The sequence below is a fragment of the Puccinia triticina genome, chromosome 5A, assembly GCF_026914185.1.
Source record: "Puccinia triticina chromosome 5A, complete sequence".
In the NCBI taxonomy this organism is placed as follows: domain Eukaryota; kingdom Fungi; phylum Basidiomycota; class Pucciniomycetes; order Pucciniales; family Pucciniaceae; genus Puccinia; species Puccinia triticina.
In genome coordinates this window covers 2,637,580-2,754,506 of record NC_070562.1, presented here as the reverse complement: position 1 = coordinate 2,754,506, position 116,927 = coordinate 2,637,580, and the positions used below count along the sequence as shown (strand labels likewise).

Sequence of the window (116,927 nt, the reverse complement as noted above, 5' to 3'; positions counted from 1 at the left end):
GTCCTTCTCTCCAAGCACCCATCTTTGTCATGATGGTCCTTGACGCTATACATGTACATGTATGTAAAATATATTCATTCATTCACACTTCCAGTCAACTTTCACATCTGCTTCCCAGCTTGATCTGATGTCCCTCAACTTTTTCCTTTTTTTTTGGAACAATTAAAAGGAAAGAGACAAAAAACTTCTTGAAAAATATTATCAACATCAAATGAGAGAGAAAATCTTGATGTTTCATTGTGTAGGTATTTATGGCACATCATGAGCTTGCAGTCCTGTTTTTGCAGGCATGTATGACTACTATATGTTGAAAATAATACAAAAAAAAAATGTTGAAACCTAGAAATGAAAGTTTGGCTCAGTGGCCTAGCCAAACAAGGAAGGGGAAGAATTAATTACGCTTAACGCAGCTCTTCTCGAACCCGTTGGAAAAGCGGTAATATTTTATTGTAAAGCTTAGCACAATCATCGCGTCTGGCCGACTTGACACTTCGATCTATCATCTCTTTGTACATGATTTTGGCCAATTCATCGACACATTGGGTGAGAGACTGGAAACGAGGCGTGAAATGTTTCGTGAGCCGGAAAGGTTCCTCGAGTAACCCCTTCTTGAGGAGCCCTAAAGATTCCAGGGGCAGTTGATTCCAGGTTGGCAAAGTGGTTGCTTTTCTTTGCTCGACGGGATATTGGATACAAATCCATGTCATCACCCAAAAGAATGATTCCAGGTCGTCAACGTGAGTGTGGCCGGGTCGTCCTAGAAGCAAATGGCATGACATAAAAACTTTCGTGCCTGTTCTTGCCAGGCTGCATTGCGCACCCGAACTGGAGGGAATTGCCATATCCAGGTCGATCAGGAATGATTTTCGATACGGATCCTTTGAGTTGTCGTTCACCATGAGATTGTTGATGGATATATCTCTGTGGAGATAGCCAGCCTTCAATAGCTCCTGGTGCCCTTTGATGCAGTCCTCGAGGGCCTGCAACAGACGAGCGGGTGAATCGACTTCGTAAATCGGTACCCCCACGTCTTTGAGAATCAATCGTCGGTGAAACCGATTAGTACATTCGTTTTTCACTTGTGGATCTTCGGGCTTGACATCGAATCCGATCTTCTTGCCACCTTTGTATTCAGCTCCCTTCCGAACGTGTGATTCGATGTCGACAACCGTGCCGTGCACGAGGACATCTTCGTGAGCGTAATATCGAGCCACATAGTGTACATCCTTTTCCGTCACCTCACGAAGCATTTCACCTTCATTTATCCGGTTTTCGACCTGCCACGAGTCTTTTATAATAAAGCTGTCAGACTCATCTCCCGAAAGATACGCTTTCCAGCATGTTGTGCCACGTCCCCAAATTCCCGGCGCTCGGAAGATGGGGCTGGGTTGTATGAGGAAACGTTGATTACAGGTGTTTATCGCAACAGGATGCCCTTCCTCCTCGACAAAGGTCGGATCGAAGCCGAGGAGTGTTTTATTGCATGTTAAGAACCAAAACATGAGATCACCAAACTTTTTAAGGTTCTCTTTGTTTGCCTTGACGTCAATTAATTCAGACCCGATGGCTCCGGACCTGTCAAACTGCCAGAGCTGCAGCGAGGTTCCGCACATAGTAATCACAATGATGAAGTTTCGGGTGGGCTGGTTTGTGAAGATCTCGCAGACGTATTTGGCTAAGTGTTCAAGAGCAGCTGTGGTGCTGGAATCATTACTCTTCAGCTTGAAAGGGACCATAACATCTCGAATGTGATTGCTGTGTTGCTTTTTGAAGTCCCGGGACATAATCGCACCATCTAGCTCGCGTATCGAATCACTGCCCCCCAGAGCAATCTGAGGTTTACTCTGCCAAGTACGAAGATTCTTGCCTGGGAATTGTTTTTTGAACTGTTTGTCGAACGAACCGATCCAGTGCAACATAGAGGTCTCCGTCTTGTCTACTATAATTTCAGCATGCATTTTATTGATAAAATTCTCATCGGGTTCTAGGCACAAAGCGGGATCGAGGTGGGCACTGTTGAGGAGAGAGTCCACCAAACCTTTGACATCCTTGTACAATAAGCCTGTCAATTCCCGTTTTAGCGAAGGGAGGAAGTCTGCGAGCCGGTCCGAAGAATCAAGGCCACGTGTGGTGCCGGTCCTCACCAGGGGCGACACGAATTCTGTTGATATTGAGGGCCCGTTGTGTTCTTCGCTGAAGAGTCGGTGCATTTCTTCATTGGATTTAGTTGTATCAGCAAGGAGGAGAGCAATGAGATGCTTGTAAGGTTCAAATTTGCCGGCCCGAGCGAACTTCACCATTCTGTCTGCATACAGGTCCCAATCATCGTCTAAAATCATTACTTCCGTTGCAAGGCGCATGAGACACTTTTTGATTGCTGTCAAAGACAAAAAGTGATATGGTCATTGATTATGGGTGATGAGTGAGGAGTGCTAGGCTTACTTGTGTTATCAAGCTGAAAGAACTCTTCGGCCGTTTCGATCCCAGCTGTTGAAGCAAGATAGCGTCGTAAAGCTTGTTGATGAGTTTCTGATTCTTGTGCCATGATCTTGTCGGCGAGGGTGTGACGAGCTTTGAGTGGGGTGATTGAAGGTGGATGCAAGCGTTTCCAACGGTCCCTAGAGGTGTAACCTGAAACCCGTGCCCCGGGTGTTTTCACGGGTGGTACCACCCGGGTGTTGGTCCACGGGATGAGGCTCTGGAACCACCCAAAGACCCGGGTGGTTGTGCAACGTGCAGCTGATGTGTAAAAGCTTGCTGTTTTCCGCGCGTTTTCATTTTTTTTTTCACCCCCGAATATTTTTCCCCCGGCACGGAAGCCCTGGTCACCCCCGGCCTCCTCAGCTCACCAACAACCCTGGCCGCAAACCATTGATACCGCCAACAATCAATCCCGCTAAACTTTGGCCGCATACTGTTGGAACCATCCAGTGAAAAAATAGATCAACTGGCGAGTGTACCTTTCAATTTGATTCAACATTCAGAAGATCTTGCTACATCTCATCTCCGAGTAATGATTTTTTTTGTGATTTGTAGAAATGGGTTATCGGAAGTACTCTGCTGAGTTTAAATACTCAGTTATCAGAGACGCACTCAATGGGAAGACTCTAGACAAGATCAACACCTCATTGGCCTCTTTGATCAGCGTAGACTCTCTTTGTCAATGGACAAGTCTGTACAAAAGGACACAAGCCGTTGTATGCGATCCCTCCACGTATCAAACCCAGGGCCGGCCATTTGAATTACTGGATGAAGACCTTCATCAAAGAGATGATTGCCAAAAAACCCACTGTGTATCTCAACAAAATCCAGCGGGCTTTAGTCGAGGAGCATGGGATCTTGGTCTGCCAAAAAACTATTTCTAAGTCCCTTCACATGCAACTAAACATGTCCAAAAAGACAATTAGAACTGTAAACTCACGCCAGGACCCCAAAGCCAGGGCTTTTTACATCTTGAGGATCAGTTGTGTGCCAACCTCGTATCTGGTATTTACAGGTGAGTAATTTCAATCTGCAGTACTAATTGGCACGTTTTCTAATTTGAGGTCATTCTTTCTTTCTTAGACAAATCAGGGGTCTTGCTTGAGGTAGCAATGTGAACCGGGCTCCTGTTGGCCAGAGAACCCCAAGGGTGCCGCGCGAGAGGAGCACCCATCAGTACAATGTCATCCCAGCAATTGCCTCTGATGGCTTGGTTGCGCACATGGTCCAGGAAGAAACAATGAATCGGGCATTGTTTGAATTTTTCCTGGAACACATTCTGGTCAGCAAAGCACATATGTTTCTCCTTGCCTTGTTTGCTGATGCAAGTTTCTTGGTCAGGTCCCATTGATGAATCCATTCCCAGGACCTCGTAGTGTGCTTGTCATGGACAATGCACAAATTCACCACCACGGGCGCATCAAAGAAATAGTTGAGGCGCGCGGGTGTCTTTTACAGTACCTTCCTGCATATTCACCCAACTTAAACCCGATTGAGAAGGGCTTTGCCGTTTATAAGTCGGCTTTGCAATGCAACAAGGATCTACTTACTGGTGGCGAGGAGGATTATGAAGTCATTGAGGCATTTGTTAGTTTTGTTTTTACAGCCAACTTGACTCACAAACGTTTTCTTGACGCGGTTTATTTTGTCCATTAATCTGTAATACATTAAAAGCTAACATCTCCTACTACAACCATTTACCCAAAAAGTCTTATTTCAATTTGATGCTCTCAAATACAAGTTGTGATTTTTCAATAAACAAAATCATGTGGCAATTCATTGATCCATCTTCCAATTGATCAACACCATTTTATATGGACTCAACTGCTTGGCTCGCAAGCAGATGCACATGGAGCTATGATCTGAAGTAATCTGCAAAACAGACCTCACTCGCAACAGTTTCCAAAAATTGTGTAAAAATTTCATTTCTGGTGGAATAAATTGATGCTGCACATTTTGGGGGGAGGGAGAGCAAGAGATAGAGAGAAAAAAGCAAATGAAGCAGGAACGCCTGGAAGGAACAACTGGATACAAAAATTATGAATTCACTTTAACGGGGTTGCTCTTGGCGCCTTCTGAGATGGCAGGCAAACTTTTTGGTGCTACCCACAAGGGACCGGGCGTGGCTTTTCTTAACACCCTTGGATTCCAACTCTTCAGCCTTGAAGTTCTCAAACGCTTTGTAGTGATTTATTCCATATTCTGCAAGGGCCTTTTGAAGTGCGTTGTCACTTGGATCCACTTGGCAAAAGTGCAATTACTCGCTGATGTCAACAAATTTGTCTGAGGGGGCTGGGGAAAAAGTAGGAGCTGGTGCCTGACTGGCTGTGCTGTTGAGAGTGCTTGGTGGGAAGTGGTTATTACCAAAGATGGCAGGCATACCGGTGGCGGCGGCGGGAATACCAGCGGCAGCGGGCATCACATGGTAGGATGTATAAGCGTTTGGTGGGAGGCCCCACCCCCAAGATGAGGCTGGCCAACCCATCATTGGGGGAAAGCCACCGATCCCAAATCCATGAAAGGAGGCTGCCAGCAAGGGGGAAAAATTTTCAGGCAAGTTTGGGTTGACATTACTTGCAGGTGCTATGTTTGTGGTGTTACTAGCGGGTGATATGTTTGTGGGGCTGCTGGTTTGTTGGGGTGTCCTGGTAGTTGTATCAATTGGACTAGAATCGGTCTCATGCTCTTGGGGACGGCTTGAGAGCCTTTTGTACTCCTCCTTTGTTTGGAATTCAAAACCTGGTCCTTTTGGTGGGTTGTGCACGGTGATCTCTGGGTTATTAGCCTAAATCAAAAAGGTCAGAAGTCTTATCAACAAAAAAATATATGTAAAAGGCTACTTGCCATAGCTTGGGCCCAAAGGGCCACTCAATCATGAAAGAGTGCAATGAAACGGGTGGGATTGTTTGGGCTGATCATCACAGGAAGCTCGTGGGATCCAATCAATGATTCACATGGGCTGTGGGTTGCTTTGATCCGGAACATATTGTTCAATATGTCCTGAGCGTGAGTTGCGCCTGCCAAAGGCTCAGGCTCTGGTGATTGATCTTTACCCCAATCTTGCTGCGATAGTTGTTGCAAAGCTTTGTTTCTCTGATAATGAAACAAACAATCATAAATTCTCCCATTAGAATCCAAATAGATTTGAATCTGTTCAATTTTCAAATGACACACCTCGGCAGCCACCTTGGGATTGTTTTGAACCAAGAAGATGGTAATCTTCTTAAACTTCTCCGTATTAGAGGCCACCTCAAGAAATTTGGCTAGGACTTCGGCGTCATCCACAGTTGTCTTGTTCTTCTCTTGGAATTGCCCACCGTGAGGAATAATTGCGTACCAAGTAATTTCTCCTTTGTGTCACAAAGTTGAGCATGAGTCCCAGACTGTTTTGCATTGTGAGTAGTAATCATAAGGATTGCAAAACGCTTGAAAGCGGCAAGATCATTGTTGGATACCTTCCAAGAAAAGTAAATTTTCTTTTGAGGAACGAATTTTGTGTATTTCTCCTTGGGATCATTGGGCGGGACCTTTTGTTTTTTTGTTGCTCAACCAGACGTCACAGCTTTTGGTTTGGGAACATAAAGTCAATCATCAAGCAATATCTTGACCTTTTCATCACTTTCAGCTTGATCCTTCAAGGTTGGTTCCCGTGATTGTTCTGAAACCATGCCAACAACTGTTACTGAAGGGCTTTTGGATGTGCTTGAGGGATCAGTGGCTGGGGACGGAGCCTTTGGAATTTTGGGGCCTAACAACCACTCATCAATATTGTCTAGCGACATGCTTTGATCAATGAGGTTGGAATAATCTGAAGAAAAAACAACAATGATTAGTACATAAATGGAACAGATCAAAGATAAGAAGAAAAAATAATAAAAATACATACTGTCCTCCATTGTGGTAGCCAAACCAAAATTGTTGTTTGGTGGTATCAATGGTTTGCGGCGGGGGTTGTTGGTGAGCTGAGGAGGCCAGGGGTGACCAGGGCTTCCGCACCGGGGGGAAAAATATTTGGGGGTGAAAAAAAAAATTGGGTCGGAAAAAAAAAATGAAAATGGAAAACAGCAAGCTTTTACACATCAGCTGTAATAGGACAGTTCACGTCCTCAATGGCTGGTGCTAACTGGTCATTTAGGGGACATACACACCTCCCTTGATGGCCCGTCTGTACCGGCCATCAAGAGGAACACCCTACATTCTCTTGTTGCCCGGTCAGTACCAGCCAGCAAGAGTAAAGTACTATTTGCACTCTCAATGGCCGCCACTGACCGTCCATTGAGAGGCAATACACATACCCCTCAATGGCCCGTCAGTACACCGGACAAAAAACATGAAACTCTTGATGGCCCGTACTGGCCAGCCATCAAGAGCAAAGCTCTTTTGTTGATGTGTATACACATCACCCTTGATGGCCCGTCAGTACCGGCCATCAAGAGGAGCATAATACACTCTTGATGGCCGGAAATGATTGGCCATCAAGAGGACATGCACACCTCATACATAATACATTGACCCAACTGTTCATCGAGAGCAAAGTGCTGGACTCTTGATGGCCAGTCAGCGCAGGCCATCAAGAGTGTAGTATATTCTTCTTGATGGCCAGTCAGCGCAGGCCATCAAGAGTGTAGTATATTCCTCTTGATGGCCAGTCAGCGCAGGCCATCAAGAGTGTAGTATATTCCTCTTGATGGCCGGTCCTGACGGACCATCAAGTGGGGTATGTATGTCCTCTCAATGGCCAATCATTTCAGGCCATCAAGAGTGTATTTTGTTCCTCTCAATGGCCGGTACTGAGGGCCTGCTCTTGATGGCCGGCCAGTACAGGCCATCAAGAGTTTGATGTTTTCCTCTCAATGGCCGGTGTACTGACGGGCCATTGAGGGGTATGTATATCACCTCTCAATGGCCTGTCAGTGGCGGCCATCAACAGTATAACTAGTGCTTCACTCTTGTTGGCTGGTACTGACCGGCCATTGAGAGAGTGTAGTGTGTTCCTCTTGATGGCCGGTACAGACGGGCCATCAAGGGAGGTGTGTATGTCCCCTTGATGACCAGTTAGCACCAGCCATCAGTGGGGTTGTGCTTTACTGTTTGACCTGCCATTGAGAATGGCAGGTGACAAAATCCATAGCAGGTGACAACTGACCTGGGGCTTGAGTTTGAATTGGTGTTTGGATTACGTCAGCGCAACAAAATACGGTTTACATCAGCACAACGAAATCCGGTTTATGTCACCCGTTTGCTGGCGGTGTCAGTGGTTATTTGCAAATTCAAGGGCTGTTATGAGGTGTTATAAGGGTATTGATAAGGGTAATGGTAAAGCTATGGGTGGTATGTAAATAACTGGGGAATACTGAGCTGAGGGAAAAACAACTGGGTGGGAGAGCTCCTTATATAGACAAATGTGAGGGATTTTAGCTACAAGGGGGACTGGGGATGAGGGATTTTAGCTTGTGGGCTGTGTACAAGTGGTGTGAGAAGATACTAAATACAGGCAAAAAGTGGTGAGAAATGAAAGATGATGTCATACTATGCAAGGAGCGCATAAACAAAGTGGGGAAATGTCAAATACAGGGGTACCTCATCATCATGCAAGGGGTGCATAAAGGGTGTCAGGTGTCAGACTAATGCAAGGAGTGCAGGAATGGGGTCAGAAGACTGCATGCAGCTGCAAGGGGTGCATAAATGAAGCGGGGACATGTCAAATACAGGGGAAATAGGGTTGGTCCCCTGCATATTCAGTGGAGATAAGTAGGATAAAAGAGAGTATGTGTTTTGCTGGGGCAGTATGTGTATACCTGGGAAAGGTGACTTGAGGGCTGTGACAGGTCAATAACTGGGGCTGGCTGTGTGATAGGTGTCCATGAGGGTGTAACTTCCAATCCAGAGGGGTTCCAGTGATGCTTCCAGTGGGGAATAGGGGTAGAATTGGCCTTAGAATCCATTCTTGATGTCCTTTTGGTGTTATCTTGAGGCCTAGTATGAGTAAATCTGTAGACAAGAAAAAACATTTGATTTTTCACTTTTCCGTCTACCACACCATTGGACCACCTAGTTGGACCGGATAAAACCTTATTATCTGACATCTCACTCTACTCCAAAGTCCATTTGGAGGAAGGACGCTCCCCTCCCAATATTCTTTGGATGGCCTTAGGAGGACCTTTGAATTCCCCTGACTTTGATGGATCTTTGGAGGCGGAGCCCTCCCCTCCAGTTATTTTTTGGAGGGCCTTTAGAGGCCCTTTGAATCTTGCCCTCATCCCCTTCCTCATCCACTGGCGTCTCCGCACCGCCAGCCCGCTCCCACACACCTCCTAACTTAACACAAGTCCCTTGATTTGGAGGGCCCAGGTGTAGCCTGGGCTGGCACAAAGCGCAAGCCTCCAAAGGAGGGACTTGTTACTAATGTCAAAAATTTGGCCTGAGAGCTTGATGTGCTTTTGCAGGGAAAAACTTGCCCTCCAAATTTCCCCACCTTCCAGGAGGAAATTCTTTCAGCCAAAAGGCCTGATTTTTCTCCATCTTTCTGTGCTAGACAGATGACTAGAGGTTGTCAACTTCTCCGTCAATAAATTATTGAAATTTTCATTTCCTGTGTGTTTGTACTACCTGAGTAACTGTATGGATCTATGGCTGATATGCTCCCTGTGCCAATTGAACAAGGTGCCTCCAAGAGAGACCCTCACTCACATGCCAGGGAATGGATACTATCAGCCCAAAATATGACAAAAAAAGTTATGGCCATAAAGCCAAGATGCTATACTACATGCCAAAGTGCACGGCATGTTAATTGGCTTGATGTTTTGGGAGTCACAAGTGCCTGAGTTGCAAAAAGGCAAAAAAAGCCGGAAAAAAAGCCACAGCTCTCAGGCCATGGCTGGGACTTTACTAACCCATCCTACCTACATAGATCAAAACCCATACATCCACACACATATTATTCCGGTCCAGCAACTTGATATCTTTAGATTTCCCTGCTTTCATCCTTTATGTCCTTCTTAATCTTGTTTGCTTCCTTCTCCTTCTCCTTCTTATTCTTTTTCCTTGTTTGTTTTGAGTTTGTCATGATGGTCCTTGACGGTATACATGTACATTTATGTAAAATATATTCATTCATTCACACTTCCAGTCAACTTTCACATCTGCTTCCCGGCTTGATTTGATCTCCCTCAAATTTTTCCTTTTTTTGAAACAATTAAAAGGAAAGAGACAAAAAACTTCTTGAAAAATATTATCAACGTAAAATGAGAGAGAAAATCTTGATGTTTCATTGTGTAGTATTTATGGCACATGAGCTTGCAGTCCAGGAGGTCCTGTTTTCGCAGCTAGCATTACCAAGCTAATCTTTGTTTGGGCACAGACTTACCACTGACTCTTAAAGACAAGATTGGATTGGATTTGGTGATGAAAGTATGTTAAGAATCTGTTCATTCCCAGAGAGCATGAGGCAAGCTAAAGCAATCAATCACAAAAGGCATGGCATATACATATGTCCATCTACATCACAACTTCCCAAAATGGATCCCCAAGTCAAGTGAACTTGCTGCCATCTCAATCTCATCCATCACATGTTGGCAAAGATGTTTAACTATCTGTTGTAGCGCGGAGGGGCTACGCACTCTGAGCCTCGCCGCAGTCGCGGTATCTCTCTCATCCCGTCCGGGCTGTGAACTTGTGAATCCGTACCATCTTGTGTCTCCAAGTCCCTGTGCCCCAACACTATTTAAGTGCGACTTCCTCGAGTTGTATGACTACTATATGTAGGTCCAGTAAAGAAGGCAATTTTTATCCATGCTTCATCAATAATCCAGCATCACAAGTATTGTTTTGGGTGACATCGTGTAAAAGCTTTCATTGCCAGCATTTCACCCACTTTACAACACTTGATTACAGCGCAAACATATGGCACTTATACAAAAATGATCGGGCATGGTCTTTGGCAGAGCCATAATGTGATCTTTGTCCAAACAGGCGGACAACAAGAAGCATAACATGGTTTTATGGAGAATTGATCTTCATAAGAAATACAATAATGTGCATATACAATTGTTGCGTATCTTGATAGAAAAGACTCAGCCGCTGCCAGCTGAAATTGCATCCAGGGGGACGATCATTTCTGTCAAGGGGTTATACAGATAGGGAGAGTTTGAAGGCGTGTCTAAGGATGCACACCTTAAGTGTAGATGGTCAATTTGATCGCAACAGATCGTCTTGGCCCAAGACCAAGTTCCTAAACGGGGACTTGAATTCATCGAAATCGGAATGATGATCGTCGAGAGAGCCAGGCTGAGGGGAGTGTGCATGGAGATTGAGAGGCGAGCGATCGGAGGAGGCAGCTAGGGGCTGAGTGCGGCCAGAGCGGAGATCGTAGGGGGAGTCAAGGATCGAGTTCTTGGTCGGGAAGGTTGACGATCGGAGGTATTTCAGGTTCAAACTCAGCGCCGCTTCATCTTCACGGCCACCAGTATCGTTCTCGGGACCATACCAGTGTTGCGTGCTTTGACATTTACGACCCGCGAGGTGCGATTTGCCCAGAGCCTGGTTCTGTTCTACGCCATCGGGGCACTCAAGATAGGCATTTTTGAATCGTGCTTGTTCTGCTTTCGGGGCTTGACACGTCTCCAGGTGTTCGACATACGGCTTGACAGAGTGGACAGAGTGGCGATCATGGCCGGAATCGAATCGTTCTGGTTTATTGAACACAACTGTTGCAGGCTTCCGTCGATGATCGGACTTGTTGTTCAAATGGAAGTGTAAGAGTTTCTTTGAAAGGTTGTTTGGGTTCAACGGATGTGGATAATGTAAGCTTCTTTTACTCGTCACTGGAGCTGCCTGATCGGTAGTTTCCGGCTGATGCTTCTTGGCGAAGATGTTGAGATTGTTTCCCGGATGGATGTGCGCATTCGGATGGTCCTCTTCATCACCCTCGTCGCCGAGCTCGGAGCAAGCGGAGGACGATCCACTATCGTCCAAGTATCCACCATTGTTTTTTAAGAAGCCATCCAAGATTAAATTATCCTTCGTTCGATCGTCCAATTGCGAGGGTTGCGGATGAGGATCGATTGGCGGATTAGCCAAAAATAAACAAGCAAACAGCTTCCTGACTGGATTATTCTTGCTAAGAAGATTGTAAGAGTCATCATTCGCGGATCTGTTCGATTTAATCGGATGATGATGGGTATCTGAGAGAGAAAATGTTTTCAGGGTTGTGGGCAGTCGGGTAAAATTCCTAATCAGAGTATGAAAAGCCGAGCTATTATCGGCTGACGAGTCTAAGGGATTGGCCATGGTCTCTTCTCCGGACAATGTTGACGAAGGTGGTCCTGACATTGTTAGGCTAAGTTTTGAATCAGGGTACATACTGAGCAGGGACATGTGTGCTGCCATCGATCGTTTGTGGTACAGACGGTGAAACGAAAGCTAAGATCTTTCCTCTGGGCCTTCTGATAAAGGACTGTCGGAGTTAGAGTTAAGGCTTTCGGCTCCCATGAAGATGTATCGTGCGGTGAGCAAAGGTAGGTCTTGGGCGGCTGTAGCGAGAGGTTCAGTGAATCGAGCACGAATACCAGATCGTAGGAGACAAGGGTCTTTCGCGCGTGCTGTGGCGGTTGCCAGTGTGCTGTTGACTGTACATATCTTCGTCCGGAGGCGGCGGTGGACCCGCCGCGCGACTGTATGCACAGATCCGGCCGGGGCCAACTCTCTGAACCACAACCTCATTCTTTGGAAAGAAGGAGCATTGTGCCATCAAACTCAAGAGCCAGTAGAGACAAATCTACTTGAACTCAAACACAGATAAGAAATTTGGTACACTACAAGTTACAAATATCCCTTTTTTGTACTTGCAACAGATATACACTATAGTGCAACATGCCAAATCATAAAACCCTCAGCTGACAACAATCAAGTGAAACACCTCCATAAATTAACAGCCCTGGTGAAACAGGCATACAGTACATCAAACACAAATCAACCTGGCCTCACTCGGCTGTTTTCTATTAATAAGAAGACATATCCATGGCTTATTGATATTCATTTGTGGCAGAGTTGTTGCACCCTTTGTGGCTCCGGTTTTCTTGCATCAAATTTTGCCCTACAAAAAGCCACCATGGGCCAATAGTTTGATGCATCTATAGCCATGACCTTGATCTCAATTCTGCATTGCCACTGCCAGTAATTTTTTCTTTGCAACACTAATTAGTTTGTTGTGGGATTTGATATTTATGAAAGTCTTATATACACAACTCAAAACCTCCAACATCATACTTGATCAATACCCATGAAACTCACAATTCAGTTATCCAATTTCTCAAGTCTCTGGTTTCTATCACACTTAAAATGACAGTTGCACTTGAGATTGTGACTATCTGAAAAATGCATTTTGCTCCCCGGCTTCTCTTTGTAGTGAACCAGTTTCCACTTCCACTCAAAAGGTTTCCGGGGAATAGGAGCTGGCAGGTGCTAACTCTTAACTCATTGATTTGCACCAACAAACCAACCAGAGGGAGGGACTTCCAGGCTATGTGGACTCCACTACCTGAGAGAATTAAGGATTTTGGTGAGCACTTTTTCCTAATCCTCTCACTCACTTGTCCTTGCACCTTTTTTCATCTAGTTTTCATTTCAATCACGGCCCAACATATCCCTATGTCTGGGTCCCTGGTGGACGGCGTCCCCCCCCTCCTGCTACAGAGGGGCTTAGCTAAGTAAGGGCAGGCATGCCCTTGCGCTTTGCGCATGCCTCCTTTGTCTCTGTGAGACAGCCAAGCCCTCCTCCAGAGAGGCTTTGTCAAGTATGCTTGAACCACAGTACCCAAACCGTGACGGCAGCAACTCTCTGTCCTTGAAAGTTGGCAGAGGACGCCCCTGTGCAGCTCGGAACACAGGTGGTTCGCGCTTTGCGCGGGGCGCCCCTGCCCGCCACCACAATCAGAATGGATACAGTTCGCAATTTTCACTCTGGAGCAACTTAGTTGACAACATTGCATGTGGGATAGAGTCCAGATCTTATTCGGACACGTAGCTCCCCCCTCATCAAGTTTTAACACTCACAACTGTGGCAGGATTCAACTTGTTTGTAAACTTTAACTGTAAAATCTCCTCCTTGTATGATTTCAAATGAAGCAAATTGCTCTTTCATGAAGGGAAGGGACCTGTATCAAAGGTTTTACAGTAAGTTTTGTGGAGACTAGATAGACCTCGAGATACAACAATGCTGTACGGTTATGCTTGACTCCGGCGGAGGAGGCTACAAATAATGATCTACTCCGCAGCAGGGTCCGATGATGCGCAAGATTAAGACTGTGACTCATTCTCCAGCTTTAAATTCAAATTTTGAATCAATGGAATTTTCTGAATTGATGCAATTCCCCCTGGGCTTGGTATCAAAAGATTATAATTAGCTATTTGGTTTTCAGTTTTCCGAAATTCTCAATCAGCAGATGATCAACTTTGACACTGCTATTTGATAGGAATTTGTTTCATTCAATAATCAAAAGGCATCTTTTTGTATCAAAAAGAGGTTAGACCAGTTATAATATTACTATGAAATTGACTATCTGCCTTGTCCAGGGCTTAGGGGGAATCATCTCTACCCGCGCCAACGTCGGTTTTGTAAATACTTCGGAGACGCTGTTGGAATCCTGCAAGCAATCTGCTGTTCAGATTGAAGATGTAAACTTTGATCAGCTTCTTGAATACCTTTCTTGCCGTGAAGATGGCGCCTTCTCTTCATCTAGAATGGGAGGTCAAGTGGGAAATCCAATTCAAACCGCTGATCATAAGTCTCCAGATATCCTGATTGAACCACCCAAAGTAAATAGAGAATACCCAACAGAATCTCCCGGGGCCCATCCACCATCTCTATTGAAAATTGGGGAAGGATTTGATGCCAAAATGGGTTTGAATGCCAATTTAGAAAGCAGCCATTCCATCCTCAAAAAATCTCCAGAAGTCATTTGTCCCTGTAGAGTAATGGATGAGTTAATTGATTGTGATCTTAGTGATTATCTTTATCTCTTAGAATCTGGTGTGGTAGCTTTCATCTATACATGATTTGTCCCATAAAAAAATCTAATCATTATTCATTCCTCTACAGACCTCCTACCTAATCCTCCCGGACCCAGATCACACATGTCACCTGGCCTAGATTCTCATGTGGAACCCTTGCTAGAACCATTTCAAAGTAATGTTATTGATGCTGAACTCCACATGAACAAACAATATGTCTATCCCACTGATATAAACAGTGAATATTTGGAACCAATTTCAACTCCTGGGGAGATTTCTAAAAGAAAGAGGGTTGTCCCAGAAAAATATTCAACTTTGCAAATATCCCCCACTCATCCTAGGACAGAAATTTGTCAAAAAATCAAAGAGAAGTTAATCTTTGAGAGTTATGAAGCCACTCAATTAAGCAAGAATAATGGCCAGGAACCGGAAAGACAAGATGAATCAAATTTTCCCAAAAAACAAAGATCCCTCTCTGCTGATTCAAGCCCAATGCTTTCAAAGATTTTTTATCCTAAAACTACTGAACGAATAGACAGACCTATCACTCAAATAGTGTGTAATAAAGAATTTCTCCTGGTAAGAGTACATTTTAATTGTGAGAATCTCAAATGTGAAAAAATTGATGAAAACCATCAAGAAAATCAAAAAGAACTGTTAAACTTAGTCAAAAAATTTGGAGAACCAATTTCCCTAAATTTTGATCAATTTGAGTATATCAGTAGTGCTTTCATCATGTCAATCATGAACAGATCTTTCAAAATCAAGAGTTATGGGACTCTGAAGAATGAGGCAGATAAACTGTGGAGAGAAAAAAGAAAGCAATTTCAAGAAAACCGACGTGTATGGTTCTACTATTGGAAGTGCCAAACCACAATTTATTTCCAAAAGACATATCAGCAAAGAATCAAAATGATAAGTCTCAAAGAATTATTCCCAACTTTTTTATTCTATGTAGAAATGATCTTTGCAATCTTACCTCGAACTCAAAAAGAGCAAGTTGGAGCATCGAATTCTGATGATTATGTTGAAGAACTGAAAAGCTCCATCAGACTCTTTTTACAACTAGACAACCCCAGAAAATATTCCAAGGTTCAATTTGAAGAAGATGCACTGTTTATGGAAAAAAGATCTCGTTTAATACAAGCAATAAACACTAAGAAAGCTGGGGAATGTCGAACACTTTGGTACATTGTGGAAATTTGGATTGCAAGAAGCTATCAAGAATTCTGGGAGAATGGGCAAGACTCAACAGGAAAGTTTCTCAAAGCTCATTACAAAACATTTCTTGACTATATCTTCTGCTTTTCAATTGAAAACCTAAGTAGATATTATAAAAATCTGATTCCTGCCAGTCAGAAAAATTGATGCTTGTAAAGTCAACATTTATCAGTTCCAGAAGTCCCATCCCTTGCCTTCTTCTTACTCCGGACCAATCAATTCAATTGGAAGGTATTTAGTGGTCTGTTCTATAGGAATAGTTTTACCCTTCTTGTTTGAATTCCTAATGTTTTCTTAGTCCGAGTATCATTTAGTCTTTGGCTGTGCCCACACAGTTGAGGGATTTTCATACAAAAAATCCATCCATCTTTTCCCAAGCTCAATTAAACCTGAGACGTTCACGCATGAGGCAAGAAAGGGCGCCTGCACCCATCCTAATCACGAGCTGTAGGTTAGATGGCCTGAGGCTGAGTTGTCTGGATAAGTGACAAACCGAGATCTCACGTCTCACGCTTTTTTTGACGACTGGGCACGCGAGCACGCGACGCGGTGTCAGACAAATAACAGGTTTTTGGGCGCGAATGGTACCTAACAGGAAGCAGCAGCAAGCACATAGAATTTGAAATGCAACTCTCATCTGTCCTAATCAATCTTTCCTAGCCGGAAATTTACAAAGAAGATCGCGGTATGTGTTCGGTATACCAGGATCCGGGTGTACCCTAAAAATGGTTTTGATATTTACCCAACAAGCGTGATATTAAAGCAGATGAACGCTGACTAAAGTGCAAGAAAGATGTATCTTTATGGGGGGGCTCCTGTAGCAGAGAAACGGCAATTGAAACCAATCTACTGGAACAATCTTCACCTACAGAAAGGTACCAAATTCCACTTAGTAGTCAAGATACTGGGCGGTAGACACCTTTTAGAGGCGGGACTACGGCACTAGAAGATTTGTCACAATCCGTCTAGTCTTTCCAACTTGTCTATCCTACTGTTTGAAACAAATGGTTGCAGATTTTGTATTAAGAGGCGGCTGAATCATTGGCAACAACAGGGGCAGAGAGTATAGTGACAGTACGATCCATACCCCCGACGATGATTTCGCTTCCAGCTCTGATGAAGTTGAGACCGGTCAGTTCGGCAGCGTTGTTGTCATACACTACCAATTCTTCCCACGTCTTGTTTTGCCAAATTCGCAAATCGTTTCCAACAACTCCGATGAATTGAGCGCTGTAATCCCAAGCTACCTGGGCAGGTTCGTAGCCTTCGGGGAGGGTAATGGTGTGATAGTTGGTTAATTTTCGCAGGTCCCAAAGTTTGATCGCGGCCGAGTGTTGAGCCGTCGTCGCCAAAGAATAGCCATTTTCGCTAAAGCACATTGATTTGATCGGTCCACCACCAACAGCCGTGTGTCCCTCGAAGTCGGCCACGCAAGTCGCCGTCTTCACGTCAAACACCTTCAAAGCGCTATTCGACAGCCCGACAGCTAGAATTACACCATCAGGATGCCATTTAACTGAGCTGATACTTGTGCCGGGGGGTAAATCATTCAGGGAGACTGAGAGAATTGTCTTAGGCGTTCCGGATGGATGTTCGAGATCGTGAAGGGACCACGAACCGTCTCCGCAACCGGTGAGCAGTAGAGATTCTGATGGATGGAGGTCGATGCCTGTAACTTCGTCGGATTGGACGATGGTGCCACCGGCGACGTATCCCACTTTCTTTGCGCTGGGGACCCAGAACCGAATGGTTTTCTCGTAAGAAGCAATAATCATCTTAGGTAGTACTTCCGACGTCGCATTCTGACCTCCAACGACTGCGATCGAGCTGATCTTTTTGGTGGAGCCTTTCATCGTAGCAAGAACTTTCTCTGTCGTGCGGTCGTAGATTTGAACTACTTTATCCATCCCACCGGTTACAATCAAATTATCATCCAAACCGGTGACTTTCAGGCAGGTAATGCCAGGAGGTTTGGTCGAATGGAGGGATGGTATAGATGTCTTTTGAACGTAAGTCTTCAATGCCGCCGGAGACGCGTAGCCAGCGGGAACTTGTCGTTTTTTGCGAGTGGCCATCAGACTAAGCTTCCAAAACAATCACCGGAATCAACAAAGCGTCGCAATGTTACGCGGTAGATGTCAACACATACGCTTTGGAAGTTGTATCGATACGATCTACGACTGCCTCGGGCAGGCCCTGAGGTTCAGCAGCATCCTTCATTTCCGTGTCGTTCCCATTGGTCTTCGTCTCTGACGAATTAGTGAGACCGAGGGATGACTGTACACTCCCGAGCGCCTCGCGAGCTTCATCGCGTTCTTTGAGTACTCGAGCGAGAACACGCATTGATGCATCCTCCTTGTAAAGGGCGTGGGACAGCTCTTGACGTAGAGATGCGTTTTGCTTGCGCAACTCGTAACACTCGAGCATGTTGGCGTCCCATTCGTTCTGAAGAGTGACCAGAAGAGCCGGCACCGATGAAAGGTTAGGAGCTCGGGGTGGTGGGGCAGGAGCGGATGGAACTTGAATGATCGAGATTTTTGGACGTGAGCATGGGTCGATTGGATCGTTTTGTAATGAGCAAAAAAGTGTGTCTCATTACCTGTTTTCACGTCGACAAGCTCAGAAAGCTCAACAGTATCCCCAGTGATCGGATCCTTGCCTTCGTTCTCCTTAAGATATTTCTCAATCAAACTTCGCTCATACACGTAGCCTGACTTGATAGAAATGACTGGGTGCAGAGGAGACACTCCCGAAACTGGCAGAAGTGGAAATCAATATTAGTTTCGAGTAAAGGTCATTGGCAGGGATCCCGCAGGTTTGATATTTATGTACTCACTTGCACAAAACATTGCAGAAGATTTCTGAAGGGAAGATGAGTAGGCTTAGTTGGGGAAGTTTGACTGAGGTGGTTGTCGGCTGGCGCGATCACATTGCTGGTGGTTTTCGGGGGACTACATGGGGTGTCACCGTGTCACCGTGGGGGGCTAGCGGATATATTCATCAGGGGGGCAAGCCCCAGCACCGGTAAATATGCATAAATACATGCCATTGCCGCCTTGGGAGTCCGAAGAGTCCCTCAAGACTTCAGGTCAGTAATGTTTGTAACTTGACGCAGGATCATGCCGCAGAAAGATTGAGCGGAATTTTAGCTTTTGCAAGGTTCCAGAACGTGCCTCATGTGTGGGCGTTTGTGAAAGCTGGGCCTCATGTCATGTCTACACGGCGGAGCTACTTTTTACCAAGCGGGGTTGTGGATACAAGATGAAACACAACAGATCCGTGGAGGCGACGTGGGCGGGCTCGGTAAGCACTCGGTAAGACCATCGGTCCGACGAACCAGCGCTTTTCCTTTGTTGCTTTGATAAAACTCACGCCTTGAACTCGGGAGACCGCGAACTCAATCCTAGAACGCGGGGAGACCAAGTGACGAGGGAAAACTACCAAAACCATATGCATAGTGCCGCAAAATTGTGTTCCAACATTGTGAAGCTGTCTGGCACAGTACTTTTTGCAGTGCGGAAGTGTGTTTTGCAGTGCAGAAGTGTTATTTGAAGTGCAGAATTCTGTTGTGCAGTGTGGAAGTGTGTTTTTCAGTGCTGCAAAAAGCACTGTGGGGGAAAGCTTTGCAATTTTGGAGCAATCTAACTAATAGCACTGTTCACGTAAGAAATCTATGAACATGTGAGAGATATACATCAGCATACTTTCCCAGCCAAATTGGCTGGCACAATGGGATAAACTTTATTTCAATCTTGCTGATGTTTTGCTTACGTGAACAGTGCTAATGTGTTGGCAGTTTTCCTTAGTATGACACCTGCCAAAATGGACCCACAGTAGTACACCACTTTCCCTGTGGTGTGCTAATGCCATGAAGATAAACATGTGCTCTTCAGAGGGCTTTCTGCCTTCTGCCAAATTTTATTATACTTTGGGGCCCCCAGTAAAGAGTTATGATTTTTTTTATCAAACACATCAAAAAGTACAAAACTGAACTACAGCCAACAAAAAACCAGTGTTTGATGTGTTTTTGCTGCCCACAAAATTTCAGAATGGATTTTGGAGGGCATTTATTATCATTAATTTCACATGTCAATCTATTGATTCTGATTATTCATTATTTTTTTGGAATGGTATTGATATTTTCCAAAATTATCATTTAATGAAAGCAACTTTGTGAGTTTTGTGATGTTCCAAATACTTTTTATTTTGTTATATTCATCCTTCTGAAGCCATTTTACACACTCATTCTCAAATACTCATGACTTCAAGTTTGTGGGTTGGTCTTTTAGAATGAGATTTTGGGGGTACCAATTTTTCTTTCCAGTGACTGTACAAGTCCTACTCTCATCTCATGAGTCATTATTGTAACAAATTTTTGCTATTCTTATGCCTTATAAATTTGATCATGCTGACAAACTTGTGATTAATAAGCCTGTGCTTAGCCTTGATCAATTGTTGGGACTTTTGTTAATTAATTGAAGCTTAATTCAATTTGAGTGGCAATGACATATTTTCATTTTATGATTTATGGTGTTCAAAGTTGGTTTGCATAATTTTATGCATGCATAAATCATAAAAATATTTTGGTGAGGAAATTTTGTATTACATAATCAGACAGTTGTATCCCATGCAAAAAAGATTTTATGATTTTATGATTTATGCATGCATAAAATTATGCAAACCAACTTTGAACATCATAATTGTCATCAGATTGTTGTTACCTTGTTGCTATATTTTTTCCTCCTAGTCTTTGTTTTTCTTTCTTCCTTCCTCTTTCTTCATTAGGGGGGTTCACAATAGGATAAGAATAAAACTTTAGAGCTAATTTTAAGGCTTTTGTGAACAACTTTTTAAAAAATAAAGATGTTGCTCTGATTCTCAGGGGATACCCAGTCCTGTACACCTTGCCAGATTTTTAAAAATTTGTTGATAAGGACCTTAAAATTGACTCTAAAATTTCACTTTTACCCTATTGTGAACCCCCCCCTATTGCAATATTCTTTGTCTATATTTCCTTAGGACCCTTATCCTTATATAATCTGAGAAATCAATCTCATCAGGGGGGTTCACAATTGAAATTTACGAAACTTTGGGACACATTTTGAGTTGTTTATGAACATTTTTTTAAAAACTTGGTGAACTGCACTGATTGATCAGTATCACCTGCTGCTGCGCATTTTCCCAAAAATTTAAAATTTTGTTCATAAAGGCCTTAGATTTGGCTCCAAAGTTTAGTAAAATTCAATCGTGAACCCCCCTATTATAACAACATTCCATATTAAAAGTCTTTTGCAACTTTTGATAAAAAATTAACATAAAGTTAGTATTCAAGCAACTGGTGAGATATCCTCTTGAATAATCTTCAAAGCCTATATATAGCAAACTGGATAGTAGCCTAGTCATCACAATTATTGTCTTTTGAAGAACTGTTGGAATTTTTGCATTTTTCCGGTTTTGTTATGCACTTAACTTAAAATTAAACTTCTCACCAAACTTTAGGCAAACCTTGCATCAACGGTGTATCCGCTGCGCTGCGCTAAAAAAAGCGGCCTCTTAGCATAGCGCAGCGGTTGACCGCTACGTGACCAGACCAAAAAGCAATAGCGCAGCAAGAACACCGCTGCGCTACTCGCTACGCGCAGCGATTGTCTGCTACCCTCCCAGGGCCATTAGCAAAAGCGTAGCGAAAGCGAAAATTCGCTAGGCTACCCGCTAAATCAGCGGATAGCGGAACAGTTTGATGTTCTAAACATGTTTTTATGTGTTTTAAAACCTTTTTCCTTTTTTTTTTTTTGTTGGCTCCCACATGGCATAGAGAAAAGCGGCGCGGACCGCTATGTGATTGCTTCTTTAGCGCGCTATTTTTGATTTTTTTTTCCCGGAAAAATCAAAAAGCGCGTAGCGCAGCGAACCAAAAAATTGCTGCGCTAAACGCAGCGCAGCGGATACACCGTTGCTTGAATTCAAGGTTTTTTAAGCACATGCACACAAAAATCCACACCTAACCTTAAAACAAAACTTCAGATTGACTGCCGCCTGGGATTTCTGTTGGTAACAACCACAGCCCCTCCCTGCCCTCTCCATACAGGCAGAGGGCAGTGGTCAATGGCCATGGACAGTGGCTAGTAGGGTAAAGAAGGCGCTCTGGTTCTAAATATGAACTTGGTTTGTCTTTAACCCAGCTCCAAGACAATCTACTGGAGGATGTTGGCTCCAGCACCAATCCAAGTTTATTAAAGCCTCTGAATCACAAAACAAAACTTCAAGGGTTTCCCCTACAAATCTTCAAAAATCACAAAAAAAAATCAAGGGTTTCCCCTTTACAACCTCCAGGAAAAAAGATGAAGGGTTTTCCCTCTAAAAATGCCAAAATCCACAAAAAAAAGCACAATATTACAACAACCAAAAACAGAGCAATAATCTGCACCCAGCCACCTAACATCAGAAAGCTGATGCACCGTGGCCCACCATTCATCCCTGTCTAGCAGGGTTAAAAAATGGTGAGAGGATGACCCCCAGCGCGCCACATTGAAGGCATTATGCAAAGGGGGGCCACCGAGTAGAGCCCCCCAAACTGCACAAGTGCAACAGCGGAGGGGTTGAGGGCGAACCACACGCTGGAAGTACAGCGGCAGAGGACGCCCTGGGGGTTAATCAAACCCACTGCAAGGACCAGCTTTTATATCCAACTTGATACCTGGGTAGCCTATCCCTTCCCCTCAACTCCCCCTATCGTTGACAACCATCTGCGACTGGTAACCACCCCACCTCTACGGTATGTTCAACCCGTGCGGCACTCACTACATGTACATTGAACCCTGACAGCAGATTGTGGCACATGCATGTGCGGCTTACTCGCTCGTCATCATCTTGCTCTACGAGATCCTCGGTAAAACGGTAATGAAGTACTGCATCAGCCATTCCAAGACTCAGTGTTGGAATTTCGTCCTCTTGTCCTCTTTTCTTATGCCTTCTGCCTCCTATCCTTTTTTCCTTTCCTCACTCAAGTATCTCCTGATTGCCTTCTCTTCACTTCTTATGCTATCTCACTTCCTATGACCTGTATATTGTAGGTCATGATCGTTGTTCCGTACTTGCCTTGTGACATCGTTTCCCTGCCAAGATTAGACTATTGATCTTTCCCCAATATCCTTGTTCTCTGATGTGCGCGCGCTCTGCTTGTGACAGATTTGTGATATCTTTGAGAGTTCTTGGTCTTTCTATTCATTTCTATTTTCATATTCATTTTCATTGTCACCCACAAGTTGCTATCATGTACATAGTCTATTTAAACATAGCCTAGTCCATTGAAATCAACTCATCGGTTCTTTCTCATTTTTTCTCCGCGCCTCCATCCTGAGCCGATCCGGTGAGCCCTCAACCCTCACTGCCCTTTCTCTCGAGCCCTCTGGCTCATCTTTTGCTTCCTCGTGCTGCGGCACTCAGTTCAAATCTCAACACTCAGCCAGTCGTCTCCTCAGCCTCCCGCTTCCCTGATCTGGTGTGCAACTCACATGCTACCCCGTCCATGAAGGTCATCATCTGCGCAGCTAGATGGCAGGACCTCCGGCCCAGCGAGCCCAAGATCGTCTCCGCCGCCGACCAGCCCCGTGTCCTCAAGAGCTGGTGTAAACAGCTTGGTATCAGCATCCATGGAATCAATAAAAGTATGAAACACATGGCTTGGTGAGTCCACATCCGTCTCCTTCCTGCAGTGTTTCACTGTTTAGCCTTTGGTCAGTTGGAAGTGCAAAAACACCGAGGACGGATGGACATGTAATGGCTACTGATATCAATGTCGGTCCGTGAGGCCAAGGAGCCCAAGAAGAACGCCGCGTTACTGCGCACTTCGACGTCGTCGTCCTTGGTGGCTTTCAAGCAAAGCGGGAGCAACTGCTTGGTGAATGGACCAACAGCTACTCCGAGCCTGTTGATCACCTCTGCCAACAAACCAATTGTGTTGTTTCGGTCCGTAGACGAGAAACAGGGGTCGTAGTACTTCAAAACAGCCGGCAAGAATTGGTGGAAGGCTTGGGCAAAATCAGGCCCAAGCACAGTTGCAAAGGTGGCTGTCGAGAAGTCGGTTGCAACCGATGCAGTCTTGGAGCTGTTTGGGTACACCAAAGCCATTGCCAAAAAGGTCACCGCGAATCCTGTGACCCTTGATGATGCTTTCAAGTTACCCCAGGTGCGGGCCATCTTGTGGAAGGACATGAAGAAAGCCACCCCCATTGGTAAGTTGCTGGGCTTCAAGCGGATCAATAATATCATTCTGACCATGGAGCCGTTCTCAAATTAGAACAAGCCTCTGACACTCACCTCCAAGCTGAAAAATTCCGTTTCCTCTTTGAGAAGGACATCATTACATTAGTTTTCATTGTGTTAGTCTGTGGATACTTCTAAACTCAAGATCAACCGTTTTGATTGGTCATGAAAACTACCATGTAATGAACATTTATATCAGTGAACTTTAGTTCCATCTGCCTGTGCCATTGAATCTGTCTTTTGAGAAATGAGTGCATGTTGCACATTACAGTTTCTAATCAGGCACTGAAAATTGGATATAAATAGGCTTGTTTTGTTTAAATAAACCATGGAGATAGTCTTATGCAACACATCAAGAAGAGACAAAGGAAACTCAGTTTGCAGCAGGAAATGTTCAAATTGATAACTCAATGATTCTGATTCATATACAAATCATCACATCATCAAAACCTTTCATGGAACTTATTACCCTAGGGCTCTCATTTTTTCCAGAACTCACTGTTGCACCCTCTGAGAAATTGTATTGAATTTGACATCTTGACTTTTCTCCATGAGACTGAGTAAACAAGATTGACATAGATGGTGACTATACCAGTTTTCCATCACCTTCCTTGGTTTGAAAAATCATGCTGTCAAAAACACTGCATAAAATTTTGCCCTATTGTACAAAACAATCTTCTTGGCCCCATTTGCATTAAGTGCTGAAGCGGCGCAGCCGCCTTGAACTCTAGTGGGCCTTTAATTTACAGTTATTGGTAAAGTAAAGATATAGTAGATGTTTTTGGCTCAATACTATAACAGATAGCACTCCAATCAGTAAAGAATTTTTCTTTACTATAACACATATTTGATTTTTTCATTTTTTTATACAGGTACAGTATCAGTTAAAGTATTTTTTTTTGTTGATGGGAGCTTGCAAAAGGCTCCTTATAACCACAAAAAGGCATTTGCACCTAGTTTTGCCCCTTTTTATTTCAATAAGCAGGGGTAAAAGTACATTTAAACCCGCTTTTACCCCTGCCAGGGGTAGGTCGCTACTTTACTCTACAGGCTCAGTTATCGTAGAGTAAAGTAGCAACCCACCATTGCCCCTGGTTATTGAAATAAATAGGGTTGAAACATGTTTAATAGGGCTCTCTACTATATCAGCCCATTGGAAAAAATTCCTTTAATATAACCAGTAAAGTACCGGAGATGATAAAAATATCTGTACTCTACTGGAAGGGCCTGGTTATAGTAAAGCATAGTAAAGGCCCAACATTGGCTCCAGGGGTAGATTTGGCCTTGGGCCTCATCTGACATCTGTCAGGTGCACCATGCGGAAAACATAAAAAAAATATGTGATTGTCCCCGGTCAACAAAACCAGAAATTTTGGAAAATCATCCAACAATTCTGCAAAACACAATATGATCTTCCTTGCGGCAGCCCTCTGTTCCATGAATCCCCTCCCGCCAAGTAACACCAGCAGCCTCAGAGCCATCCCAATCAAACATTGCTAACTCACAACCATCATAACAGGCCAGTGCTTGTGTACCATCACACCAAGTTTTACACACCACCTATGGGTAATTAACATCACACCAGGTTTATTTTCTGACATTGGGGCCATGAGTTGATCCTTATTTTCCTTTGTTTGTGGCATGTTCTTGCAATAAATTTTTACAAATGAAGAGAATAACAAAAAGAGGATGTTAAAATACAAATTACTGAGTGTGCCAAGTCAAGAGCTGCCTGCATACAGACATTGCAAAAATGCTTGGCTTCTTTGGAAGGAATTTCTGCTGGAAATTCCTTCTGGATTTGCCAATGTATGTGCATCCAAAATCAAGGTTGGATACATGATATTCAGACCTGCAAGTGCAGTCACTTGCAGGATCCCACCAATCAAGCCATTTTTTAGTGAAAAAAAAACACCGGCCGCTGGGACCAGCACCACCCAATCTTGCAAACAGGAGCAGGATGGCATCCAGGGTAGAATCAGCCAAATCACTCAATTCTGAACTCAGAAATAGGAAAAAAATGTAAGGAAGTAGATGATTGAGGGCATCTGGCTGCTGTATACACACCCTGCATATAAGAATGAGGTGTGCATGAATGTACAAATGTCCAACCTTGCCAGTGATTATTGGCAAATCCAATACAAAGTTTGGGTGGAAATTCCCTCCAACAAAGCCAAGCTTTTTTGGAATGGCTTTATAATAAGAAGGGTAATCCAATAGACCAAAAAAATTAATCTGCTACTCCCTTTCCAGCAGAGAAACCCCAGATTACGTTGTGGTAGATGGAAAAGTGAAAAATCAAAAGTTGTTTCTATAACATATATTTACTCACCCTAGGCCTCAAGATACCATTAAACGGACCTCAGAAATGGATTCTACGGCCAATCTTACCCCTAGTCCACACTGGAAGCATCACTGGAAACCCACTGGATTGGAAGTTACACCCTCCTGGATTCCTCATGGACACTGCCAGCCCCAGTCATCAACCTGTCACACCCCTCAAGTCACCTTTCCCAGGTATACACATACTTGGCCCCAGACAAACACATACTCTTTTCTATCCCCCTTTTCACCACTGAATATGCAGGGGACCAACCCCATTTCTTCTATGTTTGACATTTCCCCACTTTGTTTATGCACTCCTTGCTTTCGTCTGACACCCTTCATGCATCCCTTGCATGAGGTAACCCTGTATTTGACATTTCCCTGCTTTTTTTATGCACTCCTTGCATTAGTATGACATCATCTTTCATTTCTCACCCCACTTTTTGCCTGTATTTAGTATCACTTTTACGCAGCCCGCCACCTAAGATCCCTCATCCAGGGTCCCCCTTGTAGCTAAAATCCCTCAAATTTGTCTATATAAGGAGCTCTCTCCCTAAGTTGTTTTTCCCTCAGTTCAGTACCTACCAGTCATACAGATACCACCCATCCACCATGATCATCATCCTTACACTTTATAACATACCATATCATCCCTCATATCTGCAATAACCACTGAGCTCACTCTCATATTCTCATACTCTCATATCTCTTGGTTGACATATCACGTGCCTGTCACAAGTGACCCGGTTCCAGGTTCAACTCCCAACTGAGACAACCCTTCTCAGCCTAGGCACTCTTCTCAAATTTATATATCACCCTCTTGAGGACCTGTGTTCAATCCCCACTGGAATTAGGGATGGCCTCTGGTACCCGGCACCCATTTGCCAGTACCCATGGTTGTGTCCTAGTACCTGTTGTTGGGTGCCGGGTGCGGGTGTGGGTGTCTGCTTTTGAAGAAAAAAAAGGGAAGGTACATTCGCGCCTAGCATGGGATGATTCGTCCCCTCCCTCAATTCCTTCAATGACCGGTGTAAGACTCAAAAGTGGTTGTGAAACCCTTTTGCTGAATGGAGAAGGGGATGATGGAGGTGCAAAACTCTGCCCTTCTGCTATCAGATAACAAGACCCACCAAGCTAAGCTTGGCAATTTTTAATCAAGTGATAGGTCTGGTCTAGTTCCAGATGAATTTGTTCAAAAACAGGTATGTGAGATTTGAGAGTGAGTTCAGCGGTTATTTTCAAATATGAGGGTTGTGGTGAGGTATAGATGTGATGGTAAGTGTGAGTAAATAACTGGGGAGTACTGAGCTGAGGGAAAAACAACTGGGGGGGGGGGGGGGGGGAGAGAGCTCCTTATATAGACAAATGTGAGGGATTTTAGCTACAAGGGGGACCCTGGATGAGGGATTTTAGCTGGTGGGCTGCGTACAAGTGGTGTCAGAAGATACTAAATACAGGCAAAAAGTGGGGTGAGAAATGAAAGATGATGACATACTAATGCAAGGAGTGCATAAACAAAGCGGGGAAATGTCAAATACAGGGGTACCTCATGCAAGGGGTGCATGAGTGGTGTCAGACTAATGCAAGGAGTGCAGAAATGGGGTAAGAAGACTGCATGCAGCTGCAAGGGGTGCATAAATGAAGTGGGGACATGTCAAACACAGAAGAAATGGGGTTGGTCCCCTGCATATGCAGTGGAGATAAGAGGGATAGAAAAGAGTATGTGTTTGGCTGGGGCTGAGTATGTGTATACCTGGGAAAGGTGACTTGGGGGTTGTGACAGGTTGATGACTGGGGCTGGCCGTGTCCATGAGGGTCCAAGAGGGTGTAACTTCCAAATCCTGCGGGGTTCCAGTGATGCTTCCAGTGGTGACTAGGGGTGAAATTGGCTGTAGAATCCATTTCTGAGGTCCATTTGTTGGTATCTTGAGGCCTAGGGTGATTAAATATATGTATGAGATTTTTTTTTTTTTTTTTGATTTTTCACTTCTCCGTCTACCACACCGGTGCCGGTCATTGAGAGGGAATTGCCTCTTGATGACCCACCGGTCATTGAGGAGAGCACCACTCCCCCTGGATGACCGGCATACACCGGTCATTGAGAGGAGAGGAGACCGTTTGATGGCCGGCGCAGGCTGGTCACCGGGGGGAATACCACCTCCCCTCAATGGCTGCAGACTGGTCATTGGGGGGGATACCGACTCCCCTCAATGACCGGCCACCTCTTGATGGCCGGAGCAGATAGGTCATTGGGGGAAATACCACTTCCCCTCAATGACTGGTGTGTACCGGACATTGAGGGGAGTAAAGACTCTCCTCAACGACCGGCCTGCCAGTGTTTGAGGGGATTAACAGCTCCCCTCTTTCAATCCACTCTGTTCGATGCCAGTCATTGAGGGGAGGTGGTATTCCCCTGAATTTTTGGTCTCTGCTGGTCATTCAGAGGAGATGTCCTCTCGATGACCGCATCTCCTCTTGATGGCCGGTTGGTTGTGCCGGTCACCGAGATGAGATTTCCTCTTGATGATCGGTGTGTTGTGCCAGTCATCAAGAGGAGATTGTGCCGGTCATTGAGAGGAGATGTCCTCTCCATGACCGGTGTATTGTGCCGGTCATCAAGAGACCCTCTCAATGACCGGCGTGTTGTGCCAGTCATCAAGAGACCCTCAACCCTCTCAATGACCGGTGTGTTGTGCCAGTCATCAAGAGACCCTTGACCCTCTCAATTACCGGTGTGTTGTGCCAGTCATTGAGAGACCCTTGACCCTCTCAATGACCGGTGTGCGCCGGCTATCAAGGGGAGGGTGTATTCCCCTCAATGTGTCGCACAGACCGGACAGCGGGTATCATGATCTAGCGGAGCCAGGTCCGGGGATCAAACTTTGTGTGGACACACACAGGTACCCGCTACATGCACCCGGGTACCTGCTTTGACCTGCTTTAGCGGGTGCGGGTATCTGATTTGAGTGGAATTTTACGGTAGTACCCGCACTGGAATAATCAAGTCAACTTTCACCCTTTTAACTCATCATAAACTATCACATCTTTCACATACCTGCCATCAAACAACTTTGTCTGGAACCAGAACAGACCTATCATGTTAGGTGGCCGCAATGGTAATCCCATAAGCAAAAGATAAGGTCACGTAAAACTCTTGTACGTCCGTAAGTTGTAAGTACAATGATGCGTAGTAAGTAAGATGATAGAAAAGAAGAGATAAGAGAAACCGTGAACCTCCACATGCATCTCTGCTCCCACCTGTTCCCGCAGATCCTACACTTTCCCGCACTATTCCTTCAGCTATGCCCAATTTCCTGCATGTAATTTTCCAAGACTCCGCTCATCTCCAATGCTTGACCTCCCACACCCTCTGTCTAGCCCCTGTCAGTCAGTCTCTCACCAACGCCTGCGCCCCAGTTCCACCCTCTTTGGCTGCCTTGGCTCACCTGCTGACGCGCCGCTGCTACCAGTCCACGAGTGTTGTCCACTGCAGTCCAGCCCTGTCTTTCCACTCCAGTCCGAATATCCAATCCAAGATCTGCAATCCGCCTGGTCCGTGCATTCTGTCCGTGCGCAACTTTTTGTTAGCTTTCTTAGTGTGCTTCCTGACATCATCCTCAGTACTTATGCCACCGGAATGCACTCTGCGCTCAGCCGCTCTGTGCATTCCCAAGTGGACATTCTACCACGCCTGCCCATATACATAAATCACCACACCGGGTCTGTTCAGGTCATTGAGAGGAGGGAAACACTCCTCAATAAAACAAACTGGTCATTGAGGGGAGTATGCACTCTCTATTGATGATGAGCAGAATAGCCCCTCAATGAACAGGTCTGCGCTGATAAACAAGAGGAGTAAACACTCCCTATAGAACTACTAGGCACAGAGGATCAGACCAAAAAAGTGTGAGTACAGCACACAAGTTAGACTGACAAGAACACACCTGATTGTGCAAAGTTTCTGAGTTGAGACAGAGATGAAAAACTGAATTTAATATATTCTCAGTAACCGTAACAGACCCGGTTATCAAGGGGAGTTTGTACTCTACTCAAAGACTGGGTCTGTTCCGGTCAAGACATTACTCTCAATGACCAGAACGGAACCGTTAACTAAGCCTCTTGAAAGGAGGGTCTGGGGGACCCCGCCTGGAGGGCTCTTTGTAGGAGAGCCTCATGCATAATGTCTGAAAGCTGGCGGACAAAGGGAGAATTTTCAACCCCAAAAACACAAAAACAGATTTTAAAATCAACAACACATGTACAGAGCAATCTGAGTAGGCATTTCTCTTGGCAGTACTGATGCACACCCTCACCTAGATGTACAGGATAATCTGAGTAGAAATTTCTCTTGGCAGTACTGAAGTGCACCCTCACCTATTTTTTTAAGGCCTGAACTCAAAATCTGATTGAAGGAATCTGTTTTGAAGGTCAAAGGAATCCTGAAGGATATTCCATTGCTCTGAAGATCTGTTTTGGATTTTCTAATAATATGCAGGATTGAATATCCTATCTGCAACAATTGAGTGGCTACAGGTGTAGGATCTGCAGATATCTGTAGGTTTGTGAATCCAAGATCCACAAGGCAATGCATGATGGTTGTAATTCCTTCAGTTTACCTCATTTCTTTGTTTTTTTATTTTTATTTTTGAAAGATTAGTGCAGGGAGAACAGTTGGGATTGAGGAGATAAGACTGGCACCATTTGAAAGCTGAGGTCCAGAAGTATATTTTGGCTCTGGGAATTCATGAGTTCTTTCTCAGCCAAATTTTGACTTTGTGCACAAGTCCCTCCCTGCGGGAGGAGCCACTTCACGGCCAGCCACAGCAAGCCTCCCACCAGGGCAAACTTAACACAAATGTACCCTCCTCAGGGGAGTGTAGCAACCTCCAAAGGAGGGACTTGCCTCTAAAGTCGCATGTCTTGCCCTACAGGATCAAGACAAATGGCAGGGAGGACCCTATGCTCCCCCATTTTCCACAATACCTCCCTGTTTCCTCTTGATTCATCCCGCGCCCTTTGCACCATTGGAATGGCAAGCTTCTTAGCTTATTTTTGCCCACTTCAAACTCCCCCATATTCATCCCCCCTGGCAAGAAACGTCCTGTGAATTTTTTTAACTGGCAGATTTATGTGACCAATCCCCCCCTTCGAGACCGCGCGGGCTCAGGGAATTTCAAATTTTGAGCCCAAAAACGGCTGGATCACCACTCCAGAACCACTACAGGGCAGGAGGAGTGGGCTAGTAATCATGGGGGCCAGTTGGGTAAAAAATGGTGAAATGGAATCTGAGATTGCAGGCTACAAGTCTGTCTACTCAGATATTTTTTAAACTCAAAACTACATTTTTAAAAACATTTTGAAAAGAAAATAGGTGTTTTTTTGCCAGAAAATCTCGAGTCTGTAGGGCCAATGGTGTGACTTTAGAGGTAAGCCTCTCCTTCGGAGGCGCTTTGCGCCTCCTCGGAGAGATTTAGTTAAGCTCGCCACCAGGGGGGACTTGTGTTAAGTTAGGATTCCGCCATACCGGAGTGAGGATAAGAAAGAAGGTTTGGGATTTGCTGCTGTGGATGGATGTGTTATTTCATATTATTCACTTATTTCTATATTTATATTTTCACGTCATTTTATGTCTATTTGTTTACATATTTTCTATATACATAGTCTCTTATGGTTTTATTACTCATCAACCCAACTATGTATTTACAAATCCTATATATACTCTCTCTCTCTCCGAAATACATCTTTCCCTTGGGGGAGTTTTCTTTCATCTACTCAACTTTTAGGATTTGCAGCTTAACAGGTTATGAGCCCGCGCTGTGACCAGCGGGATATCATCTTTTAAACTTCACCCTTCCGTGAATATACCTGTAAATCCTATCTCTCCACCCTTCTGTGGTTTAGAGTTTTTTAACGCTCCCTACCCTCTCCTCTATCCGGATCACCACCATTCTGTGGGGTTTCAATACGGATATATATGGTTAACACCAGATCGGACAGACCTGAGCTTGTTCGACCAGACTTCACCGCTAGGGTAACCCCTCCCCGCAGACCCCTCACTTCCATTCCCGAGGAATCTTTTGATTCTAATCCCTTCATATCTGCCGAGTCATCCATCTCTTCCGATACGATGTCCGCCGATCAATCCAACATCCCTTTTCCTTCCTCCTCAACCGACGCAACCCCCTCCAATCAGCAACCGACAACGTCTCAACCAGGCGAGGAGGAGAAGCCCCCAGAATCCCTTGATGCTATTCTTGCTCGCGAGCTTGAAAAATCTGGTCTCGGCAGCATCGACGAGAACCTTCTCAAGGTTCTTCTCATCCGGAATCTTACAGCCTCCAACCAACAAACGATCACGGCGGCTTCGAATTCGCAAGTCGCGAGTCAACTCCGGTGGCATCAGCTTGGCAAGGCAGTTGAGCCTCAACTCTCTTTGGACGGTACCAACTTTCCTCTGTGGTTGGCCGCGGTCATCAACACTGTCAAGAGCGTCACCCAGAATGCAAGGTTTTTTGAGACGGACACTTCGGCAATCGACCCGGCAACTTCGGACGGTATTCTGGCGCTTCTCCAACATTCGATCGATCCCGTGCTACGCCCTTCCCTCAACGGGTTGACGGCGTATGGGGCCTATAATTCTTTGAAGGGGCGATTTGCTGGGACCTCCTGGTCTCTCCTCCTGAAGCGTTGGTCTGACATCGCACAGGCCCCAGATGCATCAGATTCGCTATCGTCCAGCTATGAGGCTTTGAAGCGGAGCTGGTACGATTTGGATGAGAGGCTGGGGGGATTGACTAAAGATAAGTTACTATCTTTGTCATTCCACTCCATCGCCCACCGCTATCAGCAGACCATCGCTGATTCCTTGGACGCTCGGATCGCCATCAAACCGGATTTCGAAATCAGGCCGGAAGAGATCTTACAAATGGCAACCCGACTTCACCAATCGGCCTCGGTTTCAGGAACAGCCTCGGCAATGGCGATGTCGTCTCAAGGGTCTCGTGGTGGACAATCCGGCTCCTTTCGAGGTACTCGTGGTCGTGGTGGTTTTCGAGGATCGCGTGGCATGCCCAGACAGACGAGTCAGGGAGGACAATCGGCATCAACCTCATCGGTTCCTCCCCCGGACGAATGGGCCAGGCAACACTTAACGGCCAGTTTTCCGTGCAATGTTTGTTGGGAATGGGGTCATTGGGCCCCTGATTGCCCTTGAGTGAAGAAAAATCTACCCCCGCTCGAAGATCCTCGTCAAAACAATCCAGCATGGAAGCCCCAGAAGTCGTCTGTCTTATCCGGAAGGCTTGTCACCAAACCTGGCGAACTTGCGTCGATCTCGGCACCCCCAGACAACCAGGACGATGTGCTCTGCGACACAGGCGCGACACATCATGTAACGTCGCACTCCCATTTCTTTGTTAATCTTCGGCCCGCTAATATGAGACTGCGTGTCGCCTCTCAAGACCGCATTCCCGTAGACGGTATTGGAGATGTTGTCATACCCACTCGTTTTGGCGATTTACACCTGAGCAATGTTCTCCTCGTTCCGAAAGTTTCTGGCACTGTTGTCTCGGTCGGCTACTTCAATCGGTGGGATGGATCTGTCAGCCTGAAGAACGGGCTTTTCTTTTTTCTTCAACGTGGTATGGAGTTTCCAACATATATTTCGCAATACCGGTGGTTTATCCAGTCCTCCGATACTTCTTCCATGGAAAAATCAAGTTCTCCTTCCCCTCAATTGTCATCTCTTTCTATTTCAAATTTGTGGCATGCTCGACTGGGACATATCGCTGTCCGATTTTTCAATCGCACCATCAACCGACAATGCGTATCTGGAATCCCGATGAAAAAATTGTCTTTGCCGAAATCCAAATGTCATTCATGCTCACTTGCGAAAAGTACTCATACCCCTGTCCAGTCACCTTCTCGTGAAATTGCTGAGGCTCCTGGAGATATGATTGCCATTGATCTTGTTGGCCCTTTCCCTGAGGCCCTCGACGGCAGTACCTATGGTTTAGTGGTGCATGACATATTTTCCCGGATGACTTCCGTCATTGGACTTAAGACAAAGGCAGCTGCTAGCAAGGCGGTATCCGACTGGGTGTTGGATTTCAATCGTTTGACTCCTCATAAAGTGAAGGCTATCCGATCAGACAACGCGGGCGAGTTGACTTCAAACAAGTTCAACAAATTTCTCAAAGAGAACGACATTCGGCACGAGCTGAGCATTCCCTACGAACACCATCAGAACGGCAACGTTGAGCGGACAAACCGGACACTTTTGGACATGGCGCGAACTTTCCTCATTCACGCTAAGTTACCAAATTCCCTCTGGTTTCTCGCAATGAAACAGGCCGCTTACATTTTCAACCGAGTGGTTCACACCGGAGCGGAAAAATCGCCATACAAATTGTCTCTGGGAAAATCGCCTTCGCTCGACATGGTCCGGGTTTTTGGCTGTCGGGCCTATCTACACGACATCAACTATCCGAAACAATTTGTCCCCCGATCGACGCCTCTGATTCATGTTGGCATATTGGACGAGTCGCATGGATGGCTCCTTTGGAATCCAAACTCCAAGAAACTTGAGCGCGGCGCCTCTGTCATATTTCATGAGGATGATTTGCCATCCCAGCTGACGAATTCTGGTTCCCTAAATGCAGTTCTTAACTCCATCCGCGTGGATCGCCTGGGCGATTTTAGTCAACTACGCGAACTGGAGCTTCAAGATGCCTGTCTGGAGTCCGCAGTCTCCGAGTCGCCTTTCCTCTCTGACGCCCCGTACACGTATCAACAGGCAATCAACTCGACCCTTCAAGCCGAGTGGAAGGCTGCAATCTATGCAGAGGTTGGGATGATGATCGATCTTCGTGTCTGGGAGGAGGTTCCCAAAGCCGAGGCCAAGGACATACTCACGTGCCGTTGGGTTTTCGCTTTGAAACGGACGCAAGAAGGCGAGATATCCAAATTCAAGGCGCGGATCGTTGCCCAAGGTTTCAAACAAATTCATGGTCGAAATTTTGGCGAGACTTTTGCTCCAACTCCGACCTTCCCGGCACTCCGGATTCTACTGGCGATGGCCTCGCGTCTTGGATGGCCTGTGGCATCTTTTGATGTAAAGAGTGCTTTTCTTCATAGTGACATTGACCATGATGTATACATTCGTCCCCCGCCAGGTGTTTCGGCCAAGCCAGGATGCGTTCTCAAACTGCGCAAGGCTCTTTACGGAACCCGCCAGGCGGCGAGGTGCTGGTGGCTCCATCTGAAGACTCAACTGGAAAAAATCGGTTTCTTTCCTACTCTTGAGGACCAGTCGACTTATGTATACCGATCTGGCAAGGATATGGCTTTCCTGTGGGTTCACGTGGACGATGGTCTTTTCACGGCGAGCTCTTCCACTCTACTTGAATCTCTCAAATCCCGATTATCTTCGGTTCTTGACCTGAAGTGGGACCAGTCTTTATCAAGCATCGTTGGATTGCGTGTGCGGGAGGTGGATGGCGGTTTTCGGATTGATCAGCCAATGCTAATCGAGAAAATCCTTAAGTTTCAACCGTCTACAATCTGCGCCCGTACTCCCATCCAGTCAACGGATCTACAGTCAAACCCGTCAAACGGGCTAATGGATATCGACTATCTATCCCGGATTGGCTGTCTTCTATATCTTGCAATGGGATCCCGTCCAGACATCGCTTTCGCCGTAAATTTTTTGGCACGTTTCTCCATGGTTCCAGATGCATCTCACTGGACCGCACTCGACCACTTAATATCTTACATCCGGTACACCGCTCATCTGTCGTTGCCAATCGTCGCCTCGAAACCTCTTTCCGATGGTGTGACCACCTTTGTCGATGCGAACTGGGGAGGCGAGGCCTCTAGATCTGTGCACGGTTTTATCTCCACGGTATGGGGAGCACCAATCTCATGGGCTTCCAAACGTCAGACTTGTGTCGCCCGCTCTACCTGCCAGGCAGAGTACATGGCACTCTCTTTTGCCTCAAAGGATGCATGTACCGTAGCTGCAATTCTGTCTCGGTTTTTCGATCTCCCGCCACCTCTTCTTCTCTGCGACAACAAAGCCGCAGTCCAAATCAGTTCTGACTGTTGTACACAGAAAGAACATCGCCATGTCGACCGAGAGTTTCACGTCATCAATGAACTCCTGTACCTGAAGAAAGTCCGCCTCGAATGGATATCCACCAACAATCAACTGGCGGACATTTTCACCAAAGCTCTTGGTTGGCAAAATGTGTCGGATTTCTTAGTGGGGGTAGGATTGCATGTGCAATCCCATACTTTGGCAAGTAAAGGGGGGGAAGTATGCGCTGGCTGCGATGAACATGCACCCCCCGCATCTGTTCGTCTCCCTCCGGAAAACACCGTCAAATGAAAAGGCGTGATTGGTTCTTCAGTAGCTAACCATTTTCACCTTATGTTGTGCAGTTCCTTATTACGGCGGACAACTTGATTGGAATTCTCTTCTTTGTTTTTGTTACGCTTTATTTTTGTCTTTTCCTTCTGATCTCTTTATTATTCTCAGTCTTACCACAGTCTATTTCTATCTTATGTTCTTTATTTTGTCTCTTGTTGTTTTTAATTGTTTTCTTTGTTCTATCTTTCCTTTTGTTTTTTGTGGTTGATGAGGGGGGGAGTGTTATTTCATATTATTCACTTATTTCTATATTTATATTTTCACGTCATTTTATGTCTATTTGTTTACATATTTTCTATATACATAGTCTCTTATGGTTTTATTACTCATCAACCCAACTATGTATTTACAAATCCTATATATACTCTCTCTCTCTCCGAAATACATCTTTCCCTTGGGGGAGTTTTCTTTCATCTACTCAACTTTTAGGATTTGCAGCTTAACAGGATGTCCCAGGGCGTGACAGTCCAGTCACTTTCTACATAAAACCGCCAGTGGCGCCACTGTGACTGTTATGCTGAGTACGTAACCACCGAGTGACGTCACTGCAATCTTTGCTTCCATCTCAGATGTTCAGCCTAAAGAGAGCAGCACTCGCCTCCCTCTCCCAACCCCACCATCGAGCCTCTCCCGTCGGGCTTCTTCGTACATCCAACAGTTTTCAATCCAATCGATCCACGATGTCTTCCACTCGATCCAAATCGAATATCACCTACCAGTATCAGGACAGTCTGCCCCAACTTCCTGTGCCCGAGCTCGACGCGACTGCTCAGAAGTACTTCCGATCAATTCTACCTCTGGTGTCCCCTCAGGAACCTCACTCACCCACTGCCTCTGATGGAGCGCCCACTCCAGCTTATAAATATACGAAAGCTTGTGTAGAAGAGTTTCTCAAGTCCCCGCTGGTCAAAGAACTTCAAAGCAGATTGAAGAAACGCGCACAAGAGGAAGGTCGGGAGAGCTGGTTAAGCGAGTGGTGGAACGAATTGGCATACATGGCTTATCGGGACCCACTGATCCCATCCTCGTCCTATTACATTGCCCACAAGATTGATCATCATCGCAGGACTGGACCCAGGAGAGCCGCTGGTTTGGTTCGGGCCATGATGGAATTTAGGCATCTTACAGAGACGTATGTGTACCTTTTTATCCTCGCCATGTCTAGGAAAATGTTCTAACATTCCAAATGGTTTGATTCTTCTTCAGTGAGCAGCTTGAACCCGAGCATAGTCGCACCGGCCCGCTCTGCATGAACAGCTATAGATGGCTCTTCAACTCCTGCCGATATCCCGTCAAACCGTCCGACAAGGCCAAGAAGTTCGATCCCCAAGTCAATACTCACTTGACAGTCATCAGGAAGGGTCAATTTTTCGAGTTCCCGGCCATCAAACCTGACGGCAGTTGGTTGTCAGAAGCTGAGCTTGAAATGTTAGCACTTGGCTTTTTTTTTGGCTTAAAACTGGCCTCCTTCAAAGTCTCATCTTTCTTCCCTTTTGATAGGCAATTCAATCGGATTATCGAATTAGCTGGGCCTACTGAAACTAAATTCCCAGTGGGAGCTCTTACAACTGAACATCGTGACATATGGGCCGATGTCAGTTTTGAATTTTGCGTGGCTTGGTTATACTTCATTGCCTCATGACTCGCTGAATGTTCTTTGACCACGCTTTGTGTAGATGCGAGAAGAGTTATGCAAAACTGATGCACACAATTCCAAATCCCTTGAAAGAATTGAGTCTAGCATAATTTGTGTAGCTCTAGATGATACTTCTCCGATCACAAGAGATGAAGTAAGTTTTGGTCTGGACTATTCTTGATGCAATTTCGTAATCTTTTCCAGTATCACAAGGTGCTCACAAGATTGAATTTCACACGCACAGCTTGGCTTCACAATCTGGTCCGGTGATGGCAAAAACAGGTTTTTTGATAAGCAACAATGTAAGTCGATTGTAGACAATCCTGCCCGAACTTAATACTGACACAGTTCATGATAAATAGTGATTGTCTGCGAAAACGGTCAGAGCGGTTTCAATGCCGAACATTCCTGCATGGATGGAACCCCTGTGTCTAGGATGAACGATTGGATGCTTGACGTGCTTGCTAAGAAAAAGATCGATTTGGGTTCCAGTTCCGACCCCAATTTGCCGGCTCCAACCCCCGTGGAATTCGTACTGTCAGACATAACGAAGCAGAACATTTTGAGATCGGTCACTAAGTTCCATAACTTGATGTCCCTCCAGACATTGGATGTGTTGGAGTACCCTGGCTATGGAAAGCGTGTCATCAAGAATCAGTTCAAGACATCCCCAGATGCGATCGCACAACTCACGTTCCAATTGGGACATTACAAGCTATTCGGCCGAGTGCCGGTGACCTACGAATCCTGTCAAACTAGGAAATTTAAGCTTGGTCGAACAGAAGTAATCCGATCGTGTTCTATTGAAGCTCTCGAGTGGTGCAAAGCCATGGAAGACGTGCGCGCTGATTGGCCGGCTCGACTAGAGAAATTTAAGCTAGCTGCCAAGGCCCATTTGGCGTATGCTAAAGAAGCTAGCGATGGCCAGGGTGTTGATAGACATTTGCTTGGTGAATGCCAATTTTTCTCAAGATTACACAATCCGAACTACTTCCATTTGGCTCATTCTGTGGACAATTATTGCCTTTTCAGGATTGAGACTTTCTTTGAAACCAGGGGAAGAGATGCCGGCGCTATTCCAAGATCCGATATACAAAGAATCAACTAATTGGATCTTATCTACCAGCACGTTACCTTCGGAATATTTCAACGGGCTTGGATATGGCGCAGGTGCGTAAGATGGGACATGCGGGCCTCGTGTTGGTTACATAAAAGCTGATTGTGGGTGTTGATTATAGTTGTGCCCGAAGGATTCGGCTTAGCTTACGCCGTCAATGAGGAATCAATGAGGTTCACCGTCACAACTACCACCGGTAATGGTGCCCGATTGAAACATTGCTTACAAGAGGCTGCTGATGACATCCACAAGATGATGCGATCTCAAGAAGGTAAAGGTTTACCCGGTGCCAAGCTCTAAGTCATCATTTTTCGGGGGCTCGCCCCACTCAACGGTGGCTTTGATCGGGCGCCACTCAACCGAGGTAGACCCTCTCGGCAGGGTATATTATCAATCATCAAGTTTTTGCATCCTTGAAATTCTAAACTCTCAAAACCTTTCCTGTTGTTTTCTTTTTGATCAAACTCGGCAGCACCTGAACAAAAATCGTTCCCTTTTGTAGTCTACTTCCTCACAACCGTATATTTCTAGCATCATCATTTATCGTATTGATCAGTCGCACTCACAGCTGACTGACGTACTACTTCTCGTTGCATACAATGTAAAGCAATCGTTTTCTCTCCCTCACATAACTGGTCTTGTCACTTGTTTTTAGCTATGAGTCAGTTGACTTGGATGACTGATAAGTACTATAGTGTTGTAGTTCTACTTAAAATAATTTATTTTCTAAAAGTTATGTGTAGGATCTCAAAGTCGGTGGGTAACGCTTCCTGCAGCTTTTCCTGCTGACAGACTGAGAAGGGCTGTCCCTCTTTCTAAGACTGAGTATCTCAATACTCTGCAATCCTACCTGACATCAGGTGCAAATCCAATCTTGGGTTCATTCATTGTGACTATCCTACATCTCGGCAGCAGTTCGTTGCGGCAAAAAGGACACTGTCTAACTTTGAAGACGTGCAGGAAATCAAACCAAATTCCAACAGTACACTATCATCGTTTGCCACGCTTCGACGTCACAAATGCGAGGGTACCTCAACTGGGGCACATTTTACATATTTATGGATATCATTTGTGCAACATGTGCATACGAGTGGATTTCTTCATCCGAACGTTTGAGGAACAGGGCCTCTTGGTCACCAATACAAATACAGTCGGTTGGCTTCGGGAATCTGAATATATATAAAAAGAAGCGTTTCTTTCTTGATCCCACATACTTTACCGCAATCAGAGCATTAAAAAGACAGCCCGCATACTAGACCAGGATCAGAGCATTACCAGACGAGGTCGGGCTTGCGAAGGGCGATGAGAAACTGTTGTTACAATTTGGCACTGATTGAACTTCGGCCCTTTTCGAATTTCATCATCTTTGAGACATCGTCTGCCGCTTCTTGTAAGTAGTGTTTGTATCGAGCGCCAGTGCCTGTGGGTGTTGTAATAGTGAACCTGATCGAGTCGTCGTTGACCGCATAACCTAGGCCGTATCCTTCATGAGGTACAACTGGGGCCATCCGGAATCAGAATTGGTTATGCAGCATACGTACAGCAATGGGTGCGTCACAGTCACTTACCTGACCCGTAACCAAAACCGCTGAAATTTTCGGAAGGCAGGTGACTGGTCGAGACCGTCCAGGTGGTAGATTCTTTGTACACCGGATCTCGAAATAAAGCCGGTATCTCTTCCCCCGGTTTCAAAGAAAGTCTTAATCCTGTGTGGTGCGTGCCCACAGTCAGCCGAAAGGGAGTGAATAAGGGGTAGATACAAGAACTTTGGATTACCTAGCAAATGTCTATCCACACCCTGTCCTTCGCTGGCTTCCTGAGAGTATACCAAATGCGCCTTGACGGCTAGCTTGAATCTTTCAAGCCGGCCATGCCAATCAGCGCCGCCATTTTCCATCGCTTTGCACCATTCGAGAGCTTCGATTGAACAAGAACGAATGACTTCTGTTCGACCTAACTTGAATTGTCTCGTCTGAGAAGGCTCCCAGGTCACTGGTACTCGGCCAAACAGCTTATAATAACCCAATTGGATTATGAGTTGTGCAACCGCGTCCGGCGACGATTTGAATTGGCTCTTGATTATACGCCTTCCATATCCGGTGTACTCCAGGACATCCAATGTATGGGGAGCCATCATCCTTTCAAAAGTGGTGATCGCTTTCAAGATGTTTTGCTTTGTTATGTCGGATAGCACGAAGTCTATGGGACTTGGAGCTGGCAAATTCTTGTCGAAACTCGAACCCAAGTCGATCTTTTTCTTGGCGAGCATGTCAACAATCCAATCGTTCATCCTGGCCACGGGGGTTCCATCCATGCAGGAATGTTCGGCATTGAAACCGCTCTGTCCGTTCTCACAAACAATCACTGTTTCTCTCAAACTGCTTCAGTATATAATTTTAGGCCAATCAAAATCTCAAAATCTCAAACGCCAAACTCACATTGCTGCTTATCAAAAAACCTGTTCTTAACTCCACCGGACCAGAGTGTGAATCCAAGCTGTTGTGGAGAAACTCGGTCATGTTAGCCATTATATATATACAGTTATAAAACTGGGAAAATGAATTCGAGTGACATACTTCATCCCTAGTTATCGGGGAAGCATCATCCAGAGCCACGCAGATTATGCTAGATTCAATCCTTTCAAGTGATTTGGTATTCCGAGGATGGTCATTGCATAATTGGGCTCGTGTCTTAACGAAATCGAAATAACAGTTCAGCAGGGTGTTAAGGCTTAAAAGTAAAGCATTTAGATGGATACTTACGTCGGCCCATGAATCCCGGTCTTGAGTCGTGAGGGCTCCCAGTGGAAATGGGTTTTCATTTGGGCCAACACGTTTGATGATTTTTTCAAATTGGCTGAAGAAACATAATAGCTCAATGCACCTGCCGACGTGCGGAGTATAGCTAGTTGGGCGAGTAAATGAATCCACTCACGATTCGAGTTCAGCTTCCGATAACCAACTGCCATCAATTTTATTAACTGGGAGCTCAAAAAACTGCCCTTTCCTGATTACTGTCAGGTGATTATTGGATTGTGGGTCGAACTTCTTTGCAGTGTCAGAGGGCTTGGAAGGATATCTGCAAGTGTTAAAAAGCCATTTATAGCCGTTCATACAGAGCGGCACAGACCTCGCAAAATCCGGCTCAAGTTGTTCCCTAGAGCATAATCAAACCGATATGAAAATGTCAATTTTGGCACATCAAGCTAGGCTCAGGCATTTTGGATAATCGATGCCCAGTGATACGGAAGCAAAGACATACGTTACTATTAGACGTCTAAATTCCAGGATGGCACGAACCAAACCAGCAGCCCTTTTGGCTGCACCTCTGCGAGAAGGATCAGGCTTGTGGGCAAGGTAATACGACGAGAACGGGACCAAGGGTTCACGCGCCGCCATATAAGCCGACTCGGTGTAAAGGTCGCTTAACCAGTTCTCGTGACCTTCTTCCTCACGCTTCTTCAATCTAGCTTGAAGCTCTTTGACCAACGGAGACCTGAGAAAATCTTCGACGCAAGCTTTCGTATGTTCATACGCGGGAGTAGGGGTATCATCAGAGGCACTGTGAGAGCCAGGTTCTTGGGGAGATACAAGCGGTAAGATAGACCAGAGGTACTTGTAAGCAGTAGACTCCAGATCTGGGACTGGTAAATGAGGTAAACTGTTTTGATATTGATAAGTGATTGCTTTCGATTCAGAGGACGAGTGCGACATGGCAAGTTGTGTAAATGAAGAGCTCAAAGAGTTGATTTCGTATGGACGAATTCTTTGACCACGTAGATAATAGAAGGAATTTAGGGATAAGTACACCAGGGTGAACAACATTCTTCTTGACGACGAAATAAAAATAAAAATTTAGTACAAAGGGATTCATGCAGAGCTACCAAGAGTGCCTAGCCGCAAGAGAACCAAAAAGGAAACAATGCGTGAAAGCAAAGATGAGCTATGTAGCTGACTTGACTCTGCTCGATTGCTTGCAGTTGTTTTGATCATCTGCATCATCCAGGTACATATGTACAAGATGCGCCTTCTTCTGCCTTCTTAAGGCCTCACATTTCCAGCCGATATCATTCTCAACTGTGGCCAACCTGTTTTATTACTCTACGTAACCCCCGCTATAAACCCTGGGTACCTCAAACCAGGTGATAAATGTACAAATCCTCACCAAATCAGCTCTGCCTTGCTGCAGCCCTCCTTCCGGTGAATCCCATCCTGCCAAGTACATAACACTGGCGGGCTCACGATCGTCTTGACCCTACCGGCCCCTGGGCCGAGGCCATAATGGTTAGGGGATGTATACACAATTCCATTGAGCCTCAGTAGTATTAAAGACTTCAGTGACTGGGAATAAATGGTACAGATGCAACATGAGCAAAAATCCTGGAACTCAGCAAGAAAGTGTTGAAACCAGCTGCAATTATGACATGTCTTTGATACAGGAAGAGCTGGACAGATATGTAGGACAGTTTTTCTTGACTAAAAGAAAAAGTGTACTGCTGCCAAGGGGAGGGATGGAGTCATCACTTCATCATCTCCAGATTCCCATACATTTGGGTTACTACCTCCCATAGGAGAAGGCTTGTGCAGTAGTCCTGAACCTGCTGGATGGTTTGGGAGAGATTTAACAGCTTCAGTAAGACTTCCAAGACCTTGTAGAAATTCAACATCAAGGAGCTTCCGTGCTTTTGTGCTTTATAATGGGAAATGCGCTGGGGTAATGCTGCTGAATGCACTTCCTCTTGTTGCTCAAAAAAAATCAGATCTTTGGTTTTCTGTTCAATTTCAAGATCTCTTGGTAATGTGAATTCACTGTCTTTTTTAAGTTTTTTGAAGGTCTGGACAAGGGTTGTGTTCTTGGGATTCCAGTTATGATTGACTCAAGAGTCTCTAATGATGCCTTGATTTTGATGATTGTGTTCTTGGTTGGATTCTGAAACTTGGCCTGTCTGTAAACCTTCAACAAGCCCTCAATCTCTCACACTTTTGTTTTGGCCACCTTTTTCCAACCAATTTTGTTGATCAGTCTTTTGTTGACCTCATTGATCTTGAACAAAATGGCAGAACCATCAGCTGTTGTTCCTTGGGCCAATTTTGCCTGTGTGGATAACCTCTCAATCAGTCAATCCTCCTTGGCCAAGAAGTAAAAACCCTTGTACATATTCCAGAATTGAGAGTTGGTTGATTGCCTGCTCAACATCTACAGGGAATTCAATAGTTTCTGCATCCATGTCTGTCCTGAGCTTCTTCAGGCTGAGGTGGAGCTTATCCTTTTTCAATTGTCCTCTTTTGAAGACCAATCAAAAGAAGTTATACAGGCCCAACCATCATCTTTCTATTTGGTACTCCCGTTTGGCTTTTTTCAAGATTGATAATGTTTCTGGCTTCAGTACCTTTCCAGAAGCTGACTTATACTTGAAACGGATGACAAAGGCAACTCCATGTTGAGAAAACGACTTCAAGAGTGCTGACTTCCTCATCCTTATCCCAAATCCGTTGGAGTAGGCTACTTCTATTCACACCTTGGAAACCCTTGTCTTCTGTGTTTCTATTTCTAGCCCCTGATTCCATATTACTATTGGAGTTTTCATCTAGTCTTGTTCCTTCAGAGAAGGGTTGCTTGTGAGCTAAATCTGATGGATTGCTGATGCCTGGAAGTAGATGGTTGCATTCTCCATCTTTGTACAAAAGACTGGGGTTAGCAGTGCGTGAAGCTGATTCAAAGTCTTTGAAACCACTCAAAATAGATGTGACCACCCCGCTAATAAATCTAACCTGTTTGCTATGCTATGTTGTAAGAATCAAAAGTAATTGTGAAATCTGTTGGAGTGTGGGGTGGGCAAACTCCACATTTGGAGCATGTGGGAGATAAGAGGATGTCGAGGAGGAGCAATACAATCAAGGTTTTTTCCACCTACAACAGATTAAGAGTCATCTGTCTACCTCTTTGCTAGCCCTTTCGGTTTTTTTTTCGACTTGACATCTCCGGTTTATGGTCAACACCCGACGAGACAACCCCCAATTAACTGGACCGCTTCCTCCACCAACAAGAGCGAAACGTCCAAAACAAACGAAGGCTTATAAAGCACTCTTACAGCTACCACCCCTACCCCCTTCCCCGATCGAGGAGAAGATAGATCCGCTAGATCACGACCGCCCTCCTTCGCCTTTCGTATCCGCAATATCATACATCTTTTCTAAAGTAGTAACCCGACACATTGACGACGGCACATTGGTATCGGCTACAGTCTTACCTGACAATCGAGTGGTCAGGAACCCTTTTGGACTACCTATCTCACAATTCATCCCACCACCAGGATACCGACCAAAGATTAACATACCGCGGGACACGAGCCCTCCTCAGTCTTCGTCCGAATCATCGTCGACAGTCTCGGATCTTATTCTTACCCCCATATCACCCGCTCCCTCCATGTCATAAGGCAACACGGTCGACATATCGCCGAGAACAAAATTTCTTCAACAGCCGAGTATATACAAGCAGGACGTGGAATCGCTTTTGGCCGATGGTTCCAATTTCAACAAATGGAAACGCGGGCTCACGCGCGTTATACTTCTCACCCTGGGTCACACCAATTTTTTCGACAAGGCCGAAAATTTCTCCAAGTTGTCGACTCAGGAAAACACATGTCTCTTATTTCTCATCCAGATCACAGTTCATGATGAACTCTCTTCTCTTGTTGATCAATACACGACAGGAACCGAGGCGTACTCAGCAGTTGAAACAAACTTTCAAGGCACCATACGCTTTCGACAAATGGAACTGGTCAATAGACTCATGGAATTACGAATCTTGGGACCTCCAACTGACCCATCGAACATCCCTGGTCTATTCAACAAGGCATTTGATATATTCTCCGACTTGCAGAAGGTTGGAGCATCCCTTTCTCCCCTCGTGGAGAGTCTCATTCTCCAATCCATTGTTCCGCCGCCACCATCAATGTCTCGATCTCAATTATTTCAAAATATTTCACTTCAACTTGGCACAAAAGCTGATGTATCCGCGAGGGATATTCAAGCAATTCTCACATCAGCTTATGGCGAAACCGTTCGTTTTGATCCGTCCACCACGGCGGTTCCAGCAGTGTTCCGAACTTGGCATAATCAACCACCCAGCGCCCAATGGGGACCGCCTCGACAATTGAACCAGCAATCCAAACAAGACCGAACTCAACGACAGACTTCGCAGCAACGTCCAATGGGTTCGACAAACAACGCAACCCGCAGCCAGAACGTCGGCACACCAGGCAACCCGACTATTGATGACATCGCAGCGGCCATCAACAACATTCGGAAAGGAAACACCGGCCCGAGCAATCCAAACCTTCTCTCTGGCAAACCCTGCCTGTACTGTGGGGTTTTGGGACACTGGAGATCGACATGTCCGACACTCCGTAGAGACGCCGGCCTGCAACCTCCCAATAACCCTACATTTGGTCGCCCCGCTTCCGGTTTTGCCCGCCAAGCCGCACCTCCGAACGACCCTCCCACTAGACTTGAAGAGAATCCGGCGGTTCGATCTGCAGTGGGAGCGGATGCGACAGGTGCCGCTGGTGTTGGCACAGTTTTGGATTCTGGGGCGACCCACCATGTGAGCGGCTCTTTCCACCAGTTTTCTTATCTTTCTCCTTTATGTCCACCAGTCAGGCTGAATTTGGCGTCCGCTTCGGGGTACATGTTGGCGACTCATAGTGGACACCTCAAGATAACCAGTGGGGCTGGTATTCTGGCGGTGCCACAGGTGCTATACAGCCCGGAAATGAAGGGCACGCTCCTTAGTCTCGGCCAATTCATCGACTTGGGATTTAAACCGGAATTCTTATCGAACAACGACATAAGGCTTCAATCTTCTTTTCTTTCATTCACCGCTCAATATCAAAACCGGTCCTGGATTATTTCCCATCAGTCTATTCATCCTATATTTCCTTCTATTCAATCCATAACTCTTAACGTCTCAATCAATTCACCCTCTTACGACTGGAACTGCCGACTGGTACATGTATCCGACGGCATGGTGAAAGACTTTCTACAGCGATTTGTTCCGACTTTTGATTTGAAATCATGGACCCCGTTTATTTGCGAAACGTGCAAAACATGCAAAAGTGAACGGCGACAACACCATCTTCCCGACGTGGTCAAATTTGATGAGCGACTTGATTTACTTGTAACAGACGTTCTAGGACCCCTCGACCCGGACATCAACGGACACCGTTTCCTGTTAACAGTCAGGGATCATGCGACAACGTATTCATTCGCATTCCCATTGAAGACTTGCTCCGAGGTTCCGTCCATTATCATTGCCTTGATCAAGCGAATCTTTTTGGTTTTTAAACTAGCTCCTAAATTTATCCGCTGCGACAACGGCGGTGAATACACATCTAAAACTTTTGAATCTTATCTTTCTTCAGTCGGTACCTCTATATTGTTCACATCTCCTTACACTCCGGAACAGAACGGCGAGGCAGAATGGTTGAATTGGACTCTTGGCGATATCGCCCGGACGACACTCCGGCATTCTTCCCTACCAGATTCCCTTTGGTCTTACGCATATCGATGTGCATGCTACTTAATTAATCGGATTTCTAATTCTCGATGCAAATCAAGCCCACTTGAATTATGGTTGAACCGGGAACCTTTGGAAACATCATTCTATCCTTTCGGCACCAAGGCTTGTATTCACATACCCAAGGAACGGCGGCGCAAGCTTGATACTTGTGGATGGATAGGATATCTGGTCGGCTATCAAGACGACAAACGAGGATGGTTCTTCTGGAACCCGATGACTCGAAAAGTCGTTAACTCAGAGTGTGCTGAGTTCTTAGACTTTCAAGGGAAACAACTAATCCCTGCTCCGAACCTATCTTCTAACACTTTGTCTGTCCGTAGAACACTTCACCTCGGCCACGAGACAACCAAGGAGGTTTGTGAGTCTCAAGACGCTCAGATTGACGAAATTCAAGCAATTTCCGACGCCGATATTCCCTGCAGCCTGAAGAGCGCGCTGGCGAGTCCCGAGAAGGAAAGCTGGCGCGCAGCATGCATGACTGAATGGGATCAACTCGTCCAGATTGACACTTTCGACATTGAAGAGAAGGAAAAGAAGCATTCGATAGGCACGCGGTTTGTGTTCGACATCAAACGGCAATTGGACGGCTCTGTGGAGAAACTCAAAGCTAGATTCATAGTCTGAGGTTTCAGGCAAAAACTCGGACGGGATGTAAAGTCAACGTTTGCGCCAACGGCGTCCCTGACCACTTTACGACTCTTACTCACTTTGGCAATCATCAACAAGTGGAAGATTAACTCCTTCGACATAACTGGCGCCTTCGTTCATAGCCCCATCGATGAAACCATCTTTGTAGATCCGCCCGTTGAGCTTTTCCCGCATCTTAAAGGAAAAGTATTGAAACTGAAGAAAGCGCTTTATGGAACTCGACAAGCCAGTCGATGCTGGTGGAAGCACTTCAAAGGCCTTCTGCAAACTTGGGGGTTCGATTGCGATGAAGTAGAGGAATGTCTATACAGGTATAAGAAAGGGAAATCAATCATTATTATATGGATTCACGTGGACGACGGAATCGTGTTCAGCAACGACAATGCCGCCTTGCAACATCTCCGACGGAAACTCGAAGACAATCTCAGAGTCAAATGGGACAATCGACCAGACAAGCTCGTTGGCATCAAGATGGAGTATGAAAACGACGCAATATACCTCAGTCAACCTCTGTTGATCGAACAGACAATCAAAAAATTCCAATCTGAAGTGCAACGTAACATTATACCGACCTACACACCATTAGCCGGGGATAAAATGGTGACCTCATACGATGCCCCGATTAACGCAACACTCTATCAATCTCTGATCGGATCTCTAAATTACATTGTGCTTGGATCCAGACCAGATTTAAGCTTCGCGGTGAATTTCCTTGCTCGATTCAGCTCAAACCCGGATAACACGCATTGGAACGGACTTAAACATCTTGTCCAATATCTGGCGACGACTCGAGACAAACGACTCAAATTGGAATACTCAAACGGCGAATTGGTAACTTGGGCCAATGCAAATTGGGGGGGGGGGAGTTTCAGCGATCTACCTCGGGATTTATCATCAAGTTCATGGGGAGTCCAATCGCCTGGGGGTCTCGACGACAGAAGGTCGTAGCAACATCCACTTGTGCGGCAGAATTTATCTCGATTGGGATGGCTGTCAACTTCTTACTCTTTCTACTTCCTATAGTTCATTCTCTCGACATCAACCCAGGTGTCACACTCAAATGCAACAACCGTGCGGCAGTTTTGGTTTCTGACGATAACGCTTCAAAAGGAAGAATGAAAAGTCTGGAACAAAATTTCTTTTTTGTCAATGATGCCGTAAGGGAACACAAAATTAAACTCGACTGGGTATCAACATCCGACAATCTTGCTGACTTCTTCACCAAGCCGTTACGAGCAAATCTCCACTCTACTTCGATGGCCAGAATTTTTCTTTAAAACTTTTGTTTTTGGTTATTTCAACTGGTTTCTTTATTTTTATCTCTACTCACAATCCCCACTCATTTTCCAGTATGATTCTCAGATGTGATGTAAGATTTCTCTTCTCAAGTGTATTGGTTGTATGTAGTGGTGTGGAGTTTGAGGGGGGGTGTTGGAGTGTGGGGTGGGCAAATTCCACATTTGGAGCATGTGGGAGATAAGAGGAGGTCGAGGAGGAGCAATACAATCAAGGTTTTTTCCACCTACAAAAAAATCCTTTTGCTGAATGTAGAAGGGGATGATGGAGGTGCAAACTCTGCCCTTCTATACTATCAGATAACAAGACCCAGCTAAGCTTGGCAAGTTTTAATCTAGTCCACTCCTGCCTCCGTGGCGCTCAGTGAGTGGGTAACGGAAAGAGCGGTGGCGCAGCCTGGTGGCTGCTGTCTTTACGCAGCCTGCCTACCTGCTGCTCTCTCTGTGCAGGTTTCTGCACCTGACACAGCCGGGACGCAAGGACGGGGCTCAACCTGTATAGCGGGAGCCCCAGTTTGTCGGCCTGCAGGCCGACTGTGTGTGGGACAAAGGGGAGGAGGAGTTCCTTTGACAACTCAGAGGGTTGAGACTCTCTGTAGACTCAGGTATCTCCTCCAAGCAGGACAGAAACCTAGGCTGCTTGGGGAGTGGGGTTCAAGGCGCTAAGCCCACTCCTTGCAGCTCTTGTTGGGCGGGTGGGTGGAGCAAAAAATAAGGAAAGCAGGAACAAAGGTCCTGCGCACAAGTAGCAAACGGAAGTGGGAGCTAGGAGACAATCCCTTGCTCATGCTCCGTTTGCTACAGTGGCCTTCTTTAGAAGGCTGCGGCCCATGGCAGCTGTCTGGTGGTTCTGGGGACCACCCTCGGCCGGAGCCATTCAGGTCGCACGCTGTCTTGTGCTACCTGAACGCCCATATAGCTCTGCCTACAGAGCGTGACAGAACATGACCACTCTGGCTCAATAGAGTCTTGCTTGAAATGTGAGACTCTTGAGCTAGGTAACTGGCTCACCTCTGGCTCCCGTGGACACCCGGGGCCTCTGAGCTGCGCTCTGCCGGATTTGTGCTTGTGGAGTGCAGTTCTTTATTCACTTGCAGATTATTACACTATAGATCAGGCTCAACAAGGAGCGCTGAAGGCTAGCAGAAAGTAGCAGTGCAGAGCTAAGACACCAATAATCACTCAGCCTGGACACATATATTCTTGAAGAAGGCGGATAGTGGTCATTTCTACCTATCCTTTTATTCTCACACTGTTCATTGAGCAAAGTATGTGCTCCTCTCAATGGCAGCAACATGGTAATTGAGAGGAGTCAGAGGCTGAGTTACAAGCACCCCTTGAGGTGCTGCTTGGACTGGCATTTGCAGCCAATGAATCTCCTGATTCATACGTGCGGCAGGGTTGGTTGCAAATTGATTGGTATTGCAGAGTGCTGGAAGATTCTTCAAGATTATCACAATATTGCATGCTGTGACTTTATTAAAGATGGTTTGCAGCTTGAATACACTTATGGTGTCCCAATACTGTGGGTTGCAGCAATTAAGAGACAAACCTCAAGGCACATGCAGGACACCTTTTTTTCTGCTCACTACTCAATGAGCCTCCCCAAAATTAGAGTAAAACCAAGCCTTGTATGTGAGCCTGTGTCTCTTATGTGACAACAGGACACAAGGAAAATGGGGGGACTCTGGTTGGATTTCTTGGGATAAAGAAATACAAACAGAGAGAGAAGAAAGAAAGAGAGAAAGAGAAGATCAGGCCTAGACTTTAAGTCTTAATTAATTGATCTGGGCTATTCTCAACCTGGAAAAGTTGGATGCCAGCTGTGTAAGGCCAAGAAAGAGTGCAACAGCCTCCACTCACAACAAGGAAACGTTGGTGGGATTCAGAAGTAGGGTTACTACTCTGCTCTGGTTTTGTAGGTCTTAACCAGAGATAACCTTTTGATCTTTTAAGATTGAAAGAGTTGAAGAAAAGAAGAAACAGTCAAGAGCAACAGAGTTTCACTCTGGATAAGCAAGGTTCAGTGAAAAGAGTCTACTTACTGTCAATATCCTAGGCGCCTGTGACGGTAGGTATACTGGGAGCGTGGTAGTCTCTTTGGTGGTGATCCTGGGTTATCTGGGGTGTGGTTCTGGTGTGCTGAAGTCTGTAGATCCTCCTCAGGCAAGGGGGATCCTGACTTCGAAAATTTTCACAGTTTGCTTATGTAATTACATATGTACATGTGGTTTGGCGCGCCTGGTAGCGCTGACACGTCACAACTGCGCATGCGCGCCACAACTCAAGAACTCAGGGAAGGAGTATAGTTACAAAGAATTGTTAAGTTGTAACTAGGGTTAAAATTGCATGAGGAAACAGAAAATGAAGTCAAAACAATGATATCTCTTAAGATGAAAAAGATATGAAGTAATTTCATATGTAATAAGTAGAAAAGAGGCAGACTTTAGGTCAGCTGTGTTGACTCTAAGGCTGACAATGTAGGTAAAAAGAATCAAAAACCCCTCACAATACCTGATTCAGGCACATCAGTAATCACATTCTCTATATCTAAAAACAGCATCCAGAATGGATTGGACACCTTGTTCCAAGGAAGCTGACAGGCTGTTCAGTGTTTATGTACCCTTGTGGAATGATTTCTGTAGGAAGGCATGGTAATATGAGTGTGCAGTGTTAGAATTATGCCCCATGCCCAGAAGAGGGCTTATTTCCTTTTGTTCCTTTTTTCCATCAGGGCCCCTCAGACATCTAGACCCCTTTTTAGGCCCCTTTTCCCACATGTATTTCTTCTGTTCCCACATGAAATACATACTGCACTCAGTTCCGAGCCCATAGTAGTCAGACTTGCTCCTCTGGAGACTTCTGATCTGCTGTTCTGAGTCCCTGAGCATTCTGTGCTCCTGATCATCTCCAGCTCATCCTTCTTTGGTCTCAGGCCTCTGGCCTTATTTCTTTCATGCAGGCATTCAAGCAAGCTTCCAATGCTCATCTGTTTCAGTAAAAAATGTGAAAAGTTGGTCCAATGAATCTTTGGTAATTCTGGTCAAACAGTCAGAGCAGTCATACATGTTGTATGAATTTGTGTAACATGGTTTACAGATAAACACTAGTTCAAAATAAACAATGACTGAGCTGTTGATCAGTTCAACATGGGTTAGGTTAAAGTCAAACTCCTCATGGGTTTGACAGTAAAATAGAGTTTATGGGTGATATGAACTACATGCCAGCACATACATTGGATGAAATCACAGCCAGGAACTCTCTGGACAGTGCCATAGATTCCTCCCTGATGAAGTTGGGCCACGGTGCAGCTGCATTTTTTTGTGTGAGTAGAAATACAAGTTTATTTATACTCCACATTATTTAAATGAAATGACAGGGGAAGAAAGTGCAAGAAAAAAATGGATGAATATAGTATATGTCACTCTTGACATGTATTATACTGTGGGGAGAGGTAATCTGTATGTAAGCTTATGTACTCAAGCTACAACAAAAACTATACAAGGAAATATAAGCAGGCATATTTTGTGCCTTTCAAAGTTAAACAGAGAGGCACGAGAAATAAGGTAGAGTGAAAAAAACATAATTGGTTGATTGTGTGAAGAGAAAAAGCATAATACAAGTAGAAATGCAAGGTTATTTTTACTCTACATTATGTACATGAAATGACAGGAAAAGAAAGTGTGAGGAATAGCTGGATTACTATTCATGACTATAGTATATGCCACTCTTGAAAAATAAGATTACATACTCAAGCTACAAAAAACAATTCTTTCAAACAGGTTTGCACCAAACTACAATTTGCCAACTTATGTGCTTACAAAAAATCTATTGCCAATCATTTAAAATTTTCAACAAGGTTTCATTCAACAAACGGTCTTGTTGAGGGGGGGGGGGGGGGGGGGTTCTAGTCTGATACTCCCACAACCATCCATGAATTTTTGCAATGCAAGGTCATAATCCTATGTCACCTATCTGTCTTGACAACCCTTGGTTTCCCTTATCATTCCTATTGCCTGCCTCATGTCTCTCCTTGAATAATCATGCAGCTTACATACACTTTGTCTTTCACTACATTCTGATGTCTCTAGTCCTTATGCAATCCACCAATTAGTCTTCCTATTATATTAGGGGGGTTCACAATAGGATTTTAATAAAACTTTAGAGCCCATTTTAAGGACTTTGTGAACCAATTTTCAGAAAACGTAGAAGTTGCTCTGATTGCCAAGGAACACCCAAATGTGAACAGCTTAAAAAAATTCCAAAACATTGTTCATAAAGGCCTTAAAATGAGCTTTAAAATTTTATTAAAATCCTATTGTGAACCCCCCTAATATGTACTTGCGCCTCTTTAACAGTGAGATGAAATTTCAACAGTGTGCTTTTCAGATCAGTCAGCTCAGGCAGAAGTCAAGTTTAGCTTTGAGTATATAGAAAAAGATAAGAAAGGCTAGATAACACAGTTCAACTTCCAGTTAGGTAGACTGATTTGTCTCTCTCGCCTTTGCATGTTTTTCAGTCTTCGCAGTCAAATGTATTATGATCATGACATGAGTGTTTATATCTCTGTTTCCGCATCTATGTCAGTCTTCTGCTCGCACAAAACTCGAGCTTTATTCCCCCCCTTTCGACATCGAGCTCATTTTACTCTTAAATCTCAAATTCAAATCCCAAGTCCCCATTTGAATTACCTTCCTGGGCCCGTTTAAAACAACAAATATGTTATTTCTACCATTGCTGGCTAGTGTTGAGTTTTTTTTCTACATTTCTTTCTCTTAACCACTGGGCCCCGCTTGTTGTTGTGAAATGTGTGAATCGTTCTCGCAAAAGCTGTGGTTTCACACAGGTTTCACTCGACTTCGCAACACTTATCACGCTCGATAACGCTCACAAGCGGGGGTAATTGGCTACCAGATCATTCTGAAAATCTAATCAAGCTTGCTCTTGTCACAAATTTCTTCTTGGATTCTACCCGCGCTTGCGTCCCGGGCGTCTGGTGGTCGGGCACTTGAACGGGGCGCAGATCAAGAAGCTAGCCCAACTCGATTCGGATTCACTCAAAGATACGATAGTACCGAAGGTGGACCGGCGAGATGTGACCCGACCGGAGATTTTCATTTTGATCATGCTGAGCCTACTGAAATCGAATCGACTAAAACAAAAATTCATGGAGATGCCACCAACTCGGGGCCTTTAGAAGAAAATCATTCGTTGATAGAGGATTATCACCTGCTAAATCGCGCCAAACCCGAGGAAATGCCAAACTTGTCAACTAGAGATAATTCGCAACACCTGCTTCCAAAGTTTATATGTTTTTATATATCAATTGCCATATTAATAAAATGTTTCATTATGTACAAAGAATTCTGAGTAACAGTATGCACAAAAAATATACAGAGTGTAGTCTAGATCCTCTTCCACAATGTTGCCCAGACTCCAGACCCCTTCAGACCTTTTTGTTAATACATGTGCTTCCGGTGATCATATTCCCCCTGCTGAATAGATTCAACTTCCATTTGCTATGATTCAAAGTATTGCTAGTTTAACGCAGCCCACAATCAGGGCTGTCTCGCTGTGCTGGCGCGGGCGGCGAAGCAGCCCCTTCCCCGCCAAGGTACCTTGGAGCAACAATGTAACCTTTACAATAGGGGGTTTCAAACATGGTGCAGGTCCCAGTTCAGGAAGCCCAATCCAGGAAAACAAAGTTCCTGCACAAAGAATTTTTAAATTATTTCTGCATTTTTTTTGGGTAAAATTGGGTTCAGGTCTGCAGGGTGTGTTGCAGTTGCACCAATTTCCTGAATTTGGGGTTCCTGAAACAGGACATGGATGGTGTCAGAATATACCACAGAACATTCTCAATATGCCAGGGGTGCATACATGATGTCAGAATATACAACAGAACATTCTAACTCATGCATAAAGTGACAGTAGACTGTATGAGCTGTCATACAGGGGTAATTAGTGTATACACAAAGTCTGAGGGTAACAAACACCTTGTAGATTATGGGTTTGTTTATTGAATGCTTACCTGATTATGGGTTTATCTTTGGTCTGACTAACAGGCTGATTGGCAAGAGTATCTCTTTATTCTTTTTGATTGATTTCGATTGCGCATGATTGATGACGTGTTCTTAAATTAATCTTTGACGTCATCGAAGTGTTTGTGAATCCTGTCTTTATGTTACTCTGTCCGAAGAGCTTTGTTTTCCCCTTTCCTCTTTTCTTCATCGGAATATTTCTTTATTTATCATTCACTCAGAAATCCAGATATTGTTATCAACCTTATCAACATAAAAACCTTATTATAAATCAAGTATCTCCATTAAGCTTCTATCACGTATCATGTAGAACTTAAATCTTGTTACTATCCAAGCAATCGGCGAGTTATCCTCTCGGATTTAACTTCATAGCCTATACATAGCGAGTTGGGTAGTAGATTGATCCTCACAGTTATATTCCAATCATTTGAAAATTACTATCAAGAATCTTTATATTTAATTTTTTTTTTCCTTTCAACGATGTCCAAAGTCTCCAATATCGCACCAATTACTCCCCTTCGAAACTCTCCTGTTTTAACACCATCTCCACCTTCACCTGCCGTTCTTCCAATCCCAAATTCCTCCCAACAATTTTTTTTGGTCAACACCCCGTCTCCATTCGATCACAATTCTCCATTGTTTACGACGTTCTTGCCTTGATACATTCCAACAACTTCTCCGCAGCCTCAACAAGTTCCTTCAACATCCGGTAACCAATATCATCCGCAACAGGGGCCATTGAACACCAACCAACAACAGGGCCATCCTATTGTGGACAATGACATTTCGGCTCTACTTTCTAATTTACGGGTCGACAACTCAACGCAATCAACTTTAATTCAAGCGCAAGCGGCATCAATTGCTCTTCTGAATGCTCAAGCGCAACAAGATAAGACGGCAATTACCAATTTGCAGGCCGAAACTAAGAACATCAAGGATATTTTTCACGCCGAATTAATGAAGACTCAGGCCTCAAACAATCAGTCAATCACGCACCTTCGAGGACTTTTTGAAGGCTCCACCAACTCTTTGGGTGGCAGACTGGGGCGTTTGGAGGTTTTCAATTCCCAGCCGGCGGTGTCACAAATCTTTGTAGAGCCTCCCCATCAATCGCATATTTTCTTTACCGGTTCTCCTTGCGAAACTAACAATTTTTGCTTCACGATGAGAAACACGTTTGAGCGAATTGGCGAGCAATTCAACACCGAGAAGCAGAAAATTTTATGGGTATTGGGTTATTTTCGTGCAGGACCTGGGCGTATGGATGGCGAGGTCCCTTCCTATATGTGGTGGCGTGGATTGCTTTCTAATAATGCGGCGGCGCTCAACTTGCCAACTCTCAAAGCTTTGTCTAGGATGGATTACGTTATAGCTGAGCTTCAAGATATCAATTCTTTTATCAACTCTATTGAGCATACCTTTGCTAATCACCATGAGTTAGAAGAAGCGGAAGCAGCTTTTTATGCGGCTTGTCAAGGCAACAGATCTATAGAGGAGTTCAACATTTTGTTCAAATCTTTGTTGCGACCTTTAGTTCTAGACAATCGGTCGAAGTGTAAAGCTTATGACAAAGCTATCTACGGCAACTTGGTCAAATTGGCGCTTATCAGGGGACCGTGGAATGATGTCAAAAATTTGGGGGAGAAACAGGAAATAGCGGTTTTGGTTTCCAAGAACTTGGCCGGTGTAACGAAAATTCTCAACCCAAAGTTCAACCCTCCTCCACGCCCTTCCAATCCTCCATCTCATCACCTCCCCTCTGTTTCTCATCAACAACCTGCCAAGGTTCCCGATGGGGATGCCATGGATTTGGACAAAGTCGCTGCTGCTATGAAGGACACTAATTTTTCTTATGCGGACTTTTGTCAAGAATGTGTGGATCGGAACATATGTATTTGTTGCGGTGGCAGGTTTGATGATGCTCATTATCAAAAACGTGGATGTACTTTGGGTGCGGAAATGAAAATGGATATGACGGACATGTTGCAATTGTGGAAGGAGTGGGGGGGTTCGGTCCGAAAGAAGAAATCCGGGAGGCGAAGTGATTCCAAATGGGCCCCGGAAAATCTGTCTCGACGGGCACCTTTGGGATATCGTCGAGAAAATCCTTGAGCGCAAGAGGATGACGCTGGCTCCGACTCTCCTGCGGGTTGGCCTGACAAGGGAAAGAAGAGACAATCTTTGGCGGAGGTTGATGGATTACCCTTCAAGAAGCGCTCTTCGGACCAGGCCAGTCATGATTTGTTGGACGACCCTGTTTTATCGGCTGATGCTATTCATGTGGAGGATATGTTGGCGGGTGAGGTGTTCTTTAACGCCTGTATGTCGCAAAAGATGAATGCGGCAGACTGTAAGCAAACTCATTTTGTTAAGAAGGCTTCTCAAACAGATAACCACCCTTTCTTTAACGGCGCTCTTTTGACTGGTGATAATGTTAAAACTGATGTTTATGTGTTGGTTGATTCCGGTGCATCCGCTTCGTTCATTGACATTAATTTTGCTAAGAAGATCAAGATTGAAACTTTCGACATGCCGATCAAGGTTCAGTGCAAATCTTTTGATGGGTTGGTTGCATCCTTGGGCGAAATAGTTTCTTACGCAAAAGGGAATGTCTTGATTCCCACCGCTTGCGAATCTTTTCTTTGTTCGCAAGTAACTCTTTATTTAACAACGTTAGCTTCTGCTAATATGATATTAGGTAATTCATGGTTGAAGGACTCAGGATCATTTGTTGGAGGTTCTGACAGCAACATTGTAATGTATGATAGTGTACAAGAGATCTGTAACTCCACTTGTAATGAAGCTAAATCACTTACTCAGGAGTTTGCAGACGTCTTCGTCACAGAGTATTTGGCACGTTTGCCGCCCCACCGGGGGCAATTTGATTGCAAGGTTAATCTAAAGGATGGTGCAGTTCCTCTGTTTGGTAAGATGTACAACTTAAGCAAGGCGGAGAGAGATGAATTGAAAACGTATGTTGACAATAACTTAGCCAAGGGTTTCATTAGGTTGTCTTCTTCGTCGGCAGCGGCTCCCATCTTTTATGTGAAGGTGGAAGGGAAGGCAAATCGACCGTGTGTTAATTATCAGATCCTCAACAATATGACGGTCCGAGATTCATATCCTTTACCCGTGATTGCTCATCTCCTTAACAACTTACAGGGCTCTAAGTTCCTTTCCAAGATTGATCTTAAGGCGGCCTTCAATCTTTTACGCGTGGCGGACGGACATGAATGGAAAACAGCGTTCAGGACTCCTTGGGGGTTGTATGAGTATCAAGTCATGCCATTCGGGCTGGCCAACGCGCCCGCAACCTTTCAGAGGTTTATTCAACATGTCTTGCGTGAGTATTTGGATGTGTGTTGCTTCGTTCATATTGATGACATTCTTGTTTATTCAAAGACAAAGGAACAGCATATGCTTGATCTGCGCGCCATTCTGCAAAAGCTGCGGGAGTTTTTGCTGAAAGCCTCTTTACATAAATGCGAGTTCTTCTGCTCACAGGTAACCTTCCTTGGGTTTGATATTACTGACAAAGGGTTGAAGATGAACCAGTGAAAGCATGATACTATTAATGACTGGCCTATGCCGGTGACGGTTCGGGGTCTGAGGAAATTTTTGGGATTCACGAATTTTTATAGGCAATTCATTCTGGCATTTTCTTCTGTGGCGGGTCCGTTGACCACTTTGACGCAGGATAAGTATAGTGATTCAACTTTACTTAATTCCAAGGACGCCGTTCTTGCATTTAATGCGCTAAAATCTTTGTTTGTAAAAGAGCCATTGCTGCTTCATTTTGATTTTGAAAAGAACAGGGTTGTCCATGTGGATAGTTTGGGTTACGCCATTGCCGCGGTCTTGAGTCAGCCAAGTAGTTCAGGTGACTATCTCCCGGTAAGTTACTTTTCGCGGAAATTGTCGGACAGGGAACGTTCCTGGAAGATTTTTGATTCGGAACTACTTGCCATCGTGTCGGCTTGTCAGGAGTGGCGGGCTTGGTTGATGGGCACGGTTAATCCGGTCACGATGTATTTGGACCATTCTAACCTTTTGTACTTTAAGACTGCTAAGTCAGGCTTGGTGGGCTCTCTTTTTAGATAATTTCAACATGTTGATCTATCACATCACTGGTTCCAAAAATCCTGCAGATGGCCCAAGCCGCCGAGATGACTTTTGTACAGGAAGGGTTGTTATGGGCGATGCGAGTCTAATTACTAAGCGAATGGTTTCATGTAATGTAATGGGAAGTGGTAGTACGGGGTCGCCCTTTACTTCTCATGATTTATTCTTTCAGCGACCAACCTCTAGCTTGTTATCTTATTTTGGGAGGTTTTATACGCCTGGGGAGGTGGCTGACAGGATGATTACTTTAACTGACGATATTTATTGGTATAACAACAGAGTCTTGGTTCCTCTATCTTTACAGACTAGGATTCTGGCCATGTATCATGACTCGCCGGCGGTAGGACATCCTGGGATTGCAAAGACTTTTTCCACTCTGACTAGGACTTTTTCCTGGCCGGGTGTACGAGCGGCGGTGATCAAATACGTCACAAGTTGTGACTCATGCCAACGGGTTAAGGCAAGACGGAGATCGCCAGATGGAAAACTGGTCTCCATCGTGGCAAATCCGAAGCCGTGGAGTGTGATAGGCATGGATATGATTGTTAAGCTTCCCTTGTCCGGGGGTTTTGATTTGATCCTGGTGGTTATTGACTTGCTCAGTAAATTGACACACTTCATTCCATGTAAGGAAGCTGCTTCTTTGGCGGTTCTGGCTGGTTTGTTTAAGAAACATATTTTTTGTTTACACGGGCTTCCTGATAAGATTGTTTCGGATAGAGGTACTACTTTTGTTAGTGATTTTTGGAAGGAATTGATGAAGTCCCTCAGCATTAGGTCGGCGCTGTCTACCGCTTATCATCCTCAGACCAATGGACAAACGGAAAGGATGAACCAGGTTGTTGAGGATTATCTTTGACACTTTTGTTCTTACTATCAAGACAATTGGGACAAGTTTTTGGACATGGCGGAGTTTGCAATTAATAACACTGATTCGGCAAGTTTGAAAATTTCCCCCTTCTTCTTTTCCTACGGTTTTCACCCCCGCTTTAACATTATGACGGAGAATACAGGCCAAAAAGGATTGGATGAATTTTTGGTAGATTTGCAAATAACGCAGGAGACTGTTATTGAATGCTTGCGACAGGCACAGATTAAACAGGCGGAATACTATAACAAAGGTAAGAGAGATGCACCGGTATATTTGAAGGGCAAATTGGTTTTGTTGCTAAGAAAATTCATTCAGTCTCAAAGGGTTAATTCAAAATTGGATTACAGATACATCGGTCCGTTTAAGGTGGTCAAAATGGTGGGCCCGAATGCGGTAGAGTTGGATTTAGCTTCTGATTATCCAAAACTCCATCCAGTATTTAATGTATCTTTGCTAACTCAATATGTTTCCCCTGCTTTGGTTGAGGGCCAGTTGTTGAATTTGGGGATTAAGGAGAAATATTACACTGACGATCAGGTTGCCAACTGGAAGAACATCAAAGCGGTTCTGGATGTCAGGAGCGCGTCCAAGGGTAAATTTGATTATTTAATTGCATGGAATAATTCTACTCCGGGGGAGGATACATGGGTTTCCCAGAATCATATCCCGTTGTCGGCTAATAAATTTGTAGAAAATTTCAGACGGTTGACGGAGTTGAACAAGAAGAAAACAAGCAAGAAAAATAAAGGTGACAAGTCTTAGGTGTAGTAGCCAAGGCTTATTTTGTAACGAACACCTTGCAGATTATGGGTTTGTTTATCGAATGCTTACCTGATTATGGGTTTATCTTTGGTCTGACTAACAGGCTGATTGGCAAGAGTATCTCTTTATTCTTTTTGATTGATTTCGATTGCGCATGATTGATGACATGTTCTTAAATTAATCTTTGACGTCATCGAAGTGTTTGCGAATCCTGTCTTTATGTTACTCTGTCCGAAGAGCTTTGTTTTCCCCTTTCCTCTTTTCTTCATCGGGATATTTCTTTATTTATCATTCACTCAGAAATCCAGATATTGTTATCAACCTTATCAACATAAAAACCTTATTATAAATCAAGTATCTCCATTAAGCTTCTATCACGTATCATGTAGAACTTAACTCTTGTTACTATCCAAGCAATTGGCGAGTTATCCTCTCGGATTTAACTTCATAGCCTATACATAGCGAGTTGGGTAGTAGCTTGATCCTCACACTGAGGCTGCAGAAACAGTGTAAATGATGTCATACTATGTATATAATGGAGTGTATTTAGTTAATATGTAATGAGTGTAGCCTGACAGGGAGGGTTCAGGTTCGTCAATTCAGAGCAGGCAGGGTTCAGGAGGGTAGACAGGGTTCAGGCTTGGGTCAGGCGCAGGCTCAGGCTTGTTGGGTCAGGGCAGGTTTCAGAAGGGTTTAGGTTTGTTGGTTCAGGGCAGGCAGGGTTTGGATGCAGGTCAGGGGATACAGTCGAGCGTCAGGCGCAGGTAGGTCAAGCTCGTATCGGTGTGGGAGGTTCTAGAAAAAAAAAGTGTAAGAGCCCGCTTCAGAGAGTCAGGGCTCTTCACTGGGACAGGAACTCAGGGACACAGAGGCAGGGCCTCAAGCGGTTCTAGAACCGCGGTAGGATGAATTTCTGGCTCGGGAGAGATGTGAAGGCGATCTCTCTGTTAGTCTATATACACAAGCAGGTCTGATAAGAGGGGAAAGAGGGAAAGAGGGGGTTTTGGAAAAGGAGCTTACCTGGCTCGGGAGAGATGTGAAGGCGATCTCTGCCGAGCCAGGAGGGGCGAGGGAGTGGTTGGTTGGCTTAAGTAGGGGATCCTTTGGGATCCTGTGATCCTGTTTGTGACACCTCTGAGGGGAGGGGTTACAGAAACTCAAGTAAGGACCAAGGGTCCTCAGAGACAAAGAAGATAATAGGCTAACAAGCAAATGATTTTTGTAGCCCGGACTCATCAGCCAAAGAGAAATAGCTACATTCTCTCTCTCAGCTAAACCCCTACTTCTATATACAACCATCTTAAGCAAGCAGTGGTCTACACGCCTTCTTTTAGCTAAAATTCAAATCAGATCTGCTCTCTTTTTCTGACTTATGTAGATAAAAATGAGTTCTAATTAAAATAAATAAAACTTTTAGTCTTCTGAATTCTTTTAGTTTTAAGGAAACACTAGAAGAAGGTGGTAACATGTGATCTGGGTAGATGTTTGAGACTAGGGAGAGGGTGTATCTAAGAGAGGGGGAATGTGAGAAGAGGAAATAATGTTATCCAGATTATATTGAGTGGGTATGTTGAGGGCCTTGGGCATTACTGACAAGGGGGCCAGAGGTTTGGGATTTATTCTTGAGGTGTAAAAGCCTTGTGATTGATGGTTGCTGGTTTTCTGGGTAGATCAGGATTGGCTTACCACATTCAAGGGTGAAACAGCTTCGCTGCAAACAGCGCAGCAAAGCCGTGTAAAGCTCAAAAGTGTTCCTGAGAACCTTTTGCTGAGTGTGGAAAGGGATGAATGAGGTTACCTCTGCCTTTCCTGGGTCACTAGACACTAAAACAAGCCCCCCAATCTACAATTGGAAGGTTTAATGTAGTGATAGTGGAGGTGTATCAAAAGATAGCCTACTTTGAGCAGGTGGCTTAAGGGTTATGGTGATGTAGCTGATGAGTAAGTGTTGTAATGAGGTTGTCATTTGTATGTAAGGGTTTGAAAACCACAATATAGAGTGGGGCTCATACTGTAGAGTGAGCAAGTATTGTACTGTTATGGGGTAAGCTGAGTGCAAGTAGTTTGCTGAGAGAAATTACAACTGGGGGGAGGAGAGCCTCCTTAAATAGAAAAGAGTGAGACATTTTAGCTCCAGGGGAACAAGGGAATGAGGGGTTTTAGCTGCCCTGAAAGCTACAATGAGGTATTTTGGCTGGTGGTTGACAGTTCACATGAGGTCATGATGTCATATGAGGGAATTTAGCTAGTGAGAAATAGGAGGTGAGATATTTTAGCTGGCCTGGCCTGTCAACTGATGTCATCTGCAAGCTGCAGGAGCGGTTTTTGCTATCTTGACACCTGCATGATGTCATCTTTCAACTGTCAGACTGCAGCCCCTATTACACTAGTCTGCATGCACCTGCATAAGACTGCATAAGCCTGCATCAAGTGTGCATAACACTGCATGACACTGCATGACATGTGCATAGCACAATGTAATGAGTGCAGCTGATGAGGTAAAGTATATGTAAAGGGTAGACAAGCTGTCAGGGTGTTCCATGTAACTGATTACATGTCCTGGTTAAGTGTGGTTCATGTAACAGATTACATGACCTGAGTATGGTGTTTTTTGTGTATGTAACTGAATGATGGTGTCTTGAAGAGGGTGTAAATTGTGATCCAGAGGGGTGTAAGGTGTGTTGTCCATGGTGTCCTGTGTAGTTTTGGCCGTAGAATCCAGTGGTGCCGCCATATTGGTTGATTTGAGAGTTTACATATGAGAAAAAAGGCAATTTTGAAATGGGCTAGATGGGCAACCATAAAGCATACCACATCCTCCCCCAACTTAATGTCTGTCCCCAGACAATTCTGTTTTGATTGTTGTTGTTATCCAAAGTGTAGAGTTGTGTCTTGATGTCTTGAAGTTGTCTTGATATTGTTTGTTGTCCGTGTATGAGTTGTTAATGCTAGTCTTGAGGTTTGATTGGAAGAAAGAAAGGAAAAGAAAGAAGAAATATGTTGAATATTTATGTGTTTTTAACTTCTGAATGTATTTTATTTTAATTATTGTATTGTATTTTCTTATTTATTTATTTGTTTTGTCTTTTATTTGTTTGTTTCTTGTTTTTATGTATGTATTTAATCAATTTTTAGAAAGAGGAAAAAATGATGTTAGTATATAGGAAAAGTAAAAAAAGGTGGGGTCAAGTTGATTTATTGTTGATTTTTGTTGGAGGGATTGTGTAACTACACCCGGGGAAATCACACAGATTCCACAAGGACTCCACGTGGTGGCCGCGCGCAAGGTCGGACCAGCGGCTGCTGGTCCACATGTTCACGTGACCTCCACCAAGTGGATCACGGGGGCACCTTGTGATGGCCCTGAGGATCCCACAGATACTTACAGATGTGTACCCGTGGAACCCACGTGGCCACGTAGGCGGGCCTTAAAAATTTGGCGGGAGCAGCTTGTTAAAAATTGTTGCCGGTGGGACTCGAACTCAGAACCAAGACAAGGAACATTGATGAGAGGGAGTGCCACACAACACAGACATTTTGCATTCTTAAACTTCACTTCTGTAGACACTATCAACCCCCCAAACAATGGTTTGCGATCGGGTTTGCAATAGGTTTTTTTGTGAAGTTTTTTTTTTTTCAATTTTTTTTCCTCTCTTCAAAATCAAGTTTTGTTGGACTTTCAAAACCTCAGGACCAGCCTGAGGTGGTCTTGGCTGGAAGTAAAAAAAAGAAAAAAAAATCCGTGGAACCAACGTGAGCAACGAGCTGACGTGGTCTCCACGCGTGCCAGGAAGGCACATTGTGGAACCGACGGGGAAAAGTGTGAAGCCCATCGGTTCCACGTGGAAAAAAACTGTTTTGTGTGGGCGGGGCACGAAGTACACAGTGGGGGTACTTCGTGCCCCGCCCGTTTGTGGAACCGACGAGAGGAGGGTAATCTGTGGAACCGACAAGGATCGGCTCAGTAACCCCTTGGTAAGCTCGTTGGTTCCACAAAACGGTTTTTTCCACGTGGAACCAATGGGCTTCACACTTTTCCCCGTCGGTTCCGCAATGTGCCTTCCTGGCACGCATGGAGACCACGTCAGCTCGTTGCTCACGTCGGTTCCACGGAATTTTTTTTCTTTTTTTTACTTCCAGCCAAGACCACCTCAGGCTGGTCCTGAGGTTTTTAATGGAACCCTGAGTGGTTCGCGAGAGGAAAATGATGATGAATTACATGTATAGAGAGGGAGAACTATATATACATGTAATTACATAAGCAAGAAGGTGGTCTAGGCGAGAACTCAGTCTGTAACCCCCTCTGGGTTACAACACTCCCCCCTCGCCTAGGCACCTGACATAATTCTCCGCCTAAATTTCTCAAAAGCTTCCTTTCCAAGGGCTTTAGTGAAAACATCTGCTAGTTGATCAGCGGTAGGCACCCATACGATTTCTGTTTCTTTCCTGTGTATAGCCTGGTTAGTCAAGAAAAATTCCCTGTCCACGTGCCTCACCCTTTTGTTAGCGGAGTCATCTGTTCCTACACGGATAGCCGCCTGATTGTCGCAAAACAAATGACCTGTGAAATCTTTTTTGAGTATATCCGTGAGTAAATGTTTGACCCAGAGAACATGTCTAGTGCCAATACCCAAGGCCATATATTCTGCCTGGCAGGTAGACGCTGCCACCGTAGCAAAACGGCGCGAAGCCCAAAGGACTGGGCATCCAAAAAAACTTATCAGCACACCATAAGTTGATCTCTCATGCTCACCTCCCCATGACGCATCACAGAAACATTTCAGCGCCTTGGTAGAGGCGTCCGGTACCAAATCCAGTTGTAGCTCCCGAGAACCCGCCAGGTAACCGATGAGGTGTTTAACACCCTTCCAGTGGTTGACGCCAGGCTTTGCGGAGAAACGCGCAAGAAGATTCACGGCAAAAGCTATGTCGGGCCGAGTTCCTACTGCCAGATAGCTTAAAGACCCCATGATTGATAAGTAAAGTGTGGAATCTGATTCCACACCAGAAGGATCAGTGATGAGCGCAAGAGAGGGTGGTAATGGAGTCCTAGTCGTCAGCGCTTGGTCCCAGTGATCCCGAAGTACTTGATCCAGGAGCTTAGGTTGCCTCAGGTGAAAACCCGTCGCTGATCGCTGAACCTGGAGTCCAACGATAGACTCGATCCCGTCCGACCACTTGATCTGAAGCACCCCTTTCAGGTTTCTTTCCAGGCGCCGCAGTAGCTCGTCTGAAGATCCGGTCACTATCCCATCGTCCACGTGTATCCAGACAATTCCGACCTCGTTCTGATGCTGGAGGGTGTAAAGACTCTTATCGTACTGACTTGCGCTGTAGCCAAAGTCAGTCAGGATCCCTTTCAAATGTATCCACCAGCAGCGCGCGGCTTGCTTCGTGCCATATAGGGCCTTGTGCAGCTTCATCGCATACCCCGGTGGGAGGTTCATTCCTTCTGGGGCTTTGACCCAGACTTCTTCATCGATAGGTGAGTTTAGATACGCCGCAACGAAATCAAAGGACCGAACTGGCCAATTGAACTTTGCAGCCAGCGTGAACAACAGCCGCATGGACACAAAAGTCGCAGTCGGCGCGAACGTTTTGTTGAAGTCATATCCTTCTATCTGAGTGAAACCTTTAGCGACGTACCTGGCCTTCCACCTGACCACCTCCGACTGGTCATTCGACTTTTCGGCAAAAACCCAACGCCCGTCCAATGGCGTTCGACCTTTTGGACATGGCAGCGCCGACCACACTTTCATCCTGAGGAGATTACTCAACTCCTCCTCGATGGCGAATTTCCACTTGTCCCACTGTGCTGACTTCAAAGCCTGTTTGTACGTCCGCGGCACTGATGAAGCAAAGAATGAGCAGTCCTGCAGCAACTTATCTACGATGAGTTCCTGCTGTTGAACTAAAACATCAGTGCTGAAATCGCCTAGCGTCAGTTTATTCATAACGAAGTCTAGCTTGTGTTTGTTCCGCGGTGCTTCCTGATCTGGCATATCAGTCACTCGCTCCTTTGATGGGATCTCAGACAGGGCAGGAATGACCGGCGATGGGGAAGGCAAAACTGGGGAACTCAACACCTGCATTGGGGGGCGCTTCTCTTTCCATTGGACCACGGCCGATGCCACAAGTTGATTGGATTCTGGGATCCAGAAAATCCATCCTTTGCTGTCATCACAGTTCGCAACGACTCGGCCCTCTAGCGCCCGATTATCCAGTTTCTTGCGCTTCTCCACGGGAATGTGTATGAAACCTGTCTCGCCGAAAATCCGGGCTGTATCAAATAAGGGTTTTTTATTGTAAAAGGCTTCCCAGGGCGTCATTTCACCGCTTGATTTGTTAGGCAGTCGGTTCAGAGTATCGCTGGCCCAGATGTAGCCGAAGCCCCAGAACGACTTGTCCAGATTGCTGTCAATCAGTAGGGTTCGACCCATCTCGCTAAGTGTTCTGTTGTATTGCTCAATAGCCCCATTTTGATAATGGTGGTAGGGCAATGCACGTTCAGCTGTGATACCCTTATCAGAAAGAAATTGCAGGAAAACTGTACTGTTAAACTCGCCACCATTGTCGCTGCGGATGGTCTTGACCTTGTCCCCGGTGCACAGCTCCCACCGTTTGATAGTCGCTATCAACAGGTTGCAGGATTGGTCCTTTGTCTTCATGACTTTTGCCTCCGAATATCCTGTTCCAAGGTCTCTGATCGTTAAGACAAATTGGCCCCCGTTGAAGGTCGCGACCTGGAAAGGACCTATGATATCGCACGATATAATAGAAAGCCTTTTGAGATCTCTGTCAGTAGTCATCAGCCTATTCTTCAGCACACTTTTACTGATGGCGCAGGTCGCGCATTTGATCTCTCCCTTAGGCAGCACACGCGGTAGGCCTAACACCTGTCCAAACTTGCAAACCCTGCGGATTTTTCTCAAACTAGCATGCCCGAAGAGGCGATGCCAGTACATTAGCGTCTTCTCGGCCGCGGTCAGCTCTCTTCCATTCAAACTCTCAGTCACAGGCACATCAACCGGTATAAGAAATTGAGGTTTTAGTTGCAATCGCTCATGGGTGTTAATAGGACAAAAGGAGGGAACAGAAGTTGTGTTTTGACAGGGGGGGGAAGCAGGAACAGTTCCTTGCACAGAATTATTGAGCAACGGTAGCGGGAAAATCCATTTGTTTTGTCGCGCAATGAACGGACACGAGAAAAGTTTTGAACCCGTTTTGCTGTAGATGTCATAGCAGTCACGTTCTATGTCATACGTGAAATATGAGTTAGGCTAAAGATATAAGCGTGGTCCTCGCAAGCTTACAGTAAAGCACGCCGTGGATAGTGACACGTTGGTTGTCCAAACCACTGAACTGAAGGTCCCCTTGGCCGGTTATAAAGGCAGGACTCCCTTCCGTAGCTACTTTAAGGGGAACGGGAAACGGAAATGAGCGGAAATTAAAGAAAAAACGAATGTCACCACACAGATGGTGGGACGCACCAGAATCCACTATCGGAGCTCCTTCGGCCATTTCCACATCAATTTGTCCAAAGTGAAGGTTTGCCAGATCGTCCGTCAAATCACCCAGCTCCACAATCCTGGGTCCTCCCCCTTCACTTGTCCCCTGGACATCGGCCTCCGCCATTCTCGCGCTTGCTTGAGGGGTCCGGCCGATTGATTCTTGTCGATGTCGTTCTTGGTCGACTCGTTGTAGGCGGTACTGTGGGCGGTATGAGTCGCCCTGCCTTGCGATGCCCCCTTGCGGCGTCGCTTGTTGCTGAGGTCTGGAAGGGGTTTGGACTTGTGGATAGGTGCCTGTCGATCCCATGGGCGCGATGATCGGGTAGAAAGGCTGAAAACCGCCTTGCTGGGGAAAGTTTTGAGTGGCGGGATAGCGGTTGTAGGGGCGAGGTGGAAAAGGTGGCCTGCCGGGGTTTCTGAACTGTTGTTGCATCGGACAGTTCCGAACCACGTGATCGGGGGACCTGCAATGAAAACACACACCAGCCCGCGTCGCCGCTGCTTCAACGCTGTTGAGATCTTCGGCCGGAGGGGCGCCATGGTCTTGAGGCTGTTGGAAATGAGGGACAGTGTGCGCATCGGTCCGCATCGCCAAAGGTGCCGGTGTTGCCATTCGTTGTTCTCGACCGCGGACTTCTCCCTGGTGTCGCAAATTGTTCCGCACGATGCCGATGGTGCGAATGATCGATTCGAAATCTTCAACCGTCCCAGTCCGGGAGCGAGACAGGGCCAGTTCCACTCGTCTGTCGACTTCCTCCATCAAATCCGGCTCGGTACCAAGACTGTTCTGAAGAATGAGGCCGGCTAACTCATTTCTGGTGAGAGTTAGATTGAGGCGTCGGAGTTCATCGAGCTGATCGTCGATGGCTGAGGCTATGGTTGCTGTGGTTGGATGATCGCTGATGTTGAAACGTAGGAGGCGTCGAAAGGCATTGAGTTGCGCCGCACGGCTGACAACGTTGAAACGTGCTCGCAGCTCGGTAAACATCCCTGACGCAAAAGGGAAACGTTGGAGGGTGCGTCTGAGGGAACAGTTGACAGAGGAAAGGAGAATGGATCGGGCAATTCTCTCATGTAAAGCGCTTGTCGATTCATACATGAGATAATCAGGGTCGTTGATCGCATCACGGAGTTTTTCCTCCACAAAATCCCCCCAAACAGCAAAGTTCGATCCGTCGGGAAGAAGACGGTCCTCGTCTCTTATTTGGTTGGTGATGGTAGATATGATGCCTGCAGCATTGCGATCATCTGCAAGGTTGACAGCAACTGGTAGTCAGCGGGCAGGCAGTTGCTCCTCATCACCAACTTCTACATTTGCGAGGTTCGGGTCCATTTTGAAAAAATGAGAGGGGGAAGAAAAAAAAATTCGGGGAGCGAGGGGTCGGGAGAAGGACGGAAGGTTTAAAAAGGAAGAAGAAGAGGGAAAAGAAAAAAAGTGATGGGAAAGGGATTCGGTTTTGTTGTTAAGAATGGATAGTAAGAAAGAAGGTTTAGGGATTCGCGGAGATAGTTGATTTTTTAAGAAAAGGTTTGTGTGGTAGACGAGCAAAGATAATACGAGAGAAAAAAAAGGAATGGGAAGAAAAACGGATATTCTGGAATTTGAGATGGATATTCAGACAACGTTTGGATGACGATAGAGGGAACGGTTAAGGCACGATTTGGAGAAGAAGTAGAAGAGAAAAGGAAGAATATTGGAAGTCCGAGCAAAGTGTTTATTGGCTAAGTCGGCCACGAGTCAATGAATATGAAAACACCTTTCAGCCCCTGAGCTCAGCGTCCTGAGTCAGGTTATACACTCGGATAGCTAGTCCTCGTATAGCTTAATTGGTGAGATGAAAACAGAGGACTTTTAGGTTGTTTGGTCGATCGGTGTGTTGAGAGTAGAGACAGAGAAAAGCTTAGGAACGCCGAGACAGTAGATATGTAGGAGTGAAAGCACGGAGTTTGGAGATCGGATAGACGGTAGCAGAAAAAAGGAAAAGGATATAGTTCGATGATTGTTGAGCTTGCTTTTTCAGCGGAGATATTGAGGGCTCATAACCTAATGGAACCCTGAGTGGTTCGCGAGAGGAAAATGATGATGAATTACATGTATAGAGAGGGAGAACTATATATACATGTAATTACATAAGCAAGAAGGTGGTCTAGGCAAGAACTCAGTCTGTAACCCCCTCTGGGTTACAACAGTTTTGAAAGTCCAACAAAACTTGATTTTGAAGAGAGGAAAAAAAATTGAAAAAAAAAAAACTTCACAAAAAAACCTATTGCAAACCCAATCACAAACCATCGTTTGGGGGGTTGATAGCGTCTAAAGAAGTGAAGTTGAAGAATGCAAAATGCCCGTGTTGTGTGGCACTCCCTCGCATCCATGTTCCCTGCCTTGATTCTGAGTTTGAGTCCCACCGGTGACAATTTTTAACAAGCTGCTCCCGCCAAATTTTTAAGGCCCGCCTACGTGGCCACGTGGATTCCACGGGTACACATCTGTAAGTATCCGTGGGATCCTTGGGGCCATCACGAGGTGCCCCCGTGATCCACTTGGTGGAGGTCACATGAACGTGTGGACCAGCAGCCGCTGGTCCAACCTCGCGCGTGGCCACCACGTGGAGTCCTCGTGGAATCCGTGTGATTTCCCCGTGGATGGACTCCTTGGGTGTACCCCCGTCGTGTAGTAGTTTCTTGTCTTGGTTTGTGATGTTGAGATGATGAATCTGGAGCAGCAGCACGAAGTGAGAGATGGTGGAAGGATTATATTGAATCAGATCAGAAGAAAGAAAGAAAGAAAGAACAAACAAAAAGACAGAGAGAGAGCAGAGAGAGAAACACAGCACTAACCTGGAGCAGCAGCACGAAGTGAGAGATGGTGGAAGGATGAGGAATAGCCTTCCACGTCTGCTGCTCCAGATGACTACCATACAAATGTCACAGGATGTGAAATGTGAAGGACAGGTTTGAAGCAGAGAACAAAAAAAAGAAAACAACAGAAACAGGAAACCTCAACACCCCCCCTTGCTGAAAACCAGGACTGAAAGGAGAAAAGAAGAAAAGAAAAGAAAGGGAAAGAAAAGAAAAGGAGGAGAGATATTCAGACTACCCCAAACCGCGCTCGATGATTTTCCAGGAGAACTCTGCCGAGGGGCTTGGTGAGCATGTCGGCAAGCATGTCCTTTGTGGAGACATGCATAACCGAAATTTTTCCTTGTTGAACGCATTCACGTGAGAAGTGGTAACGCGCGTCGATGTGTTTGGTGCGCGAATGGTGTTCCGGGTTTTTGGCAAGAATCTCGGCTCCCGCATTGTCCACATGCAGCGGAATGGCCGTTTGAGGTCGAAGTTTGAGTTCGGTCAGCACGTAACGGAGCCACAGGCCCTCCTTGCACGAGTCCAATAGGGCTTTGTATTCTGCCTCAGTGCTTGAGAGGGAAACTGTAGCCTGTTTTCGAGATTTCCAAGAGATCGCTCCGTCCCCCAGACGATAGGTGTAGGCAGACGTTGAACGTCTGTCATGTCTGTCTTCCGCCCAGTCCGAATCCGAGAAACCCGCGCAGGTCAGGGAACCTCCCAAGCGCAGTCGAAGGTGCTTGGTCGATACTAGATAGTGAAGAACCCGCAGAGCCGCACGCCAATGAGAGTCAGATGGGTCCCGCAGAAATTGAGATAGACGATTCACGGCAAAGGCCACGTCTGGACGGGTACACTGAGATGCCCAGAGGAGGGCGCCAATTAGCTGTGGGTAGGGTCCTGAGGATGCCAGCTCCCCTTCTTTCCGAGGAACTAAATCCTTGAAGAGCGAGTCAGTCGGAGTGCGCACCAAAACAGAGGGACCTGAAAGGAAACGCTTCTGCAAGTCGGAGATGTAGTGGGACTGGGAGATGTATAGCAGGCAATTTTTGGCGTCGCGGTCAATCTTCATGGACAAAAAGTGATGAAGTTCTTCATTTGCCCCAATTTTGAAACGCTTGCCAAGCGAATCAATCAGAGGATCGACAAATGATGGTTCTCCTACTATCGCCAGGTCATCCACATGAACAGTTACTGCGCCAGCTAGCGCGCCGTTCTCGATTGTGAAGTATAGGGTGGGATCGTACTTTGACTGTTGGAGGCCAGCTTGAACAAGTCCATCGTGTAGCTCGCGATTCCACTCTCGAGGAGATTGCTTGGGACCGTAGATGGACCGATGGACTTCGCAGACCCAGTCCGGATGCTGAGAGTCCTCAAAACCTGGGGGTTGCTCCATGTAGATGGGCTCCTGTAGACGACCGTTCAGAAAAGCCGTCTTGAAGTCAACTTGTCTCCCTTTCCACTTCTTGATGGCCAGTAAACTCAAGATAAGTCGCAAGGTTTCCAACCGCAGAGTAGGCGCGAATACCTCCTCGTAGTCTACCCCTTGAACTTGTGAGTATCCCATGGCAACGAGCCTTGCCTTGAGTTTCTGAATAGATTTGTCCGGACACCGTTTGATTTTGAAAACCCACTTTGATTTGATGATTTTGCGTTTTGTAGGTCGAGGAACAAGACGCCAGGTGTCCATACCGAGGAGGGACAGAAATTCATCGTTGGCAGATTTGAGCCAGCGGTTCTTGTGAGGCGAGCAAAGCAGTTGCTTCCAAGTTCTGGGTGTGTCTATATCGTTGTCTGGGATGGCTGCTGATTTGGCCCAGTTTCCGTAGCAATCGGGGGCGCGGCGTTGCCTGCCGGAGCGTCGGGTCGGCGGCGGCAATGGGGAGGGCGTCGGGGCGGGAACTTCGGACGAGACAGCATTGGGGACCGATTGAGGCGGCGTTAGAGACGAAGTAGGAGGAGAGGGGGGAAGGGAGAGTGGAGGAGGAGGAAGGAGAGAGGACAAGGGAGGAGAAGGAGGGGAGGGAGAGGTTGATTTTGGAGGAGGAGGCAGGGGAGAGGAGGAGGGAGGAAAAGGACGGGAGGGAGAGGTTGATTTGGGGGATACTGGAGAGGGAGGAGGAGCGGATAATGGAGGGGGGGACGGTGACCGACTCTTTGGTGCGTGGATAGAGGCTGTAAGCCGACGATCAAACTTAGGTTTGAGAGGAATGTCCAGAGGTGGAGGGTTGAAGAAGGAAGGTGTTGGAGCCTGTGACGACTGTGTGGTCTGCTTCACTGGCGGGTTGGATGAAGCTGATTGATTAGGCCAGGGGAGCTCAACAAGAACTGGAGATGGTTCGTGTTTTAGCGGGGAGCCGTATGGAAAGGAAACGTTGTCGAAAAGAACATCACAAGATTTTATTACGGACCGTTTTTCCAGGTCCCATATCCTATAGCCGTTACCATCACCAAGGTAGGAAAGGAGTAGGGCGGAGCGACCTTTATTGTTGAGTTTTGCTCTGTTTGCCTCTGGTACTTTGTACCAGACTAGGCAGCCGAAGGGGTGCAAGGACGAGGGGTTTATCAGTGGTAATCCTAGAATTTCATTAGGTGCCCTGAATCCAGCTGGAGTGTGACACGGGACGGAGTTGATGGTGAAAGAGATGTGTCTCAATGCATCGGCCCAGAAGCTTTTTGGGAGACCGGAGGATGCAAGCGAACATCGGATCAGATTTCCCAGAGTCCGATTTGTTCTCTCCGCCACCCCATTCAGCTCTGGAGAGTGGGGAGGACCGGGTTCGTGGGTGATGCCGGAGTGAGCAAGGTAGGAAGAAAATTCGGTTGACATGTACTCTCCACTGTTGTCGGATCGCAGAGCCAGAATCTTGATGGAGTTTTCCCTCTCAAAGTGGGCACGAAAGAGTTTGAAACAGGAAAAAACATTTGACTTGGATTTCATGGGAAAGAAAGAAACACATTTGGAGAAGTCGTCGATGAAGGTAACAAAATACTTGTACCCTTCTCTGGATTGCACTTCAAACGACCCAACGTCCAAATGGATGAGTTTGCCGGGCTTGTCGGAACAATAAGGTGATCGAGATTTGAAAGGTTTTTGGTGCATTTTTGACTGCACACATACCGTGCATCGTTGGACATCCACTTCGTTCATGATGGACGGTTTGATACCCAGTAGTTTCAGAAGGCGTTTTAAAGGCTTGAGGCCTATGTGCAAGAGACAATGGTGGAAGCCAAGCAGGGAACTGTCAATGGATGACAGTTTGTGGGAAGAGGTAGAGAGTGACTTTACCTCGTTGGACGGCAGGTAGTAGAGGCTACCTTTTCTATAGCCTTGTCCAACGGTATCGCCATCTACTTGCACGGAGTTGGTTCAATAGATGTCGCATTGCTTTTTATTGAACACGCAGGTGAGTCCAGCGTCGCACATCGCCGCGATTGAGAGTAACGGTTTGTGTAGATTGGGGACCACTAGAGTTGGTACGGAGACAGAGGTGTCAAGGGGAAGATCCGTGGTGCCACGGTGGGATGCCTTGACGGTTGAGTTGTCGGCCAGGCGAATTGAGGTGGAGTCGGGTTTGGTGTCTCTGATATCGCTTTGGTAAGGGGTCATACAATTTGAGCACCTGGAGTCAAGATTTGCATCCTTGCGAGAGACTGCGGCAGAATTCGCAGCGTGGTCAACAAGAGCTACAGCGTTACCTGCTTTAGCTGAGGGATGGGCTGAGCTGTCGACGTCAGAGCCTGAGTAATCGGAGTCATCTTCATCTCCGTCACCACCGAGGTCCACAACGGTTGTTTGGCCTGCTTTTGCAGGAGGTTTTTGACGGAAATGATTTCCTGACGATTTGCCTGTGCGACCCCCGGCTTCAGAGCGGCGGGAAGAGGAGTTTCGACGGTCATGTTCCGCAAGTACCCTTGCGGCGTTCTCGCAGATTTCGAGATTGTGGCCGGATCTCTTACAGAAAGAGCAGAAAAGAGAGTGATTGGCTGGTGGTCTAGAGGATCGGGGCGGGGCCTGGCGAGAGAGTGAGGCCTTCGCGACGGACTCCACGAGAGCTTTATCTTCGTTCCTGGTCTTTCTACGAAGTTCTTCCGCTTTCAGGGCATCCAGGATTTTGACGGGGGGGAACTCTGGGGTCGTTCATCATCGCGGAGACGCAAGACAGCCAGTTGGATGGCAGAGAGGTGAGAATCGACGACGAGTAGATGTCGTCCAGTGTGAGCGGGGCATCAGCGGTGATGAGAGCTGAGAGGCTCTCGAACGTTTTGGCCATCTTGTCCAGGTGAGCGGTCAGGTCATCGCCCGTCATTCGGGCGGTTGTGAGTTTGCGAAGAAAATAGGTAACGCCCCCAGCAGATGAGTCCTGATGGGCCTCCTTGAGGGCTGTCCAGAGAGCACGAGCATCCGTGGTGATGTGGCGAACCTTTCGGACATGCACTGCGTGGATCGTGCTGGAGATAGCTCCGAAAGCGGCTTTGTTGTCGCGAGCCCAGTTTGGATTTGCTCTAGCCTTCGCAATATCATCGTTGATAACGTACATGACATCAGTGGTGTTGAGATGGGCCCGCATAAACCAGGTCCACTCGTTGTAGTTGGAGCCTGGTCCGGGGGGCTTGAGCCGCTCGATTGTGGTGGTTTTGAGAGCTGGATGAGTCCAGGTTTCTTGGTCGGGTTTAGAAGACATAGTCGGAATTGGTCGACTGACGGACGAGTTTGTCAAAGACTTGGGTTCGGGTAGATTGGGTTCAGATTTTGGTGGTGATGGTTTCATGAACCGGAAGCTTTATCGAGAAGCGTACGGATCCTCCACGCTGATAGAGATGTTGCGGCTTGAGCGGCAAATGGCGCTCATAACCTGTTGAGATGATGAATCTGGAGCAGCAGCACGAAGTGAGAGATGGTGGAAGGATTATATTGAATCAGATCAGAAGAAAGAAAGAAAGAAAGAAAGAACAAACAAAAAGACAGAGAGAGAGCAGAGAGAGAAACACAGCACTAACCTGGAGCAGCAGCACGAAGTGAGAGATGGTGGAAGGATGAGGAATAGCCTTCCACGTCTGCTGCTCCAGATGACTACCATACAAATGTCACAGGATGTGAAATGTGAAGGACAGGTTTGAAGCAGAGAACAAAAAAAAGAAAACAACAGAAACAGGAAACCTCAACATGTGACGGGTGCCAGAGCGCTGCGCAGTGCGCATGAGGTCACGCGCCAGATGATCGGTGGTCGAGTAGTGTTCAGGCTCTGGGTTCGAGTCCAAAGTTGCTTCAGGGGTTAACTAGGGGCTACGCGAGCTGCGGCGCCCGCGTACGTATGTATATATCTTAGAGAGCCCCCGGTAACCCATAGGTTTCCGGGGTTTGGGTTCGAGTACACCACAGGTGAAGTTTTAAAGTTTGAATCCAGTAAAAATACTGGAGGGCAAGAAAAACCGAAAAGCGATCGGAATGCTTCCGGTGTGGTCAAAGGACCGGAATCATTCCAATCGCGATTCAGGTTAAACCCAAACCTGAAAAGATGGGTCCGCGCCGGAATGAAGTCGGAATTCATTCGACTTCATTCCAGGAAACAGACCGGAATCTCATTCCGGTTTCTTTCCTGGATTTTCCCCGGAATAGTTTTGTATACAACCGGGCAAGCCCCACAAATGCAGCCTTATATCCACTAATCACACACCTGACTGCATGGTGTGTCTAGCATAGTGGTCAAGCAGCTCCTGTGGGGTGGATCAGCCAGATGGTGCTGGTTCGATTCCCCTTTTGTTTGACAAGTTGCCCACTCTCATTTTCAAGCCTTCAGCAGACCGCGCCAACCCGTCACCATTCCGAATAGCCATCAAAAGCAATTCGGAATGGGGTTGGCAATCCGAAATAAATTCGGAATCCCATCCAGTAAACCGCTGGTTTCCTTTCTGGAGAATCGCCGACCGTCAATGGACGGTCCGCCCTTGCAGGCGGGCCAACCGAAAGCATTTCGGTGGGCGATCGAAATAATTTCGACGCGCTTCACCCATGGTGTATGTACACCACGGGCGCAATTCACCGATGGGACAATGTTCTCCCACCGGTTTGCCTTTGGAGGGGCCGCCTGCAGCAGCTTCCGTTAAAACATGGCACTCATGTCATTCTGATGAACGTTGGGCCCACCAGACCGTTGGTTTATCAGTGGGACCGGGGTTTGCAATCGGTTGGGCAGGGCATGTGAGCGTGCAAAAAGGAGCCGCACCTCAGGAGGTAGGCATCGTGGATCGCCGGTCCCCGCAGGGGAAACACTGATCACCAAGGGCACAGGGCATGGTGCAATCAGCAAGCATCATGCGCAATTGGTTGGAGTGGCATCCGGAATTGAAACCTATGTCGGTCCCCAGGAAGGTCCTGGGGTCAGTCTTCATCAAGACACCAAACGTTCTTGTTGCGTTGAAAACTCGTCTGCACAACGGATTATTTCCATCCGTTGTTGCAGCGGTCAGACCTCCGCATGCTCAACGGGTCGCTTGACATAGACAATGCAGGCCCGTTGGGGACATGTCTGCTGAACCAGACCGTTGCAGCAACGGTCTGGGATGTCAGAAACAGGCCCGGTGGTGTAGTTTTGCCCGGGTTCAGCCTTTTGTCGAGTCTTTGGTTGCGGACGCCGGTCTAATGCCGCCGATCATCCGTCGTCTGTCAGGTTGTGGTTCTGCTACTCTTAGCTTTATCATACCTGCTGGTGTCACTCATTCATGACCTGTCATTTACAGGTCTTACCCTCAATTAGGGATCTTCATGTGACACCAGTGGATGTTCTTTCACCCACCTGCAGCCATTCATATCCAAGCGTCCTTAGTACAGTGGTTAGTACACTTGACATGGATATAAGAGACATGGGTTCAACTCCCATAGGACACATAATATTATATGGAGTTTCACATTGTCTTCCAACTGCCGCCGATCTGCCCTTGCCGTTTCCTCCACTCCAATGTTTGCTTTCCGTGTCCATTCAAGTATGACAAGGTATTGATTCATTCCAATCCTATTCTAGTCAGGTTGTTCCACATGTCTTGGGAGGATATCATAAGCTAACCCTCCCCCAACTTGTATTTTTCAACCAGTGTTTTTCATCTTTGCCTTGCTTTGGCCGTCTTTGAATCGGATCACCCGTCAAGATCGCCAACCTCCTGTGTGTCGTGTTTTAAAAAGCAGCTGACCGCGTCACCTGACGTCATTGCTATTGTCGCTGCATCGGATTTGTTGCCCAGAAGAACCAGGGAAACCGCCAACAATATTGTCTATTAAAGCAAGGCCTCTTGTTGGTCTGTCCTCTGGTTTTTTCCTGTGTACGCGCCTCCTGTTCTTTCATTCGCCAGAAAACAAACATCAAGTCACTTCAATGAATCCAACCACCCGCCGTCCAATAACAATTGTCACGTTGCAATGTTTCCCTTGATCCGACCCTGTAAGATTGAAGTTTGCATCTTCTTGCAGGCCTGGCTTCTAGATAAATCCGTCAATGAACCACATCCCCCAGTTTGTCCTTGAGGATGATAATAAGATCTGAGCTGGAAAAAAAATTGAAAATTTTGATCTAGACAAGTCTTTGAGAGACACCCCCTCCCCCAACTTAAGAAAGGTTGTCCCCAACCTCTAAGTGAGAGTGAGAATATGAGAGAGGGTAAGAATAAGAGAGAAAGTGAGCTCAGGATACCAATCTGAGGGTTTTGAGAGAAGTGAGAGCACCTCCCCCAACTTAACCAGTGAGTTTTTGTCTTTTGATTTATGTGTTGATGTGTTTTATGCTAAAATTTGATGTTCTTGAAGTGTTTTAATGCTGCTTTTGAATTGATTTTTGAGTGTTTTTAGAGTTTGTGCTTGAGTTACTGAATTATAAAGAATTCAACCAGTTTAAGTATTGACAGTTGAGGTTGAACAGTTTAGTCTCATGCCCAGGAGGTAATGCTCAATCAGAAGAATCAGGGTTTTCTTCATCAGAAGAGTGATGACTGTCTTCATCTTGACTGTTCAGTTCAGGATCCTGTTCATCTTCAATGACTTGATCCAGGGGTCGTCCTCAAGGATAGAATCGTTTGATATGAGATGCTGCATAGTTCCGGTGAAGTTCTGTCCCATCCAATTCTTCCAGTACATAAAAGTAGTTGTTTCTTGATTCTAAAGGGACCATTCCAGCAGTTCAAAAATAATTTTCCCCACTGATCCTCCAAACGTTTATTGTAGATGAGTACTAGTTCGCCAGTGTTCAAGGGTCGTTGTAATCGAGCTGCCATTTTTCTATCCCAGTATCTGACAGAAGCTTCTCTGGCTTTCATCATCTTGGTGTGAGCTTCTTCCAGAATTTCTTCCCGTTGTTCAAGTTGCATTGCCCGAGCTTCCAAAAGTTGTTCTGTAGTTTTGATTTCTAACCAATATATTCCCAAATAGGTGTCCATTTCCAAGTCTACTGGTAGTACTGGTAGTTGTCCAAATACAAGTTTGTAGGGAGTGAATCCAGTTGTCCGTTTTGTTGAGATCCTGTCCAAAAATAAAACTAGTGGAAGATACTCCCTCCACTTTCCTCCAGATTCGCCACACATTTTAACCAGAGCGTCCTTGATGGATTGATGTCCACGTTCAATCATTCCATTTGCCTCCGGATAGTAAGGTGTTGTAGGTTTCAGAGTTGCTCCAATACTTTTCACAGCTTCAATGAAGTCTTCTTTGAATTCCGCGCCGTTATCCACTGTGACTGTTTTGATTGAACCATATCTGTAGACCCAGTTTTCCAAAAGAAACTTGGCCACATTGCTTGCAGTGAGTTTGACCAGAGGGGCAGCCTCAACCCATCCAGATAAGTTGTCCCGTGCCACAATAAGATATTTGTATTGAACAGCTTTGATGTGACATGTGTTGTGGTGCTCCATTCCAAACCATAAGTAGTATTTCATTATCTTCTTTTACATATATTCATCATTACATTGCCTATTACCTCATCAACCCTTCACAAATACCTCATTATTATTGCATATCCAGATTCTACACCTCATTTCACCTATAGTCACTCATACATAGTACCCCTTTATTCTTAATGGTTCAATAGTTATAGAGGATGTAAGACTGACAGAAACCCTACAGTCTTCATTAGTTACAATACCCATTTCATTAGTAACTTGCTTGAATCATTACATCACATTCTTTTTACAGATACTTTCTCACATACTAAACCCTTTACATACATTACTCATTATGTACTATGGCTATTGTACAAATTACATCATTGGATCTATGCTTACCTCTTTCAGTAGTGCTCATCATTACAAGTTGTTACTATGTTCACATCATCTTCCCCATTTGTACAGTCTTTTCTTCCCATAGCCAGAACCCTTCCCCATTTGTACATTCTATATTCCCATAGCCAGAATTCCTCATTGTCTGTGCTCATCCCTCCTTCATATAAGAACTGTCCTTCCCCCCTCACTTGTACCCCAGCAGAGGAGACCCTAGCCAGCCTATGAAAGATTTATGCAGAATTTTAGTTACAGAAATTATAGTGCCCATTCTCATCAACCCATTGCTATTGAATCATTGCCATTGCTTTGCCCCTTTCAGCCATTTCCCCAACCCTCTCATCCTCAGTAGCCAAGCAGTAGTTAAAGCTCATAGTACTAGCTCCCAAGATCAAGTAAAAATCAGCCACACCTTTTCTTTCTTTTTCTTAGTGTTACTCTCATCCCCTCAGCATTAGTCAGGAAGGCAGCCTCATCAGCACCCTTGCATAGCTTACATTAGTACTAGTGTTGCTATCCATTTCCCTTCCAAGCTCTATTCTGCCCTTAGAGTAGTTCCACAGCGTCCAGATCAACTCGTCCAAAGATGTAGCTATCCCCAGTTGCATTTTGAATTTCCCTAGGTACTGTTGGATCCCGTTTTTGACAAGCTTCACAGCTTCGAACCCAGTTCTTGACTTTCTTCTTCAGGCTAGGCCATCAAAACTGAGTTACTAATTGCTGATAAGTTTCTTCTACTCCACAATGTCCCAATTCTTCGTGAACCTGTTGTAGCAGTGTTTCTTGATAAGTGTAGAGATTACTATCTGTGGAGTGGGTGAGTGTTTCCGCATAAGTCGTCCATCGCTACTGCAGAATTTAGCTGAGTTCCGCCGTAATTTTGCAAAATCCACTTTGTCCATTCCGTCAGGCGGTTCCAAGGTTTCCAGGTAGTGTCAAAGGTTCCTCCAATATCCTGGAGACTCCCATTCCTTGAGCTCCAGAACTGTTGATTGAGTACAGATCCTAAATGTGTAACAGGGTTTGATCAGGGGTTCCTCCTTGTCAAATTCATCCTGGTCCTCGTAGAATTCCTCGTCTTTGCTAGAAATAGGGCGTCTTGAAAGCCCATCCAGTAATGTGAAAGTTTTCCCAGATTTATGAACTATGTCGTAAGAAAATAGCTGAATAAATGACACCCATTGAGTCATAGGTGCATTGGGTAATGATGGAGAGTTTATCATCTGAATTAATGACTTGGCGTCCACTTGGAGTTCAAATTGTTGGCCCCAAAGATAGATCTGTAACTTCTTCAAAACCCTAGCTACTCCGCACAACTCCAACTTAGGCTGAGAGTACTGTAATTCCACTGGTGAGAATACTATTGATCCGTAAAGTATGGGTCGATCCAATCCAGTTTTGAGTTCTTGTTGCATCAACACCGCACCTGCCGCTATGAAGCTTGAGTCAACCGCCAGTTTAATCAATCCTGCATCCGCCAAGTAGTCAATGCTTTTGAGAACAATATCTTTGCCAATTATTTCCTTGAGTTGCTTGAAAGCTTAATCACATTTATCCGTCCAAATCCATTCGGCGTCCTTCCTGGTGAGCTGTTGTAAAGGTGCTGCCTTTTCAGACAGATTTTCAATGAATATTTGTACGTAAGTGATTATTCCTAGAAATCCGTGAAGTTCTGTGACGTTTGAAGGTGTAGGCCAGGTTAATATCTTGTTTTTCTTTTGTGCAGAAACTTGTTGTCCAATCTGAGAAACCACATGTCCAACAATATCCAAAGCAGGGACGCAACAAGAAAAAATTTTCCCTGAAACTGTGAGTCCTGCTTCTTCTACCCTGAATAATATTCGTTCCAATGTTTGTGCGTATTCCCAAATAAATTGTCTAACTCCTGGATTTTCCTTCAAAGTTTGCCCACCATAGGTTGTTCATGGTCCTTTGATGCCGCCGTTGTCGATGAACACGCCCACATGTTCTGAAATCTCATCTTGAAAGATCCACATCATCTGAGCCTGATATACCGCTACTGAATTGGTTGCACCTTGAGGAAGTCGAGTAAGCTGGAATTGTCCTAGTGGAGTGTTGAAAGTTGTGAGGGGTCTTGATTCTTCCGCTAATTCTCTTTTGTTGTATCCTCCCATAATATCACCAAGTCCATAGCAAGCTCTTCCAGCAAAAGATTCAATGAATTCTTCTGTTGCAGGGGGCAAGCCAGCATCCTTGATTGTAACTTTGTTCATTTCTTGTAGATTGTGTACAATTCTGAGTTTCCCGTCATGTTTGGCAACACAAAACACTGGACTGGAGTAGCTTGATGTTGATGGTTTGTAAAGGCCAGTCCTAACTCGTTCCTGTACTAGTTCAGTGTATTCTTCTTTAATTGCCGCCGGAATGAGAATTGGTTTCTTCTGCCATGGAGTGTGTTCTACTACTGGTATGACATAAGGTAAGCCATAAGAGTGTTTCAACAATCCATGTTCCGCCGGACAGAATGCAAGAGAGTTTTGTCAAATAACAATGAGATGTTTAAACAGCTTGAGTTCCTCTGGCCAGAGCCATCCTTCAGGTCCAAAGTTGATGACTTTCAGGTGTTCTTCTGTGATTTTTGCTGTAGGTAGAAATTCTGGTGGATTAGGTGTTAAGGGTGTTTCATAAGGATCCTGTGATAAAGCTGGTTGTTGAAGAGGTGGGTTGATTGATTGTGGCATGGCTTGATTGATAGGTCAAACTTTTTTGGCCACTGGTTTGTATTTTGTCATACACCACATGTTTTCCTCCTTCCAACTCTTACAGAGATCTTTCTGTGCTGAAGCGCCTAGCCTGGTGGCTAACAAAATGTTTATTCATAAATCTTCGTCCAGGGTTGGTGGTTGTGTCACAATCTGAGGTACAGGTTTTTCCTTTTCTGATTTCTTCCGTAGACGTAAACACATGTTTTTGACCCAACCCAACTTCTTTGAAATTTTGGTTTGAATCTTGACCGAGTCCGTGTTGTTTGAAAAGCGTGACTGATTTAAATGTTGTGTCATGTGAGCAGTTGTTTGCGCAGTCTGTGAGGGGCTTGGTCCTAAATGTTTTAACTGATTCCATCCTTGTCCTTGTCCAACTTTAGCTAATGGTACCGTAATCCTTCTTCCAATATCCCCTTGAAAGGATAGAAATTCGCCAGTCCCCGGATAGTCCAAAGTGCAATCATAGTCAAAAAGGAAAGGCTGTCCAAGGATACATTCCTGAGCTTGTGGTGAAACAAAGAGGTGTACCGGTCCAGAGAATTGTCCAATTCCAATGGTGCAGTTTTCCACTACTCCTTTGATATCACATCTTTCTCCGCCAATGCCTCTCATTGGGATCTCCACCTTAACTACTTCTAGGTCCAGATCAATAGCTGCCTGGCTTGGAATTAAATTGACCATTGATCCAGAGTCCACCATGAACGGTACTTTGTGTCCGGAGATTTGAGTGTTGATAAATCCTAACGTGTAACTATAGTAACAGTTGTATTCCAAATCTTCTTCCTCCTTTTTAAGTAACATCAAAGCTGAAACCTTGTGTTCCAATTTTTTGCCATTCAGGTATGACATTGTAGAGGTTTTGTATCCAGGAATCCAAGATTGGAGTTTGTTGATTACTTCTTGAGCGTAGGTTGGAGAGATTGCCGTAAGTTGAGAAAAGGTAGTTGGTATCTTCAAGTTGTCCAGTTCAGTTACTAGAGCCGTTTCTGCTGAACTTTCCTTCTTTGATGGTGTTGATTTCCTGTTAGGGTCCAAGATTTGTCCAGGAGTCTTCCTAGTTGCTAGTACATCTCGAATGACTTCTTCCGGTCCGACTTCCTGATCCACATCCATTGCCAAATCATCTGCTTGTGCCAGAGGTTTTCGTCGTCCACGGAGTGCTTCTGCTCTAGTTGTTGCAATATTGGATTCAAATTTTACTTTTTCAAAGTTAGCTGATCCAAGCCTTGGAGGTTCCCAGTCGATCTTGTGCATCAAAGAGGTACAGTTGGATTCTTGCTGGATTCTTTCACTGTTGATTGAAAATACTGCTGGATTATTGGTTCTGAATGCTGCCGTTACTTTTGATTTAGGTTTTGCGGAGTCCGCAGCCACCACTACACAAATAGGTCTTGAGTTGTCCGCTGGGATCTTCTCACCACTGGGGAGACAAAAGTCACCTCCATCACACTTGACTAAGCCTTCTCTTTCGTCCTTCTGAGCTTCATAACAAGAGAAAGCTGAATGTCCTTCTTGGTGACAGTAGGTACAAGGTCAGGGTTTGTACAGTCGTCCACTTGGCCTTTCATTTCCACAAGAGTATTCCGCCTTTGGTGGGTTCGCTAGCTTGCCAGTTAAAGCATTGATTGCTTTTGCCAGACTGTTGACTTGCTTCTGCAGTACCTCCGGGGGTTTCTTCAACCATCTTCTCCCGTTTCTTGCCATTGCCTTTCTTCTTTTCTAACTTCTTTTGCATTGCTTGATTAGCTTCACTGAACCCGCTTCCTACAAATGTTTTGTCTGCTGCAGCTCGGACTTCATCCTCAGCCACATCCATCAAGTCTTCTAGGTGGGGCGTCTTAGGATAACCATCTTTGCCATAAGGAATCAGGTCCTGTTTGATTGATTTCTGTAACTCTCTAGAAAAAGACATAAAAAATAGGTGAGTAACGTCTTGTTGGTCTCTAATGTGCTCATTAGCAACCAAATACTTTGTTATTAATAAAAATTTTGATTTGTAGTTCTTGTATTCTTTGAATCCTTTAGGTCCACCAGCCTTTGCCTGTTCTTCCACAAATTTTTGCAGGTCTCAAATGGTGAATCAAATTTTTGCATGGGTGTCACCCCATATTTCCTTCATGCTACGCCTAAGCATGTTCCAGTCCCGTTGTTCGTATCCGTCCATTGATTCCAGTTCTTGCTTCAGGTCTTCATGTCCAACAAAGCTTCAAATCTGCCAAACCATGTCATATTCTTCTGCTCCATAAACTTCTGCCGCCAGTTCAAATCGGTCCATAAATTCCTTGAAGTTTTCGCCATCATATAATAAGTTTGCCGCTTTGATAATTGTCACTTTTCTTCTGGGTTCAATCATGGTTGGGTTGTTTACTTTGGGGTCTTGAGGTAAGCCATATGTTCCAGGAGGGTGAGTCTGAGTGTTTTCTTGAGTAGTTCTATTGTTGGCCAGCCGTCCACAATAGGTCCTTGTTCAAGTGTGAGACATAGGTGGTGGAGGTAGTGGATCAACATTCATTCTAGTGTTCTGATTGTTTTGAGTTTCATTGAATAGTCCGAGTGGATTTGGATTGTTTGTTGGTAGGATGTTTTCCAATTCTTCATTCTGTGGAAAAGCCATGTCTCAGTGTTTAACTGATTTCTGATCCTTTATGTTAGATGAGTTGTTCTGTATTTGCTAGTAGTTGTCCTAAGGGGTTTGGTCTCTGGGTTTCTTCCAGGGCAAGTTGGGGGGTTATACTATACTAAACTAATAATAATGCTAAAAAAACTAAATAGTATGATATGTTGTCCAAATATTCAGATGCGTAGAGGGTTATCACAACTAAAATCTGTCCGCAGTGAGTCTATGCTGCCTACCACCATTGCAAAGCAATCTCCATTTCTTGGCAGAAACCAGATTTTCCTTGATGTAATAATATATTTTCATTGATCATGTGCTTATTATGCCGTCCACACCGCTCAAAATGTGTTTTCATATATGAAAAACAAACCTTTTGGCTTGGTAGAAATACCTTTTTGATGAAAGTGCATAAATTCAATGAATCTTCTTTCTGTTTTTATCACTCAAGATATTTATAGACTTGTGGAAAAAATTAACATAGTGGATACTTGTATCTTTTGTATTGATTGATGCTATAAGCATCACATACTTTGAGAGAAAAGGTGATTTCCTTCTGAACTGAGCTAGCTTCACTCACTGGCTATCCCCTTGATGTTTTATTTTGGCATCAAATGATGAAAAATTGCTAACTGATCAATCACCACAACCACCTTGTGATCTTGCAGGTGGCAGATAGGCATCTGGGCTGCAAGCATTCTCACATAATTGTTTTAGCAAATTTTATGATTTTTTTCACAAGAGAGTTGGAAGTGTGGGCTAAGTTCAGGGGAGCTCCAGATTATCCAGGGTTTCTTAATCACTTCAGAAAATTCCGACAAAAGAATGTGTGTACATATAGGTGAAAATATATATAACTCTTTTAAATATTTCATCTAATATTCCGGTGTTGCGTGGGCACTCAGCTCAGCATTGCTTGGCTGTGTGGTAATATAGGTGTCACACAAACGTACGGGCGTACAGTTGTGTGACAAATCCTTCCAGCTAGCCCCTTAGAAAATGCACACTGAATTCAAACCAGATTAAAATCATGATTTAAGAAAAACTGGCATATTTTTGGCAAGGATAAGATACCTTCTCCATATTATACCTTGGCCCAAGGGGACCAAGTTCAAGCAGCATTGATAATTACCCTGTCACCTCACACACCTTGTTTTGAATTCTGTGTGCGCTGAAAATTACAAAAAGAATGTTCCAGAGCAACCTGTAGGGTATGGGTTTACACAGAGGTTAAAAATCATCATGGTCAAAAAATTCTTATCTTTGGTCAAAATTATAGATTGAGTACAACTGATCATAAAGTTGGGCTGGGTTTCAACATAGTTATGGGGTACATTATACAGTTACATTACACAAAACATCTGGCATGATTCCAGGTAACATCAGTATAGATTGTGCATTACATGACCTGGTCTTCAAACCAAGATCAGACCAACTTCAAACCAACTTTGAACCAGTAACTAACAAGGATCGGACCAAACCTCGGCATGAATTGTGCAAAGGCACTCGTAAACAGGTGCTGAGCAAACATCTGTGGTGTATGTATTTAAAAATGAAACCTGCCTCCATGTATCAATCAAACCGTGAGAGGGTCCGTGAAACAATGATCCGCATGGCTCCCCCGCCTGTCAACCTTTACTTGGCAAAATCCAAGGACATTGCTGACTACCAAGTGCAAGCAACTGCTCATTCTGAGACAAATCACTCAAAGGAGACGTGAAAAGTTGCCTGAGAAGGAAGGCTACAATTCTGTCTCCTTGGAATGTCGTGCAAGGCGGTTGTTTTTGTTTAAACAGCTGCAAATTGAAAAAAGTTGAAATTCTCAACAATTTCCTCAAGTGCTCAGGCCACGCGGGCAACTTTTGACATAAGCCTTTCCTACGGAGAGTCCCTTGAGCCCCGTTTGAGAGGCTTTGTTAAGCTTGGGCTCAAGGGAAGTCCTTCATTGGAGGACTTCCCCGGGCAAGAATAGGCAAAATACTTCCCGTTGAGATCTACAGACCCTGCAGAGTCAGATCTGCAGCCAGAAAACCTTAATTTTTGCAGGGAAATGTGGTCCCAGGGGCTGCAGATCTGGTTCTGCAGGGTCTGTAAATCTTGACGGGAAGTATTTTGCCTATTCTTGCCCGCCCAAGCCAAACTTAGTCAGCCCCTGCCTTTGAGTAAGCGGGGAAAATTGGCGTGAATGCTGAGTACCGCCTCAACCCATTTGGCTGGTGTCAAACATTGACACCACACCACCACGGCATCCTGTGCACAAAATGGGCCGCCCAGGAGTCAAATGAGAGCCCTGCATCTGGCCTTCAAATTTACATAAAACATTTTATTTTAGCACACGCAGTCTTGAAGCTACAAAGCTTGTAACATCATGTCTCCAAGACTTTTGGGTTGATCATACATACCTACACATGCGGGAAGTACATGTGAGCTGAATGATGATGTACAGTAATGGTGGCTTCTATGCTATGTGTTTGTCACGGTACAGGAAGGATACTGAAACTTTATTGGTTAATGTGGTGTACAAGAGTGAAAAAAATGTGGTTTGAGATTTGGAAAGGAGCTCATCGTGTTTTTTGAAGGGATGTCTAGCGGTGCTCTGGGGGGGCGGATGGATGATGAATAGATGGATGGCTGCGCAAGAAGCCGGGCTACAAGGCCGTACCGCCGTACCACTCATGGCCTGATAAGAAGAAAGAGTGATGTGCAATAATAAATTTAAGGGAAAATGGGGGTTGGCCGGGCCCCCAGCCGGTCAGCTCTCACGCTGACCCTGCGTCTCCTCCAGAGCGGCTGGGTTAAGCTCGCGCCCGCGCCGCCTCTCTTGCCTCAGAAGCTTGCAGAAGCCACCTGCGGCGCACCTCACGAGCTGCAGGGAGAAAATTGCCAGGACGGGCAAGCTCCAAAGTTGACCAATTGAACCAAAAATATCATCCAAAAGAAAACGTCATGACTTCCTCTACCAACGAAACCTCTGACCTGATTGGAAGCAACTATTACAAGCTCGAATCACCCACCCAACTTCAAAACCTCCTCGGCGCCGACTTGAAACGACTAAGTATTCTCTACTTCAGAGCCGAGTGGGCAGAGATCTGTCGAACTGCCGATCCGTTTATTAGGTGTGTAGTAGCAACTCAGTCAATTTTCTGTACCACGTGCACAAGTGCTGATTCTGCGTTGATATAAAAAAACTCAGGTCATTGTCTCAAAAGTGGAAGGAGCCTCTGTTTCTCGAAGTGAGTACTTCTCCAGTTGACCTCGATCGATTCATCGCCATCTCATGGACGCTCAACTACGCAGATTGAAGCCGAAAGTCTACCCGAAGTTGCCGAATCATTTGAGGTCTCTTCTGTGCCTTGTTTCGTCGTCTTGAGGGGCCACCAGCTCCTCTCACGAATTATCGGTGCTGAGCTGTCGCAGCTTGAATCCGATGTTGAGAAGTTTGTCAAAGCAAGCCAGAACAAACAAAGCAACAGCAAGTATGAGGTTTTGAGTGAGACGACACAGAAGCCGCAACCCCCACCATCTGGCCCCAATGTCAATAAGTGAGCACTCGATCCATAGAACAAATTGAGCACAAGACGCATACTGTCACTAACAGTACCTACCTCTATCTTTGAAAGATCGCAAGCGGGGGCAATCTCCAACGAACACGAGACAGAAGAACAACTTTTTGCCCGTTGTAAAGACATAATGCAACAATCCAAAGTTGTGGTGTTCATGAAGGTGAGTATTTCTTCACTGACCAAGGGCTATATGCGTCTATCCTACCATCTGATTTCACTACTGTTTTCAAAAAACTCAGGGAGATCCTAGAACACCGCGATGCGGGTTTTCCCAGCAGACCGTCAAAATCCTTCAGGATCTCAACGTCGAATTTACTACATTTGACATTCTGACTGACGAAAAAGTTAGGCAAGGTAAGACGGCGGAACTTCATCTAAGAATTAGCGCCCGCCCGATTGCTGATCGATACCCCTGTTCAATCTTACTATATCTAGGTATGAAGAAATTGAACTCATGGCCAACTTTCCCTCAAATTATCATCAAAGGTGAACTAGTAGGTGGCTTGGATATTCTGAAGGAAATGATACAAAACAATGGCAAGGACAAAACCGAACTTGATGAATTACTCGAAAATTAAAACTCACCTTGAGTGATATCTTTGGAACAAACCTTTCTCCCCAGCCTAACGCTTCTTCAACCAATAGTTTGTTCAGTCGGCCGCCCAATTCAACGGGCACTTGCAATTGACTTGTACAATAGAGTATATTCATGCTATCGTTACCCTTTGTCCGGTTAAGATTCGACAATTCAGACAGCTTTAGTTATCAGGCGGACACCTGCGGACACATCAAGAGCATCGCCCAAGCTGCATCTTTTATCACCCGTACCGTACATCACAACGCCGTTTAGAGTTGGGTGTTTGCTGCAAATATATTGAACCTCATGTATTTGTTTCTAGAAAAGCAAAGCTTCAGAGCGACTCTTTTATGTTCTTGGGAAGCTTTACTGATTAGCTACATACATACTTCATTGAGGTGGGTGGAATTGATTGATGGAATCAGTTGTCGCTTTCTAATGTCTGCATTACGCAGTGAAATCTTTGTGATAATACATCATCAGAACCCAGCTCTACTTCGGCAAGTTTTCGCAGAACATAAATGTCTTTGATCGCGGCGACCCTTCCTTGCGCAAACGCCTAAGGTCAGACCGAGATGTATCAACGGGTGGACGTGATCAAAAGGTTTGGCAGCCTTAGATGCTACTGCTAGGTTGGTCCAAAGTATCGTAGCCTTTGAATTCAGCTGATATTCCATCAGTCTCATTCGAAATCAGCCTTGCCATCGCGTCATACTCGGTTGGTTTCGAGTTAGCTTTCCACGATTGAAGATACTCCAGGTCTTGTTTTTGTTGGACCAGCCATCTTGATGGACTTGCGACTCCCATAAGAGAAGAGGTCTGGTCCTCATCTTCCGCCTTTCCTCATCCACCATCCGTTCTTACTACCTTATCTCACTTCTATCATCAGAAAAACCTGTCAAACCTTTATTGATCCCAGAACAATAATCTCCTATATACTCATCATCAATCCACAGGACCACCTCAACTTCTCAATCTGTTACGTTGGAAAATAACTCGCCCTAGTGAGTCAACATTGATCAGCGCTCTTCACGTTTTTTTTTGCTTCTTTTCAGTTTCTGATTAAATCTTTGAAAGCTTCATAGTTCTGATTCATACCAGGAAATGCTGCTTAGCGCCCCCAAGACAACTTGTTTACTTTTCCCCAACGAGAGTGAATTCATCACTGTTTTGGAAGTCGGAGTGCAACGAGAACTCTCCCCGAGCGTCAACTGCAAATCCGCCCGAAAGCAACCCAAGCCGCCCAAAATTAGCCAGAAGCCAAAAGGCAGACTCGGATCAAAAGCCGGCCTACTTGCGACCCCTCTAGAGCCTTCGATTCTATCAACAATTATTGTGAAGTCAATTATTCAAAGGAATCATTTCCGACATGCAAAGGTTGAACTCGGCCTATACCTTCTGTTTGACTCGGATACTGGGCGAAATCCTCCCGCCACACTTACAGGACCCGAGTCTGGCTCCTCTCCTCAAGATTATTGGCTAGATTCCTCAGAAACCTCAATATCCTTCAATGATTCTCTACCCTCCCATCTTTTCAACCCTCCACGTCTACCTATAATTCAATTAGTCAAGAATTGGTGGCGGTATCGGTGAAGAAGAATCTCTTCAATAAACGATTGTGACTACATCTTAGGGACAGTCGCCTATTTTTTTATTGAAACACACCTGAAAACTCGCTGGATATCTAGTTCCTGGGGCCTTCGTAATTGTTTTGTAAAATCGATATTTGATTTCGATCCAAGCGATATGTTTCCTCATCCTTGTTTTCCTCTTTTGTTGTTCGTGAGATCTGTTCAACTTCATGTCGTTTTTATCTTCTCTGTGTCTGACTTATTTCAACAATCTCATTTACTTATCTAATCAACACTTATGAATTCAAGTCTACGCATTATACGACGTTTGGACAGGGCTTGTGGCCAAGCATTTCTGGCCACTACAGACTCTATTTCTCTTTTTCAGAAACGTCATAGGGTTTAATAGATCTGGGAAGATTGTCCGACACTCAAGACAAGTTAAGGTACACTCAACTAGAAAAAAAAACAGAAAAGAAAAGAAAAGAAAAGCAGAGCAAAAAAAGAGAAGAAAAGAAAGAGAAACCTATGAACATTAAGTGGAATTCATGACTTCCGGTTTCCTAGCAAACAAGAAGAATGAGAAGAATTCGCACGTGGCTGTGGCTGATCGTATATCCCTCAGAAAGGATAACATCACTCAAAAAAGTGCGAGGGAGAGGGAGGTGGGTTCCAATTAATGAATTAGTTCAAGAGTCTGGATAAGTTTCCCAACCAGCTCTTCGCACTCCGACCGACTACCGACGGTGATCCTGAGACATCCTTGACATCCCAACTCATCGCCGCGATATCGGACGACGATCGGAGTCCGGTCATGGTCGTAATCCTCGGCCATGGACTTGTAGACCTTTTTAGCCCGTTGACTGTCAACAATTGTTTGCAAATTGGACGCCATCACTTGGATCAAGATGAAATTGGCTTCCGTCTGTCCCAAGATTTTGCCCAGACCTGGGATCGTGGGTAATTCCTTCTGCAGCCAATCGCGGTTCTCGTTGATCTTGCTAATGTGGGCTTCCATCTGTTTCAGTCTATCCGGCTTGGTTGCTTCATATCCTAGGGAAGATGTTGGCGATGAGATCGTATAGGGTGCTTTGGTGTTGTTTAATACTTGAATTAAGTCCGCCGATCCGTAAGCAATTCCCAGTCTATTCCAATAGATCAAGGAACGCAAAATCATTTCAGTCAGTCAGGCTACCCTGCCTTTGTTTAGAGGTAACTACAGGAGGAGAGTTGAGCGTAATCAAGCAAACGTACCGAATGCCAGCCAAGCCAAAACCTTTACTGAGAGTCTGAGTGACTATCAAGTTTTTCCAGCCTTGTCTGACTAGTTTGATCGCGCTTTTCTCGTTCCCAGCGAAGTCAATGTACGCTTCGTCCACAATCACGATCCCGTTAAATTTTGGATTCAGCAAGATTTTTTCGATCGTGTCCAACGGTATTGTTGTTCCCGTTGGGTTGCCAGGAGAGCATAGAATGAGCAACTTGATCGGCCTGGAACTTGATTGTTGCGATAATTGCTCATCGAGCTTTTTTAATGGTGAGATAAAAACCGCGTACCGAAGCAATAGGTCAGCAAGGTTATCGAATTGACAAATTGGGTCTGAAACGTGCTCAAAAATGGTGATGATCGGAGGGTCCGACTCACATGTTCCAGGTCAACTGTGAAGGCACCAGCTTGCACATTTAGGGGGACATTGACGATTCCCACGTCGTTCACCTTTGCGCAAACGGAGTACATGCCATAAGTCGGCGGGGTCACGATGACCTGATCACCGATTCCTTCAGAGTCACCGGGTTTGCAAGCGATCCGAAATAACAAGTCGAGTATTTCATCTGACCCGACCCCCAAAAAGACGTTTGCGGGTTCGAGTGGAGGGAGATCTGGTTGGATCGAGTTCCGGTAATCACAGAGGTTCCGTTTGATCGGTATCTGGCTTGGTGATGGGTATCGGTGCAACGAAAGCGAGCGGATATTTAATTCCCCGTTCTCAAGAGAAAGTTGTTGGGCTGGTACGTCTGCAAAGCGTCAACGGGAAAAGCGATTGGCAGATTTGATTTGATGACGGACCGGAAATAAGAATCCACGATGGTCAGGTCCAACAGCCAAAATAACAAACGTCAATCGTGAAATAATTTTACCTTCTTTCTTAGAATCCTGGGCGGGTGATAACGCTGAGCCGAGGGAGTTTTCATTAGCGTCTAGTAAAATTCCACGGTCGTAATCATCCCGTGCACAGCGATAGGGCGTCAAGGAGAGGATGTTGGGCCTGATGACTCTGTCGAGTGAGAAATGCTCAGGTAGAGCGGCGTTCACATTGACCATCCTGCAGCCGTCGCCAAATAAATCGGAGCCGTTGTGGAGTCTGTAGCAGTGCAGCTGGGGGACTTGTGAATGTTTGTTGGAAGTGAGGAGTACACCCGGGGAGTCCATCCACGGGGAAATCACGCGGATTCCACGAGGACTCCACGTGGTGGCCGTGCGCGAGGTCGGACCAGCGGCTGTTGGTCCACACGTTCACGGGGTCTCCACCAACTGGGCACGGCGAGGAATCCACGTGGGCTTTTGGCTCTCCGTGGATTCCCCGTGGATTTCTCGTGGCACCGACGGGATGGTCGGGTCCACGCCGGCCCCACCACACCACCGACGGCGATTCCACCGAGGAAAACCCGTGATCACGACGGGTTGGTCGAGCCCACGAGGCAGCGACACCTCGAGCGGTGGTCTCCACGTGGCTCACCGGTCCGTCGCATTCACCTTTGGGGGGTGCGGTGGCTCGGTTAGCCTTGCGCGGACCGGATCAAATCCGCGGGTTATATCTGCAGCAGAATGTGGTACCGCCTGGGTACCACGCACTTCATTGCATGGGGGACATGGAGGAGAACTGGGACGAGGAATGATAAGAAAACAAACAACATAAAAAGGAAAAAAAGGAAAAAAGAAGAAAACATGAAAACATGATAATTCCACCTCCACGCTCGTCACGAGTATGCATGAAAATGCCCAACGAATCAGTCTGTTCTCCTTATTTCTTTCCGCAATCGGATGACTGAGCCAGACTAGCCATTCGCTCATCAATTAAAGAGTATGCGTAGTCATCCAGAACACAACACGAGGCTTTCATGCGTTTTCCAATTGAACCAACAAGCTTCTCGATCAGCTGCCATCCTCTGACAGCCAAGAATCTGAAGTCAATCTGATCCTGTGCAAAGTCAAACGCATCCGCAAAAGGAATAGACACTGGGGAGAGTTTTGATGGCGATGATGCTTCTCCTTTGTCATAATAATCGGTACCGAGAAGGCCCAAATCTTTTCCAAAGCTTAGCAAAAGGAAATCGAAAAAACAAAAAAAAGTTGAGCCATGTGTTTCTGATGCCTACAAAACAATGGGATGTGAGCTCGACTGACGTCATCTGGACAAAGGAGTCCATCGTGAACCGGAAGAAGAGGTCACAAAAGTCGATGCTGTGATTTGCTTTTGCAGTCAACTTCAATATATCAAGCAGCCCATCCATGCTTTTATTGGCGGAAGGGGCAATAATGGTCTTTTGAATTCAATGGCAGCAAAAAAAACAAGCAATTCAGATCGAGATAAGCTTTATGCTGAAAGGTATCTGGATAGTGTTTGTTCATCTCACCTTGAATGTTTTGATACTAAAGATTGCCGAGGTGGCCTGTCGAGCTCTCTTCCACGCAATTGTGCACGTGTGCCAGATCCCAACCTACATGTCCGAGTCTTTGCGACCAAAGCAATCATTCAAGTATTAGCTGGGTGGACAAGAAACAGCACATGAAGTAGCTGAAGTAGCTGCAGGCAGTCAGACGCACAGCGGCCACCCGGGTGCCTTGTGAAATCTACTGTCTTTTCTCTTTGTGGTTCCAATTGCTAGGAAAAAGACGGCAAAGATGGGGGACATGCACAAATTTTGTCCGTCAGACGATGGTTGCATCCAGCTCAAATCACGATGGCTTGTTGAGCTACGTACCTCGATTGCGACTAGTTGTGAACCATTTGGATATGTGACGACTGGATTAGCTTATGGCACGGTCAGCAGGTCGAAGGAGTCAGAATTTTTGGCTCATAATTTGATGAGGAGATAGGAGGAGTCAGAATTTTTGGCTCACAATTTGATGAGGAGATATGATGTTTCCTAGGTGCTGGATTACCAGGGTTTTGAGCAGGGAAAAGTCCAGCTTGTCGAGGTTTAGCTCCATGGGGACGACCCGACCCTTTGACGACATCCGCATCATCTTTGAATCGGATTGGCCGTTTTTCTGGACCCTGACGAACAGTTCGTATTCGAATATCTTTCCATCGGTCGATCTGGTTGAAGCGGGGGTGGTGATGGTGGCTGGGTCTGCAGGATGACACATGATCGTTGAGTGGGAGGGCTGCTGGTTGTTGTGGGACTTAAGAGGGACTTAAGAACAAACACACAAGTCTCGCCTCTCACGGCTCAAAAGGTGTGACGTGGAACCCATGAACGCCATGGAATTGTTCCCATCGGCTCCACCGGGCATCCAAGCAACGGCCGTGGATTCCCCATCTGTGGGAACCACGAGGATGCGCTGTTTTACACAGTTGTCGGCTCCACCGTGATTCTATCACGAGGAGATCCCAGGAGGGTGGAGCCGACTGGATATCACATCGTCACCACCCATTTTCGACGGGGTGGTGATGGCGACGTGGGGCGCAGTGAATTCCACGCGGTTTTCACGGAACCGGTGTCACGCGTCGTATCCACAATCTCGCTCGCCAGGAAGTACCCCCGGCGTGTACCACGTTTGTGATTTCCATCAAACTAGCCATGTGACATGTAGTCCAAATCTCGTCCATGTATGCGCCGCAGCACGTCCGGCGCCCGAGGTTCCGGTTTCTCTTCTCCACCGATTTGGAGGACCGGAACCGGACGCGACGGTGGCTAACCGGATGTGCATCGGGTCACCTTAGTGTCCGTTTTGTTCCTCACAGTGTAGTAGGCGTATCATGGCGTCGCATCCTGGTCTTGAAGCAGGCCAAAAGTTTGTCTGGGGTTTCGTGTGAAATGGCTGTGCCGACAATCTCAGCGAAGCCGCTGCCTTCCGTATGAGGGTCAAGCCGAATCGAATTCCTTTTTCCGTTCAGCAGTGGTTCCATTTTGTGAGGATTTTATATATCCGGCCTCTGGAATCAATGTCTTTAGGAGCTTGAGGCGACATGTTGCTTTTCCGGATATGGGAGCGGGACCAATATTGGTGCCGGTGATATCGACAGAAACTCTTCAAAGCACCAAAGTTGGTTATATGAAGCTGTGGGAATTGCCTGAAGAAGCCTATATCAGCATGGGTCAGGTTCTGGTCATGATACAGCCCAACGTTTCTTGAAAATACGAGCTTTATACTATTGCCCAAACTCCCCTACCCAAACCAACAACTCGAAGATAAACTCTTGTCTCACCATGAAATCTATTATAAAGCGCATCAAACGACGTGCCTCCCCGACTATTGCTTCCGCACTGCTGGTTCCTCCGGTAACAACGCAAACTAAACATCCGACTAAGCGCATAGCAACTTCTAGTCACCAGCAAGGCGTCGAAAACGCGCCGGAGACGTATTCCACTCTAACTGTCGACCCATCTTTTCAAGCACCTCCAGACTCCTTGGTGTCCAACAGCTCAAGAATCACGCAACCAGATTCGCAAGATCAAATCCGAGATGGCGTGACTGCGGGAAACTCTTCACATGAAGTTCCAGAGAATATGGACAGTTTCATATCTTTCACCGATTCATCTGATACTCAAAGCCATGCCAGTCGCGTGTCTATAAATTCTGAAGAAAGGCTCTCTAGTAAATTATCACACACAGAGGAAACGCACCTGGACATCAGCACAAATGGTGAAGTGCGTAACCCATCCGCCAGGGAGCCATCTATTCGCACTTTCGGGGATAAGCCCTATCCTCAAAATCGATCAAACCCAGCTCAAGCCGTCTCGGATGACGCTCTGCCGCGGAATACATGCAGAGAATATCACGAAGAAAGGCATACACTGAAGCGTGAGTCTGATATTATCTCTGACTGTAAACCGGTCGAGCAAGTTTTCACTGGTTGCCTGCAATTTCACCGCGTGATGACTTAGCTGTGACGCGCGAGACGATCCACAAACACGTCGTGGAGGAAGTACAAAAAGTAAAAATGCATGAGCGACACATCACATACATTCAACACCACGTGCAGGTGAGTATCCCTATACCTATGTTGCCACTCATTCAAAGGCGTAGGCACTAATTGCTGCCCAATTTCCTTCGATGATATGCAGCCCATAATAAATCCTAGTTCTGATATCGCGTTCCAAGATTACCGGATAGAACTACAAGTGAGCCAAATAGATGAAATCTACGTCCCGGATCCCCACCAAAATAACCCCTCTGGATTTTCAGAACTCGGCCGGACCACAAGGAGACAGGATTAACGTCGAGGATGAATCGGAGCTGAGTGCTATAATTGATGGTTTGATTCGCAACAACAAGCAGAAGTATGAAACAGAGGGCTTCCAAAGTTTCCAGACTTCCCAAACAATTGAGCTGCCCGACGTTGAACATCAAGCAATGGTTGTTCACAATTACTATATCATCCAACCGGTTGGCCTGTTTATCCTTCACCAAAATTAAATGGATACATTTCTAAGATTTTTGCTGATTAATCTTGCATATATCAGGTGATCTTGAAACCTAATCATGATCTTAAAAGCGCGGGTCTAGAAACCAAGCAAACTGTTCTTCCCTCTGGCCTGGAGGCCAAAAATAACCCTCTTGAAGATACTTATGCATTGGTGAGTGCTTCAACTTGAAGTCGAAGAAAAACATTATTCACCGGGCTTCTAATAGAAAAATTCTGGCCAATTTTCTTTGCTTCCTGACCAATCAATCAACGAAAACCCATCTAACTACGTCCTTCAATCTTCCAGCAAGTCCAACAATTAAACAAATTGATAGATAGCTTACAAGTGGAGAATCGTAATCTCAAAAAATCATTATGTGAAGCGCTAGCTGGCAGAAGTTCTGTACATTAATCTCCAATTTTGACATGTCCAATTCGTTTCCTTTCATTTGACTGTAAATATTTATCCTGTTGGTGTCTTGCTTCGCTTTTCCAAATTTAATTATCTTCAAGATCATTGGTGAATCTCCGGAGTTGCACTTTTCTCTTGAAATATTTATTGTAAGAAACCTGGACAATTAACCCCAAGACTTGAGCATTCAAACTCTTCGGACGGAGACCATTTAGAAATTGAATTCCCTTTATCGACCTTCATTTGGTCAAAGACAGGCAATATATCATATTTGATTTGGAGTGATTATGGTCATAAGGTGCAACGCGTGATAGGCGTGGCCGTCGAGGTTGGAATTGTAGGTGGTGCAAGATGTCCAAGTGGAGACTAAACAGAAGCCAACGCTAACTTAACCAAGTCTACCGGTGGAGTGGTAAAACACTGCTGCGCCGACCGGAGGGAGGGACTTACGCCTAACTTAACTAAGTCCCTCTATTGGAGGGGGGACGCCGTCCCGCAGGGACCCTCCAAAGGAGGTCGCTTCGCTCCCCCGAGAAGGGAATTAGCTAAGTTAGGACTTACGCGCTAAACTGACTTAGAGGCTGACAGAATTTTGTTTTTTGGTGGGGAGTTTTTTAAAACTGCTCTCACCCATCAATTTCTTGCCCAATTTCATTCTTGTTTGGATTTCCATGATGACCAAAGTCTTCTCCATCCATGTACTATACCCACAAATCCTCAACCTGTCTTCTTGATGTGCCATATCCCTTGTAACATCATTAGTTTTGGATTCTGTACAGTGTGAACTGTGTGATATAGAATGAAGCGGACCACAGATATCACAAAAAACAGATCTGAGGGGTTCTGAAGGCCCTGAAAAATTCAGAAAAATTTGGAGAGATTCTCCTTGATATTGGGAATCTTTTGTTCCCCCAAACCTTTGCTGCCCAATGGGAAGGGGTGAAGCCAGAAAGGTTTGAAAAATGGCATAGTTCTGATTCTGTCAGCTCAAACAGGGTGAAGTGGGGTGGACAGCGTACCCAAAAGAGGGACTTCATAGTTAAGTTACAAGCCAACCACTGTGGAACATCGGCCAAGCGTGGCTGATGGTTGGCCCCGCGCGGGCGAAGAGAACCGGCGTCGGCTGGAGCAACGACCCAGACGGCAAAACACTATACCGCCTAGGCTGGCTCAGGCCCTGTTACGCTGTACCCCTCTATCACCATGCGTATTCGCGTTCTATATAAAACTTGTTTCTTTACATCCGAAGTTAGCAATCATCTATCCATCAATCTAATTTTGCCCACAAGCTTTCATATTTATCGTTCCCAATTTGCCGTGCCCTATTGCCTTGCCCTGCCACACCTGCCCCACAAGTAAGTCGACAGTCATCCTCACTGCCACGGATGATACGTACTAATATGTTAACACTTTAATTTTCATAGAACCCGATATTTTCTCCAGCTAAATGATGGGCGACTTGGAGAAGGGAGAGTCTAAAAAGTCTAAAAAAATGGTTACGGTGGCTACTCCCCCTGATAAGAAAAATCACAAGAATGCCTCCACATGGTCCAAGATACCTCTTTGCATAGCGTGCGTGTTATCTCCCTGCCGTTCTGTCGTAGCTGGTTGGTGGTGGAACTGAGGGATTCTGTTTGCTTTCTAATAATTTCTTCAGGTTCACAATAATGGTCCTACTTATTCTTTGTGAGTTGATGATTCAAACAGTGGCGAACCCGTTATATGCATCTTGAATACTGTCACTGACCCGAGATGTCGCTACCATTAGTATTTTCCACCTGCAAATTCCTGCCCACATTCGTGTCCAAGCATTGCCAGGCTGTACCTGTGTATTATCCCAACACATAGCCGGGGAAATCACGCATGCACCAAAAGGGGTGACCCTTGGCCACGTCCGCACCGAAGATCGGTCACTCACCCTCAGGCTCCAGACTCCAGCCGTCTGTCGCATTTTGCCTTATAATTAACAGTAATTTCATCCTGCGCACTGGTTTCTGTTCTGCTGCGGTTTGCCATTGGGAATCTCGCTTGACGCCTTTGGACTGAATTGATTTATCATGTAGTACAATAATATTAGGGCATTCACGTCTGAAAAATTAACTTTTAATATTCATCATAAACATAACTTGATTGCAAAGCACTCAAACAATGTCTTTCAACGTCACAAAAGGGGCCAACCAAAACAAAGATTCACATAACTGCGAGTGAGGATAAGCGCGATTACACGCGCATCAGGACTGCAGAAGAAATACAAATGAACAAATTTTGGGTTATTTTTCCAGCTACTTCTGGAGTAATTGTTTAAGTACAGGAAAGCTATGACGGGATGACACGGCAATTGTGGACGAAAGTTAGGATGGGATGTAGCAAGACTGGAGGATAGGGAAGGAAAACGAAGTTAAAAATGTCTGCTATGGGTTCATTTTTGTGAATCTCCTGTTTGATTTTTCGATAAGTGGGCAAAGTAATAAATTACCATCGGACTGAACCAGCTTCGTTACTTAGTGATGTGGTCGGGCATACGGCGTGTGAAGTTGGCCTAAGCCTATGTGGTAGGACGAGCCAGACGTTCTCAATCGGATTCAGTTCTAGAGTTGGGGAGGCCAGTCGATTTTATCCATTTAGAGCTCCTGGAGGAATTCTCTGGTTTTGATGTCGCAGCAACTTGGTTCTTAAAACCCAATTCGTGGGCTCTACGACGTGCAGTATGGGTGGAGATGGAGGTGGCGAGCTGATCTTTAGCCTCAGCCATCTTGATATCGGGGTGTGCTCGAAGGACCTTGTCCAACTGGCGAAGGTCACGGTCATTGGTCTTTCGTGGTCTTCCACTCCTGGAGGCCGTCGCAACAGTTCCTCGAGCCGCCGATCGAGCGATGATAGCAGAAACTGTCGTTCGGGCTATATTTAGCTTTGATCCAATGGCGGTTGGTGTCATCCCAGCATCCGCCATGCCAACGATCCTTGCCTTTTGCTCGGTCGAGAGGTGTGGTTTTCGGGTTCGGACCATCTGAAAAGAAAAGAGAGAGAAAGTTGAAAAAAGGGATGAGATGATATGAAGTCAGTTTTTCAGCAAAGGTGATGGTCGAGAAGCTCACAACGGTAATTTGAGTACGTGGCGTAGCCCCAAGACAATTTGAATGTTGTTGACCTTACCATTTCGAGCGTTGACCTTTGACCCACTTCGAGCATGTGCAACCCTTGGAGTGGTGCTTGGCGCGCACCAGAATATTTGTCTGAAATTACTTCTTTGACCGAGTGATCTCAAGTAATCAATCACCTCCGCCCCGAAAGCCTTTTGCCAACTCGTCTGGAGAAGTTCATCGCATACTAAGACATCCTCCTTGTTCTGCACATAAAGCCTTGGAGTTTACAAGTGATTGACTTTTTTTTGAAAGGCACTTAGAACCAACCGTTGCTACTCTTTTGCAGTTAATCCAAACATGATTTGACTCGATCATAACATCTGTTTTTTGTGGAGACTGGCCTATCATGGGTCATTTGGCGCAAAACATCGTTGCCCCACACTCAAGTCACCGCACCATTGAGTTTCATTGTTATACATCCAAAAGTCTCGATTCCGAGTACATTGTAAACCGGTGACGCAGCTTATTTATTTCTGTTGGGCATTTTAACAAAGGGGACATCACGTTTATTTATGAAGCCAAACCCCGAGATGTGTCAAGTTCAGTCCCATGTTTTGGTATGCTTACGACGCTTTATGTAAATAAATATCAGGACGGAGATTCCCTTCTTATCAGAGGTAACTTATCGGGCCTGTGATCCTTTACAGGCTGCTCAGATCCATGATGCTCTTTAATTCTTGCGTAGTGTTGAATCACTAAATCCATATAGTATGATCCGTCACGGAATACTGATTGTAGTCTTTGGGACAAGTGCAAATTCTTACCAAAAAGGAAGAATGTTGGCTTTCCATGTCATGATAGTCTGCCCCTTGAAGCTCAACATTCAACAATCCAATCGTTAGTGTGAAAGTTGAATGAATGAGCCCTAGCTACAGAAACAAGATACCAAGAGTAAAGGAGAAAAGAAACCAAGAGAGCAATCCGTGCAAAATGGGTTGTCGAAATGATGTGATGCAATTCGATTTCTTAATCTGGTTGGGCTACTATGAATGAATAATGTTCATGGTTAGGTACGTTTACATGCAATCAAATACAGCTTATTGTTTTTTTTATGAAAGGTTCTCAAGGGGCCAGGGCCATAAGTGCAGCAATGAACGTCAATCCCTAGAGACCAGAAGGAAGAAAAATTCAAAAGCAACATCAGCCATGACAATTATGACTCTGAGCTATCTTTTACAGCCAAATTTCTGCGTACCAATCGCGGTCGGACCTCGACCAAATCTTCAGGAACAACAAATATGAGAGCTCCGGCTTTCCGAGCGATTGAGATAGCGAGTTTGTCTGGAGAAGAAGATCAACTAAGCGTCAACTTGGGCGTATAGGACCCATGCAAATTACGAATAGGAAGCTTACTGTTTAATGTACATTCGTCCTCGTCTTTGCCAGGATAAACTAAGCTGTAATCGACGTAGCCAGGTTTGAGAGCATCCAGCAAATCCAAGTAGAAGTGCCCAGTCCGGAGAGTGGAGTCCTTGAAGCTTCTCATCGATGTGCTCTTTCCAGCGGCCCGGACACGGTCATTAGCCCAGCGGATCATATCGCTGTCAGTGACCTCCCGATTGCCTTTCGATAGACTGGCCAAGGTGGCAATCACCGACTTTCGCATGAGCTGCCACACAAGACCAAGAACTAAGGTTTTAGTTCCGTCGACTATGTCCGCCCCCTGAACTCCTACTAGGGTCATTCGGTTCGCTTGGCCTAGTTCTACGGCATAGTTTGTGTTTTCAACGCATTTGAATCGACTCAGCTCTTGGTCTTCCTTCGGTCGACTAACCCGGCGCCAGGTGACACATCCTGGAATAACTTTATCAAAAGCTTGCAAGATGACAGTCCCGTCCTGTGGATAGTGAAGGAGAAAGCACCAATAAATTAAAAGTAAGTTTACAAGCAGCAGACTACGCAAAGGGTATAGAAATGATTTACCTTGAGGTCTTCAAACAAGTTGTAAACACCCGGCTCGACGTTTAAGCTGTTTAGCCATAAGGTGAAGACGCGAGCTTCACGCTCTCCTTCAGCATCAAAATCTTCGATCACCGGTCTTTCGCTTTCCTCAAGGGCCTCTAATCCGGGATAGGTATTGAACAGGTTGGCTACAAAAGCCAAGTTTAACTTGGGATTGCCTGCGACGATTGACTTTGAGGTCAGGAACTTCCGACATCCAATTTTTTCGGCATTTTGGAGCACTTGTTCTGCTCTTTGCTCCAGGTTCGATTGTTGTAGGGGTGCTCGGGAGCAGTGGTCTGGCTTGAGCTGGTTCAACAAGACCGTATAATTTTCAGAGTCGCAAATGTCTTTGCTAAAGTTACTGACCCTAAATTATCATGTGTAGTCCAAAAGAAAATCGAAGTGAGCATGTGTTTTGAGGAACGGTTCATTCAACTGGGTCTTTCACGGGGGCACAACCGACCTTCTATTCCAGTTGGCAGCTTTCAAATGGTAATTGAACCATCTCAATAGAATTTGATCTGGTGGCAGACGAAGAAATTCGTCCAAGGTTTCTCCTTCGTCGAGTAGTCTATACAGTTCGGGATGAAGCTTGATGTCGATCTTACTAAGCAAGCCGCGTCTGATAATTTGCCAAATCAGACCCAGGATGAGATGCTCTCGCCCATCAATAATATCGCTGGCTCCGACGTTGACGACAGAGCAGCCGATGGCCTTGGCAGATGAGATGACGATGTTATTGTTTTCTGTCATTTGGAAGTTGTTGATAGGCTTGTGGTTGGTTTTGGCGGTGGGCTTGTTTAAAACTCGCTCATCGATCGTGTCGGGTACTGAGTCATTAATCAATTTACATAGGATAAGACCGTCGCGAGCCTCATCAAATATCTGGAAAGTGTTTGTCGGTAAGGGAAGACGATTTCCGATATCGGCATCTCCAGCGAGCGACTGCATAAATCCACCAGGGAGGTTGTTAGCGCATAAAACCACAATTGGAACGGACATCCAGAAGGTTGTCAAAGGATAGATAAGTATATAAATTACGAACGCTGTTGACATGACTGGTAAAAGCAGACAGTTCATCAGGAAGGATTCCATGCTGAATGTTACTATTGCTACCTTGGACCATGACACGACTGTGGCCAGGACTGCCAACGGCCTTTCCAGCCTGCTTGTTGCGACCCTGCCTGAGCTTGGCAATCAGATCGATGTAATCTTCCAGTTCGATCTGGCCCGAAGAGTCTACTTGAACCTCTTTTAGCGTCGTCCGTACCGAGTCATACGTTCCTTCCAGGTTGGGGCCAGATGACAGAGCGGTGATGGCCTCCTGTTTGGTGATGGATCCTTTCGAGTCTACATCCATGTCCCTAGGAGAGTGCGAATTGGAAAGAAAACAAGATTGTCAGCTAGCGACTTGGAGCAACGAGCCAGAATTTCATGACTGACTTGAACCTGGAAACGAGACTCATGACATCCTGTTGGGTAAATTGAGGGTACTTTCTCTGTAGTTTGATGGCTTCCATGATGGCCGAGCTTTCGTGAGTATGTACTCTTTGGTGATGATGATAATCCGAAGATGTCGTCGATGTTGTGGTGGTGGTCAGGCAATCCGGTGGTGAATCACACAGCCTGGCACCAAGAAAGCGCCCTCGACAAGAGCATACTTTTCGACTTTAGCATCATCGATCAGCACAGCCTGCAATCAAACGGATCGAACCGCCGAGCAGGATCAGGCAGGATCAACTCATAACCGCAGATCAGCCAATGCCAAGGCAAAACAGACACCCTGGCAGGTCTGACTGGCTGAACAACTGGCAAATTCAAGGAAGGAGGGCACATAGCTACAGCACTTAGCAAATTTCTTTAGGGAGGACTCTTTGCATGAGAAATCCATTTCCCTTGATATAAACAATTGGCCAGTCATGTGTCATCTCTGGGTCTGCTGACCATGGGCAACAGCCCCAAAATATCTGGCAGGAGCTCAGACTGCCAAGCCACCAGCATCTTCCTGAACCAATGGCAACACTCATGGCCATTTGGATTCCTCCAAATCCATCTGCAGTTCCCTGTGCTGATTTTTACAAGTTTTTATTTCTGGAGAGCAAGTTTTCTCAAGTTTCTGGATGCAAATGAGGACTTGGGTTTAGTAATTTGTGACAAAGATAGTCTCACACCTGTGGAAATATACTGGAGCATGTCTGGTCTCAAACCAACTGGCCAGCCAATTGATATTGGAATTCAGGTTGGGACAACAATGGTGATGTTGGGAAACAAATCACACTACCAAGCTCCCAACCTTCAGTTCCCCCTCTTGCCCTGTGGCAAGACAAGTTGGAGGAAAGTGAGATCAATGGTTAATAATACCAATCAACTTTTCTGTCCAGGTGGTGTAGCAGCCACCCCTACAGTGCCCACCCCGTATGAGTATATGTACTACTTTTGGTTGCACTATTGTGTTATTGGATGTTTGGTTTTTATTTATTTAATTATGGATTTTTATAACATTGTTTATCCTGGTGACAATCAGGTCCTTGTATGACAAAACCAATGATCTTGCTATTCTGAGAGCCGGTGTGGGGTCCAAAAACATGTGCTTCTCTTCTGGATGACTTCCCATTGGTTCTGCAGCCCCTGCAGAACTAGATTTAGTCGAAGTAAAATTAGATTTCGCAGTGATGACAGGCTCCAGATCATCAAATTTGAATCATACCAATTTTAGGGCTTCATAAATTGACTTTGGATCATTGTGTCCCGTTGACACCTTCCATGTGTTTAGACTCTTGGCCAACAACGTGAGTTGACTGGTGGCTGCGAGTATCCAATTGAACAGTTCTTGCGTGCCAGTCTTCCGGCTGTCATGATGCTGGTTGACAAGCTTGGTCAAGTTGTCGAGCTGATCTTGCTTGATGGATGAGAAATGGAAACTCGAAACTACTGTTTCATGCAATTGCACAGCACCCCCGTAGCACATATCCGGCCCTGCCCTAGCCCACTCCATCGCCACCGGCTGCAGGGGACCAGCTCAACCTCAGCCACCGCTGCTTCAACTCCGTCTGAAGAACCGGGCAGGAAGAACTAACCCTCGGAAAGACGCTGGTGGGCTCGATACAAAATATAGAAACCGTCAACCAGTTGCTCATACTTCATCTGGGCGGGCCGTCTGGAACATCAAGCAGTCCGCGAACTGGGCCGATTCAAGCAAACATTCGTAAAAACACCACTTGAGACAGCTGGTATTCATTCCTGAATTTCTTGAAAATTGAGGACCCTCCTTCTCCGTACGCACAATTGGTTTCGGCTGAAGCTCTTGCATCTGTCTTCATTTTTGCAAGTATTTGCCATCCCCATCGTCGTACCCCGATCCCTTCCGCTGGTTACATAACTGTGCTCTCGAACCCTCACTGTTAACCGAGCCTGCTGACTCTCTTTGCCTTGTCATCCCTACATCCAGTCTACCCAAATACATAGACTTCGGGCCATCGCCAACCTCATGTCCTTCAAGCTCTCGCTAGATTGACAAACCCGTGCTTCAGGACGAACTATCAAAGAACATATCATATCCACTCGAAAACGGATCCCTCGCCCCAATCCGACTCGCCAAGCCCCTCGCCCTCTTCCTCCTTCAAAACCACCATATCACGGGACCCAAATAACTGTATTCGAGCTGGCATGCACCCTACCGACCACCTGCTACCCTAATCAAGCTGACCTTCGCATCATCTGATCAACCACTCCACCCCAGCTCAAGATTAGCTTTGTGATCGTAATACATATATATATATATGTTATAACCCTCAAAATGAATTCACTCACCTGGCTACTCGCACCTCGCCGTAGTCCTAGCAAGTCTCAAAATCTTACTCAACCAGATCAGTCCTGTGAACAATCGAAAACTTCTCCGACCCCATCAGATACCTTATCCCATTCCTCCTCCTCCTCCTCCCTCTCATCAACAAATCTCCAACTAGGTAGCGGGCCACGCGAGACAGAGGCCGAACTAGTCGATAAGATGGTCTACTCAATCGAAAGGCGGAGCGGCTCAATCGCTGCTAACAAGCTAGAGCGTAAGACCAGTATGGGTCTCGATGGCGAGCTCAGGTTCGGTCTTCCTGGAATCACCGAACGTCGCCGGACGCTCCATCTCGAACCTGGTCCGACGACACTTTCTCAGTCGAATAACGATCCACTCGATCTGATCAATCAATCAACTTTCCCCGCCACTCCTCTATCCACACCGCCCCCATCTTCACCTTCACCCTCCAAATTATTATCCTCCTATAATCCCTACCGCCATCTCATCCGGCTACTCCCCGTCCGGCTTGGCATCAAGCTATACATCCTCGTCCGGAAGTTCCTCTCACTCTTCGGCTTACAACTCCCCTCACACGACTCATCGCCGACACCAACAGAGAAGACTGTCGAAGAGAAACCTCCTCGGCCACAACTTCTCAGTTTGATGTGGTCCAAGTTCACCCCGAAGAGCACAGCCGTCAAAGTCAGGGAACTCCCAAGAAGGAACAAGACGCTCGTCTTGGATTTGGACGAAACTCTGATTCACTCGACTAGCAGACTAGGCGGAATCGGCGGGGGAAAGTCCTGGAGTAATCAATCAAACACATCTGCTGGATTGAAAGTTAGAGTCGTCGAGGTCGTGCTGGATGGCCGGATTGTGGTTTATCATGTTTATAAACGACCTTGGGTAGATTTTTTCTTGAAAACCGTGAGTTTCCAGTCGTCCAATTTTCAATCTTTCTCTTGGTTATCAAACTTTAGCCCACTTTCTCTTTACCTTCAAGGCGACTGACTCCAGGACATTACTGCTATTCTTTTTGTGATTGATAAAGGTGTCAAGCTGGTATACTGTTGTGATCTTTACCGCTTCTATGAGGGAATATGCAGACCCGGTAATAGACTGGCTAGATCAAGGAAGAGGCTTAATTGAGGGCAGATTATTTCGGGAGGTGAGTTCTTCGAGCTTATTCCCCTTCGATTTTGTCTCTCCACAAACTAAATCTGATCTGTGGTCGTTTTTCCTCGCTCAGTCTTGCACAAACATCAAAGGATCTTATGTCAAAGACTTAACAGTGGTCGAAAGAGATTTAAGCAAAGTATGTCTGGTCGATAACAGCCCAATCAGCTATGGGCTCCATCAAGGTAAGATCCACGGTTTTTTTTCTTTCTGATTTTGATATGGATGATCTTGCGAGAATTTCGAACTGACTGTTGGGCTGGTCTCAATGGTATGGGTTAATCAGCTAATGGGATACCGATTGAAGGATGGCTGAACGACCCTCAAGACGAAGGATTACTGGAACTCTTACCGATGTTGGACAGCCTGAGATTCACCAAAGACGTCCGCCGGATCTTGGGCTTGAAGGCTTTCAACATCGAATCTCAAGAAATCTGATCCTTTCCACTACTCGATCTCTCATTTTATTATCATTTTCTATTTGTTGTTATTTTTGGTTACAATTTCCTATACTTGCACCTTTGTAAATAATTTCTGCTTTTTTTATACTATTCTATCACTTAAAAACTCCCCATTTTGGGGCCTGTTTTTCTTCTCATTGTTTGCTTTTTGGCGTCGTAGGGGGCTTTGTTCTCTGTGGTGGGGAAAGCCTTTAGTAAGGTTTCTCTGTTTCTTTCTTTCATTCTCTCTTTCATTTGGTCCTTTTTTCTTTCTACTTCTTGTAACACATGCATAAACTAAAATATTTTGTAAATGAAAAAAGTGGTTTATATCTGCAGATCACCTTCAAAGCAAGATGATTACTGTTGAACTAGCAGAAGAAAAATGGATGCAGTGCATCTTCCCAATCCAGCAGCAAAGAAGGATTTGAATTTTAGGACTGTGGTTCTTGAAATTGGAGGTTGATTTAAATGGTTATTTTCTTGTGCCCATCTGTCAAGTCAGGGAAGTTAGGCCACATTATTCACTTTTCCTCTTTTGCCACCGGAGTTGCACTTTGTAACTGTCATCATTCTCCCCGGTGTACAGCCCAGATTGGTCTATCTTGATGCTGGTGTTGCACCATTGTAAGACTCAAAAGGTGTTGTGAGACCCTTTTGCTGAATGGCAAAAGGTATGGTCCAGGGTGTAACAGCTGCGCTACGCGCTTTTTTCTGTATCTCCAAAAATAGATGGCAAGATGTCATAATTACAGAAATATTTTTGGATATTCTGGATCCTCCCACATCCATGAATCAAAAACGCTTTTTCCAATTTTCTTTGTTGAAGTGGTAGTCCTTTGAAACTATGAAGCAGTGTCACTTGGGCGCTATTTTCAGCGCAGCTGTTTTGAGCTTTCAAATTCACCTGCTTCATGGATTTAAAGCCACATAATCCCAGTGCCAAGAATACAAAGATGCACTTTTGATTCCTGGGTGCAGGAGAATTCTGAATATCCAAAATAATCTGTGTACTTCTGACATCTTGCCATCTATTTTTGGAGATACAGAAAAAAGCGCGTAGCGCAGCTGTTACACCCTTGGACTACTACTATGGATGAGGTGCAGGCTCTGCCTTTCTGTATATCAGAAAACAGGACCACCAAGGGAAGCTTGGCAATTTATTTTGTGATAGGATATGTTCAAAGATGAGATATATAAGAGGATTGTTGTTCATGTCTGAGGTTGATTGGGTTATTGATGTATGAGATAGGTGATGGTGACTTGATGTCTGTAGTGGGGCTTGAACCTAGGTCCTTGGCCTGGGGGTATATAGGTTTCCAAAAGTGAAGGGTGATGAGGGTGAGAGGGAGCTAGGCTCAACCAGGAGTGGAACCGGTGACTGGTTTACTGGTGAAAGGTATGTGAACTGAGTGGTGATAGAAATTGCATATAAAGTGTGAAAGGTATGTGAACTGAGTGGTGATATGAACTGATAAATGTAATTTGGGATACAAAATAATATGAGTGGTGATAAGTGAGTATGGGATATAGACTGCTGGATGGCATGAGGGAACAACTGGCAGGCAGAGGCCTCCTTATAAAGACAATGATGAGGGAATTTAACTCCAGGGGAGCAGCTTTGAGTGAATTTGCCTGGTGAGAATGTAAAACTGAGGGAATTTAGCTAGACTATCTACAATGTGTCCCTTTGATATGCAAACAGGATCATATATATTCATACAAGGATTTTCCAAAACCAAAGATATGCAAACAGGAAACAAACATATGCAAGGGAAAATAGGAGGTGAGGACTGATAAAAGGAAGGAAGAAAAGTAATCCATATGCCTTATGCATTATGCCAAGTATGGTAGCCAAGAGTTGAGTTTGTGTGTGAATGCGCTTGGACTGGTGCGTGAAAGGGGTGATTTGCGTATCTTCTGATCCGGTGGAAATATGGGTGACTAGGGGTTATTTTGGTCCTAGATTACATTTCTGATGTCCATTTGGATTTATCTTGAGGTGTTTTGTGAGTACACATAAAAGTTTGAATTTTTCTCCTGCAAACACAGGAAAAATGACCACACCGTAAGTCCGGCCAGTTCCATGGCTTGCTTCATTGTTGAATCCCAGCTAGATCTGGAATTCTAGGGCTCTGTATGTTATTTGGAAGCTTTATGTCTTGAGAGGCCGCTGCCGTGTAAGAAAGAGATTCCATCAGTCATTAGCCTGCAAAACTGAAGACAGGAATCAGAACTTTACTGATAGCAAGTTGGTGTTCAAGCAAAGCCTTGAACACCAACTTGAAAAAGTACATGCAAGTCATGTATGACCAACTTTGAATTCCCCTATTGTCTCCCACATCCTTTTTTTTCAAGAAATGAAGCCAATTGACATATGGACTTACTTCGCGCACTGCAAAAAACTCTTCGCGCACTGCACAGTGTGCGCAGTCCCAAACACTTCGCGCACTGCGGGTGAAATACACAGCTTTTTCAAGATTTTTTTTGACCCATCAATAGAACAACTTTTAATTGGTCTCTCTGAATTTTTTGGGAGTTTTTTGAAGCATTCTTCCATGTTAAAAAAAATCATAAAAAGCCAGAACAAAGGTAGGATGTGGGGGCCTAAAAAACAAGGTTCCCATAGCCCAAAAATTCCAAATCATTTATTGAGTAATGAAATATATAAGAACGGCTACTTTGATAAATTTGAGCCACTTTGTTCAAAAATAAGGGTATGCAAAATGAGGAAATTTTACTACGTGATAGCACATTGCATCCAAAATATCCTCATTTTTCAGACCCTTATCCTTGCACAAATTAGCTAAAAATTTCCAAAAGAGCTGTTCTTATATCTTCAATTTCTCAATAAAATGTTTGGAATTTTTGGGCAATGAGAACCTTGTTTTCAAGGCCCCCACATCCTACATTTGTTCTAGTTTTTCATGATTTTTTCAACACGGAAGAATGCTTCAACAAAATCCCAAAAAAATCAGAGAGGCCAATCAAAAGGCGTTCTATTGATTGGTCAAAAAAAATCTTGAAAAAGTTGTGTATTTCACCCGCAGTGGGTGAAGTGTTTGGGACTGCGTGCACTGTGCAGTGCGCAAAGAGTTTTTTGCAGTGCGCAAAGTAAGTCCGTTGACATAAAGCTTGCAGCCTGGCCCACCACTAGCAACTTTGGATGTTTCAAGCAGTTCAACCTTAAGGCACATGAACCCAACAGTTGATAATACCACTTTGGTTTGAGAGTAAGTTTCAGTTTCAGTGGTAATTTGAGTGTGAACTGGTGCCAAGCATTGTACAGGCAGAGAATGAAGTTTCTTAACACCAGAGTTGTGGTACTTTGGTGTTGCAGAGTTATTTCCCTGTATCATCATGCTCATCAGATATTTCCAGGAAGCTTCTGTCTGTTGTTGATCTTTTGTTGTGACATTCATGTCACAAACCTGTCCTAGACTTGCCACAGCCGTCCATGTAGTACTCATCCCGGGGATCTGCCCGGGAGAGAGAAAATTCTCATTGCAATCTACTTTGTAATTTTGCCAAGCCTCAACATCTTTCACTTCTTCCAGCCATTTTTTCAAGTCAAAATTTGTTAGAATTTTAATCTCTTCTCTTTTACTTACACCTAAAATCATGTTATTCTTATGTTAGGGCCTCTACCATAGGGCATGAAAATTGAAATTTTCCAAATTTATTTGCCTCAAAATTTCTTGGGACAAAAACTGAGCCTGGCCAAAATGTAGGCTGGAGCCCAAATGTGAAAAATTTCAACATTTGAACCCTCCGCTAGTTTTCAATTTTTGTGTACAGGGCAAAAAAAGTTGAAATTTTTCAAAATTGAGGCCCATGGTACAGGCCCTTAATTATTTTGATAAACAGTAGCCTGTTATTGGTTTAATCTTAATTTTTATGGTGGCCTCTTGTAGTCTAGAACTAGAGATGGGCAGATATTTTACATGATGTTACAGGTGCAATTTTGTAAACTGGAACTATTCATTAGTTATGTGTATCCACCCCCCCCCCCCCAGATAAGATTTTTTTCTTCAAATTTTTGTAGTGTAACTCAACCTACAGATGTTGATTATTTTTTCTGTGCATATTAACATAACTGCATGAATCAGGCACAGTTAACATAAATTTGAGGTGTTACAATTATAAAAAAAACTCTTGAAACATCTGGAAGGGAAAGCAGAGCCGCAAAGGGGACCAAGGAGCCCCTTGCAGGGCAGGATTAGAGTGTGTGACCTATTGAAAAGCTGCTGGTAGGTTACCCCTTGCAAACTTGAGTGTGTCACATACATTGATATTGGGCAACTGCTAATGTTACAATACCTGTTATTGTAACTGAAACTGTGTGATATAAAGTCAAAGGCCTCAACAATTTTATTTGGCAAGTCTAGATAGACCATTAGTGGCACAGCACTGTTAGAGAAACCCACTGGGGGAGCTGTGGAGCTCCTATGGTTTCAGACCTTAGGCAGCTTGGTGAGGGCAAACTGCTCTACAGCTGCCCTTGTGGAAGTATGTAAAATATTGAGGGGAAAAAGGATCAAACAATCATAGTGGGGTGGGGGTAGAATTGTTTGAGATGACTATGTTGAGAACTGAGATTATGGAGTAAGTTGGTGCAGAATAAGATCAACTTCCGGTTGTGCAATGTCATCTTTTTATGGGCAAAGGTCACTGTACTAACTGGTTTCAGGGTCTGTTTAAACAAGATTCCTCTCTGGCTGATGGGCTCAGGGTTCAGAGGTCATTTGCGCTGCACCTGGCCACTTGCCAGGGTTTAGAGGCTGAATGCCAGCTAAAGCTGTGATAGGAAAGTATTTTGTTGTACATAATCATTTTTGGAAACAGCTGGTTTGGTGATTGTTCAACAAAGCACCAGGGGGGAATGTGTGGCACTCTCTAGAGAGTGCCAGACCGTAATTTTATCCTTCGGATGGTCTGATGTGAGTTCAATTTCAACTGTAACCATTTGCTCAACTTTCTTCTCAATCCAAGCGTAACTTTAGGTGAAGTTGTTTCCAACTGATCTCCCTCAACGCCAACACATGAAAATCTCTCTTGTGAAATTGTTTTTCTGGTCAATATGGATCACATTCTGGATGTTAAATTCAATGCACAAGATGTGGTGCCAAGCATTTGACTATACTTATGCTAAAAATATCCTTGACTAAGTGACAAGGAATATTTTGGAGAGCTGATTTCTTTCATTCAAAACACATGTAAAATGAGATTGTGGAAAAAAAAATTGTAAAATTTAGCAACTCCAAATTCTCAACCAAGTGGTAGATGAATCCTTCCGGCATGTTTCTGTCATGCCTATTCCTGTAACAAATTGGGAGGTAAGTGATGTTAAAACCAAATGTCTATTCTTTGAGTATCAAACAGTGCAAAAGCTGGGAAAAGCTGTGTAACTTATAACTTTCCACATTGCAATGCCATGAAATGTGAACAATAACAGGGGCTGTTTTCCCTACCATGTTTAACAAAGGATGGAATACTCATGAAAGGTAAAGTTTGAAGTTTCATCAGCTGTTATTTTTGTACTACACCTGGCATATGAGAATACACATTGCAAAATTTTCATAGTTTTACCGCCACCTGACTACAAAATGTGGCTAGTTGTGAAATTAATCAAGTCCCTCAAGAGAAGGTGGGTAGATTGGTGGATATCAACAGGTTCATCAATATTTCAGGGATCCTGGAACCAGCAGGCAAAAAATTTCAGAAACTGGTCTGAGAAATCCAAGGTGAACAGTGAATTCTGAAATGCCCATGCATATCCCAGCATTGGTAAAACCTTTTGTCTTGTAGATTGAGTATCTTCACATCTTTTCCCTGAAATTTTTCGCCAATTTGTTCCTACAGGTAGCATGCTTTCATCACAGGTACCATCATGTTGATGGGCATTGTGCAATAACATGGTGTTGATTGCTATTATGACATGGTACATAGTTGCCAAGTTCTTAGATAACACTGATGCACTTTGTAGTAGTACCTGCTTTAACCAGATCAATCAACATAATTCACATTGGAGGAGGAGCATTTGCACCCATGTACATGTGGTGAAAAGCACCAAAAAAATTAGGGAGTTTCAAGGTGGGCATAAGTCAACAGCAGCTGCGGAGGGACGACAGAGATCAGCCCTGCATCCCCGTGTGCCCCCGGGGAGTGTTGATTTTTTTCTGCAATGTCCACCGTCATGTTCGGCCAAACATCAGGGAGGACATTTGCAAGGTGCCGATGTACCCAGACTCACCAAGCCCTGCTTGCTATCATCGAGCTGGGTAAACCCCCCACCCTCAACAGTAAAACACATACTGGTCATTGAGCCTGGCTTTCCCAGCCCCCATGACCAGTATGTGCTGCCTACAGAGCTCGGAAAACCCAAGATCAATGACCAGTATGTTCTGGTCATCAATCTAGGCCTCCTCAAACTTGATGGCCAGCACAAACTGGTCATCGAGTGGGGAGAGGCCGCGCTTGATGGCTATAATGCCCCAGTAATCAATCTGCGGCGTCTCCGAACTCAAAGACAATGGCCAGCACCTGGTCATCAAGCCAGGGAAGCCTTAGCCTGATGACCAGCACATTCTGGTCATCAAGCCAACCTTTCCAAGCATGGTAGGCATATATACTAGCCACCTATCTCGGAAAAGCGCAGCCGGATGGATGGTATGTACTGCTCATTGAGATGGGACTCTCCCAGTGCAATGTACAGCACGTACCTCTCCGTCAAACATGGAAAGGTAAGTCACAATGACTCCCATGTAGTGCTGGTCATTGAGGCGGGTTATTCCCACCCCAGTGACCTATCATCAATTGGAGGGTGTCTCCGCTCAATGGCTGGTAGACACCAATCACCTAGTGGAGAACCCCTCCACTCAATGTCCGGTACACACCAGTCATTGAGTGGAGAATCCCTCC

At 45.3% G+C, this 116,927-nt stretch overlaps 15 protein-coding genes across 15 annotated transcripts; 7 read left to right on the top strand and 8 right to left on the bottom strand.

Annotated features, from left to right (window-relative positions):
- Window positions 1–10,668: 10,668 nt before the first annotated feature.
- Window positions 10,669–11,811, bottom strand: PtA15_5A338 (uncharacterized protein; the record flags this gene model as incomplete). Its single annotated transcript, XM_053169088.1, has 1 exon — window positions 10,669–11,811. The coding sequence occupies one exon, from the start codon at window positions 11,809–11,811 to the stop codon at window positions 10,669–10,671; it is 1,143 nt and encodes a 380-aa protein (XP_053020320.1).
- A 4,922-nt stretch (window positions 11,812–16,733) lies between these two features.
- On the bottom strand, window positions 16,734–18,560 carry PtA15_5A337 (uncharacterized protein; the record flags this gene model as incomplete). The annotated part of the gene is made up of 4 exons (XM_053169087.1): window positions 16,734–17,790; window positions 17,861–18,230; window positions 18,311–18,466; window positions 18,548–18,560. 4 exons carry the CDS (start codon window positions 18,558–18,560, stop codon window positions 16,734–16,736), a joined length of 1,596 nt encoding a protein of 531 aa, XP_053020319.1.
- A 4,888-nt stretch (window positions 18,561–23,448) lies between these two features.
- PtA15_5A336 (uncharacterized protein) lies at window positions 23,449–23,910 on the bottom strand (the record flags this gene model as incomplete). Its single annotated transcript, XM_053169086.1, has 1 exon — window positions 23,449–23,910. The coding sequence occupies one exon, from the start codon at window positions 23,908–23,910 to the stop codon at window positions 23,449–23,451; it is 462 nt and encodes a 153-aa protein (XP_053020318.1).
- A 13,389-nt stretch (window positions 23,911–37,299) lies between these two features.
- PtA15_5A335 (uncharacterized protein) lies at window positions 37,300–39,783 on the top strand (the record flags this gene model as incomplete). The annotated part of the gene is made up of 8 exons (XM_053169085.1): window positions 37,300–37,862; window positions 37,937–38,158; window positions 38,231–38,324; window positions 38,407–38,520; window positions 38,611–38,668; window positions 38,729–39,316; window positions 39,399–39,536; window positions 39,605–39,783. 8 exons carry the CDS (start codon window positions 37,300–37,302, stop codon window positions 39,781–39,783), a joined length of 1,956 nt encoding a protein of 651 aa, XP_053020317.1.
- A 1,016-nt stretch (window positions 39,784–40,799) lies between these two features.
- PtA15_5A334 (uncharacterized protein) lies at window positions 40,800–43,196 on the bottom strand (the record flags this gene model as incomplete). Its single annotated transcript, XM_053169084.1, has 8 exons — window positions 40,800–40,981; window positions 41,052–41,189; window positions 41,260–41,847; window positions 41,922–41,979; window positions 42,060–42,173; window positions 42,246–42,339; window positions 42,418–42,639; window positions 42,745–43,196. The coding sequence occupies 8 exons, from the start codon at window positions 43,194–43,196 to the stop codon at window positions 40,800–40,802; spliced, it is 1,848 nt and encodes a 615-aa protein (XP_053020316.1).
- A 2,275-nt stretch (window positions 43,197–45,471) lies between these two features.
- PtA15_5A333 (uncharacterized protein) lies at window positions 45,472–45,918 on the top strand (the record flags this gene model as incomplete). The annotated part of the gene is made up of 1 exon (XM_053169083.1): window positions 45,472–45,918. One exon carries the CDS (start codon window positions 45,472–45,474, stop codon window positions 45,916–45,918), a length of 447 nt encoding a protein of 148 aa, XP_053020315.1.
- A 336-nt stretch (window positions 45,919–46,254) lies between these two features.
- On the top strand, window positions 46,255–48,687 carry PtA15_5A332 (uncharacterized protein; the record flags this gene model as incomplete). The annotated part of the gene is made up of 1 exon (XM_053169082.1): window positions 46,255–48,687. The coding sequence occupies one exon, from the start codon at window positions 46,255–46,257 to the stop codon at window positions 48,685–48,687; it is 2,433 nt and encodes an 810-aa protein (XP_053020314.1).
- A 23,714-nt stretch (window positions 48,688–72,401) lies between these two features.
- PtA15_5A331 (uncharacterized protein) lies at window positions 72,402–76,929 on the bottom strand (the record flags this gene model as incomplete). The annotated part of the gene is made up of 3 exons (XM_053169081.1): window positions 72,402–75,480; window positions 75,583–76,236; window positions 76,322–76,929. 3 exons carry the CDS (start codon window positions 76,927–76,929, stop codon window positions 72,402–72,404), a joined length of 4,341 nt encoding a protein of 1,446 aa, XP_053020313.1.
- Window positions 76,930–89,701: 12,772 nt separating this feature from the next.
- Window positions 89,702–90,896, top strand: PtA15_5A330 (uncharacterized protein; the record flags this gene model as incomplete). The annotated part of the gene is made up of 6 exons (XM_053169080.1): window positions 89,702–89,871; window positions 89,949–89,988; window positions 90,053–90,297; window positions 90,376–90,478; window positions 90,558–90,672; window positions 90,754–90,896. The coding sequence occupies 6 exons, from the start codon at window positions 89,702–89,704 to the stop codon at window positions 90,894–90,896; spliced, it is 816 nt and encodes a 271-aa protein (XP_053020312.1).
- Window positions 90,897–91,999: 1,103 nt separating this feature from the next.
- Window positions 92,000–92,488, top strand: PtA15_5A329 (uncharacterized protein; the record flags this gene model as incomplete). Its single annotated transcript, XM_053169078.1, has 1 exon — window positions 92,000–92,488. One exon carries the CDS (start codon window positions 92,000–92,002, stop codon window positions 92,486–92,488), a length of 489 nt encoding a protein of 162 aa, XP_053020311.1.
- A 654-nt stretch (window positions 92,489–93,142) lies between these two features.
- On the bottom strand, window positions 93,143–94,789 carry PtA15_5A328 (uncharacterized protein; the record flags this gene model as incomplete). Its single annotated transcript, XM_053169077.1, has 4 exons — window positions 93,143–93,611; window positions 93,721–93,992; window positions 94,112–94,482; window positions 94,606–94,789. The coding sequence occupies 4 exons, from the start codon at window positions 94,787–94,789 to the stop codon at window positions 93,143–93,145; spliced, it is 1,296 nt and encodes a 431-aa protein (XP_053020310.1).
- Window positions 94,790–95,489: 700 nt separating this feature from the next.
- On the bottom strand, window positions 95,490–96,838 carry PtA15_5A327 (uncharacterized protein; the record flags this gene model as incomplete). Its single annotated transcript, XM_053169076.1, has 4 exons — window positions 95,490–95,784; window positions 95,873–96,009; window positions 96,103–96,186; window positions 96,590–96,838. 4 exons carry the CDS (start codon window positions 96,836–96,838, stop codon window positions 95,490–95,492), a joined length of 765 nt encoding a protein of 254 aa, XP_053020309.1.
- A 1,064-nt stretch (window positions 96,839–97,902) lies between these two features.
- Window positions 97,903–99,291, top strand: PtA15_5A326 (uncharacterized protein; the record flags this gene model as incomplete). The annotated part of the gene is made up of 5 exons (XM_053169075.1): window positions 97,903–98,497; window positions 98,581–98,678; window positions 98,761–98,817; window positions 98,882–99,082; window positions 99,160–99,291. 5 exons carry the CDS (start codon window positions 97,903–97,905, stop codon window positions 99,289–99,291), a joined length of 1,083 nt encoding a protein of 360 aa, XP_053020308.1.
- A 4,427-nt stretch (window positions 99,292–103,718) lies between these two features.
- Window positions 103,719–106,120, bottom strand: PtA15_5A325 (uncharacterized protein; the record flags this gene model as incomplete). The annotated part of the gene is made up of 7 exons (XM_053169074.1): window positions 103,719–103,760; window positions 103,852–103,937; window positions 104,010–104,493; window positions 104,580–104,967; window positions 105,064–105,545; window positions 105,646–105,964; window positions 106,044–106,120. The coding sequence occupies 7 exons, from the start codon at window positions 106,118–106,120 to the stop codon at window positions 103,719–103,721; spliced, it is 1,878 nt and encodes a 625-aa protein (XP_053020307.1).
- A 2,276-nt stretch (window positions 106,121–108,396) lies between these two features.
- On the top strand, window positions 108,397–110,004 carry PtA15_5A324 (uncharacterized protein; the record flags this gene model as incomplete). The annotated part of the gene is made up of 4 exons (XM_053169073.1): window positions 108,397–109,317; window positions 109,442–109,558; window positions 109,640–109,751; window positions 109,853–110,004. 4 exons carry the CDS (start codon window positions 108,397–108,399, stop codon window positions 110,002–110,004), a joined length of 1,302 nt encoding a protein of 433 aa, XP_053020306.1.
- Between the last annotated feature and the right edge of the window lie 6,923 nt (window positions 110,005–116,927).